Source organism: Chroicocephalus ridibundus, chromosome 12 (genome assembly GCF_963924245.1).
Source record: "Chroicocephalus ridibundus chromosome 12, bChrRid1.1, whole genome shotgun sequence".
Classification (NCBI taxonomy): domain Eukaryota; kingdom Metazoa; phylum Chordata; class Aves; order Charadriiformes; family Laridae; genus Chroicocephalus; species Chroicocephalus ridibundus.
In genome coordinates this window covers 4,265,040-4,391,495 of record NC_086295.1, presented here as the reverse complement: position 1 = coordinate 4,391,495, position 126,456 = coordinate 4,265,040, and the positions used below count along the sequence as shown (strand labels likewise).

General features: G+C 54.4%; 3 protein-coding genes and 1 long non-coding RNA gene across 10 annotated transcripts; 1 reads left to right on the top strand and 3 right to left on the bottom strand.

Annotated features, from left to right (window-relative positions):
• Positions 1-8,768: 8,768 nt before the first annotated feature.
• On the bottom strand, positions 8,769-13,403 carry SOX18 (SRY-box transcription factor 18). The gene is made up of 2 exons (XM_063350425.1): positions 12,772-13,403; positions 8,769-10,878 (listed from the first exon to the last, which is right to left on the bottom strand). The coding sequence occupies exons 1-2, from the start codon at positions 13,184-13,186 to the stop codon at positions 10,028-10,030; spliced, it is 1,266 nt and encodes a 421-aa protein (XP_063206495.1). The 5' UTR covers positions 13,187-13,403; the 3' UTR covers positions 8,769-10,027.
• Positions 13,404-30,566: 17,163 nt separating this feature from the next.
• Positions 30,567-51,589, top strand: TCEA2 (transcription elongation factor A2). 6 transcript variants are annotated; one of them, XR_010073026.1, is made up of 12 exons: positions 30,570-30,772; positions 33,937-33,999; positions 34,680-34,785; positions 36,234-36,324; positions 42,306-42,439; positions 43,878-43,934; positions 44,722-44,876; positions 45,216-45,362; positions 47,328-47,399; positions 48,013-48,113; positions 48,348-48,445; positions 48,633-51,589. XR_010073026.1 is itself a non-coding variant. In XM_063349793.1 (12 exons), the coding sequence occupies exons 4-12, from the start codon at positions 33,946-33,948 to the stop codon at positions 48,019-48,021; spliced, it is 825 nt and encodes a 274-aa protein (XP_063205863.1). In that variant the 5' UTR covers positions 30,644-30,772; positions 31,866-31,961; positions 32,052-32,260; positions 33,937-33,945; the 3' UTR covers positions 48,022-48,306. The 6 variants fall into 6 exon arrangements, 3 of the variants coding, with proteins under 3 accessions (XP_063205861.1, XP_063205862.1, XP_063205863.1); XM_063349793.1 differs by lacking the exons at positions 48,348-48,445; positions 48,633-51,589 and adding exons at positions 31,866-31,961; positions 32,052-32,260 and having other exon boundaries at positions 30,644-30,772; positions 48,013-48,306; XR_010073024.1 differs by having other exon boundaries at positions 48,348-51,589.
• Positions 51,590-51,667: 78 nt separating this feature from the next.
• On the bottom strand, positions 51,668-59,932 carry RGS19 (regulator of G protein signaling 19). 2 transcript variants are annotated; one of them, XM_063349795.1, is made up of 6 exons: positions 59,563-59,932; positions 56,428-56,570; positions 56,127-56,263; positions 54,148-54,222; positions 52,910-53,144; positions 51,672-52,299 (listed from the first exon to the last, which is right to left on the bottom strand). In XM_063349795.1, exons 3-6 carry the CDS (start codon positions 56,225-56,227, stop codon positions 52,111-52,113), a joined length of 600 nt encoding a protein of 199 aa, XP_063205865.1. In that variant the 5' UTR covers positions 56,228-56,263; positions 56,428-56,570; positions 59,563-59,932; the 3' UTR covers positions 51,672-52,110. The 2 variants fall into 2 exon arrangements, with proteins under 2 accessions (XP_063205866.1, XP_063205865.1); XM_063349796.1 differs by lacking the exons at positions 56,428-56,570; positions 59,563-59,932 and having other exon boundaries at positions 51,668-52,299; positions 56,128-56,265.
• Positions 59,933-74,223: 14,291 nt separating this feature from the next.
• LOC134522394 (uncharacterized) lies at positions 74,224-87,759 on the bottom strand. The gene is made up of 4 exons (XR_010073047.1): positions 87,624-87,759; positions 80,115-80,444; positions 76,960-77,091; positions 74,224-75,101 (listed from the first exon to the last, which is right to left on the bottom strand). It is a non-coding gene; the product is annotated as an uncharacterized LOC134522394 (long non-coding RNA).
• Between the last annotated feature and the right edge of the window lie 38,697 nt (positions 87,760-126,456).

Genomic DNA, 126,456 nt, shown 5'->3' with positions numbered 1-126,456 from the left:
CCGGTGGGCAGCCCCCCGGCCCCCTGGTTTCGGGGAGGGGAGAAGGCTCTTGCCCCCCGGCTCCCGGGCCGAGTGTGAGTGTTTACTCGCTGCCTTTCTCACCGCTCGCAGCGTGGCAGGAGTTATTCAAAGGCGGGCGGAAGCGAGCGCAGCAACTGAAACAACAATGAAAAGGAAACGGAGCTTGAAAAATTCTCCGTTCATAAATCAACTGAACTGCAGGTGATCCCTGGGCAGGAGCGAGCCGAGGAAAAGACACAGCTCGGCATGGACGGCAGCCGGGTGGCCCCCGGACCCCCCCCAGGCAGGGATGGGGGGATGGATGGGGTGCCCTGGGGTGTTTCTGGGTGATGCTGGGGTTGGTGTCCGTGTCCGCAGGGTTGCACATTGGCGGGGGTTGGGGGTGGGGGGGCTTTGGGACAGGTGAGGTGGAGGTATGGCTGGGTTATTTTTTAGTATATATAAGCAAATCTGGGTGAGAGGGGTGAAGATGTGCTGGGTGGAGCTGCTTTCTGTAGTGGGGCTGGTGTTCCACACACACACACAGACACACACACACACACACACTCCTGCATCCCAAACCAGGGACACGCACAGGGATGCAGCCAGCCCGGGGATGGCGTAGGGCACTGAGTCCGTCCCGCAGCCGTGCTGTGGCTCCTCGGTGCCGGCAGAGTGGGGAGACGGGGTTATTGGGGAGCTCGAGGGGGTGCAGAGCAGCCCCCCAGCTCTCCCATCACCTCCTCTGCAGCTTCCCGCCTGCCTTTTGGGGTGAAACACGTCGCTTTTGAAGCAGTCAGACCGACAGGGTGTGGGTGCTCGTGGCTCCAAGCCGTGGCTTTGCCGGGGGAGATGCTGGGGTTAATGGGAGATGATCCAGGGCTCTCGGCGGCATCGGGCCACGGCTCCTCGCTGGGATCTCGTAAAGGCTTTTTCCTCCTTAGGAAAAGGAGCTGCCGTCTTGGGACGGGCTCCTCGGTGCTGGCAGCATCCCTGCACGGACAGGGGCTGGGCACAGACAGAAAATATCTCTCCCCCGCAACGCCAGGTCCTTCAGCATCTTGCTGCAGGCGAGATGGGGACCAGTTTGGACAAACCCAGGCGTCCCCTCCTCACTGTCCCTTCTCTGCCAGCCCCTGTGAGCTGAGACCCGACCTTGGGGACACTGAAAAGGAGCTCGTGCCTTTGGGACCAGTGACGGGCCCCAAGGACCAGGCTGGTGGCAACAGGCTGAGCCTTAAGCAGAGGAAAGGATCTGATTGTGATCCCTGTGCTGGGAAAGCCAGGCAGGATTGTGTGTCCCCCTCTGCCGCTACCCGTCCCCCCATCCGCAATTTCCCTGTCATCTTGTCTTTCGGCAGAGCTGGAAAACCGGGAGACCACCATAAATAAATCCTGTGTCTTTAAGCCGTTTTGTACAGTACAAGAAAACGCACTCGTTGAATTACAGCTTTTTAATCAAATACATGTAACCATGTCACTTAAAGTGCTCGCGAAAAGCAGGGGGAAAAAAAAAAGCCAACACAATTGGAAGAGCACGATATTAAAACCAGCTGCCTGCTTACCCCCACCACAGTTAATAGTTTTTGAATGTTCTGAATGAGAGAGAAACCAGAGCCAAGCTCCACTTTCATGTCCATCTTTCTGATCAAGCCCTGTCAGACGGGGGGAGCCGGGCAGCCTGGCACAGCGGCGGGGGACGCGGGGGACGCGGGAGGGCTGCGCTCGCCTCTCCTGCCGCTTCTCCCGTCCTCTCGGGCTGTCTCCCCGCCGTGACGGGGGATGCGGGAGCCCGTGGTCTTCCTGCAGGCAAAGCAGCGCAGCCCGGCTGGGAGCCAGCCCGGAGATGCGAGCACAGGTTGCCCAAGCCCTGCGGTGGCAAAGGATGCTGCCCTGGGACATCACCGTTGCGTGGTGTCCCCCACCACTGGCTACAACCCAACTCCACCTCCTGGTGCTTCTTCCTGCAAGTTGGCATCACCGCTGACGCAGCTCGTCCCCTGCGGGTGCCGAGGCGCCACGGTGCCCGTAGCATCCCTTCCTCCCAGCGTGCCGGCGTGGTCCCCTGTGCCACGTCCCCGTGCCCCGTCCCCTCGGGGCACACATGCCTGGACCACCTCGATGTCTACCTCCGGCCTCGCTGGCCCCAGCACAGCCTGCCAACCACCCCGAGCTGTGCGGTTCCCCCGTAACATGGACCAACGCTCATTAAGCGTGAGGCAGAGACCACCAAATATGTCAAAACACACTTAAAATTTATTGTTTCATACCATACGTTTGAGTCTCTTGAACGCAGGCCAGTGTTTCTCCCTCTCCGCGATGGGGCCTATCTGCTGTCACCGATGCTTCGCGTATATGTATAGCCCGCTTGCTTTCTGTCTTCCACCCCCCCACCCCCTTCTTTCTTTAAATGAAAAATACAAACAATTGATGGAAAATGTACATTTGTTCCATATGGGACGGTCGGAGTGTGGAGAGGAGCCAGGAGAGTCATTTTTAGGCAGACTCCTCTCTCCAGCGGATGGCTGGACGGCTTCCCAGAACGGCCCCGCGCGGCCTGGCCTGACTCTCCTGACGAACCTCAGACAGTCTGTGACGCTCCCGCGTCAGTGGGGGGGGGACATGATTCAGCTCCCTGCCGGGCTCACCCCCCCTGGGGCTGCTGAGCTGGGGAGGAGGGAGAGGTTTCCAACCCCTGCAACATCCCAGAAGGGTTGAGCTCGGCTGCATGGGAGGCAATGGGGAGGCTTGCTTTGCATGGGAGGTTGAGTTACTTGGGTTGGGTTGGGTAGACAATGTTGAGTTGGTTGGGTTAGTTTGGGACAGGTTGGTTGGGTTGTGTTGGGTGAGGTTAGGTAGGCTAGGTTGAGTTGGTTGGGTGAGGTTGGTTGGGTTGGGTTGATTAGGCTAGGTTGGGTTGTCTTCAGTTGGGTTGTCTTCAGTTGGGTTGGGTAGCCTTCGGTCGGGTTGGCTTATTTTGGGTTATATTGGATTGTCTGGCTTGTGTTGGGTTAGGTTGTATTGAGTTGTGGTATTGAGTTGTGTTGCGTGGAGTTGGGTTGTATTGGGTTGAGTTAGGTGACCTCTGGAGAGCACTATCAAACCTTCCCATGATCCTTTGGCCTCTGAGTGCCTCTCAGCGTTGCTGGCTCAGCTCAGAAGAGGAGCACAAAGTGGGTCTGATGGATGGCTGTGGGGATCAGCTCAGCTGGGAGCCTCTAGAGAGAGCAAGCCCCCAGACTCCCCCATGACTCATGCAAAGGGGACAAAACCTGCCTCCCTTATGGTCCCGAGGAGACTCCAGCATGTTGTGGGGCGAGCGGATGGGTGGCATGGGGCTGGGGGGCTGCAGGGCCAGGGGTTGGTGGTGGCCCTAAAGCTGGGAGAGGGACGTGAGGCTGGCAGGGGCAATGTTGGGAGACCACAGCCTGAACTCCACCAGTGATGGAGAGGCTGAACCTCGCAGCAAGGGAAATGGTTTAAAAAATGAGTTTCGGGCTGTGCAGAATTGCCAGGGCACATTAAGGACTCCTTGCTGGCTTATTTCCTTTTTCTTTCACAAAACCTGTAATATTTACAATACTGTGGCCCCAAGTTCCTGCAGGCGGCTGCCCTCCTCTGCCTGCAGCAGCCGGCGGAGCGGTGCTCGGCGCGCCTGCCAGCACCCAGGGCCCGCTGCTGGGAAACTGCTGGGAAAGTGCTGGGGAGCAGAGCTGGGAAGAGCATCCATCATCACCCCGTGCTCCTCTGCTGCCCGGCTGGCCGCTCCGGGCATGGCCGCGGAGGAAATGGTGCCTTTCCTGTCCTGCAAGGAGCGTTGAGATTTTCCAACATTTCCTTTCCCAAACCAGGCTGCAAAACAGAAAGTTTGGGGAAGGTTTGGGAACTTTTCTTCAGCTCAGTCAGGAAAGGTTGCGCTGGGAACATTTGAAACCTTTCTTCGCATTTCAACCTTTTCCCTTTGGTTAACCTCTGCAACACAGAATGCTGTTACATCTCGAAATGCTTTGACTCCCATCTAAAAAAACCTGGAAACTTTTTTTTTTTTTTTCCAATGCTCTTTTTCTCGAGTCAGGAAATGTTTTGGAGCTGTTTCCCACAAACCGGTTTGGTTTTGATAAATCTTTTTTTTTTTTTTAAATTTTTTTTCAGTGGAAGAGGGGAAAAAATAGTAAAAAATCCTATCGCTAGCTGTAGAGCAGCTGCCTGGTGCCGCGGGTCGGGGACCAGCACCGGCAGCATCTTCCCGTTCCCACCGATGTCCCCACCACAGGGACGCGTGGCAGGGAGCACCCAAAATACACGGACCGGGAAGCTCGAATTCCCCCTTAACGTCCCAGCTGAGATGACTTCATCCAGGCTGCGCGTCCACGGGCGCGTGTCGGCGTTCCCTCCCCTCCGGCGTGCTCCAGGATGGGACGGTTCTGGCTGCCCCGGATCTGTCACTGGCCGCCCCAGTGGGTCCCGCTCGCCCCCGGCTCTGCCGTGGCTTCGGCCTCAGGAGCGGTGAGCCCGGAGCTCGGAGCGCATCGCCGGGCCCGGCCGGCTGGCACATGCTGTTTTAATATTTGGGTGATGTCATCGAGCACTCTGTAACGCCGTAAAAAAACCAGAACGTCTATAAACCTGACCAGCGATCCTCCAGCAGAACACACACGCGCACGGGCGTGCACACGGACACACACAGGGGGATACACACACACAGATACACACACACGGATACACACACACGAGTGCAGGCATGCACACACACGTGCACGCACATGGCTGCACACATGCATGGCGACTCATGGATGCACAGAGACACACACACGCGGATGCACACACACAGACATGGATGCACACGTGCATGTGTACACACACGCGTGTGCTTGTACAGGCAGATGCACGCACGCACACACACAGATGCACACGTGGACGCACACGCAGAATCACGCACATGCAGACACACAAAAAGGGGCATGCCCACGGCCACGCACAAGCAGAGATGCGCACACATGGCTACACACACGCGCGCACACACGCACTCAGATGCACGCACACGGACACCCAGGGATGCACGCACATGCACACGCGGATGCACGCAGTGATGCATATACACGCGGATGCACACACCCTGATGCACACAAATGCGCGCGCACACACACACGCGTTTGCACACAGATGCGTTGTGATGCGCACACAGATGCATGCACACACGGATGCACGCACACATGGATGCGCGCGCACACGGATGCGCACACACACACACACACCCCTTTCATGCCACCCCGTCCCTCTCCCCGGTGTGCAGCGCAGTGACAGCCGTGGCAGGCGGCACGGGAAGGACAAGGAGGGGTATCCACGGTGCACACGCTGCCTCGGGGCCGGTGGCACTCACATGTGTCACGACATGCGGGGGCCTCTGCAGAAGCAGCCCCGGCGCGTGGGGCAGCGAGCCTGGGGGGATCCACTGCCCCACATCCCCAGGGGACGTGGAGGAGGTGTCGCCTGCCCATAAAGCCCAGGCAGGACCTGGCGGTGCCTCCCTCTCTCCCTGCCCCTGCAGCCATCCTGGGAAAGCCGGCAGGACGGGCCTGTCAGGATTTACATATACCTGTCAAATACCTTCTCCATATTTCTGCTGTAACGACCTGCTAAGAGCCCCTCGCTCCTCCTCCCCAGTCCAAAACCATCAGGCCTGGAGCTTTGGAGAGATTAAGTCATAAAAATCGGAAGGGGCTGCACGGTAACAGCCCCGGCCTGAGCCATAACGGCAGTGAAATCATCCCCAAACTATTTCAGCCCCATCCATTTCCAGTCCCACGTCACACCTGAGCCACCGGCACGCAGCGAAATAAAACACTGGTGGACGGTTTCCTGGCCCCAGGGCGGCCGTACAGGGATGGGGGCAGGGAAAGGAGGTGATGTTAAAAATAAAAAGGCTCTCCCGGTGCTCAGGGCTGGACCTCCCTGCCTGGCCCCAGTGCCCCAGCGGCGCAGGATGTATCCTGGAGGTGGGGAGGGAGCACTGAGCTCCCACAGGTACGGCTGGAGCATCCCATCCCATCCCATCCCTTCCCATCCCATCCCATCCCATCCCATCCCATCCCATCCCATCTTGTGCCAACCCATCCCATCTCGTCCCATCCCATCCCATCCCATCCCATCCCATCCCATCCCATCCCATCCCATCCTATCCCATCCCATCCCATCTTGTGCCAACCCATCCCATCTCGTCCCATCCCATCCTGTCCCGTCCCATCCCATCCCATCCCATCCCATCCCATCCCATCCCATCCCATCCCATCTCGTCCTGTCCCATCCCATCCCATCCCGTCCCATCCCATCCCCAGCTGGGTTTTCTGACTCGCGGTTTGCATCGACTCACCAAGCTGAGCAAACCCCCGCGGTCAAACAGCCAGAGCCCAGCGAAACTGGGAGACGGCGGATTTAGCATCAAATTGAACACAGCTAATTAGCGGGGTGGTTAAAGCTCATCAAGGAGCCGGCATCCCTAGGGTCTGCCTAGCTCTCTGCCCTCCTGACGGGGACGGGCTGGACCAGTCCCGGTGCCGACCGGTCCAGCCAAACCCTGGGTCTGGGGAGGGTCAAATCCTGCCCTGGCCATGGCTGAAACGTGATGCTGCAGCTCCGGGACTGCGGGAAGGTTCCTGCCAGCTCGGTACCAGCCACACGCTGCCCGCTCGGAGGCCAGGCTGGAGGAACGGCCCTGCTTTGGGACACTTCTTCATTAATTTAACATTAAAACGGGGAGTTTAGGTGAAAAAGGCTGTGCAAAACACTGAGCGATGGGAGGAGGCGGCACCCCCTGGGGTCTGGCAGGGCTCCTTCTGCCTGCCGTTATCTGACCCAAACCCGCGCTCCTGTTTTCTTCCTTTCTCCTTTTCCTTCTCTCTCGTTTCCCCGTGACCCGGGGTAGGGCTGGCCAGCGGGACGGGGCAGCCGCGTATTGTTCACGGCCTCGATCGCAATTAGGCTTTATTATTAATAAAAACACCCAGGGCTGAGTTAGGCGGGAGGGTTGGCAGGGCCCTGCCTGCTTTTGTGTAGAAGCGAGCCAGGGCTTTGCCGGCAAACGCCGGGCGCTGTTAACCGGGGGAGCCGAAATCTGGTGCTGGGTCTTGGTGACCTGGGGACGGGTGGGGACGGCAGGTCCCTGCACGTCCCCGCAAATCGTCCCTGCGAATCGCAAACCACCCAGGGTTTCAAGAAGCTCCATCCCCGGTGCATTTATGGGTGGGAGGGACCATCCATCACCCTGCGGTTTTCAGTCTGGTACCCACCCCGGCCCTGCGGCAGCATCCTTGTGTGCAAAGCGAGGAGACACCCCCCCCCCACCACTCCCCCTCCCCAGCCCCACGGCAAAGTTACATTTTCAACAGTTTTGCAGCGCAGGTGCTTTGGGAAAGCTCCTGTCCGTGCCCAGACACGCTGCTGGCGCCGGCGAGCACACGATCCCGGGGCACGCTGGACCCGAATTGCTCCGGAGTGAGGAACCGCAGCAGGAAAAGCACCCCGAGGATTTCTAGCCATCCTCGGAGAGGAGAGGCGAGCTGGCACGGCCTGAGCTGTGGGGGAAAGAAGGGAATTTCTGCCGCAGCAAAAAAAAAAAAAATGACTTAACGTTTTCCTCCGTGATGTGATCCGCTGCCGGCTTCCCCCGGCACCGCGGGGCAGCTGGGCAAGGGCCGGCCTGAGCATCGCTCCTTCCACCGGCGGGAAGTGAGCGCATCCTCGCCCTGGAAGGTACCTGGAAGCTGGGGGCTGGAAAATAAGTCAGGGCTTTCTTTTACACACACACCCCCCCTCCCCATCTCCTTCCTCCCGGGCCGCTGCGGGGAGCGGAGCGGGACGGAGCCTATAGACGGCTGCTTCCTTTCATAGTCATCGGCGGCGGCACAGGATGCTTCTCATTTGGTGTTGTGTTTGTTTGCTGCGGCGCGGGATCTGGCACCCGCCGGGCGCCCGCCGGCCCTCCCGTGTAGGTAGTGAGGTCATTTTTCCATGTATTCCCCCCTTTTTGCATACTGTATATGGAAAGACAATGAAGAGCCGTTCTGGCGTGTAGCGGGAACACGTCGCCAGCCCCCGAAGTGGTCCCGTTTATTAGCGCTTCACATTAAACAACACCAAAAAAAAGTGAGTCAGGATTTAGTCCTGTTAACACTAATGTGAATTTAATTTAGGAGAAGCCTGAAAATTAATGTCATTTGTTAAATATCCATTTCCCCTAAAAGGCAATTCTTTGCCAACAAAAGCAACAAAAAAACTCTTCTTCTATTCATTTTTTTTTTTTTTTTTAAATAGCCTTTTTTGGCGATATCAGCCTGGTTTAAATCACTCGGCGTTCAAGGAACGGATGCCACCAGGGTTTTATGCAACAGATTGTCATTTCTCCTTTTCAAATTGAACAAAAAAAAATAATAAAAAAAATACTGTAAGTCATAAAGTGATTCACAGGAGGGGGGTGAAGCTCCGGCAAAGCACCAGCGGCTCCGAGCGGGCTCCGGATGGCCACAGCGATGGCTCGGCAAGACCTGCTGGCTGCCGGAGCCGGGAATCGGCCAGTGGGGACCAAAAGGTGGAAGGGCTCTGGCACACGGGGTTTTCTTCCAGCTCCGAGGACAAGAGCGAAGGCGTCGCATCAGCCGGGCTCTATTTTTGGGGAGGTTTCATGGGAAAACGGGGTGAGGCGTGGGGGCCACGCACCGGCAGAACAATAATAACCACACCAAGGCTGGTTTCGGAGGAGGATATCGCATGTTTTTATTATATTTGAATCTGAGAACAGCTGCTTTTCCTGCAGGGAGCATCTCCGGGCGGCACGGCGCGGTGCCGTGGGGTGGCCGCCAGCATCCCATCCCGCTGCCGGCGCTGCCGGAGCCGCCGTCCTGTCCCGTCCCATCCCGTCTCGTCCCGTCCCGCGCCGAGCCCAGCCGCGCTGGCGGAGCCCAAGGCGGCTGCCGGGGCGGGCGGGCGGCAGCCTGGAAATTAATACATTTGCCAGGTTGTCAAAGCATTAATCAACGGATACAAAAATCTGGAAATGGTTGGGACAACATGTATTTGCGGAAAATATGTGTTCACACAACAAGCACACAAGATGGGAACAATTATATGAAGATGTTTTAATAATTAACCGGTATAAAACAGTTTGCTCTCCATACAGTTCTAGACCATAAAAGTGTTTGCAGTCATATTTTTCTTTTGTACAAAATTCCAGTCAATTGTTCCACAATATTTACATTGTCATTCCCTTTTCACAAAATATCTCCTTTTACCCTTTTACCCCCCCCCCCTTTTTTTTTTTTTAAATCCAGCTTTGCTACATAAATGCTTTAGATCTCATGGATATCCCTTGATTTATTTTTAAAAAGTCTAATAAAAAAAAACCCAGAAGACATTAAATACCATTTTATATATAAAAATGCTTAGTAAAAATATAGTTTTGTTGCCCAATTAAAATATATTGCTGAGAATACAGTAAAAACTGTCCTAAAGCCCACCCCTAACAGGCGCCGACTCTTTAACGGCCCCGGCAAACTCTTCCTAAAAGTTTCTCCCCCCTCCGTAAGTTCGCCTGCCCTTGGGTTAAATACTGGGGGCAGGTCGCTTTGCCTGGTCCTGGCGGTGGTTGTTTCGGGCAGGATTTACTGGAATTGGCTTAAAAATGCCCCCTTGGAGCCGGTGGGAGCTACAGCTACGCCCTGCCGAGGGCTGGAGCGGGGAGAGAGGCAGGCAGGCTAGTGCTTGGGAAAGGCGTCTATCTGTGTTATATAGTTATACGGTATATCAGTGAGTTCAGCATGGTTCTTTCTCTAAAAAAAAAAAAAAAAACCAAAAAAAAAACCAAAAAAAAATTAAAAAAAAAAATTAAAAAAAACCCAAACCAAACAAAAGAAAGCGATGCATTTAATGAGATACTCTAAATATTATGGAGCTCGTGGTTAAAGGAGGATGGCTTTTTTGTTTTTAGGGGAGAGTCGGGGCTCTCCCAGTGAGAGCATCGGACGGTGGGGCCAACCTAACCGGTGATGCAGGGGCTATAGTAAACAGCGCTGCTGGCATCGGACAAGGCGGATATCAAGCTGCTCTCCTCGCAGGAGATGCTTCTAGGAGTCACTTTGGACAGGGAGACATGGTAAGGGAGTCCCGAGGCTTCGGGACGAGTCCTGCTCATGTTCAAATACTGGTCAAACTCGTTGCGGTCAACGTCTGTCCACAGCTCGGTTTGGTTCAAGTGATCCACGCTCTCCATGTGGTGGGCTTCGGGTGGGGGCGAGAGCTGGCCCAGGTGGGCGGAAAGCCCGTTCTGAGTTCCCGAGCACATCTGGTTGTAGTATATGCTGGAGGGATGGGGAGTCCTCATGGCGTCGGCCAAGTGCGAGGGGGTCTGCGCGTAGGGCACCGCCACGTCCCGCCCCATGCACTTCTCCTGGGGAAACTCCATCTGGTGATGGTGGTGGTAGCCGCGAAAGGGCATCATGTTGCAGTCATCCTGCATGTGCGGAGGGAAAAACGCCGGCTCGGTCTGTTCCAAGACATCCAAGGGAGACATCTCAGGAGTTGGCAAGCCATAGTTTTCAATATCCGACCCCATGGAGTGGAGTTCTCTGAAGTGGTTAAGTGGGGGAGGCTGGGGGTGGCCCGGCTGGCTGCCGCCATGGTGACTCATGCTGAAGTTGTCACTGCAAGGCTGGGAAAGGTTATGCAGGAGGATATTGGGTTCCATCCTCTTGATTTTCTTGGCTTGCTTCTTTCTCCTTGGGCGGTACTTGTAGTTGGGGTGATCCTGGAGATGCTGGATTCGCAGCCGCTCTGCCTCTTCCACGAAGGGACGCTTGTCACTGGCGCTCAGCGCCTTCCATGACTGGCCTGGAAGAGGAAAGCAAAGCTCTGTGACACCGGCTCGGCCACCCGGCACTGGCCGGGATCTGGGGGCACCTGGGGAGAAGCCACCCTTGCGGTGGGAAGGGCTCCTTTGGCCGGTTCTGCACTTGAGCTGGCACAAGGGGAATAGGAGCCCAAGCAGGGCTGTCCCAGCAGCAGGCTCAGGCTGTGCCCAGCGCTTCGGCGCAGTGGGAGAATGGGGGTGCAAAGCCCCGGGGGGGAAGACACTGCAGGAACCCCTCTGCCAGAGCAGAGGATTCTGCCTTCCTCAGGACCGCCTGCTCCCCGGGGTGCCTGCTTCCCCGCATCCCGCATCCACAGTCCTGCTCCCCTGCAGCCATGACCGCCCATCCCCAAACCCCGCACCCCGCAGCCCCGTATCCTGAATCCCACGTCCCCGCACCCCGCAGCCCCGTGTCTCCGCATCCTGCTGCCCCGTCTGGCCATATCCTGCTTCCCGTAGTCCCGCATCCTGCAACTCCGTCTATCCATATCCTGCTTCCCGTGTTCCCACATCCCGCATCCTACAGTTGTGTATCCCGCATCCTGCAGCCCTGTATTCCCATATCCTGCATCCCCGCAGCTGTGTGCCCCACAGCCCCGTATCTCTGCGTCCCGCAGACCCATTTCCCTGCATCTTGCGTGCATGCAGCTCTGCGTCCTCACATCCCACAACCCACAGCCCCATATTCCCACATCCTCTAACACCACATCCCACAGCCCTTGATCCCACAGCCCTGCATCCTTGCAGCCGGCATCCTTGGTCCCATATCCTTGCATCTTACATCCCACAACTCTCTAGCCTTGCAGCCTTACAGCCCTGCATGCCCCAGCCCCGAATCCCGCGGCACACTATCCCTGCATCCCGCAGCACCCTATCCTTGTAACCCAGCTCCTGCACTCCCATAACCTCACAGCCTGCATCCTGCAGTCCTGTGTCTTTGCAGCCTGGATACACAGTCCCGTATCCTTGCATCCCATGTCTCACCGCCTCATAGCCTTGCAGCCTCCTCCCACAGCCCTGTACCCTTGCAGCGCACATCCCAATACCCTGTACCCCTTCATCCCACACTCACATCCCTGTATCCCTGCATCCCACACTCACATCCTTGTATCCCTGCATCCCAATACCTCCTACCCCTACAAACCACATCCCCAGCCCTGTATCCCTGCATCCCAACACCCCGTATCCCCGCAGCACATATCCACAGCCTTGTAACTGCATCCCGCTGTCCTATACCCCTGCAGCCCAAGCCTCCAGCCCTGTGTTCCTGCATCCTGCTGCTCTGGACTCCCGCAGTCTACACCCCTGGCTCCATATCCCTGTATCCCTCTGCCCTGGGCCCCTGCAGCCTGCATCCCCAGCCCCATAACTGCCTATCCCTACATCCCCAGCCCTGTACCCTCATATCCCTGCATCCCCATCCCCGTATCTCCGCATCCCTTCATCCCTAACTCTGTACCCCTGCATCCCACAGTCCTGCACTATTTCAGGCTGTGTCCCCAGCCCCATACCCCCGCATCCCCACATCCCTAGCTCTGTACCCCCCATCCCTGCATCCCCAGCCCCATACCCCCGCATCCCCACATCCCTAGCTCTGTACCCCCCATCCCTGCATCCCCAGCCCCATATCCCTGCATCCCCGCATCCCTACCTCTGTAGCCCCGCATCCCACAGTCCTGCACTCTTGTAGCCCATGTCCCTAGCCCCGTACTCCCTCATCCCCACATCCCCAGCCCCGTACCCTCGCATCCCCGCGTCCCTAGCTCCTCAGCCCTGCATCCCCAGCCCCGTAACCCGGCATCCCCAGCCCCCCACCGCCAAAATCCCCGCACCCCCGTCCCCGCACCCCTCCTCCCGCAGCCCATCCCGCTCACCCAGCATCTTGCTGAGCACGGCGTTGTGCAGGTCGGGGTTCTGCTGCGCCAGCCGCTTGCGCTCATCCTTCGCCCAGACCATGAAGGCGTTCATGGGCCGGCGGATGCGGGAGTCCTCGCCAGCCTTGCCCTCGGCGCGGCCGGCCGGGGGGCTGTATCCATAGCCCGGCTCGGGGCTGGGCGAGCGGCTGGGGGCCGCGCCGGGGGCCGCGCCGGGGGCCGCGCCGCCGGGGCCGGGGCCGAAGGCGAAGCCGGGCTCGGGGCTGGGCGTGCGGCTGGCGGGGGAGGCGGCTCCCGGGGGGCGCGGGAAGGCGAGCCCGGGCTCAGCGGCCGGCACGGCGGCGGTGACCCATGAACAGTCGCCCCGGGGTTGCGATATCTCCTCTCGGCAGTAGTTAGACTCAGATATATTCATTCCAGCTGGACAGCACTTTGTGTCCGACCCGACCGGGTGCCGGAGAAAGAACCGGGTCCCGCCGCGTCCCACCGGGTCCAGCAGCCGCCGAGCAGCAGCCCCGCCGCTCGCCTCCCTCGCCTGCGCTTCGGGGGGATTTGGGGTCGGCTTGTTTTGTTTTGGTTTCTTTTCTTTTCTTTTTTTTTTTTCCTCTTTTATTTTTTTTTTCCCCCCTTTCCCCCCAAAAAAAACTTTTGGGATGATGCTGGGCTGGAAGGGGCAAAATATAGCCGGGCTGGACCAATCAGCGGGGCGGAGGGGAGGAGGAGGAGGAGGAGGACGACGACGACGACGACGACGAGAGGGAGAGGAGGAGGAGGTGGAGGAGGAGGAGATGAGGGGGAGGAGGAGGAGAAGGAGGAGATGAGGGGGAGGAGGAGGAGGAAGGGGGACGTCCCCAGGCACCAGCAGGAAGAGCCACCCGGGGAGGGCCGGTCTGGGACCGGTGTGGACGCTGCTGCCCAGTTCCCTTCCTTGCAAGGAGGAGGGTTATTATTTTTTTCTCTGCCTTCTTTTCCTTTCTTTCTTTCTTTTTTTTTTTTTTTTTTTTTTTTTTTTCATTGCAAGCCCCTTTTCTGGCTCCTTGCAGCCCCGCCGAGCCGAGGCAGGGAAGTGTTTAGCTTTGCCTGCCAGGCTGCCTGTTTGCAGGCGGGCAGGGATGCTTGGGGCTTCGCGTTTATTTTTCTTATGACTTTTTTCATGTGTGTGTTTTGGCCAGCATTCCCCGTCCGGGGTCGGGAGCAGCCCTGGGGTGAAGGCAAGGGCGAGCCCTCTTCCCCTGGCAATTTTCTGGTGGGAATTTCGATGCCGGGGGGGGGGGGGGGGTGGAGAAATTTCTCCTTGCTTTCATGTTTCCAGCCTGTCAGCCTAGGGACTGTTGAAGAATGGTGTGTTCAGTGGTGGCCGGGTGATTGTGGCTAAAAGCTGCCTCCCGAGCTGCGCTGCTGGGGTTGGCACGGCCGTGCCATTGCCACACGCGCCGTGGGCACGGCAGCATCCCCACGGCACCCTGCCATCGGCGGCTGCTGAGAAGGAGCGTGTCGCCCGCCTCCAGGTCACTGCTCGGCTCGCTCGGCTGCCGTCCAGCAGAGATTTGCAGTGCCAAGCGGCAGGCTAGGTGGTCTGAAGGTCCTTCCTGCCCTTGGCACGGAGGAGTTATGATCTGCAGGACCTGTTTGCAAGCAAGGAGATCTGCCTGAACACTGTCCCTGCTCCCTGACACCCCCCCAGGCAACCGGGTTGATGTGTGAAAGATGCCCCAGCTCTGGGTATCTGCCTCTGAGCCCCCTCCGGCTGCGGACATGCCCAGATCCCAGCCTGAAATGTGAACCTCGGCGTTAGGAAGACTTGGGGCACTGGGTTGCGCAAGATCCGAGCTCCCAGCCTCCTCGAAGCGGTGGGGTATTGCATGCCATGGTTTCTGTGTGTCTGGAAGTGATTTGAAAAAGCTGATCCGCTGTTAACCCTAAACAAAACAAAGGCCTTAAAAAAAAAAAAAAATCGTCTCACTTATTCTTCAGTCACTAGCCAGGAGTGACAGAGGTTTCGGGTGAAATTTCCTTCACGTTTCTGGAGCCTCTTATTAATATTTTGCAAGAGCACATCAGCACCAGCCTGCGGGAGAGCCCGTATGGCGGCAAGGAGCCTCCTCTCCACTCTCCCCCGTCCTGCCCCGGCTGTACAGCCGAGCAAGGTGCTGGAGCATCGCCATCCTGGAGGAGCAGCCGTGTGCCACCATCCGGAGCCGAGCCCCCGAGCCGCCGGAGGCTTTGGCTCTTTGCTCCTGCCCTGGGAAGCAGCAAGGTGGGTGCTGGGGGGAGCTGGGGGCCCCCAGCCCAGGACATGAGGCTGCTTGGGGGTGAAGTGAGCAGCCTTTGGGGCAGTTGGTCACCCCAAGCACATGTCTTGGCTGCCAATCCTGGCCCTTCTCCCTGGCTTCATCCAAGCATGCGGCCCCAGCAGCATCCTTGGCCTCCGGGTGGCCTCAGGGCTTCCCTGGAGCTGCTGTTGGACCTGGTTGGCAGGTTGGCATTTGGGACATGGTGGGGATGAGCTGCAGCGGGGTGAGAGAGGGGGAAGCTCGGATTTTCCCGGGCCTGAAAACGGTGCTAAGAGCTGGGGCAAACCCTTCTGCGGGGGGGGGAGGAAGGCAGATGAAGAGCCTCGTGCCCACCACCCTTGCTCTGTGCAACCGCTCCAAGCCTGGGCCTCCTCCACACGGGATGGCAGTGGGCTCGCGATGCTTCCTTCTGCAGGGGAACGAACACCCCCTCATCCCACTGCCTCGGGCTCCTGCTGCCACCCAACCTCCTGCCCATGTCTGGCAGCTGCCGCCCACCCTGAAAAGCAGCTGGACCAAAGGTGGTCCCCAGCGCCCTTGGGGACATGGCTGCGTGGGGCTGCCCTGATGGGGACCCAGCGGCTCCGGCGTAAAAGCCGATCCTGCAGGCAGGGCTGGGAGCGGGACAGTGCGGGGCGAGGGGCTGGAGCGGTGCCGCTGTCCCTGTTGCAGGGGGGTGGTTTGGGATCTCCTCCCCTAAACCACCCTCCACCCATGGAGCAAAGCCGAGCGCTTCAACCCCAGTGCACGAGCGCGGTGCAAACCCTGCCTTGCAGTGCGTTTGCTGTCGGTGCTGCATCCCGGAGCAGGGATGGGGACGAAGAGCCAAGGGAGGGTGGCACAGGGGGAAAAGACATGGCTGCTGGAAGGGGAAGGGTGAGAGCTGCAAAGCAGGGAAAGAGGGGAAGGAGAGCTGCGAGGGGGGATGGAGCAGCATGCAAAGCACCCAAAAATGCCCGGGTGCAAAAATGCCTGGGTGCAAAGCACTCAAAAATGCCTAGAGCAGGGGATGGAGGGGCTGCGCTGCCTGCACGGGCGATGCCGTACCACTTTGCTCCCCCCTCCCCACAGCCGGCACCCGTCCCGCAGAACAAAAGCACCTTCACCCAGCCGGGGAGCGGGGTGAAGCACACGGGGTCAGTGCCCGGCTCCGCTTTCCCATGGGACACACACACACATAAAACCCCCACAGCACAACCCCTCCTTTCACCCTGCTGCCCCGGGGACATCACGGGGAGCTGGTGACCCCCTGGCCCTGGGTCGTCACCAGTTGCATCTGTGGCGGCGCGCGGGGAGGAAGCGCTGGACATCCCTGGGCAGAGATAAGATCGGCGAGCGCGCCAGCTGGGTGACCTCTCCCCGCGCCCTCCTCGCCGGGGCTGGCGTCGGGCGAGCTGGACCCTGGCCCAGCACACAACCTCAGGAGTTGTATAGTATTTTTTTTTTCTTTTTTTTTTTCTCTCTCCTCCCCCCCACCCCCCCTTCCCCAGTTTTATTAGGCTGGCGGCTCGCCGCCCCCACCCCGGCCCCCGGTTTCCCTTCCTAGCATCCCGCGCAGCCCAGCACCACACCTAGCAGAGGAAGCGTGGCGGGGACGGCAGCCTCCGCTCCCCAGCACAAAGGCGTTTTCCCTCCCTGCCCCCAGCCCGCACCCCTGGCTGCCCATTATTCCTCCCAGCCGGGTCCGACGCCGAGCTCCCACCCGCCTAAAAATAGACTCAGCACCACCTGGACCATCCCAAGGGGTCTCGGGGATTTGGGGGCTCAAAGCGGGGGGGAGGGGATGGCAAGAAGGTAAGAGCGAGCGTTTCTGGCTGAGCCTGATGGTTATTTTTGGTGCTGATGGCTGCGGGTGGGTGCAGGAGCCCCAGGCTGGGTTAGGGGCTGTATAACCAAATCCAAGGGATTTACCCCCAAAATTTGCATCCAGGTTACAGAGGTGGATGCCGGCAGGGCCCCCGCGGCACAGCAGCAGCAAAGCCCCAAACCGTGTTGGGAAAATTGCTTTTAATTCTCATTTTGCAGAGGGTGCAAGGCACAAGGGGAGCAGCCAACGGGGCAGGGGCAGGACCTGTCCCCGTCCCTGTCCCCGGGCCCGGCTGCGGGCTCTCCACCCTCCTGCGGTGCCCAGCGCCTTCTCCACTCACTCACACGGACCAGCCTCCCTCCTAGATGTGTCCACGCCGCTAATGAACCAGTCACCACGCAATTACTGTAGGGCTGGTGCGCACAATTGGATGAATGAGACATTTCACAGGTAGAGTTTTGCTGTTAATTACAGGTAATAATTATCTCGAGGGCACACCACACAGGGACCCGGAGCGGTGCGGCCGGGAGGGATGGATGTGACCTCCACCAACTCCTCATCCCTAAGGAGATGCCTGTTACCAGGGGTGGCAGAGGGGAGGGGGATATTCCTGATGCAATGGGGGGGACCTGTGGGGGGCTTCCCAGGCCAGCGGTTCCCCCGGCACCCCAAGAGGTGCCCCCGCGCCGGCGGGTCCCGCAGGCTCCCTGGGGACCGGGGCTGCTGCAGCCTTGCTGGAACAAAGGCTTCCCAAAGAAAGGCGCTTCCTGGAGAGCAAAGGACTCAGGGCCGGGGCTGTGTGTGAGCCCTGCCGGGAGGCTGAAGTCATCTGCTGGGAAACGCTCCGCGTTTCGCTGGAGCCTCCCTTTTTCCAGGGCCCAGCTCAGCGCCCGGTTTCCTTGTGCACAAATAGTTCAGTGGGTCAGGCAGAGCTGGCAAGCACCGAGTGAGCCGGCCGGGGGCCGCCGGGCGCCGGCAGACGTGGTATGGCACCCGTGTTAGGAGCATCCCGGCAGCAGCCACATGCCTGTGCAAGGGTGACATGTCCCCTGTGCCCCCAGACAGGGACTGGACTCTTTCCCACCTGAATCGGGGTTCTAGGTGGAGAACAGGTGGTGATGGTCAGCCCCAGCCCTGGGAAGGAGGGGAGATTTAAATTGGATATTAGGAAGAAATTCCTTCTGCCAGGGTGGTGAGCCCCTGGCCCAGGTTGCCCAGAGAAGCTGTGGCTGCCCCATCCCTGGAGGGGTTCAAGGCCAGGTTGGACGGGGCTTGGAGCAACCTGGTCTGGTGGGAGGTGTCCCTGCCCAGGGCAGGGGGTGGAACGAGATGATCTTTAAGGTCCCTTCCAACCCAAACCATTCCACGATTCTATGATTCTATGAATGGCTGTCTCGGCTGTTTGCTGCTCATTTTCTCTTTTTTTTCACTTCTAGCTCCATCCGACAAGTGAAGGGCACTGGGGATATAGTGGAAGGGTGCCCTGGGCCACGGTGGCTCTCTGCCGCAAGAGTGTGCCAGCCCAGGGGCTCGCTGCCACCCACCCCAGCAGGTCCCCGAGGGCTGCGGGGTGGAGTTGGGAGCGCGGTGCCGACCGCGCTGGCCAAGCCCGGCAATCAGGCACCTCATCTGAGGAAGCGGTGAAAGTTGTCTTTCTTTTTCAGCTCTTTTCAATAACCAGAGGTCAACCTTGTTTATACAGGATTATAACTGGAACGACAACAGCCATACCCATTGTGCGAGCAGCGAAACCCACAGTTAACCCGAAAAAGCTGTTCGCTCCATACAAGCGCAGCCGCCGCAGTGTCCCGGGCGGTGGCCCGAGCCCTTGGTCCTCACCAGGGCCATCCTGCCTCCCCTTCTTCTGCCTTTTCCCTGTTACAGCCCCTTATTGCACAGCCCTGGCTGTCCTCCGATGGTCCCACCAACCCGGGGTGCCGCGTTTCCAGCCACATCACTCCGTGTTTGCTCCCCCTGAAACCCAGGGGGGCAAGCTCCCACAGCCCCAGTGTGAGCAAAACTGCTGCAAATCCCACCCAGGGGGCTTACGGCTGGGATAACGCCGGGAAAAGGCTTCGGCACGACGCACAAGGAGGGCTGAGCGCGGCGGGGCGTGCGTGCTCGGGGCGCGCGTGTGCGCGCTGGCTGGAGTCGCTTCCCCGGCAGCTGATTGCGGCAGCCGTGGTTGCTTTAATACTTCGGTTCCCATCACGGAGAGAGCCCAGGCTTTGAGGAAGGAAAGTCTTACACTTCTACCAACTATTTCAAGACTCCCATAAACACATTTTTGGTTCAGCATTAATGAATTACCTCAATGCAGAGCTGCTCATGCCAAATACATGAATACAGAGTGTAGAAAAGCCGCTGAGAAGCAGATTTGGCTGCCGTTCAGCTGCTCCGATCGGCACAATTTCTTTTCTCGATTATAGCAAGAAAAATGCGCTCTGCCTGTGGCACCGCGTCCTCCCAGGAACAGGCAGCTGGCCGACAGTTGGGCTGTGCCGAGCCTGGGCACGCCGGGGTTAGTCGCTGCTTCCATCACTCGAATTGGCAGAAAAAGCTGCTCGCTGGTGTCTGCGCAGGAGACGCAGCCAAGAACCGGGATCCTGCTCTTTCCGCATGCCCAGGCTGGCTGCTCCGGACCGCCCGACCTCCTCTTGGGTGCCGGGGAAAGGAAAACTGCAATTAAGAGGATTTCTGAGCCTGTTTTTTTGGGGGGGACATGGGTCGGGGCTGCCTGTCTGTGGCCTCGCACCTACCTGTGCCCACAATCACCACGTCTGGATGCACCTCCACCATGGCCCCTCTCCATGGAGCAGTGAACCCTCACGCATGGCCTCGGCGAGCACGTCCCCTGCTTTCCTCCAACAGCAACGGCCCCGCCACACTGGGGACTGCCAGGAGATAACGTGTCCCCCTCAGGAAAAGTGCATCCCCCCCTTTTGCAGAAACCTTTCTTACTGGGGCTCTCCCGGTTCCCGACCTCCGTGCCCCGCTGGGTGTTTGCTCATCCCTTGCTCTTCGAGCATCGTTCAACTGAGAGCACCAGGGAAAAATGGGCTCGTGCTACGTCACGGACGAGAATGCCGCTTTCAGACAGGGGAGAGGAGGGGAATTAAGGAAGGCAACACAGCGATCACACCTTCACCGCTTCGCATGTCAGTCCTCAGGGGCGAATCAGCAAGGGCTGAGCCGCTTATTGCGTCTCTGCTCCCAAAAATTAAACTCCAGTGGGAAGTGAACAGGGAAGATGGGGTGGCCAGTTGCACCCCTGCACCCACCGAGCCCCGTGACCGGCTGCAGGAGGGTCACCCGTCATCTTCCTCGCCAGGAGAGCTGCTGTAGCAGCGCAGGACGTCTCCATCTGGGAAAGGTTTGCTGTTCTCAAGAGCTGCTGTGGCTCCCGACATGTTTTAACTTAGTGCGAGGCATTACCTCACCGGGCCGCCGCAGATGGCAGATGGCAGATGGCTGCTGGCTGCGCTGCGCTCCCCTCTCCCCTCACCCTGCTTCTCCTCTGCAGCCCCTGAACCCAGCGCTTTCCGCTCAGGTTTTCCACGAATTGGCCAGTTTGCTCACAGGATCCTGGGGAGATGTTTGCCTGGTTTCTGAGCATCACCCCAGACAGGGTGGAGGAAGGGGAGCCCTTTGCAGCGTCCCTGGGGGAAGGGGAGCCCTGCAGCACCCTTGGAGGAAGAAGAGCCCTTTGCAACATCCCTGGAGGAAGAGAAGCCCTTTGCAGCATCCCTGGGATGGAGGATCCCTGGGAGCCCTTTCCAGCATCCCTGGTACCAACAACCTTTGCCGAAGCTTGCAGCCCAGTTCCATGCACACGGGATCTCATGGCCACCTCTCTTCTTCGCCAAGGCTTTCACTGCCCAGCAGAAAGGACGAGGATGTTGCTGAGAGCAACCTCACCTTCACACAGACAGGGAAACCCCCAAGTGCCAAACCCGAGTGGAAGGGAGGAATTTTGGTTCAGAAAGGGTTGGACGCTGCTGTGGCTCTGTGCCTCAGTTTCCCCATATGCAGGGCATGGGGCAACCCAGCCTCTCCTCAGGCCCTTTAGAGACAACAGTCTCCCCCCGGCAAAGGGCAGGATATATCAGGGTAATTTTGACAGAGTGCTTCTTTCCTGAGAGAGAACAATAATAATAATTAAAACAATAATACTAAGAATAAAGAAAAGGGCCTGAGTGCTTTCCTTCCCTGCAAGCAGAGGAACAACTTTTGCTTTTTGGTGCTGTACTGGGGACATTAAGGGAAGGAAAATGAGCATGAATGTGCTGCAATTGCAGCTCAAACCCCCAAGAACTGCGACACACCCCCCCATAAATTGGCCTAAAAATGAAGTTTAAAAGCTTGCCATAGGCAGCATCTTTTTCCGCACTTTCTGATTTCAGAGCATCCTTTGTGCTGCAGCCCGGGGAAAATGGCAGCGAGATCCCCCGGCAAAGGAGCTGGGGCTGGGGTATGCCACGAGCGGCTGCGGGGACGCAGGGTGGGAGGAGGAGGATGGCGTGAACACCCAGGGATGAAGGCTGCACTGATGCTGGGGATCCCTGCGGCTGGCGGGGCGCGGGGGGCTGGGGGCAGGAGGGAAGCGGTGGGGAAGGGCTCCAAGGGAAAGGCTTTGTTCGCCGGCCAGCCGGGAGCGTGCGAGGGCCTCCGGGTTCCAGTGTTTCTCCTCCACTTCGCTCCCGCTGTGCGCGGGAGCTGGGCCAAGGTGGAGCACGGCGGGGTGGAGCGGGTCCCCGAGGAAGGCAGGGGACAGGACAGCCGCGCATTTAGCCCTTAAATTGCCTGGGAAAGCGGCTCCATCTTTCCGTCTCCCTCCAGTGCTCTTCTCTCACCCAAACCAAGGACGTTTCCCAGGCTTTTTGCCCCAAACACCTCTGCCCTCCCCCTAACGACCCCTCTTGCACGGCCCGTTCAACCTTGCTCGGATCTGTAAGTGCTTGGGAAGAATAATCTCCCAACGGAACAGCCCTCCGTGGTGTGCTCGAGCTGGAGAAATAAGGTTAAAGGCTCTTATCTGATGGAGCCGCAGCCTTGCCAAAGCCTGTTGCTATCAGCTTGGGACACATGTGTTATTGGCAAAGCTTCGGGGACACAATAATACAAACAGTTTTCATTGTCGAGTCAACAATGATGGGAGAAGGAGCCTGGTGCTATTACCGGTATAAAAGGCGCGCTGTAGGAAAGCTCAGGACAGGAGGATGCAGTCGGGATCAACAGCGGGCTTTAGCAGATTACAGTTATATTTGTACTCGGGAAGGAGAAACCTTCCATCCCCAGTGGGCTGGAGCCAGAAGGATGGAGCCGGGAAGCGGGGCGGGGGGGGGGGATTTGGCTGCAAGGAAAAACTCTTTGAGCAGCACTGCAAGAAGTTGCAGCAAAGTGCTGATGGCAGCGGGTTTGGGCAAGGGCAGGAGGCAGGTTTGCAGCGTGGCAGCCCAAGGTCGTGCTCTGCCGGCTCGTGAGAAGGGAAAAAAGTGGTGTCTGCCCGTGACTGAGCAGGGGTTGCAGGGCGAGGGAGGCTGTGGCAACCCCAGGCTTTCGGGATCCCTCTACACCCTCTCACGGCAAAGTCCGTATATTTGAAGAAGCCTTCGCCGGCATGTGTGGGGTGGATAGGTGATTCGGCACACGCTGCACCCAGTCCCTGCTGTCATTTGGGCAGATACGAGGACAGTGGGGAGAAGGCTGGTGACTCTACAGGGGCTAGTCCACGGGGGCCATGCAGTACCTGTGCATTTTGGAGGGGGAAGCATCCTTCCAACACCCATGTCACATCCCCGACACTCCTCCTCAGTCTTTCTGGGCCCCTGTAAACCCAAACGGGGGATTTCTGGAGCACACACGCTCCCGGGCTGGGTTGGATGTGCGGGTGGATGTGTGGGATGGGAGGGTGAGTGGGATGGGGACACCATCCTGCCCTGCAAAGCAGCGCCCGCGGGGCTGCCACATGTCCCTGGCTCTGCCTGCCCCGGCCCCAGTGCTGTGCCGTGCCCCTGGGACCAGGCAAGGTCCTGATCCGCGATGCCACACACCAGTGAGGGCACAGGCTTAAGGGATGTAGGACCCAAAGTGCAAGACGGAGGGTCTCCAGCCACCCGGCTTGCAGAGGGCAGGGAAGAGGTGGTTCAGCAGATGGGACACCGGGACTGAGGCACGGTGCCATCCTGCACCCTCGGAGCTGGATGGTGAGGTGACGGGGAGCATCGCCTCGGCCGTGCCCGTGGCAGTGAGGAAGAGGAGGCAGGTTTGCCAGCTGTCGTGCCACGATGGCAGGGAGACAGTGGGCACAAAAACCCCCACACCACGGCAGGGCTGGACCAAGCTGGAAAGCCTGGCAGAAGGTCAGGAACTTATCGGCTGCTGTCAGGGACCGAGTGGGGCTGGGGCGGCCATTCCCACCGGGAGCAATGATGTCAGGCGGTGGCCGCGGCCAGGAGGCAGGAAGCCCAACGTAGCCAGCGAGTCTGTCCTTCCCGGCATTCCCCTTGTGTTCTCGTGAACAATGCACCCCCGTGGCAGGGACGCCGCGAGGCTGGCCCTCCCGCACCCGCCAGCAGCCCAGCGTGGCCACCTTGCACCCGTGCTGAACCCTGGCTGCTGCTCCGCGCTGGGTGCTGCCCCTCATCCATGTGGGATGTGGGATGGTGCTGGTATGGCACCTTTTGCAGGGGGACTTACCCAGCTGGGGCAGGGTAAATACCTGCCTCGAGCATCCAGCTGTGCCTGCCTGGTGTCCAGATATTCCATCTGGAAGCAGCAACAGCGATTACTCAAATGTGCCGAGGGAAAGCTCCAGCAGTCTGAGGCGCCCAGTGATGCCGTGAGGGGCACCCTGGGCTGCATCCCCAGCAGCGTGGGCAGCAGGGTGAGGGGGGGATTCTGCCCCTCTGCTCTGCTCTGGGGAGACCCCCCCTGCAGTGCTGCCTCCAGCTCTGGGGCACCAACAGCAGAAGGACACGGAGCTGTTGGAGCGGGTCCAGAGGAGGCCACGGAGATGCTGGGAGGGCTGGAGCCCCTCTGCTGTGGGGACAGGCTGAGAGAGCTGGGGGGGTTCAGCCTGGAGAAGAGAAGGCTCCAGGGAGACCTTAGAGCCCCTTCCAGTCCCTAAAGGGGCTCCAGGAAAGCTGGGGAGGGACTCTGGATCAGGGAGGGGAGCTGTAGGATGACAGCTAATGGTTTTGAACTGAAAGAGGGGAGATTTAGACTAGACATTAGCAAGAAACTCTTTAGTGTGAGGGGGGTGAGCCCCTGGCCCAGGTTGCCCAGAGAAGCTGTGGCTGCCCCATCCCTGGAGGGGTTCAAGGCCAGGTTGGACGGGACTTGGAGCAACCTGGGCTGGTGGGAGGTGTCCCTGCCCAGGGCAGGGGGTGGCACTGGGTGATCTTTAAGGTCCCTTCCAACCCAAACCATTCTGTGATTCTATGCAGAAGAGCATCCCTGGGCTGGGGGTCCACTGGGGTGAGTGGAGGCACGAGTCCCATCTCCACCCTTCCAGCCCAGGCAGCCGGGGCTTGGTTTTGCCTCCTGGCCCCATGAGCAGCCCCCTGCACCCAGCAGGCACTGGGAGCAGGCAGAGTGACGGCGGCCAAGCAGGGGGCTGCGAATGGGGTGGCTGGGACAGGGCAAGGCGCCTGGTCGCGAACACCCGGAGGGAGAGGAACTTCCTGAGCACAGCCAAGTGAAGGATGGCCCCAAGGACTCCCGCTCGGCCTCTCCCTCCACCCCACCCAGCACGCCCTTGTTTTCGCAGAGGTGCCTCCGCGCCGGGGACGCAGCGAGCTGCGTTTGCCAGCGGCTGGCAGCAATGTCCGTGCTGGTGCCGACAGGCCGGCTGGCATGTTTTCCCCCAGGGAGGCTTTAGCAGGAGGCTGTGCATTTCTGGGAATTGTGTCAGGCAGGGAAGGAGGTTATTGTTCGAGCTGCAAGTGTGCGGCGCGCTGATGAGATCAGGGCTCGGTGCTCAGCGGTGGGGCAGCTGAGCCGTCTGCAGCGCCGCTGATGGGGCGATAAACGGGAGAAGGCTCTGATCTGCGGTCCCATCACCGCAGGGAGAGCCGGAGAGGAGAGGGCATGGCAAAACCCTGGGGACCTGGCTCCGTTTGGCCTCGCCGTGCAGTTAGGGGGGGTTCAAATGGAGGGATGGAGACAGCAAGGCAGGGAGTGGGCTCCCTTCACCCTCCGGCACGCCGCGGTGCAGCCACTCACCCTGCTGACTTCAACCATGCAGACTCTTCCTCCCAGTTCTCCCAGCTCACCCAGCTGCCCCCTCAAGTACATGAATCCTGGCCCTAGGAGCCCTGATAGCTTTTAGGTCATGGGCGTCCTCACCATGGGGGGAACCTGCCCCGCAGGGCTCCCTGCAGCCATGACGAAGCAGCTTTTGCTCCAGCCATGGACGGAGGAGGCCGAACAACGCCTGTTCCCTGCCTGCATTTCACACTCTGCCTCGCTGGTAGGGAAGCAGGAGGTGTGTGTCCGTGCAGCCACTGCGTGGGCACCGTCCTTGTGTCCCCATGGTGTTGGTGATGGAGGGACCACCACGGCCACCAGCCCATGGCTGAAATGCCAAGAGCCTTGTGCTTTGGCAGGGCAGCTCAGGGGAGGGTATTTCTGAGAAAAGGCCCCTCTGTGCCTCAGCCTCCTCAACGAGCCTCTTCTTCCTCCCTCTCTGCCAGTTGATCCCTGTGTTCAGCCCCCCTGAGGGCTCTGTCCCAGCCTTGGCTGCCCTGCCATCTGCTTGCTCCTTTGCAGACAGGATACGGGTCCTGTCGATCCCAAACTCTGTGGGAGACAATATCAGAGCCCTGTTTGCAAAACCACTGAGAGGAAGGGGCTGGGGGGTCAAACCCCTTTGCAGTCCTCTGCTATGGGTAAGAGAGAGGTACCACATTAGCCCATGAGAAGCTAACCATCCTCCTCCTCCTCCTCCTCGGGAGGATGCCTCCCTCCACGCGCCACTGCTTTTGACACAGAGCAAGTCACGAGAGCTCGAAGAGGACAAAGCTGCTGCCACCGAGGGGCACCGCCATCCGGAGAGCTTCCCCACCGCCCTGGTCTGGAGATCGCGCTGGTGAGCAGGGACAACATAGGAAATGCTACATGGGAAAGCCCTGTGTGAGAGCCCAGGAGCCCCTGCCTTCCCACAGCAGACTTATCAAGGCACCAGTTCAGAGTGGCGCTTTCCATGGGCCAAAAGGGAAGTGCATACACACCAGACTTCTCGGGGTCAAGGATGCTGGGCAAGCAGCGAGCCGAGAGGCTGCAGGGGGCAAGGGAGGGAACCGGGGCGTGGGGAGGGAGACACAAATAGCAAAATGAATGGCTTGAACTTCCTATGTTTTATGGAGGCGAATAAAAAGAGACGGCGAGGGGGAGAGAAAGGAGACCTGAGCACTTGCACACGCTCTCACGCACACACGGACCAGCCCAGACCCCAGAGCCCGTTGGTGGCTGGTGTGGCACGTCAGCCTGCACCCACTTGGCTGGCATGGCTCTGGGCCAGCTGCTTGTCTGGCCCCGCGTCCCCTGAGAACACCTCGCGAAGCGTGACAGGCTGCTGCTTAGCACTCATCCCTCCCCCTGTCATTATTATTTTGAATGGCAGCCAGTATAATTAAAATCGTTAGAAGGAGGAGATTTAGGGAACATCCAAAGTGCCTCGGAAGAGCATCTGCAAAGCTGGAGGTCCAAACTCCACCCTGGTGCTTGCAATGAGCAGGGCCCAGGGGAACCATCATCTCCTCCATGTCCTCCCTTCCATGCTCCCTGTTTTGCAGGGTGGCAGAGGCTGGGCTACCACACGGGGTGGTCCTGGCCACATTCCCCTCCATGGCTGCTGCCTGCTGCAGCCAAATCCTGCAGCCCTTCCTGGTGCAGGACTTGTCCCAGGAGGTCCAGATGGTAGTGTCCCCAGGCATGGGCTGCTCACCAGCAGCACTGGGACAGATGCGGTGGGAGGCTGTGGGGAGTGGAAGACACGGAGCCTCTGTGGGCTGCTCTGCTGAAGCGGCACGGATGGAGCCTGTGTTATCTCCTGGGAGCCATGGAGGTTTCTGTTGTGTTAGGAGGGCCTGCGCCACGAGACAAGGAGTGGAGAGGTCCTTTGACTCCTTAGAGGAGAAAACGGGATGGTCTGCAAGACAGAAATGCAAGTCACCATTCAGGCCAAATTCTCCAGGTTTCTTAAGTGTTTGGATGGAGCATTTTGGCTTCCAAGGTCAAATGTCCCTGATGCTAGGGCTAGGAGATGAAGAACTGACAATTGCAGCAAGGTGGGGGCCAAAAGGCAGGATCCCTGCCTCTATTCTAGGGCTGGCACAAGCTCGTGTCTAGGGGCTTGGTTCCCCTGTCTCTCTCCTCCTTCTCTCCCACGTTTGACCTGCCCTGGGGTCAGGGAGGAACAGCAGAATAACCATCCCCAGGGAGGTCAGTGCTGGGAAAGGCTTGACCATCAGTGCAGGAGGGTGGCTGGCTGTGGGCATCCTTGCCAGCAATGCTTGCAGGCAGCAGGAACCGCGCTGCAGTGGTTGCTGGGCTAGGTGGGGACAGCCAAGAGCCAAAAACAAACCACCCAGCAGTACCAGGAGCACTTGGCTGCAGCCAAGGCAGGCTCACGAGGGTGAAAAGGAGGGGACATGCGTCAAAACCCGCTCCCCAAACTCAGCGTTGCTCTGGCAAAGCCTATGACAGCTGCTCCCATCTCCTGACTGGCATTCACGGTGCTGCATGAGGGCTCAGGGTCTACCAGCTACTTGCTGCATGGGGTCTCTCGCTACCAGCTCAGAGACCTGGTATGTTGCCCAGGGACAGCCAATCTTCCTGTCCCTACCGTGACCCCAAGGCTGAGATCCTGGAGACCTGGGCACACCTGAAGTTAGGGGGTGTCTCAGGACAGCGCTTCCCTGGGGGTCTCATGGTGGGTAGGTGGGCAAGGCTGGGCCCAGAAGGGCCTCTGGTCTCTGCTTTCTCCAAAAGTGGACAAGATTGACCCTCCGGTGGTTGGGAGCAACAGAAAGGGGGGGGGTTTGGTGGCCAATCTCCAAACAAATGATGGTGACTTGAATCTGCTGGGGATACTGGAAGCAAAAAAAGCTCATCTGACTTGATCAAGCCCATCCGCCGGGTCGCTGTAGCCCATGGGAAAACCAGGTGAGATTTTGTGGGTTTTTATTTCGCAGCAAACTCTTGGCTCCACCAGCTCTGCCTGCCAAGGGGAGCTGCCAGCAAGGCACCACGGACGGAGACTTTCACGGTGCCTCTCAATGTGCAGGGGTCAGATAAAGTCCCCTCCCGACCTCTCCCCCAAGCACAGCTCCAGTGACAGACTCGCCCCGCTCTGTTTTTAGCACATTCAAGTAGTTGCTTTCACAAGAGGTAAAACAAAGTTCATGGATCCGTTGACAGATCAGCCCAAGCGGGAATTTCTCTGGGAATTCCTGCAATAGCAGGTTGGCTCCCGCGGAGGTGGAGTTTCCTCTGGATCTACCTCCACCCAGGCTTGGGGAGCGCTCCGGCCACCGGCTCCACGCTCGGGGGGCTGGGCTGAGCGACGCCACCGCTGCTTCTCAGCCAAGGCCAGCCAGAAACCCTCCCCGCTCTGCAAACGCCTGTCCTGTTAACCCTTGGGAAGAGCAGAGCCGCAGGCTGGCAGGGTTAGGCTGCAGAGCCGGCCCGTGCCCGTGGGTGTGCAGGGGCAGGGGGCATTTTCCACTCCCACCCTGCAGGCAGCGTCCAGGGCTGCTGGCGTGAGGATTTCATGCCTTTGTGTTCCTTGGGGACCTGCTGCCAACTAGGCAGTCGTGGGGCCTGGGCGAGGACGGTCCGCCGCGGCAGGAGGCTGGCGTTGGCGGGGTGACGGGTTTCTCGCTCAGAGGCAGGGAGCGACGGGGTGACAGCGCTCGGCATCGGTGACTGTGCTCTCTGGAATCTGAGACACGTCCCCGGCCATACTTGTGGTCAGGAACCATCTTCGCGTTGCAGCGATACAAACCACATTCACAGTGGCAGCAGTGTCGCTCGAGCGCGCCTCTGACGCCAAGGACCGGCGTGACCCGACCCCACACACGGGACAGGCAGCTGCCCGTTTCCAAGGACCTCCAGAAGGTCCCCTTGTTGGGACTTGTTTCCTCCTCCCTCGCAGAGGTGGGCCTCTTCAAAATGGCACCCCCTGACTTCACGGCCAGACCCTGCCAAGGGATGGAAGCTTTCCAGATGCTGCAGAGGCTCCAGACGGCGGGTTGGAGGGAACTCGCGTTTGCAAACATGGGGCCAAGCCAAGAAGTTTCAAGGTAGCTCCAAGCGTCATGCCAGGGAGTGGGTCTGGAGCTCAGGTTTGGTCTGGGGCCACCTCTGCTGGTTTGGGAGTGAATCAAAACGTGTCTCACACATCTGGGGAGCAGCTCTTGCCTGAGGGGATCCCACAGTTCTGTCCAACTCCATGCGAGCTGCCATAAAGAACAGCAAACCGGCAGCTTTAGGTACCTAACAGGCGGTTTCGGGGGACAGCCACCCAGCAGAGTTTTAGCACTGATCTGTTCAATACCCGCTACTTTTGTGTCCTGGTAAAGCTAAACTCTGGCCTCAGTGACTCAGTTGCCACAGGACAGCGCGAGGTTGGAGCCCTGGTTCCCAACACCTAATCCTGCAGCTCGAGGCTGCACGTAGCACATCTCTATGCTTTTGCTAGATCTCCAGCCCCGCCGGGGCAGGACACGGCCGCTCTTTACCAGCACAGTCAGGGCCTTCTCCAAAACATCCGCGCTTGGCGAGGGCTGCAAAGCCGGCTGTGCAGGAGGAGGCATTGCAGTTCTCCCTCTGCCAGGAACCAGCTGGAGAGAGCAACAATATTCAGCAGCGAGTCCCAACGCGCAGCTCCCGGGGGACGTGCCGCCCTCGCACAGAGTACGAGTGCCACCTACAGGGGGGCTCCGTGCCCTGGCCTGGGCACCCCCAAACCATCCGTCCGCTCTCTGCCCTTCTGTTAATTAGTCTCAAGTCCCTAAGGCCATGCTGGCCTCACGTCTCGGTTTAGCCAGGCCAGTGGGGCTAACCGTGGCGCCGAGGGCAACCCGCTGGGGGATTGCAGCCAGGGGTGATACTGCTGCCGTGCTCGATCGCTGCTGGAGCCGCTTCCCCGGTTGCTGACTTGTGTCCCCTTTCAGGCAGTGCTGCTGCCTGGGCCGCAGCGGCTCCATGGGCATCAGCCCACCTGCAGCTGGAACAGGGGGTGAAGCGAGGCCCACCTGTGACAGGGGACGGGCAGGTTATAAAGGTCAGGGCTCCCCCTTCCCTGCTCCCAGCCAGGTTGGGCTGTGTGTGGGTGACCACCCAGGGCCCAGCTCAGTGAGCCCTTGGGGAGGGGGGAGTCCATGAGGGATGGGATGGCCTCCACCTTGGGGACACTGTGGGGGAGCCGGCCTGGCTCAGCCGCCACGACGACAGATGGGGACAGGCGTGTGGTCTCCGCTGGCTCGGGGAGACCCTCAAACGGCACCGCGGGAGGGAGAGACCCCCGAGCCCCGGCGGCGGGCCGGCGGGGCGGCGGCCTGCGAGTCCCGAGGGGACGGACTACAGCCCCCAGCGTGCCCCGCGGCGGCGCAGGGCGGGCGGGGAGCACGCCGGGAGTTGTAGTCCGGCCGCTCGGCGGCGCGCAGGGGAGAGGCGGGCGGGCGCCTGGACGACTACAACTCCCGTCGTGCCCCGCGCGCCGCCCGCCCGGACTGCGGTACCGGGGGCTGTGGTGGGCACCGGGCAGCCGCCGCCAGCTCCCCCCCGGCCCTCCCCGGCACCGGCCGCCGCGGGGAGCGGCGCCATGGGCGGGGAGGAGGAGATCGTGCGCATCGCCAGGCGGCTGGACAAAATGGTGGCCAAGAAGAGCGCGGTGAGTGGCGGCGGTCTGGCCCCCGCTGCCCGGTTGGGCTGAGGCTGGGGGGGCTCCCCCTTCCTCGGTTTCTGGTCTGGGCACCCGGGGCCTCCCTCTCCGCGGGGTCCCCCTCGGGTAGGACCTTCCTGCCCCTCTGTTGTGAGGGGGCCTCCCCCTTCCCCGGGGAGGGGGGGCCTCCCGCTCCCCCATTTTGGGTCCCTCCCACTCTATGCAGCCGTTATGGTGGTGGAGCAGAAGCTTGCCCCCCCACCCCCATCAAGGTGGGCTTCCCTCCCCAGACCTGGCTCGCAGGTCCCTCTCCCTTCCCCATCCGTTGCGGTGGTGTGGGATCCACCCCCTTCCATCCCACTGGCCGTTACTGGGGGGAGGGTTGGGGCTCCATGTTCCCCCCCTCCTCCCCACCTGCGCCCTCCGCCCCACGCCTCACCCACCCCCTGCCCCACAGCCCTGGGGCTCACCCTGTGCGGCCTGCGGGGTTGTTCCCATCCTGGGGAGCATCCTCAGCCCCCCTCCCCTGCCCCCCTTGGGAGCCCTTTAGGGAGGGGGATCCTCACGCATCCCCCCGCCGCTGGCCTGGGGCTCTGTTTTGCCCCTAGAGCAAACCCAAACGCTTCTGTATTTACCTCCTGCATCCCCATCCCGTGAAAGCACCACTTCTGCTCGCTCCTCCCGGTGTGGAGGGCTGGCCTTGCTGCTGTCTGCACCCTGGGGGTCTCGCAGGGTGGGTTGTAACCCGTGTGACTGTCATGGGGGGGGCAGTAGCAAGTATTTGCCTGCCTCGTGGGGTATGTCAGTTGGTGCGCGTATGAGTACACGCACCGTCACGCGATGGAGGTAGGCTGTGTTTTTTGGGGTGGGGGAGAGGGCTTTTGGGGCCGTGGAGGATGCAGGGAGCGGGAGGTGATGGGCGAGGAGGAGAAGGGGTTCGGGAGTGTGGTGTTTGGGTGGTGGGATGCTGGGTGCAGTTGTCATGTGAACTTTTGGATGCTGTGGATAGGGGTGAGCACTGGCACTCTTGTAGCTGTTGTAACAACCCAGGAAAGCGTCTTTGGGCTAAACCGCAGCCTGTGATGTCTGTTCCCACTGACAGCAGGTTTTCAACGCCATTGTTGAAATAGGAAAGGAGCAACTTTGCAGAATTTGCTTCCAAGCTTCACTGAGAAAGAGGCAGCTTCTTAAATGAGCGGTATGCAATGTTTCCTCTTGGTTGGCATTTTGTGTGGTACTGAGCCATCCTGTGATTGTGTATTGGCTAATTTGTGAACTCTTCCTGCAGGATGGTTGCCTGGAGTACCTGTTTGTTGCTCTAGCTTTTTCGTGGATCCCCATTTACTGCCATTGTGCCAAGTGGCTCCGTTTCTGATAATGGAGACAGGAATCACACGGTCTTTTACTATGTTAAGGGCTGGATTTAATGGAGTCCGTTTTGCTGTTGGAGAAGCGGAAAGGTGTGAAACTGCCTGAGTGGGAAATCGCTCATTCTGGGTATGGTAATGCGTGGTTTATGCTGTTGTGAGTTGCTTGTGTGCACACTGAAAGCTTTGACTCTGCTTTGATTTGGCTTTCTCAGCATCTGTTCTGTAGGGTGGCACTGGCAGCTGGATTGCTGGATTGCATCCCGCGATGAATCGGAAACGGTCCTTCTGCGTAGGGAGGACGGGATGCGAGGACAGGGTCTGTCAGTGCAGGCTGCTTCGCTTCTCTACAATCGTAGGCTCTATAGGTCTTGTGCTGCAAATGGGCTTGGAGTGGTTGGTGTTTTAAATGAGCTGTTAAACGTGAACACTAGAAGGCCTTGTTTGATAGAAGGGGGATGGGAGGAAAGGGCCAGCTGAATGGAGAGGGATGTGCTCCAGGCTGTGTGCTGCTGGAGGGAGACTAGTGCTTCTCAATACGGGCACCTCAATACGAGAGAGAGATCAAGGTGCTGGAGCGAGTGCAGAGGAGGGCAACGAAGCTGGTGCAGGGCCTGGAGAATAAATCTTAGGAGGAGCAATTGAAGGAGCTGGGACTGTTTAGTTTGAGGAAGAGGAGGCTGAGGGGAGACCTCATCGCTCTCTACAACTACTCGAAAGGACATTGTAGAGAGGTTGGCGCTGGTCTCTTCTCACAGGTCATTAACGATAGAACAAGAGGGAATGGCTTCAAGCTGCAACAGGGTAGGTTTAGGCTGGACATTAGGAAAAAATTCTTCACAGAGAGAATGGTCAGACACTGGAATAGGCTGCCCAGGGAGGTGGTGGAGTCACCATCCCTGGATGTGTTTCAGAGTCGTTTAGATGTGGTGTTGGGGGATATGGTGTAGGGGAGAACTTTGTAGAGTGGGGTTGATGGTTGGACTCGATAATCTCAAGGGTCTTTTCCAACCTAAATGTTTCTATGGTTCTATGATTCCGTCCATGCCATTTCTCTGAGTGACCACCAATTTTAGGTATTTACAGACTGCCTAGTTGTTTGGTTTTTTTATGGATCTGGGTTCTGGGATGCAGAGCTGATGCAAGGAAGCTTCATATAGTGAGTTTCCAGTGAACCGCTCTTCAGCTTCACTGCGTGATGGCGTTGCTCCTGGTATCAGCTCTTGTCCTGAGCACAGTGGGGTATTAATACGAAAACTAGGAAACAGCTACGTGAAGTTTCATGCTGTAGAAAGAGGATACTTTTGGCTTTTGCTCTGGACAATTATTTTGAACTTTAGGTGTGTGACTGAAGTTCTTACAGCTAAGCTAAATTGTTCTTGTGAACTAATATCAATAATCAGGGTCCCCAAAATTGTGAGTTCGATAGTAGGATTAGTCCTGCAAGCCCAGTGGTGTGCCGAGGGGACAGTTGTGGTTCAGAGTGTATTTTTCAGGTGTTAAAAAATGTTAAGCTTGCCAGGTAAGGATAATGAGCTAATGCTGCAGTTATACCATACACCAGCAAAGATCTGTGGCACTCCAGTGCTCTTCTGTTTTGCCCGTTCCAATATCTCAGGTGCCTCCACGTCATAGGATCTACCGACTGTCCAGAACAGCAATCCCAGCAGTAATCTTACTGACGTTCTAGGGAAGGCTCGTTGGTGGTTTTTGCCTTTAAATTCAACTTTATGAATTTATTCCCAAGCTGTTGCATTTCTTTGCTAAAAGCTGAGGCACTCATTCTGTTTCACTTCTCTTCTCCAGGATGGTGCAATGGATTTACTGAAAGAACTGAAAAGTATGCCTATGACTTTGGACTTATTGCAGGTGAGTTGCACAGTTAGGGTGAAAAGCTGAAGTCTGCATCTGGATGGGTTCAAAATGTCTGAATAAACTTAATATATTGATTTCCTCTCACTTCTTGCCTCACTCAAAGCATCAAAATAAACTTGAAATCCAGAAAATGGTACTCAACCAGGGTTTTTGGACTGGCAATTAAATAGCTCTGGGCCACCATGTGCTGCCTGAAATTTGTGCGCAGCTGATGAGGCAAATGTGAGTAACTGCTCAAATCCTTTCTTAGGCTTCAAAAAGAGGAAAGACCAGATTAATGTAGCAAACACAAAGGGCAGTCATGGGAGAAGTTCTGTAAGTCTTTGTCATGGTGGTATTCAGGACACAGGGGAGGTGTGAATGGAATTACAATTTAGAGATTAAGATATGCATCTTGGATTTTTTTTTCACTCTGAGCTTGAGTGTCAGTTGTAAGTGTGTGGAGAAGGTATTTGTGGGTGACTGCATGTCTGGATTCTGATTGGTTTGAGTAAACTGGAGAAGAGAATGGCATTTTGCTCTTCCAAAGTTGTAAGGAGATAATAATTCTGCAAGTCCTTGAATACTTCATATCTTGCTCATTACTTTGACTTTGTTGTGCTTATTTCTGATTTCCAGTTAGTAACAAATAACGAATCTGTTCCTGAATGATTCATTTGAATGTTCACTTGCAGTCCACCCGCATCGGGATGTCAGTAAATGCACTGAGAAAGCAGAGCACAGACGAAGAAGTGATAGCGCTTGCCAAATCCCTCATCAAATCTTGGAAAAAACTTCTAGGTAAGAAAATCAGCATGTTCCTGTCAGATTCAACCTGTGAAGGAGCTGGCTTCAGCGAGAGGCTGGGTTTCTCAGGAGAGCTTATCTATTGATCTGAATAGAACATTCTAGCAAATCAGCTTTTACAATTGCACCCTCTGTCTTTCAAGTTTTGTCTCCTACCATGCATTCCCCTAGATTTAGCTCCTGTTTTTCAAGCTCATCCTTGAAAGAGCATTGTAAGCTTCAGGACTATTCTTAACGTGTACCTGTCCATATAATAATTAGCGGTGTGATTTGCAGAAATAATATCTACACTCTGAACCCTCCGCCCCCACTTGTGTTATGTGACATTAGTACCGCATGTGCTGTCAACCTTGTGCAACGGCTCGGAAAGAGAAATGCTGGAATGCATTTTGGGTGATGAGTCGGAGAAGGACCTCAGTTTAACACCTTGTAGACAAATTTACACGGGCTGTTTCCTGCTGGGAAGACTTTCATGGTGATGAACACTGAGAAGCAGAAGCTTCTAATTCTGTCTGAGGAATTTTAATGCTGATATAGCACAAACTGATGTCAAATTAGGGATGACAAATATGGTCTTAGAGGTTACCTTTGTGATAAAAGAATGAGGCATCTGCAGCCCTGAGGTTGGAAGGGCAGCTCTGCCTGTGTCCTCCTGCGAGGAAGACTGCGTGTCTCCCACTCTGCTAGTGCAAAGTGCCCCAATGCAAAATTCAAACACTCCTTATTCTTTAAACAGATTTTTTTTTTTTGGGCAGCTGTGTGTAAAAAGAACAAGAGCCAGGTGGTGTTCGAGGCAAAGTGAACTGTGCGGCTGGCTCTAGTCTGCACCCCAGGGCTAAATGAGTGTTAGAAGCACTGTTTTCCTGCCCTGGCCGGCCCGTCACTTCCAAGTTAGGGTGGATGTGTATTGCCTAGGCTGAGACAGTTTACCTCTGTGTCAAACTTGTTCTACAGTGTGATGAAAGTCCTCTCCAGGGTTGTGCTATTGGCTTCCAACAGCACTTGGGAAACACTAGAAGTTGTATTCCCAGAAGGACTAGCCCGTACTGGCCCTTCGGGTGTTGTTGGCTGGAAATGCTGCTTTTAGTGGTGCTTTAGAGAACTTGATCTAACCTGTACCCGGCAGCCAGGGTGTCTCTGAAAGAAACTTTTGTGATGGGGCATGTCTTGTGAGGAAGTTTATCTCCTAGGCAGGGAAGGTGATTGCTCTTTAATGAGGAAAGCTTTGGTTTGAATTAGTTTCTACTTAGAGGTAAGGAAAAGGCCTGTTGGAAAGCATGGGAGGCCATAAAGGCGTTCTTTCTCCTGATTCCTTTTGGGCAATAATAACTTGCCTTAGGCCAATGCTGTGTAGCTTAAGACATTGATTATTGCGTGCAGGGTTGTAGCATAAAGACCAGTTCTGAACCCTTTAGCATCCATTTCTCTTCTTTTGAATATAGATGCTTCTGAGGAAAAAAGTGAAGAGAAAAAGAAAAGCCTGTCCTTGCCAACATCTTCCTCGAAGGAGACTGGTAACTCAAGAGACCAAAGGTAACTTCCCTTTGAGTAAAGATGATACTCTTACAGAATTTGAATTTTCTTAAGGCATCTGATATACATCTTCATTTTTAAGTGTCCGAGTTGGAAATTTTGCGTAGTCATATTCCTGGTCAGAAACACCAGAAGTGTAGGCTTCTTCAGAGGTGATCTGTGTGGGTTTTTTAATAAACTCTAATGCAGAAATATACATCTACAAAATACGATGGCTTTAGTGAGTTTTTTGATTTTATTCACATCTTACTTCGTGCTTTTCTACTCTTGGTTATGTGTTGATTTTTCTATTAGTAAAACATTTGTCTCTTTTTTGTGTGTGTTGCATTTTTATATGATTTTTTGCTTATTTCTAACTTTGAACTCCTTAGAATGAAGATTATTTTTGGCCTTTGCAATCTCAGGTGATGGATGGGATTGATTCATACATCACTACAGTAAAACTTCCATTTCTTTGTCCTTGACAAGTCCTGGCAGAAGTCCTCTTTTTCCCTCTGGACTGATGTCCACCCATCTGGCAGGTCTGCTGCACGCTTGCTTCTTGCCAGGCCTTGAACGGTCCTCTTTCCACCGTCTGCGGCTGCGCTTGCCAAGCCGTGGAGTGGAGGCGGTGATCAAAGGGGAGGGGGCAAACGCGATTTAAAGCTTTGTTCCAGAGGCGAGAGACTTCTCTCAGCCTCACATCCCAGGAGGGTTTGTGCTTCATAGGTTTGACCCTCAAGTGATTTAGCCAATTTCCCAAGTTTGCCAGAAGATTTAGAGTATTAAGGCTACAGTCCTGCTGGCTTGCAGGCTCTTCCATGATTGCAGTGTGTCTCTGGTCACTTTTTTGTCACACTACACTTTGCTTTTCCTTTTTTGCTCAGATCTCTCACGCTTTGGTGTGAGCCTTTGCAGTTCTACACAAAGCTGCTGCTGATGCTGAGCTACATAACTTTGACAGGCATCTTTGATTGTATGTTACTTCCATAAAATATGAAAAAGAACTGGAAGTAGTATTGGGGAGACTTCACAGCCAGAATTGAATTTTGTTGTGCAACATGGGAGCTTGGGCTGTCTAGATTTGTGTGTATGACGCATCCAGTGGCGGTCTGGTGTGTGACAGTGGTACAGGATAAAAGCAGTAGGATGGAGTCTCCCCTGTGCTGTTTCCTTTTGCCCTACTGAGGAGAGCTGAGGGTTGGAAGCCAAAGAGCAGTCAGTGATAGGAGAAGGGATTGCTTTGTAAGCTGAGAGTTGATCTGAGCAGTATCACCATCCTTGTGATGCAAATACCTTCTCTTCATGGTCCTTACACTCTCAAGTGCAGACTGGCGCTGCCTTCCCCAGGGTGTGGACACGGGGAGGATCAGTTGTAGGGCTGATGAGGGTAGGAACTGAGTCAATCATGTTAAAGATGTCCCTGCTTACTGCAGGAAGGTTGGACTAGATGACCTTTAGAGGTCCCTTCCAACCCAACACATTCTGTGATTCTATGGACAAGAGCCTTTGCGTGTGCCCTTACTGGTAAGGGGAGGCAGACTTCCCTCCAGGGTCAGGGCAGAAGCCTGTGTGGAGGTACTTGTTGGCTGTTCCTGGTGGGGAAAGAAGACATGTGTTCCTCACTCTAGGAAGTAGTATTGCGGTTCAAAGAAAAAGGGAAGCTTCTGTTTTAACCTTTGGAAAATTGACCTTGGGGAATGTGGAGCCTGGAGGGAAGGAAGTGTGGGGTATTCCCTGGGCACAGTGGCAGTAGATACTTCAAGAACAAAACTAGCAGGTCCTGCTACGACATCTTGTTTGAAGGCTGAGGCTTGTAGTGGTTTCACTTGGAATAGGATCCTGGCTGTAGGTAGACAGGCAACACCTCATTGTCTCCTTGCTTTTGGACAGTTATCAGGGGGTATGTAGAGTGGAGCTTTCTGGCTTGGGCTGCTAACCCTCCCCTGTGCTTTGAGGATGTGCTGCAGCTACTGCAGGTTTGGTTTTTTCCCTTGTTGCTCTCGCTGTGTATTCAGCCTCCATCTTCTGAATGGCAAAGCATCCCCTTGGTTGTGCAGGATAAACAGAAGCAAATGGATTAAATCGCCTAGCATAGACAGGCAGAGGTGGTTAGCTGCTGGTGTCAGTCTGTTGAGCCAGGCTCTCTACAGAGACAAGAATGCTTATTCTCCAGTGCTGCAAAATAAACTACTAATCTTGCCTTGACAAAAAAAAAATATAATTTATTAGCAGCAAAGAGTCTTTGTTCTTCGACGCACGGGCTGTGATGAAGGGAGTCTGACTAGCTGCTCAGTGTGCGATAGCTGGTTCAGATGAGGCTGCTCTCAAGACACCAAAGAGATCAGCTTGTATTCAGATATTTCAGCCACTTAGTCTGATAGGTTTTGGCTAGGCCTTCCTCTTCTGTCAGGGAGAAATACTTGAATAGCTCTTGGCCTGAAACGTCTTGCTTTCTGGAACACAGATGTAGAAATCCCTCTGTAGTGACTAGAGAGCGAGCACTGCGAGACCTGAAGGCTCCGAGCCAGCCAGCGTGGAGCTGGCACCTGTGTAGTTACACACTGCATTACTGTAATCCAAAGCATATTCTGTTGTGCTGTAGTATTTTAGACCATTAGTGTAGTACATTTTAATGGGCTATGTCTAATGTTTCTCTGTCTCTGGCAGCATGAGCTTTTTCTTTTCCAGGATACTCTAAACTGCCTTTATTAGGAGGTTTTGGATCTGTGGCCTGAATTCAGCTCTTCCGTGGGATTTTCTTCCAGTGCTACCCTGAGTTCTGCTTGCAGTCCCTGGCTGTTGCTTTGCCACCATTTTGTTCCAGTGTAGCCTTTTTCACGTATAAACTTTTGCTGCCCGGATAGATTTACAAGCTCTTTCTCCTGTTGAACAGGAACAGTGTGAACCACAAGGATTTCCTGAAGTAAGCCTTCTAGGTGTGTTTGAGGTCTATTTCCCAGCTGTTCTAATTAGAAACTCACTTCTAAAGCTTAATAAATAACTTTCTGTACAGGTTTTGGAATGGCTGAGAAGTCTGTTTCATCTAATTTGTGAGCGATCAGTTGTCATCTCAGGGCATGTATGACATGTATGTGTATGTGGGCGAATATGTCTTTACTCATCAGCTAACAGAAGTGGGATAACCATGCATCTTGTCTAACTTTTCTTCCACCTCTGGCAAATAAACATACAAATATTTAAGTCAATGGCATTTGTAGATAGAACCTTCCAGAAAATGAAGCGTTACCTGTGCAAATATTAGTTTAAAGAGCTGATGTTAAGCATTGAATGTGACGGTCAGTGTTGAGGGTTCACACGCAGTGCTTTGCTCTGGGAGACCTTAGTGTCACTGTTGCTTGCAAAATGAGATAAAAGTTAAAGCGGGAAGAGCTCTCAGGGAAGCTTCTCCTGCCACCCCTTCCCAGGACAGCACAACCTCTGCCCAAGCTCTCCCTGACAGGCCTTTCTCTAAGCTCTTTTCTGACAACACCAAAAAACCGCAGGGTAAGACATTTCCACAGCTGCCCTTGGCAGCATCTTCTAATTCATAACTCACCTTTACAGTTTGAAACTTGCTCTCAGTCAAAACCTGTCTTGCTAAGACCATTTCTTCATGCTTTTGTCCTTTAGGAAGTATGGAGGATGTTTCCCACTGTCCTCCTTTGTAACAAGTTTTCCAGTATTTCAGGACTCGTCTCCTCTAAGTCTTCCCTGCTGCAAACCGCTCCCAATTCCTTCAGTCTTTCCTTTTGTTGTAGGTACGTTTTCTAGGCTTTTTGCCTTTGTCCTTTGGGAAGTCTCATTTTTCCAAAAGGTTTTATGCAACATGATCAGCTGTGATTTTTTTTTTTTTTAAATGAGTTATTCCTGTGTTGTGTATGCTTTGCTACGTACACCCCCGTGTGCGCTGCCTGGAATCTGTGCATAGCTGCTTAAGCACAAAAGTACCTGATGGTGATTTGTACATCCCAGATGGGAGAAGGTCATCTCGTTGTTTATTTGCAAGCTAAATTCTTTCTTTTTGTAATATGTGCAATGTAAATCCTATTGAATGTTTTGAGCTGTTTGGACACAAATCTATTCCTTAATAGCCTCCTGTAGCACTGACCAGTAAAACTAGCTGCTAAAGAGTGTTTTTATTCAGCTACTGGTCAAAGAGAAACACCGTAAGCTCACAATATAATCTCTCTCGTAGAGTGCATGTATTTTATCTGAGCAAGAAATTAATCGGCTGCTGCAGTTTGAGCCGAACAATTTTGAAGGTGCATTGGTGGGTGCTTCTTAAAAGGGCTGGGGGAGATTTTGAACTGTGGAAATCCGGTAGCCCTAATGACGATCTACAGGCTTTGAGGCACAGAAGAGCCAGACTGGATTTGAACTTAGCAGCAGCAGGGTCTCCCAGGATAAGTCCCCGAAGTTGTCTGGCTCAGTTTGTACAGCAGCAGATTCGGAAGGTTTTCAGCTTAGCGCTGTTTTTCTGTGGGCTGACTAATCCCTTCCAGGACAGTGTAGTGGAAGTGCCTGTTCATAACAGATTTATTTTTGATGGCAAAGAACTGGCAGTAGTGACCCAGCTTAAAAGCAATTGTCAAGCCACTTGGATCTTAAAGGAGATGTAGCCAGTGTAGCATGGGTGAAATATCAGGGTTTCTTCATTTTTTTTTTTTTTCCTTTGTCTCTTACTGCATTCATTTTACCAGGCATTGGCCATAAATACAGTGCATTTTATGGCCCAAACACCAAAGTCAGAGCAATCTCTGCTGAAAAATTTGCTGTTCTGCTGCCTAGATTTAAGGAAAGGGGTGAAAAAAAAAAGCTCTATAAAATCATCTGGGAATCATAATAGCCCAAATCTTTTACCGGCAGTTTTTGCAGGGCTAGCTCTATGCGCAGATGTTAGGCTTTGTGGGCAAGATGTCTTCAATGCCGTGGGTGTACACCCAGCTGAGCTGCTCAGTGAGGTTCCCCCCGTGGCACGCAGACCCCGCAGCGGTGTGTGATTCTTCACCTTGGGTCTCTGCAGCCAGCTCCCCTCGCAGGTGACCCGACTGAGGCAGCCACAGCAGGCAGGTGTTTGCATTCCCTTGCCTGTGCCCGTGATTGATTGCAGGTGGAAATGAAGTTATTTTTGTGAGTGAAGCAGTATTTATTAGTCCTCTGGCAGCCTGGCACCTGTGTGAGCCATGTGTGGCTGCGTAGGGGTGATCTGTGAGATGAATAATCAGAGAGTCTTGTCCAGATTACAGGAAAAAGGAAGATCCTCTCAGGTGTTATGCTTTGTTGTTGGGGTTTTTGTAATATCAGAGCTGAAAGAGCCATTTTCTTTCTTTTTCGTAGCACGGCAGTGCCTTCTTCTGAAGGGGCTAGTGTAGGCTCCTCTGATTTCTGCCCCAGAAGGCAGCGTGCTGCACTCCTTGTTGGCTACAGAGAGCTAGAGTGCTTTTTTGTTCTTTCCTGATGATGACATCTTGGACGAGAGATGAAGAACCAGCTCCAGCACCTGCTGAGATTGACCTTAGCGGTGGCTTCTGCTCCCTTTCTGCTGAGAGCGGTTATGGACTTTGCATCTGTAAAAGTACCAAGCATCTGTGTGCTGCGCTACGCTACCGGGCTGAGAGAGTGCTGATGGTCTTGGGAAGTCCTGACTATATTTGAGTTACTGATGGTGTCCAACAGCTTCATAATATTTTCACTTAATGCCCAGTGGTGCAGCAGCTGTGATACGTGTTCGATAACAGAAGTTGCTTGGCAGGCCCGCTTCGTGGATTAACCCTCTGATTGCAGCCAGCAGAGTCTGCAGGAGAGCTCGTGTCTGGGTTGATGGTGTTGGTTGCTGTATTGCACTATATGCTGATTCGGGGCATGTGTCTGTGCACTGTTTTCCTCTGACTGGTTTTGTATTATGATTAACAGGATGCTTGGCCACATACCTGCTGATCCCTTCTCTGCTCTCAGTGACCCGAACTGAGACATTCTGACAGGTGAAGTTTCTCTTTTAGCTCCAACAAAAGGCAGGAGCCTCCGAAGACTCCGACCACTCCCAAAATCACCACCTTCCCTCCGGCGCCCGTCACCTGCGATGCAGTCCGCAACAAATGCAGAGAAATGCTGACAACAGCTCTACAGGCTGATGGTGAGCGCTGGGGGAAACACTCCATTGCCTGAAGGGCTGCACAGCTCCTGGTGTGTTCTGACAGAGACCTCTGCATGTAGGTCAGCGCCAGTTCCTCTTGGACATGCTCTTCTGTAGGAGCCTTGTCAAGGGATTATTGCCATCGGCGCGGTCTTGCCAGTGGTCACCCCTTTATCAGACCAGGCGGTGTTGCAGTGTTTGTAGGCGCTTGCTATAAAGTGGCAATGTGTCAGGCAGTGGCTGTTAAGGACGTGGGGTCTTCTGCTCTGCAGCCTGTGGTGGTCTGGCCAGAAGTTTCATCTTCAGGTGTGCAGGTATTTGCTTCCCTTTCTAGGCCTCAGTCTTGTCTGATTGCTGGAAAACAAAGCTGTAATCTCTGCTTACCCTTAGGGCACAAAATGAAGCTGTAACTCAATACTTGGAATTTGTCGGTAGTGGGGCTTATGCCAGTTACCATCTGCTCCTACGCTCCCCTGCCTTTGCAGGCTGGAGCCCCTTAAATACCGTGGTCCTCTGGATCTGGGGTGGAATAGGTCTCTTGCACTCAGACTGTGCCATCTCAAATGAGAGGCAACTGCAGGTGCTCAGCATCTCTGAAAGTCAGATTTTAAACACCTCAGGCTGAGCACATGCTTGTGTCCAAGTTGCAGATCCCTTTGGAAAATTAGGGCCGAAGCACTGCAGAGTTTTTTATTAATTTGGAGCCAAGGAATGTAGACAGCAGATGGAGAAGTTCACAAAGTCTTTATTTCTAGCCTTTCTGTGTGCGCGCATGTGTTCATATATGCTGCATTAAATACTTTGTATAACTCTTAGAAAAAGCCTTTCCATATGAAGTCTGGGAAATAGTCCCCGTGAGTCTTTCGCAAAGCTTATCCCTGTTCCCTGCTCTATGGTGTTACCATACCCGGTGTCCAAACTCATGGCAGTTATTGCATTCTATATGATGCTGTTTAATTGGCAAAAAGAAGCATGTGAAATGAGAGGGGAGGGGAAGAGTCCTGAGCTGAGAAGAGAAATGAAGGCTTGACTGATGCCGTTGGGCCCTGCCAGACTGTTGGTCTGAGTAGAGCTGCTCCTCATTGACGCGGATATCTGATGAGACTCAATTCCTGCCTATGTATGTTTGATTTCAACTATGCCAAGAATATACTGGAAAACCGTGTGTTCTGAGGGCTAGGTTCATGTTAGCTTTGTCTAGTGCAGTCCACCTCCTAGAGAGGCAGAGGGTATAGACTGGTTGGATGGGTCTATTTTCATCACTGCCCTTTTCAAAAGGGTCCAAGGATAGCTAGAGCCAAGGCCAAGATGCCATTTGATGGAAAGAGCATGTAAATCAAAATAGCAAACTATCTAGATTTGTCTCTCAGAAATCCTGAGCCTGGGGACCCCTTGCCTGGTTAGAAGCTGTTGACCTCCTGTTTCTCCTGTCTTACAGACGACTATATTTCCATTGGCGCCGACTGTGAGCACATAGCAGCCCAGATTGAAGAATATATCCTTACTGTACGGGGCGTCCTCAAGGGCCTGCAGGCCATGAAATTAATGTGCTTGGAGGAAAAAAATGGGACAGTCTTTCTTTGTATGAATGTTCTGCTGCACCTCCTCTTGTCCGGGTTCTGGGTCTGGTTCCAGCTCTGCTCGGCTGAGTCCTGGGTCACTAAGGAACCACCGGTGTGGTGTTGGGAGCTCAGGGCACACCCCTTGCTGGTGTGATAGACACGGTTATTTCCTCCTTGTTCGCGCCGTAATGGAGTGTAATGCCCAGTTTGTCCTTCCCGTCCAAATGCTATTTCCTGCGCTCATCTCTGCTTCCAAATACATGCAAATTCCTTGTGCCTCCCTGTTGAGGAGAGTGTGCTGATAAAGCCAAAAGCAATGGGAAGGGTGGCGCAATGAGGATCAAGCTTTATGTCCATTTGAAATAAGGCAGGAGTTTGCTTGGTTTGGGGGCTGTGGGGTTGGAGGTGCAGCTGGCCTCTTAGTGGAGGGTTTTGTGGCTACCCGGCTGAGAGAAAGAGCGGGTTGAAGAACCTGAACATAACAAAGTAAAGATTATTTCCAGCAGAGTGAAAAAGCCAGAAGTGAAAGCCCCTGGGCTCTGGGATTGTATGCGCCTGCTCTCAAATCCAGTGTTGACCTCCCAGAGCAGACACTGCCGTTGGGTCCCGGCACCCTCACCTGTGTCCTGGCAGCGGGTAACGCTCCCCGCCACTCACAAGCAGCGTAGAAAGTGGTTGGAGGGCTCTGGGTTGATTGTAAACTCCTTGACTGCCGTGTACGCATATACCAAGATGTCAAGAACACCGACATGAAATACAAAAACCGAGTGAGGAGCCGCATCTCGAATCTGAAGGACTCCAAAAATCCTGAGCTGAAAAAGAATGTGCTGTGTGGGGTGATTACCCCCGAGCAGATCGCAGTGATGACCTCGGAGGTGAGGAAACCTGAGGAACCGGGTTTGCTTCTTACAGGGGATGTGTCCTGTGGTTCAGCTTGAAGCAAGGGGCTGGTCTGCTGCCACGGTCACAGGTTTCTCAGCAGCCGCTGCCACAGTGCACGGGGAGCGAGCTAGCAATGGGGTTTGCGATGTGGAGAGTAGTCTGTTGGGCCTTCAGGTCATCACGGGGGCCTAGTTATGAACCAGAAACCAGGAATGAACTGCTTTCTGTAGTAATACCTGTCTCTTAGGCCACCCTGTTCTGTTAACTCTTTCCACTGTAGTGGGTGTGGTGGTAAAACTGGACAGATGTGACTTTATTGCTTTTTTTGGAAGGAAATGGCCAGTAACGAGCTGAAGGAGATCAGAAAAGCCATGACGAAAGAAGCAATCCGGGAGCATCAGATGGCCAAGACAGGAGGGACGCAGACCGACCTCTTCACCTGTGGGAAGTGCAAGAAGAAGAACTGTACCTACACCCAGGTTAGTCTTCCTGCTCCTACAGCCTCCGCGCCATTGACCTCTGCAGAGGACACGATCTGCCATGGTCACGCGCTCGTACTGCTCTGCGACAGGCCCAAATTTTGCCACTGGTGGAGAGAACCTTTTTGTACACTCGAGGCTCTCTAAAATGTGGTGATTTTGCACACGTCTTTCCTTGGAGCTTGTGTAACTTTTTTGTGGCCCGTTTGTACAAGAGCAGGGGTTGTGCGGCACCGAGGAAGCTTTCGAGCAGCACATTGAAAGCAGGTGCTGGGAATGTGGGGATTCAGACAAGAAAGGAGTGGGTGGTGTAGAGAAGAGAGACTGCAGAAACCGAGGCAGGCACGTTGATGGTATTAAAAGTGCAAATTCAGAGTAGGTAAGCTGTGGCTGGACAAATCCCAACTTACTTAAAATCAATCAGCATGAAACAGGTGAAACATGAGGAATAAACGAAGCAGTGATGTGAGCAGGCAGAGGGGATTTTTCTTCTCAATGGACAGCTGCTGGAAGCCTTGCACATTACCAGTGCTTTTTAGTTCCCATGTTTGCACCAGGCATCTGGAGATAAATGTGCCTTTGCTGTGAGTCAGTGTTTTAGAATGTGCAGATACCCAAAAATGCAGCAGCAGCCACGCAATTGCTACTGAGTGGGTGTGCACAAACTGCGTGTGCAAGTGCCGAGCGAAACTCCTGCGTATGCCTGGATGGGACATGCAAATGCAGATGAGAGCCAGGCAGCTGACCAGGGATTTTCCTTTGGCTTAGCCGCAGTCTTGCATCCCGCAGGCTGGCTCGGGCGAGAGGCCTCGCTCCGCCAGTGCCTCCCAGTAAGTCAGCTGGAAGCACTGCCTGGGCTGTCTCACTGGCCTCGGTGGCACGTGGGTCCCTGTCTCCACCTGCAGTGGGCTGGACTCCGACTGTCTGGAATTGGGGCAGGTGACGGCAGCGTCTTCGAAACAGAAATATCAGAGGGTTTTCTCCGGTTTTATTAGTTTTCCAGTGAAATCACTGTTTGGTGACTGAGATGTTGTGCCAAGTGGATGAACTGGCATTTATGAAAGCGCTCGAAGCCAGGCAGTAATGTCGTGTGAGAGTTACAGAATTTAGCTATCCAGCATGCTTGCAAAACATGCTTAATTTGCATCATGCAAATACTGTGACCTTGCACATTGGGTAATTACACATGTAGATCACCGTAATTACCCCTTGACATAGTTCTGCTGCCTGACTTGCACAGGGAGTGCCAGTATTTTCAGCACAGATCTGCCTTGTGGTATTCAAATGCCATGAAAATCTGATTATTTTTTTTTTTTTAGCAAAGTATGTGTTTCTGGCAAGAGCTGGTCAGAGGCAGCAGCCACATCTGGGTTAAATATCAGAGTTTCTTAATGGCTCAAATACAAAACAGACTGGAAATGTGCAGAACCTGGTAACCCAGAGCATGTTCCTGTGAGGCCGGGACATAGGACTGGACTGTAAAAGAGAATGGCTTGAGTGCTTTTTTATATGTCGCTGTGGAACACGTGCTTGATGGGCTGAGGGGTTTGTTTTCCTCACCGCCAGCTCTATCCCTTCCTGGGGGACAGCACGGGGAGGGACCGGCTGTGGGTATGTCCACCTCCAGAGCCACCCATAAGGTTTGGGCAGCAAAGGGGGTGAGGGGGGGAATCTGCTGCCCCAAAACATGTCATTCCAGGTAGTGTCAGGCTAGAAGAGGGGTTTTATATATATACATATATATATACACACACACACACAGAGAGAGAGGTGTATATCTGCGTGTAAAGCAACCAGACTCATTTTACAGGGAAGCTCCTTTTGCTCGGTGTCTCATTGATTTCTGACAATGTGACCCCCAGCATGTGACTCCCTGGTGGCCAGAGGGACAAGGAGCTCCCCGTGAACCCCCACGGGGCTATGCGCGATGTGCTCGGCTCTCATTTCTCTCGTGTCCTCCCCCAGGTGCAGACGCGCAGCTCCGATGAGCCCATGACCACCTTCGTCGTGTGCAACGAGTGTGGGAATCGCTGGAAGGTAGCGCACCAAGGATATTACTGGCACTGAGGGGTGTTAGGGTGCTGCACCCACGATGCTGCAGATGCTTAGCTGCTGCCCTCAGAGGGGCTTGCCAAACGCCGACTGGCTCTAGCAAGTGATCTTTCCTCCCAGCGCAGAGGGAAGAGCTCCTGGGTTCATCCCATCTCTGCAGACAAGCTGGGGTCGAGTCTCACTTTTGCATTCCCTGCCTCCCTCCTCACGTCCCCTCTTCTGCCATGACCAGCTTCACAGTGCTTTCCCTGCTCCCTCTGTCCCCCGGGAGATAGTGGTGATGACATTCAGGATTTTAAAACTGCTCTTTTATGCTGCGCACAGAGCTCGGGGGTGAGCAGAAATCTCCCGGTCAATGGCGAGCAGAAATGGCTACCAAGTGCCAAAGAGTCACAGCTGAGAGATTCCGACGGGAGCTCTGTTTGCCCCCTGCTCCAGGGGCTGAGCCCTGCCTCTGCAGAATCCCCAAGCCCTTGCCAGCTTCAGAAACAAGACCATCACCCGGATAACAGTCTTCTAGGCAGCACACGCATGACCCACAACTCCCCTTGGCAGTTCTAAACCTTCTAATTGGGGTTTAAACTCCCTTCTCTTGCAGTTCTGCTGATATGTGCCGTGTCCCGAGAGCGGCAGCCAAACGCAGATCAGACCGCAACCTCCATACGCCAGCACCCGCGGCCATTGTGTATTGTGTCCCAAGTGAGTTTGCATTGTCACGCGCTGAGCGAGCAGCGGCGGGGAGGCCTCTCCCTCTCCGCCTGGGCCTCGGTGGAGAGCCACAGCGGTGGGCTGACAGGTTGGCAGGAGAGCTCACTTAAACACACTTAGTCGTTATTTTCTCATCTAAGCAAGTATGGTCACTTTTTTCTTTCAAAACTAATATTAAACATTTTTGTCAGTTTTCTGACTTTTATTTGAACTGTGTGCGTGCAGCGCTTTGCTTTTGCGGCATGGGAGCTTGACGGACGGAGAGTGTCCAGATGGAAGAGGACTGAACAGTGCCTGGACCACCAGAAAGCGAGAAGCCGCTTGTAGGTACCCCCTCGGTGCATGATGGCTTGTTCTTAGTCAACTCATGAAATCTAAAACACTGGGCTGGCTGGGTGGGCAGTACTGGTCTTCCTCACCTGCCTGAGGAGACCTGTTGATGGAACATGGCTTTTGGGGCCCAGATCAGATGCTGCTTTCCATCTTGACGGCACTGATTTGTTTTCGCAGGGGCGTGCGCCTTGTTGTCTCAGGCCTTTAAATGCCAACAGCACCGGCTGCTGCGAGATGAGAATGTGCCACCCAGGTTGTAACAGGCTGAACGCAGGGTGACACCAGCCACAAAAACCCGACCCAAATGGTTGGTTTGGGGGAGCAGGGCAGGGAGGAAGGTGTCCTCGGCCCAGGCAAGGCTGATCTTGATACAGGGAGAAGCCATCAATAAAAGAGGTGGAGGGAATCCAGTGGGAGCGTTAAAAGGGGGTCCCAGGTGCTTTCCTGCTTGTGTGTGCTCTGCTCTTAGCTTGGTGGCTGAAGGGCAGCTGGAATTTTCAGAGGGACATGCCAGAGAGGCTCAGGAGGAGGGGAAATGCTGCAAATACAGGAAACTTTCCAGAAGCTTGGACCTGGAAGAGGTAGGGATTACAGATATCAGTGGCAGCTGTTAGCGTGTAGCTCCAGAAACGGATGAGGTTTGAAGTGAGCTCAGAGCTAGTGCTTGGAAGGGGTGAGATAAAGGAGCTAGTAGCAAAGAAAGCCTCAGTCGCCACCTCTGCAAACGTGACCCTGTGAGGGGGACCTGCAGGATCAGGCTCTTTCTGGGAGGCAGCTAGAACCTGGTGGAGAAATTCTGCCTGTCCTCGCAACAGCTTTCAGCCTGAGACTTAAAATCCCTCTTCTTTTCTTTTCCTAGCCTTTAACTGGGGTGGTGCGGCATTCGGGGGACCCCAGTAAGCCTCTGAGTTTGAGGCCGCTCGAGAGAAGTCCTCTGCACTGCAGCTCTTGCGCTGACAAGCAGCGCAGGAGCATTTGCAGTCACATCTATGGCATCGCTCCCCTGTTCCAGAGTGAAAAACAAGTATTTCCACTGGCTTTTCAGCATGCCAGACAGCAGACATTCAGCAGAGACCTTGGAGATGTTTAGAGAGGAGTAAGCAGCCACATGAAAGCAGCAGGGAACGTGCTCGCAGCCCCTCTGAGGGCTGTGCTCCTCCGGAGGCAGGGATCCCAACAGCATCCTTCGCTCAGGGCTTTCACTTTACGCGGTGCAGCCAAGTCTCCCAAGAAGGAAAAGATTCAAAGATGCTGACAACTCGTTTAAGCCTCACGAGTTTTGCGGCGAAGGGGATTATTCAAGCCAGGCTTGGGAGGGAAGAGTGAGTGTCCTCGCAGTCATGCTTAAAAGAAAAAAAAAAAAAAAACAAAACCCTTCAGGATCTGGACCCTGAGCTGGCCGAGGCCCACCGCCTCGTGCGCTGTGAACAGGAGCCAGCTCAGTGCCAGCTGCTGTTGCCTTTCTCCTTCTGTAAGGAGGGTAACTGGGCTTGGGTACCGTTTGCTGACAATCCTGAATTTAGGAGAGTCCCGAGCAGGAGCAGCCCCTCAAACCATTGTCTGTGCCACTTCCCGGGGTAACGGCAAGGAAGAGCGAGTGAGGGGAAAGCTGCTGGATAAAGAGGTGTCTTGGAGGCGCAGATTCACTTACAAGTGTGTAAAAAAATGCTAGGATTAGGACTAAGAGTGCATTATTAGATGGCAGCGGGCTTCCCTGGGCTGAGGTGATGTGCAGAGAGGCTCTGACCCGCCTGTCTCGCTCCTCAACGGCTCCAGGGATGCTCAGCCCCAGCCCTTGGGACATTTCCTTTCCTCCCAGAGCAAAGCGAGCACCCACACCCAAACCCTCCCCGGTGCAGGGGGGGGATGCTGCGGTGGTGCAGGCTCCGCACTCGCGCAGGGGTTGGCAGGGGGGGAAACCTGCCAACAACCACCAAATAATAACAATACCAGCATTCCTCAACAAATGACTATCTCTGGTCTCTCTCAAAACTACATTTTCTTGAACTGTTATTTCCAGCGTGGCAAACAAAACTAAATTTACTGACATGGATTTCCACACAGTCATGCCACGAGGAAGGAAACAAACAAAAAAAAGAAGCTGAGAGAAATTTTTGGGTTTTTTTTTTTTCTTTTTGTTTAAAAAATATCTTCAATAAAAAGAACTAGTGCTCGCTCTTTTTCCTTTGAAAGGGAGGAAGAGAAGGGGAAGGGGGAGATAAATAGGAAACCAGGGGCTGCTCTGGGTGAGGAAAAGCAAAGATGAGCGTTGGTTTTCTGCAGCAGGACCCCGGTGATGGCTTTGTTTGACTGTGGAGGACAGGAGCTGCTGGCGGAGATCACAGAATCGTGGAATTGTCTAGGTTGGAAGGGACCTTTGAGATCATCGAGTCCAACCGTCCACCTAACACTGACAAAAGCCATCACTAAACCATGTCGCTAAGCACTTAAATCTGGGTGCTGGGGCTCCAGTAAACCATTCCTTGTGCCATACAAAACCACACCGATGTTATAGATCTTCCCTGCGATGTTTCCCAGCCCGCGTGGAGCCCTGCCTGCTCGGTGCCAAGCTGCTCCGGAGGGACCAGGGCAGACCCCTGGGTTTGTCCCCACTGGTGGGACTGGCATGGGCCAGCTGGGAGACTTTGCTTTTGGGGTCCTGGTGCCTGTGGGGTCTCTGCAGGAGGACAAATAATACCTGCACGGCTCAGACGTGTGTTTTCCCCTTCCTTCAGGTCCGTGAAGTGAGGATACAGGATGCTCTGGGTTTGAGGTGACAACCCCATGGTGTCCCAGGGCTGGAGCGGTGCGATGGGGACTGGTGGAAGAGGCAGCAGTCGGGTACCCCCTGCCCACCCTCCGAGCACATCCTCGTGGCCCCACCGTCCCTTCTGGCCCCCCCACAGCCCCTCAGGCAGCTTTGGAGATGGGGGGGGGCTGAGTCTCTGCTGGGGGCGGGGGGGTTGCCAGCCTTCTGCTCCATCCAGCCCCAGCACTGTCCCCCTGATCCGCTGGGAATACAAAGGGGGCTGCACCACTGCCCCCCCCATGGGCCACTTCAAACAGACGGAGTGATGTAAACCTGACGAGTTTTTATATGTACAGAGACACTTGTCAAACCCCCCCTCCCGCCCCTCGAGTCCCCCAGTAAAAGCCAACCAAAAAAAGCATTTAAAATAAAACGTTAGAAAAAAAAAAAAAAAAAGGAAAACAACAACAATCGACCTCCCCCCCACCCCAAAAAAAAACCCCAACCCAGTCCCCAACTGGGTCTCATGTGGGAAACGGGGACGTGCCGTGTCCCCAGGTGTGTTGGAGAGGGGATAAAGTGACCTCTTCAAAATGGGGTGCGGGTGGAGCCGGGGAGGGGGAGCCGGGCCCTGGGCGCTCTCCCGCGGCTCGCTCCGGCCAGCGGCGGGGACGGGGCAGGGGTTCAGTAGTACGAGCCAGCCCGGGCTGCGCTGCCGCAGTGGCATCAGCCCCGGGGACAGTCCTGGAGGGTGGCCCAGAAACCGGGGTGACGGTTCACAGGTAAAAAGCTAAAAACTTGGGAGGGGGCTGGCAGGGAGGGCGGCGGAGGGGAGGAGGCACCGAGCCCACCACCCCCGCCAGGCCACCGTGTCCCCACCGGCGTCCCCACGGCCGGCGGGTGCCCTTAGGACTCCGAGGAGGAGCGGGAGACGCTCTGGAGCAGCGATTTGTATATGGCAGAGTTCAGGAAGCGAGGGTAGGAGTCTCTGTGCATGAGCGTGTAGATCTGGAGCTGCGCGTCGTCGAAGGTGTGCGAGGACGGCTCCTGCATCTTCCGGTTGATGACCTCCCGCACCCGCGAGTCCAGGCTCACCTGGGCGGCAGGGAGAGAAACGGGGGGTGGGGGGGGTGGGTGAAGGACTCCCAGCCACAAGCCCCAAACCCCGACACCCACCCCTGTGTGCGCTCTCCCGGGAAATTGGGTACCAACGCGACACCGTGGGAAGCCCTCGGTGTGTCCATCCCGGAATATCGTTGCACCGGAGCCAGGGTGTTTTGGAGAGAGTCGCAGGGAGGAGCGGGGGGTGTCTCTCCGGATCCTCCCTGCGTCCCCTTGCTGGGCAGAGGGATGCGGGTCGGGGGATCCCACCCTGGGGATGCTGTGAGCCGGGATGCGGCACCTCCTCGGCCCGATGGTGCCCTCCTGAGGTTCCGGCCCCGCAGCACAACCCGGGCCCCGGTCCCGCTGCATCCCCGGGGTGCTGGGAAGGGGTGGGGGGGCATCCACAAGCACGAATTGAACCCATTACCCTCCCCCCAAACCCATCCCCAACCACTCACCCCATCCCCAAATTGCCGCAGGGCTGCAGGAGCAGCCGGGAGAGAGCCCTTTTCCTAAGAAACATCCCACCCACCCCAACCCCCCAGCCCCATTTTAGCCTGAGCCGCCCCCTGAGAGCCGCGGGAGGGGCTCTGCCCCGTACCTCCTTGGGCGAGAGGATGGAGATGTAGTCCTCGTAGATCATCCTGGCCTTCTCGTCGATGGTGTGCTTGTTGCACTCGTTTTTGAGCTCCTCGCACGCCAGCCAGAAGAGCATGTTCTCCTCGCTGTACTCAGTCCGCAAGAACTCCCGGAAGACGTTGCGACCCGCCGGGCTCTTCATCAGCTTGTCGAAGGACTGTGCCCAGCCCCGCACCTCCTCCGGGCTGGGTTTGGCGCTGCCGGGTCCCCGCGGGTGAGGCAAGGGGACAGCGTTACCGTGGGGTCCCCGCCGCGTCCCTCCCCGCGCGGCTCGGCCATGCTCATCCCTGGTCCCAGAGCGACCGTGCCCCAGTGCATCCCCCCTGCTCACGCCGAGGCCGTTCCTCCTCGGGCTCCGGTTATCACGGAGGCTTTCGGAGGTCGCTCGCAGGGTCTGTCCTGGCTCCGCATGGCCGGGCTGGAGCCTGGGCTTGGTTTCAGCTTGAATTTCCCCAGATGAGATGTATTTTGGTGCTGGCTTTGCACAGACCCAAAAGCGAGCACAAGCCCTTCCCTGGCGGAGTGGCAGCTCTGAGCCGCCCCGGGAGAGACCGGCATCAGCCCGTCATCCCTCACAGCTGGGGGTGATAGCCTGCTCCCTAGCAAACACTCATCACCTGCTAAAGCAAGGCAGGAGCAATCATTGTCCGTGGCTAATTAGCACGTCTGACCCCTAACCCTGCCGTGCCAGGTGCTGCAGGGCTGGGCTGTCTGCGGGGGTCGTGCTCGGCCCCCATGGAGTGGGTGCTGGGTGCGGAGCGTTCCTGGAGCCGGGTGCCTGCCCGTTCCCCTCCTCCCCGAGTGTAAATGCGCTGTGTCCCGCTGTACATTTACACTGCTGCTGCCTCCGCTTCTTTTGCAGAGCTGAACCGCCCCCGGACCAGCCTGTCCCCTCCTCTCCCTGTGGCTATAAGGTGCCCTCGGCAGCGGGTCTAACGGGCAGGATGAGGTTCTTGTGTGCCTCAGTTTCCCTTTGCAAGGGGCTGCAGCCCGTGGCTCCGGGTTCCTTGTTCCTTGGTGGGAACCAGGGACACACCGCTGGAAGCGGCACCAGGAACCCCCGAGTCCTGGCGCCCCGATCCTGTTCCCTGTGTGTGTTCCGGCGGGCAGGATGCGGGGCTGGGTGCCATGGAGGGTGGCAGTGGGGACCGTGCCGTGCCATGCTGTGCCAGCCCCACCGCCTCCTGCCCCTGCACTCACCATGCTTCACAGTTTGGGATGGTCTCCAGTTTGGTCTCCCGGGACGCCCTCCACGCTCGCTCCCGGTCCTCGTTCCTAACGGGGAGATGGAAAGGTAGTCAGGGGCGTTGGGGACGCACCCAGACCCCACCGTAGGGCCCAGGGATGTGGCCATCGGGGCTCAGCACCGCGCTGCGCTTGGCCCCTGCGCCCGGTTATCACCATCTCCAGCCAGTGACACCCTGCCGGTGGCCAGGGTAGATGGAGAAAGGCGAAGGGCCGGACCCTGCACCCCCGGGACACCCCAGCACTGGTCCAGCCTGGAGGCTGAGTGCAGGATGGTGGCACCAGGGCTCAGGGGTGCCGGTGTCCCCTGTCCCCCCATCCCTTGCCCCCGGGGGTGCCGGCGGCGCAAAGGGCGAGCCGCCTCCAGCCAACTTCCCTCGGGCCCTTGAATTTCGGCGCCCGGCGCCAACCGCAGCGTTTCCTGCTTGCGACACCGTCCCTCGCCGCCCGCGCAAGATTAAATGCGCAAACTTCTCCCCCGGCGGCGCGGGCGAATGGGGTGGGTGAAGCCGCGGGCATGTCCCTGCCTGCGCCTGCTCCAGCAGCGGGGCACAGGGGGCATCTCTGCCCTGTCTCGGCTCCCGGGCTCTTGCAGAGACGAAGGAGGGACCCAGCGAAGGGTCACCCTGCCCACAGCTGAATGTCACCAAACCCATCTGGGAGGGTCCTCCCACCATCTAGGTCCTCCCATTGAACCCGTCCGGGAGGAAGACGTTCCGGGCAGGCTGTGAGGGGTGCTGATCGCTGCCCTCGCTGCCTTGCAAATGCGAGGAAACGAGAGGGGATCAGGCAAGATGGGGCGCCGAGGACCCAGTGGAGGGTTGCACGGGGCTGACATCGGTGCTGGGGATGCACCGTGGGTTTGCGCGGGGCTGACATCGGTGCTGGGGACGCAGCAGGGCTCAGCTCCAGGGTTTGCTGCTCCTCCAAAGCTCGGCATCGTCGGTGGCTGTGAAGCCCAAAGCTGCTGCAAAGCCTGAAGCCATCAGCAATCTCAGAGCGGGCTGATGCTGGGGATGGAGAACAACAGGCAGGCTCTCCAAAATCCGGGCTATCCAGAGAATAAGGAGCTGGGGATCCTCGGAGAGGATGGGAGATGCAGCCACAGGCAAGGGGCTGGTTATGTCCTTGGTTTGGGCAGCGCTGGGAGCCCAGGGCCGGACTCTGCACCCGCTGCTCCAGGGCAGAGCTGCTGGGAAGGCTGCCACGGATGAGGACCATCCACCACCGCAACCATGGGAAGGCAGCCGCGAGGCTGGGCAGGGAATCCCAGCTTTCCTCCTGCCTGAAACAGGCAGCAAAATCCTCCTGCCTGTTGCCGGGGAGGGTGGGCTGGGGAGTCAGAGGTCGGGCAGCTTGGCCCAGCGCTGCGCTGTGCCGCCGGCGCTGTCAGTGGCTTCCCTGCGCGGCCCACCTGGGGACGTCCAGCCCCAGGAGAGCCAGAGGGCGGTTCCTGGTGCCACTTTCTGCTCTACCTATTTTAAAAGATTTGGCCGACAGGACGGAGTCATGGCGCACTGAGGCTCGGCGAGGCTCGGGCTCACCAGGCTCCGCACGGAGGAGAGCAACACACCGTGGCACCGCTGATGTCCATCTGCTCCAACCCAACGTTTATACCCTTTTCTAACTGCGGCGCCGGTTTTCCCCTCATCTCCCAACGCAACCCAAGCAGCCCAGCAGCCCGGAGGCTCGGCTTGGTGAGCGGGGCCGGCTCCATCCCAGGTGCCCTCCCGCCCCCACTGCCCGCAGGCACCGTCAGCTGCACCGCGGGCTGCGGAGCACCCAGGGATGAGTCTCCCTTGAACCCGGGATCCTGCCTGGGCAGCAGCCCAAGCGCTTGGTGCCGCACCAAGCACGGGAGATGAGCAGCACGTGTGTGACCCTGCCATCTCCCATCCGAAGGGGTCCCTTGACTATCGGACGACGGGACGTACCATGAGCAACTGCAGCAGCAGCACCAGCAGAAGCAGCAGGCGTTGGGGCGGTGGTTGCTGGCGGGTTGCACCGTTGTCGGAGAAGTCTCATGCCGGGACATCGGAAGGGGTGTCTCTGCGGACGCGGGTCCTGCGTACTGAAAGGCAGGAGGGCAGGGCGCAGGTCAGCGAGCTGCCCATGATTATCCCCTCCACGTGCAAGAACTCCGAGGTAAAGGAGGGACACCCTCCCCTCCCGCCTTGCCCCGTCCAGTGACTTGCTGTGATTTCTTCTTGGCTCCCCAGATGGTCACCATCTCACCTGCGTCCCAGCCTCATACACGGTGGACGGGGTTGGGTCGTGCTTCGGGGGCTCTTCTGCTGCTCTCTGCTCCTCCCAGCCCCCGGCTGAGCCGTGCCGCCGAGAACCCCCGGCTAACGTCCCTGCCGCCTCCTGGATGGAGCCTGTGGGGAGGGAGACAAGCGGTGCTACGTTACCTTTGCAGTGGGACCCCCTGGCTTTGAGTGGCTTTGGGGGGCGGGGGGGGGCTGCTCCATGGCAGGGAAAACCCTTTGCAGGCAGCAAGCTGGGGCATGGCGGGCGGACAGAAAGTGGGCAAGAAAAGGAAGTGCGAAGGAAAGGAGGAGGGGAGACGCGGCGGCAGATGCTCTGCCAGCCCCACATGTCGCCCGGGACCCCCTCCCACGCTCCCATCCCATGCTGCAGGGTGGGTACAAGGCTCAGGGCCGGCCTCATGCACCCCTGGCTGTGCCCCGTGCCGTGGGGAAGCGCAGCCGGACCCCCCCCGTGGCATGTTCGGGCCTGGGATGGGGAAGTCGGAGCCACTCCATGGCATCATGTGAGTGGAAGGAAACGGGGAGGGGGCAGTTTTCACAGCTCCCAGCATTAAACCAAAACTTGCCCCGTGCCAAGTGTTTGGCTGAGTCCAGCGCTCTGCACCGCTGCTGCAGAACGGTCCCCGTGTGCCCGCAGCCCTGCCTGTCCCTGCCTGTCCCTGCCTGCCCCTGCCTGCACCGCTGGCCCAGCACGGAGCAGGGATGCTCCTGTGCAGGAGCGGTGCCAGGGCTCAGCACCCACCTCGGTGCGGGGTGCTGGTAAGGGTATGCTCACGGCCGGCTCTGCCCCGCCAAGGGCAGGAATGGAGGGGGGGGACAGCGGGCAGGGAGAGCCCCCGGCCGCCTCAGCCCCACCACCCCTGTCTCGAGCTGCTGCAGGTCTCATCACTTTGGGTTTGAGTCCTGTGTGGACTCAGCGAAGGGGATGGAGCCAGGGTGTAGGTCCCAGCTGGGGACAGGGCTGTCCCCAGAGCCCGCCCTGAGCCCACAGCTGCCCCAGTGGGTGCAAACCCCCCATCCCCGGCACAGCCATGGCCCGGCAGTGCTCCCCATGAGCAACTCTCCTGGGCCCTCGCAAACCCTCCCGCTGGCTCCCATCGCTCCCGCAGGAACGAAAAAGGAGAGAGTCTGCGTTTCGCTCCCAATTGTCCCTATTTATAGCCCCGAGTGCTGGCAGGACGGCTGTGACCTTGTCACCCGCCTCAGCAGCAGGCTCCGCTCCCTCTCGCTACCCTCAGGTCCGTTTAACCCCCGGCTTTTTTCCCTTTCCTTCCCCAGCACCAACCGTCTTCCACTCCCGCTGGCCGCTCTTCCCCCTCCGCACCCCCGGTGCCATCCCGTTGCCAACCCCACCTGCCCCACGGTGCCACGGCCGTGCTGCCGTGCCTGGGGGGCTGCAGCCCCACACTGCTTGCCGGGGGGAGCCAGGCTCCGGGCACGGCTCCCAGCGGGGCTGCGGCACTGACTGCAGCGAGCGGTGACGAAGCTGTGGGAACGGGGGGAGCAGAAGGAAAACCTGAAGGCTGGGAAAACCCTGCTTCCAGCCAGCCCGCCCCGGCTCTGCTGCAGTCCTGGGGTGCAGACCAGGCGGACGAGGGGTGGCCAAGGGACAGGGACGTGGGGACAGCGTGTGGCATTGCCCCAGGAGGATTCCCAGGCACTTTGCTTCTGCAGCGGGTACTCAACCTTGGTCGGAGCAGACCCTCAAGCAGCTGAGCCAAAACACCCGGGAGAGGGAACGGCGTGGAGCAGCATCCCCCGGCGAGGAGCATCCCGTCCCCACGCCCGCGGGGTGCACTCAGCATCCCCCAAGGAGGCAGGATCAGCTCTGCCCATCCTGGGTGCTGTGGCACCCGCCCGGGGACACCTCAGCTGCCTGGACCGTGCCGGCAGGGACACGGAGGAGAAGGGGAGGTGTGGGGCTGCAAAGGACCCCCTGGCCCACGGTGCTCTGGATTCGCACGGCCGGTTTCCCCGCCCCGTGCACCCCTTAATGCCCCCACAACAGCCCACCCCACTGTGCCGGCGGGGGCCATGTGCCACGGGGCTGTGGGTGCCGGCGGATAAGGAAGCCCCGGCGGCGGCGGAGCCTCCGAGCGCCGGAGGGAAGGCGAGGGTGTGTGCGCGAGGCTGCGAAAAGAGGAAGGATGACAAAAAAGGGACATTTCCCCAGCAGAGAGAAGAGACGCCCCAAAAGCCGCCCTCGCCCCAACCCCGTGAGGTCCCCAAGCCCCCCCCGGGAGTCTTTGCCATCACTGCCTGGTGGCCGCAGCACCCAGCCTGGGAGTCCCCGTATGCTGGGTGTCCCCGGGCCATGCCAGCTCACGCGCCCATGACGTCCCCACCGAGCCTGGCACCGCCCCATCCTCTCCCTGAACAGAGAGGGGACCCCCCCACGCAGCTGGATACGACAAGCGCTCCCCAAAATGGTTTTGGAAGGGAAACCTCCCCTTGCACCGGGCTGCTCCTTGCCGGGGCGCTGGGTCAGCCCCAGCCCATGCAGCCGCACACGAAGCACCCTGTGCCCCGCTCACCCCGGGCAACGCAGTCGCCAAAATCGCCCTGTGCCAGCTGCCACGGGAGATGTGGCATCGGGGTGCCCGGGTGGGTAAAGCCAAGGCGATGGCAAATACTGGCTACAGGGGTGACCCGCCTCCATGCACCCCACCTTCCCCAAGCGCCCTGGCCATGGACAATGCCCCAGGCAGCGTGCCATCCCCCTCCGGCCACCCCCGCCTTTGCAGAGTGGGGCACAAACCGGTGCCCACCCCGATGCGGGGTCACAGGCTGCGCCGATCCCCCGCCGTGCCCATCCGACCCCGTGCCACGGCTGGTGGGAGGACCTGGGGGGGCACGGGGGGAGCTGCCGGTGTTGTGTCCCTACCTGCAGCCTGGCCATCGCGGTGGCGGCGCCGGGTGCCGGCCAGGGTGACCCCGGCCGGCTCAGGGGGCGTGCGGCATCGCCAGGATCGCCGGGTGCGAGGGCAGGGAGGTGGGAGAGAAAAGAAGAGAGAAAGAGAAAAGAAAAGCGGCCGAACACATCCTCTCACAGGAAAGGGAGTGGTAAGGGAAGTGGCAAACTCAACCGAAGAGTTCAGACCTTTTTTGGGAAAGCCCCGGCAGGGCCCGGCTCCTCTCCTTGCCGCTCGCCGCGGGGCCGGCTGCCCCGACGGGGCAGGAGCAGGGCACAGCGATCCCCGCCGGCAACCGAGCTGGGCCGTGCTCCTGCTTCCCACCCCTTGGATGGATCCGGCGGCCGCCGCAGGCACCAGAGCAGCCGCACCAGGGCTCCGTGGCCGGGATGGGCACCTGCTGCCGTGCCAGCTACGGCCGGGTGTCTCGGAGACAGCCTGGGCACAACGGCACTGGAACAGCCCCGTGGCCAAGGAATCAACCAGCGTGGCTTCCCCCAGGTGGAGCGCTGGGCAGGATATGTCCCCAGAGTGGTCCCTGGCACCCAGAGAAAGCCACTTCAAAGGGACGGTGCTTTCTGCCACAGGAGGTGGCCCCGGGGCTCCGATGCTGCCCGCTGGGGGAGGACGTCGGCAGCAAGGGAAGGGGGCCAGTGCCCGAGGGTGGGCTGAGCCACAGCCTCCCCCCACGCAGCATCGTCCCCAAAACGCGGGGCTGCGCCAGCCCCTGCCACGCACGGCGAAGCCCGGCTCCCTCGGCCAAGAGTGACTCACAAACAAAGTTGGTTGGGTTTTTTTCTCCCTCTTCAGAAAAAAGAAAAAAAAAACAACAACAAAAAACCCCAACAAAAACAAAAAAAAAGAAGAGAGAGAAAGAAATCAGATGCCCAACCTCGTTTCGTTGATTAAATTTGCCCTCGGCACCGCTGCGGGTGGAGAGGGCTCCAGCCCCGGCACCACACCAGTGACCGAAACCAGTTTGTGGTCTCCGCCGGTGGCTGCCCCATCGCTCGTGCGGGCTCGCCGCAGGTGGAAAAGGGGAGAAAAGGGGAGAAAGAGGGCGGGGCGGGGGGGTGCCGGCACCCCCTGCATGGTCCCCCAGGGCCGTGGGACTGGGCCAGGCGCCCGGCCATGGCATGTGCCCGTTATCAGCCCGGCCCAGTGCCCGGCCCGGCTGCTTCCCTCGCCTTCCCCGGGGACGCCGAGCTGTTATCTCCTCTCTTCCCAACGCCGCACACCCCGGCACCCAGAAACCAACGCGGTCACACTGCCGCCGTCCCCAGCCCCCCCCGCCCCCATCCGCATGGAAACCCTCCGTCGCCCAAAAGTCACCCTCTGCTTCGGCAGCCCCTTCTCCTGCTGGCGCCCACCCCACCATCGCTGCGGTGCTCAGGGGCACCCACTGGGGCTCAGCGGGGCTCTGTTCCTCTCATCACCTGAACCTACTTTGTTTTCCAGATGGTTTTCCAAAATTCCCTTTGCCGCTACCGGGCAGGGCCAGCTCCGAGAGCCGGGGGCTGCCAGGATGTGGCCACGTTCCCACCGGCGAGCCCCCAGCGCCCCCAGCTCGCCGGCCTTGGGGCACCCACCAGCAGCGAGGATATTTTTATCCTCTGGCTGCCTCCAGCCATGGTATGAGTTCTCCACCCCAGGACGGACCTTCCCTTCATATTTTATGGGCCAAAGCCAGGAGAGCAGCTTTGCAGAGATCACTCGGCCGGGGGCGATGCACAACTCCCCCCCCCCGGTGCCGAGGGAAAGACCGTTCCCAGCCTGGCTGAGCCCCCGCCGCACGCCAGCAATGCCTCCGGAGCAGCGCCGGATCCGGCCCCTTCCCGAGCCTTGGAGGAACTGCAAAACACCCGTCACCTGTGGGACGGGCCGTGCTGGCTCAGTGCGAGCAGAGCTGGGCAGCCCCAGCCGCCCGCATGCCGCTGCGGGATTCTCCAGTGTCTAATAAGGGCTGAGTCCAGCCTGCAGCTTCCCTGCCTTCTCCTGGGAGGGACCCAGCACCTCCGACCTCTGCCAAATTTGGCTGAAACCAGCCACTGAGTGCAACCAGACTTGGGCCAGCCCCACAGGCAACCCGGGCTGGCGATGGGGGGCCAGCACCCCCCCGGGCCCCCCTCTGACGGGGTTACCCCGTGGGCAGGCACCGCCGCTGAGCCCCACAGCTGCCGCCCGCCCCCGCAGCCTGCCCCAGCCACCTGCCAGCGGCACAGGAAGTTTTAGGAGCTATTTTTAGACCCAGCTTTTCCCCCCCCTTCTTTAGCAATCTATTCAAAAAAGACTAAAGAGGTGAGGCTCACGTCCCCCCAGCTCTGTGGGGACGGGGCTGGGCTGACCCCCATGCTGCCAGCACGGAGGTCCCATCAGGACGAGGGGACGGCGATGCTCACGTGGCTGCGCCCCGGCTGCCTCCCCGCCGAGCGCGTGTCGCTGATAACGCCAGCAGATGTGCCCGCGCACGTGGTGGCGGAGGTGGCAGCGAGCGGATGCCTTTTGGGGAGCTCCTCTGCCCGGCAGTGATTTTTCTGCCGTTCCCTGAGACTGGAAAGGCAGGTCCTGCTGATGGGAACCGGGAGACGCTGCAGCATGTCCCAACACTTCCCTGGTCCATTCGCACCGCGAGGGCCGACAGCCCCGTGGGTGATGCTGGGGTCCTTCTCCGCACCGGCCATCTCTGCTCCCTGCCCCTCTCCTCGCCTGTAGCTGGGGTGTATTTCTGCACCGAGCACCCTCCGAGCCAAATCCCACCGCGAACCCTCCTGAAAGGACCACATGAACCTCTCCAGCACCTGCTGGGAAGAGGTGAGCGGACCTGCAGCTCTGCCCCGGCACGGCCACCACGGCCGAGACGGCCACCACAGGCTGCCGGGTGGCACGATGGGCACAGCACTGCCGGCACCCGCCCCTCCGGCCCCAGCTCTTGCACTGAAACGGAGTTAATTATTTCATAGCGTAAAAATAGCACCCGCCACAATCAGCTGGGGGATTTAATAAGGCAAGCCCTGACAATTATGTTTCTATTAGTAGAGGTATCGCGGCGTTGTTAAGGCAGACTCCTATTAAGCATTTGGTAATGATCCATGCGAGAGGAGACGAAAGATCACGGTAATCAATACTCAGCGGGGGCTAAACCATGCGGACGGAGCCCGGCAGCTGACAGGAGGGAAGGGAAGAGGAACGGGAGGGATACGGATTCGGCGTGGCTGGGGGGAGAGCTGAGTCGGAAGGATGGTGGGGTGCTCCTCGTCCACGGGGTGCTGCCAGCCCAGAACCTCCTCATCCCCATCCCAGCACATGCCAGCGCGGGCAGCACAGTGTCCCTCTGGGGACATTAGTGGTAATTTGGGGGACAGGGATGCTAGGAGGACCAAGGATAAGAAGACAAGAAATTGCCCTTTCCGAGGAAACGAGGAACCAGGCAGAGAATCAACCCTGGATCGGGATGAAAAGGAGGGACCGTGCATCACAGGGAAACGTGGGATCAAAGGGGTCTCTTACCACGGCTCCGAGCGCTCCCCAACGCAGCCGAGGGGCGATTTTCTCCCCAGCCCCAGCACGAGACCAAACCTCGTCGGCTGCATCCAGAGACCTGCACCAGCACGGGAGCCACCGGTCGGGCACAGGGAGGAGGTTTGGGCAGGAGGTGGGTCTGTCCGGCTGTGCCGAGGACAGGTCTGGCCCTGCTTCCAGCCACGCTCCCTGCCCAAAGCGCGGCATTGATGTGGGCAGGGCAGGGCTGAGCCCGGCAGCCGGCTCAGCCAGCGGCAGGACCGGCCGGGCCGGGGCCATGCCAGCACGACGGCTGGGGACAAGGCAGACCATCCCCCAAATGCCGCACCCTGGGCACGTTTGCCCACCGCGGTTTATTCACCCGGGCGGGAGTGGGCCCCGCTGCCTGCACGCTGCCAGCCCTGACGGATGGCTTTTGGGGTCTGGCTTCAGGCAGATGTCACACCTCGCTGCTGAGCACCCAGGGATTGGACGTCCCCCCGGCCCCAGACCCAGTGCCACCACGGGTCCGGGGACCAGAGCTTGCAGAGCCGAGCTTTCGCTTGCACCAGTAAGAAAACTTCGTCCCATTTTAGACTTTGGTCCAATATTAAAACAGTGAGGGACTGCAGGATCTCCCAGGAGTCTGTCCTGTGGGCAAATACACAGGACAAGGGGGATGTGGTGACCCTGTCCCAACTCTGGAGCATCCCAAGGGACATCCATGACCCCTGTGCTGCGGTCACCACAGCCTCGCCGGTGCTGGGGCAGCAGCGATGCTCTGCCCTGCCCCCGTCGTGACAAGCAACGGGGAGCTCTGCGAGCAACTCGCGTCCTCCGAGACCAGCCGCGCCGGTTATTTAAAACCTGACCAAAGGGGAAGAAAGACGGCGGGGTTCGGCTCGGCCATCCCCGGGGAGGAGCTGGCAGTGCAGGGAGGAAGGAAGCGCTGTCACCCTGTGTGGCCCCTGTGCCACAGAGGCGGACCCCAGCCCTGGGGCCGTGCCAGGCAGCCGCAGCCGCTGCATCCCGCTCCGGCCAGGCACGCTGCTGCCGGACAGGGCTGCGGGAGCCCGGCCACAGGTGGATGCCCATTGCAGGCATTCGGGGCTCAGGCCACGGAAGGGTCAGACTGGGGATCTCAATGAGATCCCCGATGTGACAGGCCACGGTGATGCCCTTCGCCGAGCCCCCGGGATGCTGCAGGGCTCGGCTGTACCATTGGGGGACACAGCAGCTCGCCTGCCACTGCTGTCATGGCAATACATTTCCCCAGCCCCAAATCCGCTTCGCGAGCTCTCTCCTCACGGTGAAACCCACACCGGACTCCCAGGCAGCATCTTTCCTTGTTTTTTCTTGCTTTCCAAGGCTAGCCTGAAGCTTTCCCTTCCTTTTCCGGGGTTCCTGCCCGCTAATGCCAACATGTACCTATTTGCTCTTCTCCTGCCCTTTGCACTGAAACGCTGCTTGGGCATTTGCCTTCTGTTGGAGGAAACTACTTTAGCCCCAGTTGGGTTCATGCCTGCAGGAGGGGGAGCAATGGGAAAACCCAAACCCTTAACCCCAAACCCCTTTGCTGGCTCCCTGACCCCCTCTATACCGAACCAGCAGTAAATCCGTCCCCGGGAGCGGGCTGCCAGCGCACCCTCAGCACGCCAGTGCGCCCGGAGCCACGGCCACATGCGGGGACACCACAGGCTCCGCTCACCCTCTGCCCGTCCTGTTGCTGCCCCGGAGCCTCCGGGATATTTCTGCCTCCGGAGCAGGCAAGTGCCGACAAGCAAGTCTGGAGCGTGGCAAAGCTGGGCCCCCAAACCCAGCGTATCCTCAGAGTCTGAGCAAAGAGCCCTCAAAAGCTCAACTGAGGCTGTTTCCAAGCGGTTAGAGAACTGGAAGGGTGGCTTGTTATAAAACTCTACCATACATTTTCCTAATGTCAGGAAACCCCCTTTTTTCCATGTCTAAGGTGAATGTTAAACCTGAGCCCCAAAGGACTTTGTTGTTGTTTTCGTTGCTGTTGCTGCTCCACCCTCCCTCCGGTTAAATCTCTGCTTCCACGAAATGGCCAAAGGCAGGACGGGCGAGAGGCAGAGCGCTCCCCGCCACTCCCGGTAAACTCATCTGGGACGGCTGGACCCGGAGGAGCCGATGGAGTGGCCTGGCACATCACCCTCTGTGGCCACCCCAGTGGCCGGGGAGTGGGGGAGTCACAGGCAGGAGGTCCCTGTCACTCGTCTCCCCGGAAGAAGGAACCCAGTGGATTTCAAGCCAAAAATAACAGAAATCAAAAAGTACTCCGTGCTCCCAGAGAGTGCTTCCGCAGAAAGGCGAGGGTCGATCAAAGCTCAGGGGCTGCTGCCTTGTTTTACACGACGCTCTGGATACAGCAAGAGCCAGGATTTTGCCTTCACTATAGTTTTAGCCCAAAGCCACCGGTTCCCGTGTCCCCAGGTCCCACGCAGCGCCCAGACGGGCCGGGGGGCTGCGCAGGGGACTCACCCCGCGGCTCACCAATTGGCACAGCCACAAAGCAGGACAGCGGGGCCGGTGGCTCCTGCAGCACATGCCCAGCAGCATTGAAGGCATCCGATCCCTGCGAAAAGTTACGGGTGTCCCGAAACCCCTGGGCACGGCCGGGAGAGCTCGACGGTGGAGTTATTTGCCGCAAACAACGCTGTGGCTCAATGCTACAGTCGCGGGAATAAGGATTTGGGACTTTCTGCAGGTCACCCTCCCTGTGTTGCACGGGGCAACCCATGACGAAGCAGCTGGGGAAAGAAAGGGGCTGGCCGAGCCCAGTGCTGATGGAAACGAGCTGGAGGAGGCTCGTGCGGCGCTGGGTGCAGGATGGTATGAAAAGGGAGATGCTTGTGGGGCTGGATGCCCATTCCCTGAGCTGGCTGGAGCAGGGGCCGTGACGGCCACCACAGAGCAGCTTCCCGGTCTGCGATGGGGTTACCGAAGTCCCCACGAGCTGGTGAGTTCATCTTCTTCCCCTCTTACACCACAGAAGATGTCGGACACTCTTCCCCCATCCCGTCCTCCCCACGGGCAAAACCCACGCTGTAACACATGGGGGGATGAAAATAACAGGTGATAACGTCCAGTATCTTTCTTTCCCCCCAGATTAAGAGGCAGCTGTAAAATAATGCATACAAACAACTGCTTTCAGATCTACCCCTCTCTGAAGAGCTTTTGTAATGGAAATGCATAGAGAGATGTGCAGAGACGAATAAGGAACTGAGTAATAGGAAGTCTCGGCGAAGGCCGCGGGCACCGGCTCACCCGGAAGCCGCTGTTATTCCAGGCAAGAGCCCGAAGCGCTGAACCCCGCGAGTGCGTGGCACAGCAGCACGAAGGCGGCGATGTCTGCCGGCCTCAACCTGCCGCGGCCGCTCTGCTTTTGGGGTGCTCAGGCACCCCAAGAAACCGGCCCAAGGGGCAGGAGGAGCAGGAAGGTAAAGGCAGGGCACCCCATGGGATGGGCTTAGGAGAGGCACCGGCACCGAGCACAGCTCTTACCTCCCCTTGAGCTGACTTTCCAAAATAGTTTTATCCAGAGGATAAAAATTTGGGAAAAAAAGAGGAAAAGCCACAGCAGCTGAAGCCCATGCTCTGCGGAGGTCAGGCAGCGACACGGCGGCCGCTTTGCCACTCCGGACCTGTTGCTCACAGGGAAGAGCCCTGAGCCCTGGGCTCAACCGTCCCCTTTGCACAAGCCCGGTGGAAACTCAAGATTCTGTCGCCCAAGTCCAGCCTAAAAGTGAGATTACAACCAAAGATAAGCAAAGACAGGAGGGGATGCACCTCGGGAGGTGGCAGAGATGTGCTGCTCCTGCACCGCAGGCAGACTCAGCATTAATTATTCTGCCAAGATATTTTTCTCCCTTACCCTCTCTGGATTTGAGTTGCATTATCTGATTATCTGCCTTCGGTTCCTTCTTTTTTTTTTTTTAATAACAATATCAAGATGGGCACCCACACCCTGATTGAGATATATTCATGTCACTAAATTCCTGCTTCTCCACTATAATCTTATGAGGTAGAGTTTGTTTAATTGCTCAAGAACACGACTGTATTTTGATTAGCGGCTTGAGTCATTTGTGGGGAAGGGCTGACGCGGAGGAGCTAAAATCCTTGTAGGGAAATCTGATGTGGCGCTCTCCCTTGGGAGATATTCTGAAATATGTGCCCACTGGGGCGACCCATTTTCCCAAAGAAAAACGATACCCATCAGGCCAGCAAACGCCACGGGCTCCGCTCATCCAGCGTGACACGGGATGAGCGTCTCTTATCGACGGGGATGGCGGAGACGCATCTAGAGGGGAATGAACTCCCCTCGCAGCAGGGAAATCCCTCCCACTCACTTAACACTTTTTGTTTAGATTCTTAAATAAGGCCATGGATCCGTGCCAGAGCAGCCTCATGGAAGCGGTGGGGAGAGGGAGCTTCCCGGGGGAACCTCTCCGTGCCCAGAGACGCACCGCGATCCACAGGCGGAGCAGCTGCGGCGGCCGCGCCTGGCCCTCTCCATCCCTTGGCCGTGGGGACACGATGACGAGCCGTGGCATCCCACGACGCTGCCCACGTGAGGGGCTCGTGTTGGGCGACAGTCGGATGTCACATCCCTACGAGGGAGAGCCGTGTTCCCAGCCACCACCGAGCCAGGTCCCTCTGACCAACCCTTTGGCCGTGCCGCTGCTGGAGGAGCTGGCAGGGATCGGAGCCCGCCATCACCCTGACCTCAGCCAACCTCCCCGAGCCCCGGCGTTCCCTGCCGCCTCGGCTGGCCAGGTCGGGGCTCCCCATCGCTGCTGCTCTCTATGATGAGGCATGGCACCCCTCTGCATCGGGGGCACGGGGAGCGCATGGGGAGGAAGCCGGCCTGGCCGAGCCGGTGCATGGATGCTCCAACACCGCCCTGGCACCCACCTGTGGGTGCAGGGAGGGCCGGGGCAGCCCCTGGCCGGGGAGGCCTCTTGGGGGGCGAGGGGGGGAAGAACCTCTCTGCGAGTTCCCCCGCCTTGGGCTGGGCAAGCCCTGCTGCAGCCGGCCCTGCGGCTGGAGGGTGCCCCCCTCCTTCCCCCTCCATCCTCCTCCTCCTCCTCGCAGGAGCCCTGCCCTCCCCCGGGGTGATGCGGCGGGGAGGGCCCCCTCCCTCCTCGGTGCTCGGGGTCCCCCCGCCCCGCCAGCCGGTCCCCACGGAGCATCCCGCTGTTCCCCCCCCCCTTATCTTCTCCCCCCCCAGCCCTCGCACATGGGGCTGGTGACAGGCGGCAGCCGGACACACGGACGCACAGCCAGACACACACACACACAGCCCGACCTCTCCATCAACCGCGCCGCTCCGCGCTGCTCGGTGCGTGTCCGGGACCGGGGTGGGGGGGTGCGAAACGTGAAAAAGGGAGGATGCCCGGGGCGGGGGGCGCATGCAGAGGGGAGCCTGCAAAGGGCGTGGGGGGGGTGGGGGGGTGTGCAAAGCGGGGTCCGCCCGGGGGAGCGGGGTCCGCCCGCAGCCCGCCGAGAGGGAGGTTCGGCACCGGGCGAGGGAAGGGGGGGGCGACGGGCCCGTGTCCGTGTGTCCCCCCCACCACCACCCCCCGCCCCTTCCTCGCCCCGCGGCATCCCGCGGGCGGCGGCGGCCCCGGGGCCGGGGCGCGGGGTACTCACGGGCCGGGCATCCGCGCCGCCGCCGCGCAGCGCCGTCCGCGGCCGCCGCTGCCCCGCCGCCCCCCGGCCGCCGCCTCTGCGCTGCCTCCGGGCTCGGCACCGGAGGGAGAGGGAGAGGCAGCGGGAGCGGAGCGGAGCGGCGCGGCTGCACTGCGCAGGCGTCCCCCGGCCCCTGCGATTGACTTCCTAAAGCAATTGCAGCTTTGGCACTTCCTCACGTCAAAACACACACACACGCACACACACAGCGCCCAGCACCGGCACCCAGTATGGACACCCAGAACCAGCACCCAGGATGGGCTCCCAGCACCCTGCACCAGCACCCAGTATGGGGTCCCAGCACCAGCACCCTGCACTGGCACCCAGTATGGGCATCTGAGACTGGCATCCTGCAGCAGCACCTACTACATGCACCCAGCACCAGTACCATGCACCCAATAGTGGCACCCTGCACCAGCAACATGCACCCAGTACTGGCACCCTGCACCAGTACCCAGTATGGGCACCCAACACCAGTACCACGCACCCAGTACTGGAACCCTGCACCAGCAACAGGCACCCAGTACTGGCACCCAGTACCAGCACTGTGCACCCAATACTGGCACCCTGCACCAGTCCCCAGTATGGGCACCCAGCGCCGGCACCCTGCACCAGCACCTATGACATGCACCCAGTACTGGCACCCAGCTCCATGCACCTAATACTGGTACCCAGTACCAGCTCTATGCACCCAGTACTGGCACCCTGCACCAGCACCAGGCACCAGTACCATGCCCCAAATACTGGTACCCAGTACTGGCACCCTCCATCAGCACCCAGTACCCAAGACTGGCACCTTGCACCAGCACTGGGGGTCCCCTCTGCCCCCACGGGCTCCTGGCCCATCCCCACAGCATGGGTCAGGGCCGCCTGTGGACCTGCTCCCGGGAATGCTTCCCTGCCAAGAGTCCCTGCCAAGGAGCGGCTTTCCCTAAATCAGTGGTTTCTCCATTTGTTTTTTTTTTGTTCGTTTTTTTTTTTTTTTCTCAAAACGGGGATTATGCATCGCTAAAAATAAAGGGTGATAAAACTTTGGGAGAGAAAGGAGGCATAAAAATTTCATGATCTTGCCAGCCAGGGAAATTATCCCACTTTATTATTTAAAACCTCATTAAAAACCATTTCCCTGGGAGAGACAATGATCAAACCACCGTCTATTTCAATCCTCGAGACGTGCACTCTGCTACGTGGGGAACGCGTTTAAAATAGTCCCCTACATGCGACTTCTCAGCTGAAAACACCAACCCCGACCCCCGACCATGCGGGAGGATCGCACGGCACCCACTGCACCTCCCACCGTTTCAACCTGCTCTGTCCAATACTCCGGATTTTCCTCTTTTTACCCATCCAGCTCACTCCAGTGGGAGCCACACAGCGCCTGCCCGGGGAGGATCTGCCCAAGGACCTCAGTGGACGAAGCAGGGGCCTTCCTCCGATTGCAACTTTTCCAAATCTTCGGAGCAGCTCCAGTGCGGAGCTGTAGCTGCCAGGCTGCTCCCTCCCACCGTGCGACCGGGCTGCCGGCCCCTCTGATTTGCTTCAGCGGTTCATTTAGCTGGAAGCTCACAAATTCCCGGAAAGTCTCCAACATCTTCAGGAACTGCTTTGTAATGTGTGTTTGAGATTTGTAAGAAATCCCCATGAACATTTGAGCTTGGGATTCCTTGTGGTTCTAGAGCGAGTCTGTCCCTTCGGATGGTGAAAAGACCGTTGAGTGTTTTGTTTAAAAGAAGTCACCTTTTTAAAAAGAAAGTGTGGATTGCGAGAAAGAAATTGGAGCTCCTAAATCACCTGCAAAGTAGTGGTGTCAATGAATAGCCAAACTCACAGCAGTTTGTGCTCACAGTGCCACAGCTCAGCCTAGACACCTCCTCTTTAAATACACACACTGGGGAGGGAAACCCATCTTTTCTAGCTATTGCAAATGCGCCGATAAATAGCCAGGAACACCGCTCCGGTTCGGCTTTGAGGTTGGAAGCTGCTTTCCCCCAGTGCCAGCCTGGGCTGGGAAGCAGGGATGGGAGCAGGAGCTCCTGGGAAGGACAGGCAGCGTCCTGCCCGCACTCGGAGGCACCAAGGAAGGGACCGACAACCTGGCTTGAGCTGTTTCTGTGCTAAATGGTGACAGTCGGTGGCAGAGGCGCTGCCTGGAGCCCCCCTCCACCCCGTGCCGGTCCCGCAGCATCCTCTCCGGCTGCGCCCCAAGCTGTTAACACATCCTTGGGCTCTCCCACCCGAATCCTGTCCAGCCTTTGCCGTCTCCAGCCGGTTTCCAGCCCTCCCGCCCGGCTGCAGTAGCGGGGACCGCCCGCAGGTGCCGCCCGACTCCGCCGGGAGAGCGGCGGGTGCCCCGGCCCCGGGCCCCGGCTCCCGGCGCGGGGGAGCCGGGCGGTCTGCAGCCAGCGGAGCCTCCGCTGCCTGTCGCAGAGCAGCTCCAGCACAGGGGCACTGGGGCAGCCGGGGCACCATCCTGTGAGGTGCTGGTGCCGCCTCCGTTTGGTACCCGACAGGCGTTTCCGAAGGGAGGGCGTGTGCCCTGAAAGCACAGAGCAGGGCCTTCCATGGGCTTTGGCTCTAATTTTCTGGAGGTGTTGCCGTAAGGCAGAGCTGGGTGAGCAGGAGTGACCTCTGCCTGGAGACCACAGGCAGCAGGGAACCGAGAATAACACAAAGCAAGCACCTGAAAAGCATGTTTTCCTCCTTATGGAGAAGAACTCCAGTAACAACTACCTGAAAGGAGGCTGTAGCGAGGTGGGGGTCAGCCTCTTCTCCCAAGTAACAAGCAGTAGAACAAGAGGAAACAGCCTCAAGTTGCGCCAGGGGAGGTTTAGATTGGATATTTCTTCACCAAAAAGGTTGTCAAGCATTGGAACAGGCTGCCCAGGGAAGCGTCTGAGTCACCATCCCTGGAGGTATTTAAAAGATGGGTAGATGTGGCGCTGAGGGACATGGGTTAGTGGCGGACTTGGCAGTGTTGCGTTAACGGTTGGGCTCGATGATCTTAAAGGCTTTTTCCAACTTAAACGACTCTGTGATTCTATGATAACTCCAGGCAGGGTGCTAGGGAGAAGGAAGCCTCTTTTGATGAATATCTGAGAGGAGTCAGCCTGTGTCAGGACTGAGATACAGCAAGGCTCCCCCGTGGGTCTGCAAAGCACCATTTGGTGGAGAAATCCTGTCAACGGTTGCTCAATATCCATCTCCAAAGCACTCCGCAGTATCAGCCTCGCTGGTGCGACAGAGTGGGCTGATCCCTCCCAGGGTGTTCCCAGTTAGTGTGCTCCTCAGGAGGCTGTCGGGTAACGAAACGGGATGCGTGGAGGCTGGCGAGGTGTTTTACTTTGAAAAACCCTCTTTCTCCCACCAGCTACCTGGGCCTTATAAAGCTTTCTAAGCGGCAGAGGGTAGTTTGACTGGAATGGCAAAAAAAGACGCACCTGGGACTGGAGCCCTGAGGAAGCGCCAGTACTTGAGCTGCTACAGCCCAAGTGGGGGTTACAGGAGAAGCAACTCTCCTCTGTCACCCCACAGGAAACGCTTGTCAGAGCTGAGATTGTAAAGGTTGTGTTCGTCCTGTCCCTGAATATGCACCTCCTGTCTGCCGAGGGCAGCCCGAGGACACGGCGAGGTGAGGCTCACCAGCCAGGCCGTGTCTGCAAAGTGCTGGCACGTGTTGGGGCAGGAGGCAGAGCTGCCCTGGAGACCAGCCCTGCTCCGGGGCAAAAAATCCACCCCCTGTGTCTCAGTGCGGAGCTGTCTTTGTAGAATACCTGGTTTGGGCCGTGCAGTCCCACCACAGCTAATTTATTCCCTTTTGGGAAAGACATGGGCACCCTTTATAGCCTCTTTACTCTCTTAAGGCCCAGGGAACGTCAGAGCCGCATTTCCCATACTGATCTCTGCCTCAGGTGTGCCGCAAACCTGCGTATCTCCATGGCTCCCCATGACTGCTTGCTCACGTGCTGACTTAAGAGTCATTCTGGATGGGGTCACGTTTTTCCCACAGGGGCCTGAAGTGTAAAAATTGTCTCTCCTGTACTCAAGCTTGAAGATAAAGCAAGAATTTGAAGTTCTGGAGTGTGGCTCTCTGCAAGTTGTAGAGCAAAGTTTAAAAGGGGCTTTTGCACTACCAAGAGGAACACAAGTACAAATTCTATCACATTTAGGGGGAAAAGGGTCGATTATTTTGATTTCCTAATGTAACAGAGCTTGTGCAATCACATTGTATATCAGCACACTCGTATTCTTCCAAATTCTTCTCTTGAAAATCTTTTTAACCCTTTGGCCAGTTTTATCCAAAACTGACAGAGGTATAAATCTCAGTTCCTGCGTTTACAAGCAACTGGGTAAAGAATGACCCTGCCAGGGCTGCAACTGTGAGAAAGACCAACACATGTTGTCAGACCTTATTAGACACTAGAGAATCTGCACGGAGCTGACATTTGACTGACGCCCAAACCGTGGGAAAAGCTTCAGTCAGAATTTGTGCCCTCTCAGGCACCCAGGTCAGTCCCCCGAGAGACGGCAGCCTGTTGAAAGCCAGACTCCGCCAATTCTGCAGCGCACAGAGCTGTTTGTTTGTTTGTTTTTTTAATGCCAAGTTGGGAGGGGGCGGGCAGGGAGAAGGAGCTTAGCAGAAGTCTTAGCCAAAAGGGCTAGTGCTGGTGTTCCAGGATGGGACAAAGAGCAGCACGGCCACCACAGCCCCAAACCCTACCTTTGGTATTGTAGCGATGTCCTCCTTGAAGGAATCACTGCGTATTATCAGCTCCGATAATTCGGGTGCCGGGTGGTAGAAGCTGACAGGGCCCTGGGGGCACTAATTCATGTTACCACTATGGTTTTCGTCAATGATCTACAGACTTTCCCTCAAACTCTGAGCACTGTTTGAGAGATGGCTGAACAGTTGTTATGAAGCACATCAGAAAAAAGTCAGGAAGCGGTGACAATAAGGACAAAACTGAGGTGGCTGGACTCTTCTGGTTACTTTCGGCTGAAACCAAAGCAGGCAGAGGAGATCTGGACAGCTGTGCCCTTTCCTCGATCACAAGATGGACAGTGGGAAAAACTGGACCAAATCCAGTCTGTTCCAACCTCTATCTGCTGTGATAGTTCAAAAGCATCTCTGACTTTTTAAAATGTAGGAGGAGTTGAAAGACACTTTGCAGACCCTCCACCTGTGAAAACAAGCACGGTTTGGTCTGGGCTCTGCACAAAGTCCGCAGACAGGTGGAAGAGCTCCTGCTGGTATTATGGAGAACTAGTGGAAATTCGCCGCTCTTTGGCTGCAGGGGAAAGGTGATGTAGATGATTAGAGATGGGAAGAGTGAATTTGAGGGGAAGGTTTGAGAAGTCAAGGTCAAGTGTCTATAATGAGAAGAACATACTTTGCACAAGAGGGGAAGGTAACGATATTCTTGGTTGCGTAATCTAGCCTGAGAACTATATTCTCTGATTTTTATTCTACTTGCATGAAAAGCATCTCTCCATCACTTCCTCATCTCTAAATTGTTTGGTAGACATGATTCATTAGAAATTCTGCTCTGTTGAATAGCAAAGTAATGAATCTTTGTGCTTTCCATTTCCTCCATCTGAACTGGAAAGTGTTTTTCTCACACAATCTCAGTCTTGAGCAGTAATAACAAAACCACAACTTCTGTTGCAGTTCTTTATTTGCAGGTTAGATTCCTCTGTGGACACATCTAAACACAAGCGTACACGACCTGCTGGCTACAAGACAGCAGACAAAGAAAATGATGGTTATGACTGTGTGAAGAAATATCATTCTGGTATTTCTGTTTTAACATAGCAAGGTCCAGGACTCACTGTCAGGAAAAACTGCTCATGGTTTTGAGGTTTCTCACTTAGATGCTAAGCTGAGAACAACTTCTATATGCAGAACAACGATTTTTGTATGCGATTTTTGGTTTAACGCCATATAATCCCTATTTCTGATTGATCAGGTGGTACCGAAATGGGTAAAGCTTTGATTATGGCTTGATTTATGTGCATGCAATTCCAGAGCAAACACAATCAAGTCGCAGAATTTATATTAGTAAGAGATCCTGGGCTAGCTCGTGTGGCCAACGTGCCCGTTCCTTTGGCTCTTCCACACTGCAAGCACTGAAGGCCCATCTACTGCAGCTGAAGCTGTTGCACAGGTTTGGAAACATTTTTTTTAACTCAGTAGCTGAAAAATCTGGCTATTCCTGGTCCCTCGTCCCAATCCATCAGCTGTCTTCAATTATTCTAGAGAGTTCCTCAAAGTTTCAGCGTCTTCTAATTAATTTTCCACCTCTCTCATCTTCTAGTATTGCCTTTACGTGACTCCTCTGTAACACCAAAGCGATGTGAGATGATGAAGTAAAGGAGAGCAGGGTGCTGTGCACTGAGGAAATGTTGGCTTAGATGCTAGTTCCCAAGTTACAGCTGTCAGCGGTGGATTCACCGCAGTCCAGGGGAATAAAGACAAAAAGGAATATAGATGTTTTCTCACTTTCCTCTCTTCTTTCTGTAATGGCTGTGGGACAGAGGAAAGATATTATTTGACATCGCTGAACTCTTAAGATGTTTTTCATTACAGAAGTGTCACAAATAAGAAACTCACCCCTGCCTTAAAATGCTCGGTCCAGTGCGGGAGGCACTGTTTCTGAAGGGAAAAGGTTTATTTTTTCTCAGTCTTGAATCAATCTTGGCTTTCCCTGCTGTGACTGGTGGAGGAGGAGGGGAGGGCTGGCAGGCTCGTGTGTGAGGATTCATTTCCTCCAGGTCACTGAACGACCATCAGCTAGCGCTAGGGTTCGGCTGCCATGGGCCCACGCCGAATTTCAAACGGAGGCCCCATATGAAATCCCTGCAGCCCGGGGTGTCGGGGGGAGGCACCCCTGCCCCGCTGCTTGTAGCAAAACCCCCACCTGCTTCTCCTGCTGATGTTAGGAGAGGTCTGAGCCCTGTTGGAGCACAGATCTTCGCACTTTCTGTTTTCCAAGACCTGTGCTGGGCACAGACTTAAAAGTATCCCTAGAACAAATTGACTGAGGCATCCTCTTTCTGACACGCTCCCGGATGAGATGAAGGGAGCCCTTTGCTCCCTCCCCTGCCCCTTTTCTCGGTGACACAGATATAGGCCATGCAGCTCTTCCTCTGTTTTGGCGAAGGGAGGGGCAGTTTCCTGTTTTTCTACAGAAATTAGATTGATCCAGGATGCCTTTGTGCCGCTGCTGGCCTTGATGCGTGCAGACGGGCTAACAGTGTACGTGGGCTCTGTGGCTTTTACTGCAGTTTTCCTGTTCGCTGCTAGTACCAAGCCTTCGCCCCTCCCTGCGCTGCACCGTGGCTAGATCCTCGGGGTTGGGATGTGTGGAGGGACACCCCTCTGACCCGTGCAGGAGGCTCCCAAGCACCAGTAACAAGCTTTTCCTGCAAAAACGGGGTTTGCTTTTCCAGTGGCCCATTCCAGGGTGTTTGCATGTTCCCAGCACAGTAGTGCAGCTCCATCCTGCTCCAGCCGGGGGACTGCTCGGCCAAGGCCAGGGCTGTATCTGGCATTAACATCCCAGGAATCTGCTCCAGGCTGGCAGGATAAAGTGGAGAGACATGTTTACAGCTGCTGGGGGAGGGCAGGTGGGGAGCACAGGCAGGGGGCAAACCCAGCCCAGCCTAACAGTCTCACGGTCTAGCTGTCGCTGTCAAGGATTTGGTCTTGAATAAGGAGAAATGGAAAGCAAGCAGCAAATTGGCTTTGCTCAGTGCTTTGGCCACAATTAATAGGGAGGGAACTGGGCAAAGGTAGGGTATAATTAAGTTGGCTGATAGCAGAGTTCTGTCCAGAGCAGGAATGCGTTGCATGCTGTCACGCTATAATTAGCAACATTTTGTTATAGTGCTTTTCCTTTCCTTGAAGGATCTCAAAAAGCTTCACAAAATGCACTCGGTTAAAGTTGCCAGCTCCTCTCAAGGAGAGAGGCGCCACGTCTGCAATGCCCTGATCCTGCGCGGTGGGACGGCGGGAGGCAGGCAGAGGGAGCAGGATGAGGCTTTTCCTCCGAGCTGGGGGACACAGGGTCTCTCTGCCTGGGGTGACCAGTGAAATGGGTGATTTTGCCTGTGAGAAAGCTGGAGCAGGGAGAGGTGAAGTGGCTTTCTAAGGTCAGCAAGTGAGTCATGGGTAAAGCTAGGAATAGAAGCCAGCAGTCAGGCTCCCAGCTGCTGTACCTATGGTTATTTCTATTTATGCTCTTCACTTCTCTTGCCCATGGTTTACTGAGTGCATTCCAAGAGTAACTTGCCTGCCAAACTTCCTCCCCTTTAAAACCAGAAATGGACAGATAAGATAGTAGAAGAAATCAGTTTAACTGCTGGTATGTGCACAAACATACCTGAACCCTGTCCAAGTCATCAGCCTCTTTTTTTTTTTTTTTAATACTCTTTTGGGGCAGGAGAAACCCCTCCAGTCTCAAAGTGCCTATAGCAGTTTGCTGGCAGGATATCAGATGATTTATTTCCTTCGCCTGTGGTCAAAAGAAGAAAAAATTAGAAAAGCAAAAAAAATAAAGAAGGCAATCATGTTAGACATAGCAAAACCCGGTCAAGTGACTCCAATATAAATCCCACGAAGGCAATGGGAGAATTGTGGCTCTGGGAATTAGAAGTTTAGACTGTAAACCAAAATAAAACTGAAACCCCAAATAAATGCTGCATTCTCCCCCAGTAAATGCCTTATCTCCCGCTGAATGCCTTATCTACCTCTCAGTGAAGGCATTGAGAGTTTCTTCCATCAACTTTAGCTGTAAATCAGATTGGGCCTAAGGCCAGAGTACCTGAAAAGCCCTAAAGCCAGGAGTAGGGATTTGGCTCCTCATTATTCTTGGGGTGAGCACAATTCGACTGCTGTGTCGACTGGTGTTCAGAGGCGGGCATTAAAAGGTTAATGCAGGTAGCAGGACTGACTTGAAGTCAGAGTGTTATATCAAATGGAAGCATGGTAGCGGCATAAGCAACCAAAAATGCTATGCTCTATCTGCTATCAGTGTGCTACCTGAGAGCAGGCACTGAGGATGGAGCCAGGCTTGCCTCCTTTGCGACATGAGCTACCCAAATTCACTCAAACTGCCCTTAGTCGTGGATCAGCGGATGGGCTGCCCATGTACTTTTGCATCCCAGCACAGTATCCCATCACTTCTTCACACTACTTGGCGCTCTCTGCCTGGCTCTCCTTTCTCCTCTGTTTTCTTCTTTTTGTGTTTCACCCTTTATTTTTCTATTATTTGCAATGTTTTAATTGCAGTCTTCTTTTCATTTCCTAACTCGAGAGGTGATCTGCCACGTAAGGCATGCAGAAGCTACTGCTGCTGGCGCGAGTCCCCTGGAAGGGCAGAGATGTGCCTCAGGCCACCGTCTGAGCCTCAGGATGCAGCCGTGAGCTTTTCCCCCAGTGATCTGCAGTGTGGAAGCAGGGAGCCACCTGATCTTTGACCAGGAGGGATTCAGCACTGTGTGTTTTTTGTGTTTCTTCTGTTCTCTACTTTTCTGGATTCTTCCCAGCCTTCTCTGGGATCGTTGCAGAGGGATGAGACTGCAATAATGTTGGTCTGGTTCCCAGATACCTTTTATGCACAGGCTATCCACTTCTATGAGCTGACTTTTGCAGAGTGTCCCAGGTGTAAAAGCTGACCTCTCCCCTCTGCCCTCGCGGTGATTCCCTAATGCTGGAGCTGATGAGCGGTGTACAACCGAGCTCTCCCTCCTCCTGCCCGTCCTGGCTCTGCACACTGCAGTTCCAGGTCCTTTCACGGAAATTAACATTTACTTTAAGAATTAAAATAAACAAAAACAAATAAATCTCCTAACAAAATAAGATCAATAAAAACACAGCCAAGTGCTTTGTTTTGCTTAGAAGATGCATCTTTGTGCATATCCACTTGCGTGTTGCCAAGTTTTGGAAATCAGCAAAGGCTGACATTGTTTACTGCAAATTAAAGACCCTCTGGAGACACTCTGTCTTGCTTTCCAGTATAGCCTCGGGCGGGGGGAGGGAGGCAGTTGGACAGTAGCATAGAAGAAACCCTGTTCCAGTGTTGCTAACTATAGCATTAATTTCAGAGTCATAAATAACTTCAGTACCATGGTTACAGCACTAGCCAAGTATGATATCATTTAGTTTGGGATTAGGGAAAAATATCTTTCTTGAGGCTGCGGCTTCTAAAATAAGCAACTTTTCCAGAATGGGTTTTCTTCCAAAGACTACACAGAGAAACTCCAGCCTGTAGCTGTAAATTAGAAGGATTACTTTGCTAAAACTGGCTGGATGAGAAGTGTCAGCAGGTAAAACAGCTCAGAGGGTAGATTCTTCTAAGTTCCTCAGTGAATGACAGCCTGGCACTCTGTCGGTTTTCTTAGAAAACAGCACCTTCTGTGAATGAGAACAAGCATAGTCTTTTCCAGCCCGACTTCTGTACTATGGAGAAATGCAGAAGATAGGTCCCTTCAGAAATCAGACGCCACTAATGACCGTTAGAAAGATGGATTGAGAGATTGGCGCTGACAGTTCCCATGGCTGCGTGGGCAACAGTATAGTAACTGCGCAAGCAAATGACAGCTAGCGTGCATCCATTGGTCCAGTCGAACAAACAACTGTGATATTTGTATTACAAAATTTACACACAATTACATGCACATACAATTCTGCAGGACCATGCGAGCAACAGCGAAAAGCTGATCCTGAATATGTTACATATAGTACAACAAGTAACTCAAATGGGTCAAGGGGCTTACGTTTGGAGGCATAACAAGAAAAATTTTATGGGAAACAAACCCTTTAAACATTGCAAAAATGGTCATAGGTTGGTGATACAGGAAATCGGGCTCTAGGGCTCCTAGATACAAAATGCTAGACCACACAACCCAAAGCACTGATCCCATTCAAAATTGTTCAAAAAGTTATGACATTAAGTCTGTATTGGTAGGCTTTATGCCAGATTAGATATTGTCTTTCTTCCTGCTCCCGGCATAAAGCCAGCATAAACGCCATATTATGTACTCTGGCTAATTCAACAGAAACATAATTGTGTGCCCAGGCATGATCTGGATTGAATTTGTCCTGCTAAATGATCCAGTAGTGCTCAAACCTGGTATAAAGGACCATAGAATTGTGGTACAAACGTCCATTTCAAATTTCATGACTTCTCTAATGTAAGGCAAGAGAACTTTGCCACATGCAAACATCCATAATAATTGTTGAAATGCTTTCCCTTAGTTTAATGCCAATTCACAGCACAGATTAGAGGGTTCCCCCGATGAAAAGCATTGGAGAAACTTGAACACATGGAGGAAAAAAAATTTACTTTTTATTTCTGCATTTCCTTTATGATTCTTCCATATGCTCATCTCCATTATGGTTCTAATCAGAGAGAGAATATCTGAAAAGTGACATTTGAGGATAGGCTGAACAAGTCTGATACACAGCGTTCATTAGCCCTGTCCCTCACTGCTACGGCCTGATCCCCGCTGAGATCCCCTCTGGTGGCTAACTTACCCCCAGCTCCTGACAGCGGAGTCTCAGCTTTCAAGGCGATTGCAGGCTTCTGCAGCTCTGAGCAGGCTGAAGACCCTGGCCTCTTTCTTTTGCTCGTTGTCTATGCTAGGCTTGGCTTCTTTGAAAGTAAACTGTTATCCATCATGAAGATGTGGGAGGCCAGCATGGTTTTCATTTTCTCAGCAGCGGGCTCAGCAAATACCACATACCTTGCCCTCTCTCAGGCTGTGTTAGATGGAGGGATGCTTTTGGTTTGGGAATAGTCCTCTGTGTGTGTGAATCTCTCTGTCTTGAATTCATTTTTATTTCAGCTGAGAATTGGAAAGCAACCTAAAGGGGGGAAAAAAAGAAGACGACAGGAGAATTATATTCGTGTATGAAGACAGAGGTTTCTTGAGTTATCTGGTATACTTTACAGGAAAAAATATAAAGGCCATCTGGCCAAGTGAGTGGCTAGAAGAGATTTCACTGACATTAGTACTAAATTACAGTACCAATAGTTTCTTTGTTATGGACAGTGAAAAGAAGTATTGCTTTTAGGCTCAGAAGATGTGCAGCTTGCTGACCCATCCTGTAACTCTAGCAAGATCAAATCTTTGTCATTTCTCATACTATGCCTGTTTTCTCCACACTGATTGCAGGACATCTGTTCCCTGCCTAATAATACAGGACCCTGACCTAACACTGGGATTTCTACCACTGCATAGGGCATCATGACCCAGTCTTATTTTATCAAGGTTATTTAGAGGTTCACTGTTTTGTTCAGATCCTCTGCCGTCAGGGAAAAGATTCAGGTCTGGGCCACTTGAGAACTTTTGCAGGTAGTTGAGCTGCAATATGCCAAACAGCCTGGTCTGTATTTGGGATGGGGCCTGGATAGTCCAAGGAGCCCTCTCTTCTGTAAGGAGAAACCATCTGCCAGACCTGTGTGTGCATCTCTACTTGGAAGCTACTGGAAGCTGTTCTCAAGCGTAGTTTGGAAATATGCAGGCAATTACATATCACTGCTGTTGTACTAATACTGCCAACCGTGGGGTCAGGTTGTCCCCTTCGTTTTCCAGTAATTACTATTTTTAGTTCAGGTTTCATTCGAGTGTAATGTTTTTAGATGAGCCCAAAGATCCTCTGGCTGTGCTCTGTACAGCTTCATAGAAGACAGATGGGGCATTACAAACACAGTGTACTTAGTCCCCGCCACTTCATGAGATTCAAAGTCCAATTCAGTTCACTAAAGAATGATGTTTTCAAGTTCTGAGAAAAGCCGACTCTGGATGGAAGCAGAATATCCGCAGCAGAAACACAATTTAACAGGGAATAATTTCACCGATAATTTCACCTGCACAATAAAACAGGAAGATTGCAAATGTTCAAGGATCACAGGGAAAGTCTGCCATGGCTTGTGTTTTGTTTTAGTAGCTTGGGCCATGTCAGCTTGTCAAGTGCATCTTGAGAGATTCATGGCCCTCCTCAATCCCAAGGCAGTCTGTGACCTAAAAGAAACTGAAATCCAAGGAAGGAACCAAGCGGCCAGGCACTGGCCAGAGTAAGTCAGCGCAGCTCCACTGCGGAGCTGGAGCAACCCCAGTTCACATCAGCAGGGAAGCCGGGCTAGGCAGCGTTCCTGGAACTGCGGTTCAATCTCAGTCCAAACGCCGAGGTCACCAGTGGCCGTCCCAGCTGCAGCGTGAGCTGAGGGCATGAGTCAAAGCCACAAAAGGCTGACACGACCTTGCCAAGTATTAAAAGCGCAAAGATGCTAGATACTGCCTTGCGTGTGCTGATTACTTCCGGTTGAAGGTGATGGAGAACATACAAGCCACAAGCCACTAAATACTTGGGCAATCAAGAAATCCGAATACATCTGTTGTTCAAAAAGCATCATATATATTCTAACCTTCCACGTACACTGACCAACTGATCCTTAAAAGAGGCCTGGTAAGATCCCAAGTAGCACAATCCTAATTTTACTGAGGCCACAAAGAGTAATTAGCTGACTAAAGACTGCAAACATTGGCATCCATATTAAAATTGTGACTCAGAGAATTCTTACGCTCCTCGCCTGCTGCTGCTGACGTGTACCTGTAGCATGGCAGCTGGGGAGCACGGGCCAGAATCCCGATGTTGAGAAACCACAGCTCTCGAATAAAGGATGGCCACACAAGCACAGGGGTCTCACATTTAGGATGTCGTCATGACAGAGAAGCCCAGACAGACGGGGTTAGGTCAACAACTTCTGAAAACAGTCTGTGTAAAACAGAAACTACTGTTGAATTTAGCTTGTTGCTACCGAAACGGGTTTCTTGGAGTCATACCGGTATTCTAGAATAAAACCTGAAGTCTAGCTGCTGGTTTCAGCTCTCAGTGTAAAACATAGCTGACTGCAGATTAACACAAGGCAGCTAATGGCTGCAGGTCAAAATTATACTAATGGTGGATTAAATACAGATATTATGGCTGAAATGTGGCAAGGTGCCTTCCGGAGCCGAAAGATCTGTGGAGAAGGAGTCCAAACCCATGGACGAGCAACGGAAGCTGAGATTGTTTTTCACCAAGCCGTGTGAACCAAACCTGTCAAGTTTCACACGAAGGGCAGCCCAAGGCATACTCGTTTAGTTCTCAGAAACTGGAATTTGTGCATAAATATGTGACAGCCTGTGGTAACCAGAAACTATTCTTATCACAGGAAATGCTGTTGGTCAGGAGCAACAAATGCGCTTGGTCCCCACAGTGCTAACAAGCCTTCGACTTTGCCTCTGCTAGACAGATCCTCGGGTTTATTTCATTGGCAGTGTGCTTAATAACAAGAGATCGAGTAAATTGGTTTGACTCTAAGCAGACAAGCCAACAAGACACAGAGAATAACGTGTTCGGAGCAGAGGGATATGGTGGAGTCTCAGCAGTCTGCCTTTGCCTCAGCTGACTTCTCCTTAGATTGATCTGTACTCAGGTGAACATGACTAGCAGGAAGGTAAATTGATTTAATTTGCATATTAATACAAAGTTTAGGGTGTTTGGAGGGTTTATAACACACAATAGAAGGTGGGTGTCAGTTTTAGTGAGACTAAAAGAATCTAATTGAGTGTAAAGGAGGTTAAATTTCTGGCAAAGCTCAGTTTCAGGAGCTGCCAGAAGATGCCAACTTACCTCAATTTAGGACCCATCAAAGTAGTATTAAAGTTCGGATTTAAGCATTGAGTAAGCAGCTTTACGTGCCTGTGGGAGGGTGTGATATCCTAACAATAGTAGGAATGGTGCATGGTGCATGCAAATTACTCTGCTCTTCACAGTGGATTTTGGATGAGGATGGAAAGGAAATTAATTTCTTTTTGAAATAAAGCCCAAGATGTTTGTAGTTATTAAGATCAGTAAGTGATTTCAGTGAAAAATTGGCTCTTGTGCATGCAATAAAAAATTTGCTGTGCTGTACCTCAGAAAACATATTTTGTAACAGAAATAGTAAATTTTGGGGTTTCTATGTTAACAATAACTGTATTTTAAAAAAAGGCAAACACAAAACAACAAAACAAAGCAACAAAAATCCAGGAAAAGGATTTTGACTGTAGGGAGAAATACTCTGAATTCCAGGGAAAAAAAAAAGAAGGAAAAAAAAAAGGAAAAAAAAAACAAAGAAAAAAGAAAACCTGTCAGAAAAATTATTTTAAAGAGGGGGTTTGTAAGTAGTTTTAAAAGAAAAGCTGCTAAAGACAGAAAATGGCTTTCTATAAATGAGGAATCCTTTCATTTGTACTGCTCTTACAAAACAATGCAGGAAATCACACAGGATGCTGCTGATGAGAAGGAGGAAGTGGTTTTAAGGATGACATTGGACTCTGCAAGTGGGATGCCAGACATATCGAAGCGTACGTCTTTCTACCGGTTTAATATACCATGAACTGCTTCTGCTTTCTCTGCCTCTGCTGCCAGAGGAGCAGCGCACGCTACAATGAGCAACTCAGGGAGCTCTATTTGAAGCCTCGGTGGCTCATGACTAAACACGGCCAAACTGTCTCCTAAGCTCTTGCTTCAGGGTGGTGGTGTTACAAAACCTGTTCAGGAACCGAAACTTCTGAAGCCTTACCGAGCTGCCTGGTGAAGGCCCCACCTACTCTGAGTCCTGTTTGACCCACGACACATCATGTGGGGAGCGGGCAAGGCACGAGGCGGCCTTATTATAGAAACAGGGCAAAGTACTTGACTTCTGCAGAATTCAAGGCTGCCTTTGCCATTTTTAAGCAGTTACGGTAAACAAGATAATCCATGTTTATTGAGGTCCTTGGTGTGTTATTTTTCTTCTCACTCTTGATGTGGTGTACAGGTTCAAAGGCACCAGCACAATACCTCTTTGCCTCAACAGAAGCTGCATGAGGCGGTTTCTAAGAAGGCTGCATGTGCAGAGCCTTGCGTGATCGCTGTGATAGCGGGTGCACCTACTGTAACTGCAAATGAAAACAGTTTCAGTTCTAGCTAGTCATTTGCTACAGTTTTGAATACACTTAAAAATAACTATGCACACAAATAATTCATACGGATGCACCTACAGAATTTGTGTACACATTTGTGTGTGTATTTATACATATATATTTGGCAAACTTTCAGTGAAGGTGCCTGTGTATTTCTGTATGCAGTCTATGATCATGCCTCTTTTACTGTATACGAAATGTAGCTCAGTTTATTTTCAGCTAATCTATAGCTTTTGAGCAGTTAAATTCAGGTCAGTAGCCACACGAAGCCAAAAAATCTTCAAATTCTATCAATCATCAGAGCCGTTAAATAAATCCAAACTCAGAGTAAAACAGTTATTCACAAGGCTTGCTCCTAAATGCTTCATTAAAATGTTGTATTGGCGAGCCTGTAACAAAATGCAGGCTTTCACCTCTGTGCTATTTGTTCCTCACAAACCGAAATTCAGGAGACTGACTCCACAGTACTTAATTTAATCAGAGCCAGTGCAGATCTAGCTGCCTGTTCATGTGTCCTGAGTCCCAAACACAGCAATGCATCAATGCCGTCAACTCCTGCTACAAAACCGAAATACATTTTCCTGCTAAGCATCCCACCTAAGCATCAGAGGGATGAGTCTTAGAAGGGACACCCCCCCTCAGCTATGTGGCTCAAGAGATCCCTCGTTCAATGATCAAAAGATCAGTGGCATCTGCCCCACCTGTCCCCATGCACGTGAAATGTGCTGTGAGCCTTTGTCTTCCGTGCAAAACGTGGCTTTATTTCCTGACTTCTGTAGTGAAGCAAGAAACAGCTTTTTCATCACTAAGAAAATATTATGGACAAGACAAATAGGAATAAATATAGTCACAATTTAAAATGGCAATTTATAAAATACAACTCAATTTCAAATCTGCTGAAAAAAATGTATCTTTGCCTAATAAACAAGGCCCACCTGCAGTTTGGCTTTTTAGTTTCAAGGTTTCTCTTTGCTGATGGAAGTGGCCTTCATGTGGGTTAAAGCTCTATAAATGGTTGCACACTGAGGTTTAGCGCTTATCCAGTTTATCAAGAGGTCAGCCCCCGCTATTCATGTGGTCCAAGGTAAAACAACATTGGTTTTCATGATGGTAGAAATGAGACAAGCGAGGTCCTTGTTCTACAGCACTCTAAAAGTTATCGAAGAGCCCTAGAACAGGAAGACCTGAGGCTGTGGTTATCCCCACAGCCTTTCCTGAGCTAGTTCCATTCCCTGGGCAGAAGAGTGGAGAGCCCGGATTGCTTCAGTGCGCTGCCTTCCCAGATGGAAAACACTTTTGGAAATGAAGGAAAGGTGGATTTCCCCCAAAACACTGTATCGCATTTCCTAGGGCAGTGCAAAATACGTCCCAAGACAGTCTGGATCGCTGCTGCTTCAGTGTGGTTGCAGTCACACAAGCTCGATCTGAACACGTAAGCTCCCAACGTAAGTATCGTGGCTGCCTTGGCTCCCACAGCTGGCTTTCCAACCCGGGAAAGTCTCAGGGTGAAAATGTCTTGGACCCTGTGAGGCCCTGGGCATTGCCTGAGTGGGTGGAGGCCCTGTGGCCTCACAATCTGGCCCCACACAAGGCTTGATTTTCAGAAGAGCTCAATTGCTATCTGCATGCTTGCTTTAGCAGCCACACTTTGGAAACAGCACAGCTCCTCAGAGATTGAACTGTCAAAAATCTGGTCAGTTGTGTAACAAAAGGAGCTGCCACACACTAATTCATAGTCATTTGATCTCCAAGAGAAGCCACTTAGCAGATCTGGACAAGAGCTGACGCTGATAAGGAAAGAACTCATTAAACTGATAGAATTAAAGATTCTCCCCGGCCTGTGATTTGCCACCTGTCACTCACTCTGTTGTTTCTGTAACTCAGAACAGTAGGTTTTAGGAGCAGAGATTGTGTGTTCCTACATCTTCTTCTTAAGGTTCTTTTAACATTACATAATTACCAATAATACAAAGGGAATAGGGTATGAGAAGAGAGCTGTAGATATCCAGTTTTTGTGATGTTGCTCTTGACAGCAAAAAGCCCCTTCTATTTCAAGAATCCTTTATAGGAAGTATGTCTCCTAAATAAAACATAAGACTCAAAAAAACCCAAAACAAACCGAGCAAAGCTCTCTAGAAAACCTTTGTAACTAACACATTGCTAGAGCCAACCACAGGCAACATCACGGGCCCTTCTGTTGACTCAGACGATGCTAAGTCTCCTTGAGAACAACATCAAGAGCAGGCATTTGGGTTCAAAAACCATGAGTGCAATTTCCCATGAACACTGAAGAAATAGGCCTGAAATACATATATATTTTTAAAATGATCTTTTTCCCCAGCAAGGCTCGGGAGAAATCACAGATTGAGGAACACAGCCTGGTTTAAAAGCGTTGGGGAATTACCTTTTGAATCCTGACATCGCAAAGTCCAGTGTCCTGGGAAAAGGCATCCCAGGGACATCTTTCTGCTGCCAGCATTGGGCTGAAACACTGCGTAACTACAGAAGCTGTTGCCCACCATCATATAGATGATACATTTATGTAAAAAGAGACAAAAAGGAAGCTCCTTTTCGGGGATGGAACCTGTCGCCTCTTTAGCAGCATACCTGGACACCCCTCCTCACCACACCTGCCCACCCCAGGGTGGCAGCTCTGTCTGAGACCTGTGTCAGCTGGCACGGTGCGGCCCGGGCCGCCGTGGCTCCCCACGCCCTGCCTTCCCCACACACAGATTTGGGGTTTCCTTTGAGGTCTAGACACTGCAACAGCACTAGCGCCTTCCTGGCTGCTGCACCGCGGCTCTCGGCAGCCCAGGGCCCGGCAGCCCCTGGCCCCAAAATGATTATTTTCTGTCAGGGTTTTCTCTCAACCCTCCCCACTCTCCCATGCTATTGCTTCAGGGCAGTGCAAGGAGGCCTCAAGGCCTCGGGGGCGGCAGAGGGCCGGCTCTACGCCCCTCACGGTGACCTCTTGTCCCGCCGGCCGGTCCTCCAAGGCCGGGTAGGGGTGTCGGTGTCCCCCTCCCTGTCCCCGACGGACGGCTCTTACCCGTCGCCCTTCCCGCCGGCGCGACGGGCCGCGGCCTGTGTACGGCCGTTGCCATGGCGACGGCGCTGCCAGGCGACGCGGTCACGTGACACCGGCCGGGCCCCCCCCACCCGGGAGGTGGGAGAGCGGCGCCGCCAGGCGGAGGGGCGTGTCCGAAGGGCGTGGTTATACGGAAGGGGCGTGGCCTGGGCGGGAGGGGGCGTGGCTCGGCGTTGCTAAGGGGGCGGTTGCTAGGGGCCCGGGGGAAATGGCGGCCGGGGGGGGGGGGGGGGGGGAAATGGCGGCGGGGCGAGGCCTGGGTCGTCCGTTTGTGGCGCCTGCTCTGCCAGCATCCCGCACAGCCCCCAAGGCTGGTCCCTCGAGCTCCCCTGGAGCCTTTGTCATCATCCTCATAATAATATTAATGAACATTTTGGGCTTGAGCATGGCAGGCTGCCCCTCTGCGCTGTGCAGGCCTCAGCATGGAGGCCCTGCTCTTGTCGGGCCTCCCTTGGCACTTTGCAGCAATAATATTTCATAATTATCGTTATTTTCAGGGGCAAACTCATTTGAATTTTTCTCGTCTATCACTCTCTCCGCTGCCCTCTCATCGCCAGCAGAGATATGAGCTGCTTTGCGTGATTTAATTTACTGTGTACTGGGGTTTTTTAGAGAGGTTTCCACTAGTGGCTCCTGCTCGCAGGCCTGGGCTGTATTTAGTGTTCTTTACTCCCTGCTCCATGTCCCAGCCGTGGGCTACCTTTGTTACGAGGCTCTGGAGTCTGTGTCTGTGTCAGGCAGCCTTTGTGCCCCTGTGGGCAGTTCACAGCCATCTTGTTTTTCCTTTGTATATTAAGAGTTGGAAGCAAATGGCTTGTCTAGCAGAAGAATTAAGTTTTTTTTTTTTATGTTAGTTAAGTGCTTTTTTATATTGGGAAAAGGCATACAGTGAAATCTCAGTAAACGCGTACTGAAGCACACTGCTTCATGTGCCTGGGTTTTTTTTATTTTATTATGAAGACAAGCACTTTCGGGAACTCCATTTTTGTTTCCCAGCTCCTTTCATTTCTTTTGGCTGGGCATCATCAGCCAAATAGGTATAATAAAACCATTGAAGAAAGCGAATGTACAACAACCCGTTTTACCTGAGCAGATGTAAAATTGCACTCATTAAAGAAACACATTTAGGAATAAAATGCAGTTCAAAAAAACTCTTTTAAGAGCTTCCACTAGGGAAAAAGATTGCTTTGACCTTCAAAGATTGACGCAATGTGCAATGTTTATTAATCGTTTTAGCAAGAAAGTATCTATATGGGGGGGATGTCTTGCCTTTTATTTGTCTGATTTTAAGAGTGCCCTTACCATTTCCTAACTTTCCTACTGAATAGGGTTGATGAAAAGCTCCCCTACTCTGAGGTTAATGACTTGGCCACTAACTTCTGCTAATGTCCACCAGAAGATTTCTCTGTGCCTCCGATGATGAGAGGAGCACCGTAAATGCTGCAAAACCCTGGGCTTAATCCCATTCACTGCCTTTCCAGAACAGGGAGGCGGCTGTGGGGCTCTCGGTAGCGCTTCTGTGTATGAGAAACGCTCTCTGAAGCTTAAGGGATTTTCTTGCACTGGGATTCGCTCAAGAATCAAAGAAAATCAGGACCCCACCGGAAAACGGGGTGCTGTGGGGCCATTTTTAGGATAGCAAAATGATGGGAGCCTATGGCTGATTGAATCCCGGGGAAGAATTTTGCCCTCAGGTCCTGCTCCCACCCCCAAATATCCATCAATCCGCTGTCAGGGTTTTTAACACTTTCCATGCTTCAAGCTGCTGCCGAGACGGACGTGAGTCGTGGTGCTGGATTAAGAATTCGCAGCACTTGTGCCGTGTGTGATGGGGCAGAGAAGTGCGAGGCGTGTCACAGCCGCTGCTTATAGCGGCGATGAGCCGTCTGTGCTGCGTCGTGGCGTGTTTAATGGCTGTCTGTCACATGCAGGAAACAAAAATGCAACCTGAAGTCGGAGAACTCGCCATTGAAATTCTGCTGTGAAACGTGTTCCAGGGCACAGGGCTTTTGAAGCATCCCCGTCCTTCTCCTTGGGAGATGCTTCCTGCCCTTATGGAGGTTTTCTACAATCAAGATTTTCAAGATCTGCTTTCATGTTTTTGCTCACCATTTCTCATGGGTGTAGTTACTCATGCTGAGGGTCTTCCTTTGAACACCACAGCTCAAAACCGTCATCAGCAACACAAACCGGTCTCTTTGCTGTGGACATGACTTTCAAGGGTCAGAGTTGCTCCATCTAAAGCAAAGATTACTTGGATTTTACCACACCATCCATTTCTTTTTGTTGACAAGACTCAGCATAGCCAGGCCGTAAGGAATAAAGCTGTCGGAATACTGTGACTCTCAGGTCTTAACACTCAGATTCAGCAAAGCCAGGGCCTGGGAAGGGTTTATGGTGTGAGTTTTTGCTGGCAGTCAGAGCAGCGGTTTGGTTTTCCCCTTGCCCAGCAGCCTCTCCTCCAGCCCAAGTGAGCCTGCCAGCAGAGGGAGCGCAGCACATGGGCTCACAAAAATAAGAGCGTGCTTAAAAAAAACCCCAAACAAACCCAAACAATTAGCAGAATGATTATGGTCTTTAGCAGAATAAACAAAATAGTCAGAAGTCAGAAGCCTTTCCCCGGCAATGAGATCCAGCTGCAGGCTGGATGGGGAACAGGCACTGCATCTGACAGCGATCGTGTTCCTCCAGAGGGGAAGTCCCCGTGGCGAGGGTGTCCCCCTGTATCGCACAGGGCACTGCCGCTGGCAGGGGTGGACCCCGGTCCCTTTTTCCACCCTCCTAGGTAGATCCACCTCTGTAATTCTCCATCAGAGCGCAACAGTTTTAGATAAACCAGAATGGAGCTTCCTCTCCCATGGTGCAAGTGGGGACGATGGGCAGGGTGATGCTCTCAGACCTGCTGTGGTATCGTGTGTGCTCGTGCTCTGGCCGTGCTTCAGTTTTTGTCCAGAAGCTGGGAAATTTGGGGCTTGCCTGTGAGCAGGGTAGTTCCTGCAGACAGTGGGCTGTGCTCAGCATGGGAAGGTGGAAGTTAAACCGACTGTCTTGTTTGGGTTTCTCCCCTGGGACTTTATCATCTGTGGTTGATGCTACAAATGGGCTTTTCCAAAGGGCTGGGCTGGTGATACCCTGGGGAACCTGGCTCGCCCGCGGTGTCCCCTGGTGTGTGGGCATGGAGGGACTGGCAGGGCTACTCCAGCTCTGGGAGCTGAGGACCCTCTCCAGACCATCCTGCTTCCTGCGCAGATGGAGACCACCTGGACCCAGCTGCATCTGGAGAGCATCCCAACAGTGCTTGGCCATGTTAGTAGGCTGCCAGGTGCTGCGGGAGCCCCATGCTGCCCCTGTTAAGTGTAGGGGAAACAGAACACGTAGGATGTATGGCTGTTCTGGTTGCGGGGCGGCAGCAGCAGTGTGTCCTGCTGAGAGCATTTAGCTCTGGGACATGCTTCTCTCTGCCTGCACTCACTGGGGTGAGAGGCAGCTCAATGATTTCTGCCAGCATCTGGGCCCTCTCCATCAGAGTTAATGCTTGTGCAGTGTCTGGAAACAGGAGAAACTGCACGTCCAGACTCTGATCCCTCACCCAGAAGGAGGGGGAGTTTCGGTGGACTCACTTCAGCACAGCTGTGATGCAGCCAGGATCCGAATCTGGCACCAAGCCGCTTTTATAGCAGGTTGATCGTTAGGAGGAGCTCAGTGTTTGCAGGGTATTTCCATGAGAGCTCTGCAGCCCTTAAAATGCAGCACATTGCTTTCATTGTGGATTAAAAAATGTAGTATCCAGCCAAGCTTTGGTAGTTTAGTTTTTAACAGGGATTTAAGCATTTTAAATCCTTTCAAAGCTGTAAGTAAGAATCATAATTTAAACTCTTGCAGACAGATGTCATGGGAAAAATATGAAGACTATTTAAAAGGCAGCCTGCCTGCCTGTCCATCTGTCTATCACCTTCTAATCTGCCTGACATGTGCAATCACCTTTCTCTTTCAAAACACTCCAAGGCCAGGTCTGCACAGGGACTTGCAGAGTGACCTGAGGTTCCCTTCCCCGGGGTCCTGCTCGCTGCCGGCCAGCTGATGCTCGGTCTTGCTGCCGAGGAGCCACAGAATCATAGAATTGTCTAGTTGGAAGGGACCTTTCACATCATCGTGTCCAACCATCAACACGGACAAAACCCACCACTAACCCATGTCCCTCAGCACCATGTCTACCCGGCTTTTAAATACCTCCAGGGATGGTGATTCCACCACTTCCCTGGGCAGCCTGTTTCAATGCTTGATAACCCTTTCAGTGTGAAAATTTTTCCTAATATCTAATCTCAACCGTGCAGGCTGGCCATAAGGGTAGGGTACCACCCATGAAGCAAACACCTGCAGATTTGGTGGAGGAACTTAGCCATCCAAGGCACTCTTCCCTCTGAAGTGAGTGGGAGAAGGGAGGATATTTAACTTAACCACCGGATAGAGTTTCTTCCCTACTTGTCTGGGGGTGAGCCTGACATTTGCAGAAACTCTAGCGCCCTTTGGAAACAAGCAACACACCATGATATTTCACTTTTTTAGGTGACCAGATTGTATTTTGCCTTCCCCCCGCACCCCCCTCCCCCGCCTCGTTGTAGAGAATTAAATGATGCGCAGCCAAGTAAATCTCTTACTTGGTCAAGCCTTTCCAGCTGTCCTTCTCTGGCCGGGGAACGGTTGCCTTGTATGGGAGCCACGGCTTCCATAGAAACCCGCTCACTCCGTTGCAGATGTTTTTGAGGGAGGCAGGAGGAATCAGCAGCTCGGGCTGACACACACACATCTAATTCTGGCATTACAGAGGAGGTCAAAGGGGATGAACAGCACGGGAATGGCACATCTGACTTCTGAGGCTGGATTTAAATGGGTGAAAAAAATGCAGTCCGCTTGCTTGCCTGAAAAAGTTTGGGAAAAGGGTTTTTAAGGGGTTTTTTTTGTAGATAAATGAACTGAGCCTAATTCTGTCTGGAGAAAACCATCTTGGGGCTGACTGCTGAAATGCCCATTGTGTCAATGGTGGTTTGAAAGAGAACCTGAGTTTATTTGGTGAATTTCATGAAGGGCTGAGGGATCTGAGCAAGAAAGTTCATTGCAGAAATTCCCAAGGCTCCGTCATCGTGAGCTGCCGTGGCCGGAGGAGCATTTCCAGTAACTGGTCTGGTGTCTTTGTGCAATGAGAGATGAAAGTGCCCTTTGCCTTTAGCTTATGAAAAGGATTTGATTGTGGTGCCTGAATAACGTTTCACAGGAGTAGGTAGCTGTATAACATGGCAGAGTGGGGCTTAGGACCAACTTCTGGATGCAAAATGCGGATGAGTTCAAATTAGAAATAAGGCAAACATTTTGAATAGCAAGAGGTTTAACCACTGGAGCACTCTGCCAAGGGGAGCGGCGAGTTTCTTTACCTCTTGATAATTCTGAGTTAAGGCTGACTGCCTTTCTGGAGGTGCTTTTATCCATCGCAAGTTCTTGGGCTCAGCACAAAAATAACTCTGAAGGGGGAACTCGCTGAGAAAATGTAGCGGTTTCTTTTGGCCTTAAGGACTTGAAAGGTTGGAAAAGGCAAGATATGCTGTAAACTTGCCATGCGTTACTGAGATTATCGAGAAAATGGTCATTACTGTCCAGGCATTGCTACTGACTCCCTGCCGTGCTTTTTTGCTGACTGCGGTCCGTGCCGTAGTCGCTGCAGCCCATCCTCGGGGCGTCGGGAGGGTTAATCGGCATTTGCAGAGCGCTCCGGGTGAATGCTGTGGTGAGGAGGGAGGGCATCATTTATTACTGCAGAGATTGGAAACTCCCTGATGTGATTATAACGTGTAGTGATGGAGGCTATTTTTATTGTATGTTGTGAATATTTCCTTGTATGGAATCACAAGGAGCTTGCTTGTGACTTGTAGCTCTGTTGAAAGCTCTAGCGACGACGTTCCCGAAGTCTTTGGTGCGTTCCCAAGCCAGTGCTGTATGCAGCAGTGTTAATTAGCCTTGGGGGGGCAATGCGTAATAACAATGAGATAACAAGTAACTGAAAATGCAGGAATTCCTGCAAGGCCTCTGGCCTCCACTCTTTGCAAGGGGAGAGGACAGAGTATCACAACCTCCTCTGTGTCTCAGTACCTGGCATCTTGCACCTGGAGCGAGTAATCCCCATCCAAGTGGGAGGAAACTCTTATTTCTTGTTAGCGATCCAGACTGCTGCTCGGCAAATCCCTTCACCATTGGAGCTGCAGATATGTAGCTGTTAACGAGTTGAAATGGCATTAAAGAGGAAGTCAACCTTTTGCACAGTTTCCTCTTGGAAAGTGAGTGTTACTTCTAATTATAGCGATTGCAGTTTTTCAAATGCTCTCCCAGGGACCAGAATGGCGGGGGTGGGGAGGGACGGCTGGAAATGCAGACGTATTCCTCCTCTCCATTGATTCATGTTATTTATCTGAAATGGGAGCAGAGAGAAGCAGTCTCCTACGATACCAGCTTGGCCATTCTCCCCACGCTAGCCCCGGCGTTGAGCACAACTGTGTCCCTGGTACGTATCGGCCTTGATTGCAGAAACATCTCCCCGAAGTTGTGGTTGCTTTTCAGAGAAGCTCAAACGGTCTCTTTTTCTCCTCTTCCTCCAGCACTTCGATGCTCTGGCTTCCTTTTGAGGTGATGGGTTAGAACTGCCTTACCAGCGATTTTGTCCCAAGGCCAGACCCTCCTGCCGAAGAGCCATCATCCATGGACGAGTTGAGCCTGCCACCTTCTGGCCAGACTCTCTAAGACTAACCACACCTTGGGGCACAAAGCATGGGGGCAGAATGCTTGGGTACAATACAGAGGGCACCATGTGCTCCTTTCTTCCAACCCCTGCTTGGAGGGGAGGAAGAGATGGCTCTTCCAGGTCCTGAAGATCATGGAGGACATGCTGGAGGAGGAGGCCAAAAGGTCTTGGTCCCTCCATCAGCTCTGTTCCATATGAGGTTTCTGTTCCCAGCCAAGTGGCGATGGAGCTGCTGTGTCTCTTCACAGTTGCCTGTTTCAGCATTGCTCTGAGGTCCCTCTTGCCCCCTTACCCTGACCCCATGGCTGGAGCCACTGGTCACATCACTCTCCTGGGATTTGTCCTTGTGGCTCCCCTGCAGGGTGTGAGCATGGGGTTCCTCCTGTTTTGCAGAGGGAGGACTGAAGCTCAGCTCTGTCTGCTTTGAAGTGCTTGAATTTGGTGTCTACTTGTTTGGGGACCAGATTTCCCATGTGGCCAATGCAGAGGAGATGGACATCTTCTGAAGAGGGCACAAATCATGCTTGAGAGGTGAGGCAGGACCACGGCTGTGGTCTGGCTCTGAGCCTTGCCTGCAATATGCCCTGGGTTTAGCCACATGTTGTCCCCCTTGGTGGCTAATGGCTGGGCTGGTTTTGGAAGCTCTTTTGCCATAGGATTTCACGGAGCTGTGTCCCTCCTTCTGCGCTGTATCTCTGGCTAATCTCATTGCAGCTACAATCAAATACCATCTCTATGGTGATGGCTCAGAGGCAAGCATCCCTACTCCAGGCTGTCCTCTCCCTGTCCAAATTCGTATCTCAGAGGAGCTCTCTGACATCTCGTGAATGTCTCACCACCCGCTCAAGCACAACATGGCAAAATCAGAGCTTTTAACCTCTCCTTCTCAGCTCAGTGTTTCCCTGTGCTCAGCAGTGCGAGGATGCTGCTTCTCTGCCAGAATCTGAGCGCTGTCTTCATCTTTGGCCTCCTCCTGTGGCTTCATATCCTGGACACCTCAAGGGCTTGCGTAACCTTGCTAAGCCTTTCCTAAAGCTAAACCTCCTACATATTCTTTCATCACATCCCCCTCCACTTGCTACAATATCCCTTTTTTGGCCTCAACGAACTCGCTGTGGGCCAGCTTGCATCTGCTTGGATGCTGCTTCAGGCATTGCTTTCCCACCTCTTCTGGTCACCCCTCCGGGCTGCCCTCATGTCCACAACCACCTGCTGCCTCCCCTTGCTTCGTAGGATCATAGAACCATGGAATGGTTTGGGTTGGAAGGGACCTTAAGGATCATCTAGTTCCAGCCCCCCTGCCCTGGGCAGGGACACCTCCCACTAGACCAGGTTTCTCAAAGGCCTTGAACACCTCCAGGGATGGGGCAGCCACAGCTGCTCTGGGCAACCCGGGCCAGGGGCTCACCACCCTCAGGGTGGAGAATTTCTCCCTAATATCTCATCTAAATCTCCCCTCTTTCAGTTCAAAACCATTACCCCTCATCCTACAGCTCCCCTCCCTGATCCAGGGTCCCTCCCCAGCTTTCCTGGAGCCCCTTTAGGGACTGGAAGGGGCTCTAAGGTCTCCCCGGAGCCTTCTCTTCTCCAGGCTGAACCCCCCCAGCTCTCTCAGCCTGTCCTCACAGCAGAGGGGCTCCAGCCCTCCCAGCATCTCCTGGCCTGCTCTGGACCCACTCCAACAGCTCCATGTCCTTCTGCTGTTGGTGGCCCCGGAGCTGGAGGCAGCACTGCAGGGAGGTCTCCCCAGAGTGAGGCAGAGGGGCAGAATCCCCCCCTCTTGCCCTGCTGCTTGGGATGCAGCCCAGGGTCTGGTTGGCTTTCTGGGCTGCCAGTGCACGTTGCTGGCTCATGTTGAGCTCCTCATCAACCAACACCCCCAAGTCCTTCTCCTCAGGGCTGCTCTCCATCCATTCTCTGCCCAGCCTGGATTTGTGTTGGGATTGCCCTGACCCATGCGCAGGACCTTGCACTTGGCCTTGTAGAACTTCATGAATTCAACATGAACTTCCCACCAGGGCCCATTGCCAGTGCTGGCTGTGGTGCTGCAGCCCTGCTCAGCCCTCATGTCTTGGTACCACTCAGGTGTACCCTGATAGTTGGTCATTTTATTTCTTAATTGTAAGCTGTTGGGGCCAGAGGCAGCAGCTTTCTTTGTTCCTCTTCTCACCATCTGTAGACAAAAAGGCCGCTGGTATTTGGGCCTAGGTCCTATTAAATAGCAAAAATGGGAAAACATCTCGCTTGCGAGCAGGGAGGAGGATGGTGGCTGGACAGGACAAAGTATTTCCCCAGAGTCTTGTCTGGGATTTGGCTCAAAGGCTGCCCGGCTGTGCCCGGTGGTACCTGCTCGGCAGACTGGGAGACACGGGGCTGTTGTGGGCTGCTGGCAGCAGTGTGCTGTATCCCGGCCAGCCCGCCGCGCCGCCCCGGCCTGGGGGATACCAGCAAATGGATGGGATTCAGCAAATGGATGGGATTTCAAGTGCGAATAAACAGCCCTGGCTCTAAGCACAGAGAATGCGGCTTTTTCTTACAGCAGCAGGAGTGCAGATACCCCGGAGGCTAAACAAGGCACTAAATGGGGGCTGGTACGGGAGACTGCTTCAGGGGAGCGAGCCGGGGCTAGACCCTTCGCCTGTTAACTGAGCAAGGCTGGGATGACAGCTTCTGCCCCAGGGTCTGTGCTGTCACCAGGGGCTTGCTGTACTGATGGGGGTTAATGAAGTGATGGAGGGGCCCGGAGCTGGCTGGGCTCCCGTGTCTGCTCCCCAGGGTGGGGGGTGAGGAGGTTGTTTCTACCAATGTGACACGTGCTGCAGAACGGTTCTGGACCAGCCTCAAGGCAGCGTGTTGCAAAGGGGGCACTGCAGAATCAGGGCAGAGCTGCTGTGGTGTCCCAGAAAGGTGTCGGCAGAGCCCGTCTTTGCAATTTCCCTGCCAGCTGAATATTCATTTAAGCAATAGCAGAAAGCCCTGATGGGCCTGCTGAGATCTGCAGTGCCTCTGTTCGAAAGCAAAGGCTGTTCTCTTTCCATTAATTTATTGATGCTGGGCTCCAGCCTCCTCTCTGCTCACACAGAAGGATGAAAGCGGCTCCGTGTTCTCTTCTGGCAGGAGCGAGGCAGGTGTGTGTCAACGGGAGTTTTATGTTGAGATGTGAAGAGCTTATTTCTAAAGCAGCTCATCCCCGGCTCTGCCGTGCCGGTGCTGATGTGCATCCCTGTGAGCGCCGTTCACGGCAGCTCTCCGAGCCCCGGGGCCGTGCCGAGCTCATTGCAGCTCTCGCAAGAGCTTCCCAGATGAGTAATCCAGACAAAGGATGGTTTTAATGTGGCTGCAGAAGAGGCACGTCTACACCTCTTGCTGTGATCCTGTTTTCTCCTGGGGAAAGGTTCAGTTCAGGAAGGTCTTATTGATTTCTCTGAGATTTAAGGGTGGAAACAGTAACACAACCTTACTGCTGCCTTGCTGCACTCTTTCTCCATTCCTCCCATGCTCCCAGCTGGGATTTCTCCACTTTTGCTCTGTCTTCAGTGGGTTTTAGCTATGGCACTGTGAAAGCAGCATCAGGTGTTTGTTTTTCCTGGGAATTTGTCCTATGGCCATGGCCTCCCTGGGGTTAAAAATAGCTGCTGGGCCCCGGGCAGTTTGCTTTGCAGCACATAACACAGCACAGCTGCTGGGGGACACGAATTGGTGACACAATCCCGATTTCAGAGAACTTGACTTTGGACCACGTGATGCTACCCCAGAAGTTAATAAAAACGCTGGATGGGAAATCCTCATATGTTCCCAAATCCCCATTGACATTCCTGCAGCACCATCCTGGAGGGATGCTGCAGATCTGCGCGTCTTTGGCCAGGGAAGGGTAGGTACCATGGCGTGGCCAGGTGCCGGCGTGCTCTTCAGGTCAGCTCTGCCTGCCCAGAGCCGCCCACACCTGAGGTGACCTGGCTGATCAGTGCCAGGCCAACTCAAAGAATCATAGAATCATAGAATGTGTTGGGTTGGAAGGGACCTCTAAAGGCCATCTAGTCCACCCCCCCTGCAGTGAGCGGGGACATCTTTCACTAGATCAGGTTGCTCAGAGCCTCATCAAGCCTGGCCTTGAGTGTCTCCAGGGATGGGGCCTCCCCCACCTCTCTGGGCAACCTGTTCCAGTGTTTCGCCACACTCGTTGTAAAGAACTTCTTCCTAATGTCTAACCTAAACCTGCCCTGCTCTAGTTTAGAACCATTGCCCCTCGTCCTATCGGTACATGCCCTTGCAAACAGCCCCTCCCAAAGAAGCCCAAGACAGTTTGGATGGGGCTTTCTTGGCTATCTGATGGTCTGCGCTTGAAGCATCTTTAGTGATTACCTGAATCAATAAAGTCTTCTCATTTTCTCTTGGCACATTTACCTCTTCTTTACTAAAGAGGCCTCGAAACACCCCTTTACTTTCTTAGGTAAAGGAGAAATAGGCTCATGGGCTCTCATTTCTGTCCCCACCTGTCAAAGCTCTTCTCTTTCCTGAGAAAACAGTAGGGAAGTTTCTGCTAATGTTCTCCAACTTCCTAATGCAAAAATTGCTGCAGGATATTACTTAGCATTAGCACCTCATTCACAGATGTGAGCACTCAGTAAGAAATATTCATCAGTCACAAGAGCCAGTTCTGCCGCTCAGGGTACTAGAGTGAGTCAAAGATGACCTGGCTCTTCTGACACATAGCACATATAGTAATGATAAAAGAAGCAAGGTTCCTTGTTAAGCATTACATTATCTTCCAGGAAAGTGCACTGCAGTCTGCAGGCAGTGGCTTTCTCCTGCTTTGTGCGAAGGCAAAGCAACGCGAGGGAAGAAACCAGTTTGCTCCAGAATGGCTCCCGCTGGTCCCTGTGCTCTGCCCATTGTAGGGCAATTTATGGTGGCCCAGAGCCTGTTCATACAAAAGGACAGGGCTGCATGTGGAGAGCTTCTCCTTGTCTTTGTGTTGTTGGGCTCTTGAGCAAACAAAGAAGATCTTTCAAAGCCAAGAGCCACATTGGGCATGAACGAGGGCTGGGATACAGCTTGGCCAGAGATGCTGTGTGCAGGAAGGATGGCAAATGCTGCCCGGCAATGGGGAAGCGAGCGGGGTCCATCCATCCCCACTCACCTTCCAGCCAACGCCATGGGCAGTGCGGGCTCACATGGCTTGCAGAAGAAACCAGACCTAGGAGGGGGTCAGAGCCATCAGGAAGGTGCTGGAAGGAGAGTCTGGAGGTGCTCAGCACGGGAAACCTGCTCTGCTGTGCTGGGGGACCCAGCGCTCAGCCCTTGCTGAGTTCGCCCTGCCAAAAAACGAAGGTCTTGCTGTTTCCACTGAAATGAATCCTTATGGGAATCTGCTCTCTGATGCAACGCTCTGCAGGAGATTTCTTTTTCCCATCACTCTGCTTATTTCAGCTCAAAAAATAAACAGCGGCGAAAAAGCAATAGGCGGTAAAAATATCTAGGAGCTGCTGGAAGAGTTAAGAGTTTGCCATCTGTCCATGGGGAATGCGCCACGCTGGGTAACGCAGAATGCTGACTCAGCTGCCATACTTCAGCGATGAGGGCGGAGGGAAAGACTAAACAGTGCTGCCTCGTATTTTGGCTTGGAATTACATTAGAAATAACAAACATCTGAGCTCTAATTCTCAACTGACAATATCTCTAAATGGAAGGGAATGTACGGGATGGGAACCAGCAGCGGATGGCCAAAAGGAGTAAGCAGCTACTGCTGCGAGCAGAGAGAGAGAGTGGAGGGGGGGCACGGCCGGAGAGGGCAGGGGAGGGGACTGCTGGGGGGCTGGGGGTGTCTCAGCTTATGGGGTGGGGACCAAAGGAGCCTGACGGAATGTGTGTCCCCCTAAGAATGATGGGGGTTGCTAGGTGGAGGAGGAAGAGGACTGTTGTGTTGCTTCACTGCTCCATATCTGGGGATTATCTGAATTCTGGGCTCAAGCTTGAATTAGGGTCCAAAAAGTGCTTCATGTCCAAAGTGCTTGGCCTGAGGTGCACAACCCAGCGAGCTCTGCTGGCATCAGTCCTCTGCCCACAGCAGGAGAGGGCTGGTGTCCTGGGGACTGCGGACAAGCCCTTGTGAAGCTGCGACAGTCTCCTGGGTTTGCACTGCAGCTCCAGGGCTGCTCTTGGGCTGCTTTGCTTTGGTGTCGCTTTGCTTGCCACCATACCATCTCTCCCCCACCTTTGCCAACCCAACACAGATCCCCTTCGTGATGAAGTCTGCATTTGAGAGATCTTTTTGAACTCCTCATCTTGGGAACAGCAGAGTAGAGAGGAGTGAAGAGCAGGTTTCCCTGTTCAGTGGCTGAACTAAAAATATTCAGGGGAAAAATGCATTTGGGGTTGAGCTGAGATCTAAAATATTTGCTGTGTTTTGGGCTTTTCAGAGAAAATGGATAACAACGTTTTGCTGTAATTCACAGCGGCTCCCAGCTTCCCAAAGGAAGTGTCTTGTTCCACTTGGAGGGTGATGTTGTCCTTTTTTCTCCCTCTTTCTGTTAAACCGACACATCTTTTTTAATTGGGAAAGATCATTTCAGTATAAACGGGTTTCAGTGCCATGTTTGACCATTTCCAAGTTAATTTTCGGGTTAATTTTAATACTACTGAGGATGAACCTTCCATCCCGGGTTAGGAGAGGGTGGTGCTGCCCATGTGGTCCTGCGAGACGCAGGGTCCCTCGCATCCCGAATGCCATGTGCAAGGGATGAAGTGCTAGAAATGTCACCTTTTTTGTCCCTGTTGCTTCAGCAACCTGTGTGTGCTGGTTGAGGCAGCTCCGTTTTGCCCTGGCAGCAAAATGCCTCGTGTCTCAGCTACGGCAAGCTGGAGGTGTGTGGTGAAGGGGCTGATGCTTGGGGACTAAACATAAAAGGGGCCACTTTCCCGGTTGCTTTCCCTGTGCTCTTTTCACCTTTCCAATTTGCTTTTTTTTCCCCATCTCGGTCATTATTTTGCCATTTCTATAGGGCTAGAGGCTTCAATATTTTGTTTTAAGGCTCTAGAAAAGAGACCTGTTTTGCTTGGAGGGCTGGATGGAGACGTGTGGCTCGGGTAGCATTCACGGGACAGTGTTGTTGCACGTTCTTAGTGCCTTCTGCTCCCAAGCTTCTGCATGCCATGCTGGGGCCACCCTTCGCAAAGCACATGGTGCTTGGGACAGTCCCAGCCTCTGGAGATTGGTGGCTTTGAGCTGGATGACGCCGAGGTGGCTGGTGCGGAGCCAGGTTTCCAGTGCCTCCTTGCGTGTTTCTGCCTAGTGTGTGGCCTCTTGGATGACGAGGATTTTGCCATTTTTGAAGGCAAGCTGGAGGCTCTGGGAGCATCTGTGCTGGCTGGGGATGTCAGCCCAGCCTCTCTGCAGTGCTTCTGGGAGTCTGCAGGAGGCAACGTGCTCCCCTTGCATAAGCCTGGAGCCAACTGCTATGGCTCAGCCTTGGCTCTTCTCTGGAAGGATGGAAGCGTGAGAAGCATGCAATGGGAAAGGGTCCCTTTGGGTGTGCTGAAGAAGCCACATGAGCCAGCTGAACACCTCCAGGAGCTGGTGGCTGCTGGCCTGCAAGGCTGGGCGACCTTGTGCCTGTCACCAGCCCCATGGCTGACTGGTGTGGGAGCGCTGCTCTGCCTCGCAGCCCAGGAGGAGCAGCTGCCCATGGCCACAGGAGCTGACTCAGCCTCTCTGTTGCTTTTTCTTCTAGGGGTTGTCCCTCTGAAAGCTAATTATTGCTCTTCTCCATCTCCCTCTTGTCTAGAGAGTTCATCCTTCATCCCTTGCAGACCATCCCTGGTCCTGCTTTGAACCAGATGTATCAGAGGGGCACCACGGGGAACCCCCAGCAGTTTGATGTGCGAGACCAGAGAAGGCAGCATCAAATTTCCACGTGAGATCTGATTTCCCAGGGAGGGAAGAAGAGAGAAGCTCTGCAGGTGTTTGTTGGCTTTAGGATGGGTAAAACCACAGATCCAGGCACTCGGTGTGCTCAGGATGGGCACACCTGGGCCCCAGCGGTGTGCTGGGCAGTGTGACCTGCAACTCCGACGGCAATAAATGCGAAGGCAGAGCAGGCTCACCTCCATCTCCTCCACCTTCCTGGCTGTAATTTCCTGCAGCGAAGCAAACCATCGCTTTGATGGAAATAAATGCATAGCAGGCACGTCTCTAATCTGAAACCTGATTTATCCTTGGAAACGCTGAGAATGGGTCCTTGGGCCATCTGTCTTGTCATGGGGATGCATGAATAGACCCATTCAGACACAAACACAGGGCAGGTATTGCTTCCTAAATATGGCTCCGATCACCAAGAGATGGATTCCTAATGAAATGAGCTCGATGAGGCAGGCAGTAGAGCACACGGGAGATAATAGCCTGAGTGAAAGAACTAGCCATGTATAGGAATTTTAATTAAACCTGACAAAGCCTGAGAGGAAAAGGGGAGAGATTGAGGCCAGCTGGCATAAAGATGCTGAACGAGCTGAGTTTGGTGAATACTGTTGACCTGATGCATTTTAGGAGGACTTGCACGTCTCTGGGTGCATGGGCCAGGGCCAGGGGGACGGATCCTTCCACTTTGCTGGGTCAAGAGAGATGCCAAAGTGAGCTGTAATCATCCTGTGCTTTGTACAAAGTCATTAGACCTTCCTTGGAAGTAAATTAGTACCAGGAAGCTCTGCCCTGTTTCTGGCAGCACCGGGAGGACAGGGTGTGAAGGGAAATGCTGGCGGGAGGATGGTTTGTGCTGCTGCAGAGTTTTCTGCCACCTCCTCGTGGTGCGGATGGGGTTGATCCACCCGCTGCAGCCTCCAATTGCTATGGTGCTGCCAGGCAGGTTTTGGGACCCTCTGCCCTTTGCTGTGTGCCCAGTTTATACTCCGGGGGGAATGAAGGGCCATGGAGCAGTCCTGGCACCCGGAGCCTTAACGCTGCACAGGGCTTTGATAAGATTGGCGTTAAAACAAGAAGAGCTGCTGTCTTTGCACCCAACCTCCCAGGGACGTGCAGACCTCTATGAGCCAGAGCTGAGAGACCAGTTCCACTGTCAGGGCGGGCAGCTAACCCGGGCCAGCAGCTGGCTGCAGCGTCAGCGAGCTGGGAATAACCCAAGGAAGGGCTGTGCGAGCTCCCGGCCCATGCACAGCGCCTTTGCTGGGCTCTCTGGGGCATTTGACACACGAGCCGAGCCAGCTTGAACTCCCCTTTGGGCTATTAATGCAAACCGACAAGGCATCGGTGATACGTTTTTCTTTAGCTAGAAAAGCCTTCAGACTGATGCTGAATAAGTATTAAAAGGCCATTTCGTTTTTATTTTTTTTCTTCTTTTGCAAACACAAGGCAAATTCAAACCAGCTGGCAGGGCTGGTGGTTTAGAGCCAATTGCAGCAGCCCCTGGGATTTCCGTCGCACGCTGGATCTGCCTGGGGCGGGAGACTGGGATGAGCCAGGTAATTTGGGCTGTGTCCTGGTGGTGTTGCCAGCGGGGGCGGCTGGTGGGAGGCTCTGCTTTCCCCTGCCCTGCACTGAAGCCCTCCACCAAGTGCAGCGAGCATCGTGCTAAGTGTTTTACCTGCCCGGGGTGAGGGTGGGTCCCTGCCCAAATAGGGGAGCTGAGGGAACAGAGCTGAAGAAGGCAGGAAAGATGCTGGAAAGATGCACAGATCCTGCCAGCAGCCAGATACATCCCCAGGCATCTCTTGCCTCGCCTGGATGCTCAGCATCTTTGTTTGGCTCTGCTGTTCCCCTGCCCGGCCAGACCCAAACCCTCCATCTCTCTCCCTTGCCCGAAGGAAACCCGCTTTGATATCCTGGCCCGGGGACCAGCTGGTTTTTGCCAGCCCCGTGTGTGTGGCTTTGTGGCTCCTTTCCTGGCTGTTGAAGCCAGCTGTGAGGATACTCTGGGCATCGCTCCCACATCCTGCGCTGGCCGACAGAGCCGGGAGCCCAGCCTGCCCCAGCCCTGCCGTGCCCTGGATCCGGCCGCCTGGTACTTAGCCTGGTTTCATTGCACCTCTCGATGCTCCCCGTCCAGCAACTCACAGTGAGATGTGTCTCACTGGTCCTGAAATACTTTTTTTCCCTAAGTGCAGAGTAATCGCTTCTTTATTGCGGCTATTGTACTACGCAAAATAATAAAACTCCATTAATTAGGCACAAAATGAGAGCTGGAAAGAGGTTGCGCGTTGAACAACGGCAATATCCCATGTAGGATGCCATGTTTTGCTGCCGCTAGCACTGCCCGCAGGAGGGGTCGAGGCTCAGCTTTTTCTGCAAACCCCCCGTGGGGGTCTCCTGGTGTCCCCCAGCCCTCCCCGTCCCTCTGCCTGGCACTGAGCTGTGTGCGCAGAGGAGGGCACGTCCCCGGCGCGTGTGCCAGAGTCCATCTTCACATGCCTGGAGCACTCTTGAAATAATCGTGCCCCAAACATTTCGACTATGAGCCTTTTGCTCTCCCCTCCCTGCTAGCATCCCAGCTCTGCGGCATCCCTGGAAAATGCTGGCTGTCGCTGTGGGACAGGCTCTCCTGCCTGCTCCGCCAGGCGCCGGTTGGTTCAAATTAACTTTGCAAGCAATGCTCCGTCTCATTTTCTTCTGAATCCAACAACCTCCAGGCTGCTCAGCGCCTGTGTGGCCTGTCCCCCTCTGCGCCTTTGGGACAGATATAATGAAAATCATTCTGGCTTGAAAATCACAGCCTGGGAGACCGGGTTTCTCCTCTTCTCACTGGGAACGCGGTTGGAAAGCCCAGGCGGCTGAGCGGAGGAAACTGGTTTTGGGGACCAGGCAGGGATGGGGAGTAGGGATGGGTACAGGGCTTCGGGAAGCGTGGCTGGGACAGGGAGATCCCCTGCAAAGCCGTGCAAGGCCTGAGCTTTTCTTTTCTGCAAACCGTGAGCGTGGGACAGATAAGCCAGCTGGAGAGGCCAGGGTGCGAGTAAAGGCTTGAAAGCCCCTTTGCACCAGAGCGGGCTGCAACCACCTGCAGAAATTACCTAGCAAACTTTCTGCCTAGGACAGACAGCGGCTGGAGGGTCCCAGTGCATCTCGAGTACCTGCAGGGATTTTAGGGAGAGCTGGGACATTCCTGGGAAGCGTTAATTATTGAGTGCCACACACGATGCCTGATGGTCTTGCAACGCACGGGTACCAGCCTGCTAATTACCTGTCCCTACATCCCCACACCCCAGCCCTCGCTTGCACCAGTGTGGCCGTGAGAGCAGGTTCACTAAGGAGAAGGATTTCTTGGCTGGAAAACCAGCAAAAATCCTCGGTCTGCAGGGACATGGTCGCCCCTCGGGAGGGCAGCGGAGGCTCCTGCGGTCCATTTGGGCAGCTCAGTCATGAGCATCCCTTCCTCTGCGGCGCTGCAGGCATGGGTGGACACAGGACTGTAATTCCATTTCCCATTGTTTTGCACACACTGTGAAATTAATGCTTCTGAAAATGAGGGCTAGTTTCGCTAGAGAAGAGCTGAATCTCAGCCTGGCAGAGCCTGGCCTGCTTTCCTTGGTTTGGCCGAGGCAGCAAGGTGGGGTTAGCAGAGCTGAAACGCTCCGTGCTCCGGTTTAGTGAGGACAAGCCAAACGGGCTGTGCCAGCTCCAAGCTACATGCCCGGCATCCAAGCAATCCCGTCGGTGCACAGGCTCACCGTGGGACATGTCCCACTGCCCCGCCGGGCTCTGCAGCCTCCTGAGGAGGAGGAGAGGATCGGTTGGGATCACAGCAGTTCTCCTGGCTAACGCAGAGAGCGGAGATACCCACAAGCTAGAGCTGATCTGCGAAGTGCTTTGGCAGCGCCCAGCGTATCCGATGAATTCAACCCCCTCCGGGCATCTGGCTGCCTTTCCCAGGGGAGAGGGTGCAACTGCGCTTCAAGCAGCGGGAGGAAGGAAGGCAGGAGGGTGGAAAGGATGCCGCTCTCTCCAAAGCTGGCTCCGGAGCTGGCTGGGAGGATTTCTTTCTGAAATGTTGGCACAAGTTGCAGGGGAAATCACTCAGAGAGGAGAGGCTGGCTTATTTCTAGATTTCTCCTGGGTTTAGGTAGCTCCCGTTTATTGGCAGCCACTCAGGAGAGCGTGTTCATAACAACTCCACTCTGCAAAGAGCGGAGCGTGGAGAATTAACCAGTGTGTGTCCTCCGCGATGGCTCTCAAGGGGGAGAAATCCACTGTCAAGCACAGCCCAAAGCCCGGAGGAGCAAAATGATTTCACTCCTGCATTTTCATCTCCTTTCTATCAGCGGAGGACTGGAAGCACCCACGATGAACTTGTCGGTGATGAGCTTCGGCAACAATTATTTCTGCATGCTTTTCTTTCCAAAAAAAAAAAAAAAGAAAAAAGTAAAAGCTTCTCTTTCAATTTGCTGGGTCAGCGCTTTGGCTGCTGTTGGTTATTTCAATTTATGCTTTTCTCCTCGTTAAACCCTGCCCTCTGCGGAAATGTGTGAGCTCAGGAACTTTGACACACTCGGTCCCTGCCAGGGCCCTGCCACCGAGTCTCCTTGTGATTGATTGCTGCGCAAAAGGGTCTGCAGATGCTGTGGTTACATGTAACGACAGGGAGCTGGTTTCCGCAGGCCGGGAAGATGCTATCTGCCTGGCATTTGCCTTGGATAAAGCCCCCCCCCGCCAAGGCCTCCCCTTCAAGTTGCACAACCAGCTGAGGCCACCCCAGATTTGGCTGTTCCTTTGCATAAGCGCTAAATGGAAGCAAACGTTTTAGCGAGCCCCTTTGGACGTGCCGCTCGGATTAAAACTGGGCAGGAAAGCCAAAATGCACGTTGGCCGCCCCCATGCAAGGAGAGGGGTTTGGTCAGACCTCCCTGGCTCTGCAACGCCTGAATTGATGGAGCCATTGAAAAAACTTGAGCCGCAGAAAAGGTGAGCACTGGCCCCTTGGCAAGGGGAGCTCTGGATGAATCAAGACGTGAAGTGGAGCAGTTAAAGCATTGGGATGTCCCCCACTGGACCCTGGTGGCTTGCTGGGCTGAACTGGGTGGACTTTGCCACTCCAGACATGACTTCTGCGGGGCTGTATGCATCAGCGTCTGCCTCCTCCATTTTTAGATCTTTTCTTCTTCGTGGGATGTGGTCGAGATACAGATTTCCAGTGTGGGGCCTCATATTTATGTGCAGATTGTCTGGGCAGGAGCTTCCCAGGAGGTTTTTCCCCAATATGCCCCCTCCTAAACACACAAATACGTGAAAAAAACTGTTGGTACTTCATAGTGTAAATCAACCCTGCTCAAACGTGCTGTGAAATCTGGTCAATCAAGTCTTCCCTGCTGTAAATGACCGGTGTCTGCCGCAAGATACTTTCTTTTTCAATTTGCAGTACCTGGACAAAACAGTCTTCCGGGATTTGGTGAGATACGCTGCCCATCCATCAGCTGCTGTCGCCCTACGCGGAGTCAAGCTTTATCCCAGGGAATCAATCCTACCTAATGTATAAATATTAGATCTGGAGTCTCAGCTGTAGAGGAGAAAGCGGAGCTGTCAGATAAGCTGCAATTAGTGCGTTTATCTACTTTATTTTCCTGTCGTTTCCCAAACTCCTTTTGCCTGCCTGCTCTTACTGCACGTTATTAAACCAGCACTAAATATTGATTAAAGAAGCAGAAATCCCAGGTGTTTGTTATCTAACGCTGCTGTGAGATGCGCGCTTCAACTGCCTTGAGGAAATCTGAGTTTTTTGGGGTTTCCCCCCACTTCTGAGTACATTAACGCCAGAGAAATGGCTTTTTAACACGGGATTAGTGGGTTGTCCTTCTATTTTGCCTTCTGATTTGCTTGGCTTCACCGGAGGGGCGATGGGTCGTGTCTTTGCAGTCAGCTCTGCTCTCTCGGAGAAACATTTACCCCCCTTCGCCAAGGGCTCCAGAACCTCTTTGAGCAAAACGCTGCAAAAGAGATAGATATATTCTTATTAGTCTTGCAAGAGAAACCACAGCAATCAATCTCAGCGCTAGACTAACTCCTTCCCTTTGTAGTTTGGATGTTTAGAAGTAATTTGGGGAGTAATCACTGCGAATGGCAGCGTGGAAGTAAATGCCTGCAATAAAACATTGCGGGGGTGACTGTTATCCTAATGGTGTTTCCAACAAACACTACTGAAATATGTTTTCTTCCCTAAAAATGGCAACAGAATTTTAATGCTCTTAGCGCTGACATGGAAATGGCGTGAAAATTAGCCCGCTTGCTTCTGAGATCATTATTCTTTATTATTGCAAGGGTGAGGTGGGTTCCCCCCTTCCTACTGCCCTGCTTACCCAGGAGTACGGCATTATTCTCTGCTTCATGATCTGCTCATGTTTTATTTCATGTTACGAAGCCCCTTTCCATTAAACCAATATAAATAATCGGTATATTCTTTCAGAGAGTAAACACGAACCTTGCAAGCTGGCAATAGCATTACAGGAAAAAGCTGCTGGCCTGCTCCCAATGGCCTTTCCTCCTTTTTTTCCAGATGGGTTCATCTCTTATTCTTTGTGAATAATTTATCCAGGCATGCCTGGAAATGTTCGTTAAAGAAATTACGACTGTCTTAAAACATCTATACCGGTGCTGCCTGTTGGTGCTGGGCGAGTAATTCTTTTCACCCTTCCAGCTAAGTGGTTTTCTCTCCATGTGTGAGCAAGCCTGTGGTGCTGGGATGCACTGGGATTTTGGGAGAGCAGCCGGGAAGGGTCGGGAGCTTGAGGTGGGTGGTGATGGCGTGGGCAAGGCGTGTTGTCCATCCAGCCCTCATCTAACTGCGACATGGGAGAGTGGCTGAGTCGTGCAGGATCCAGTTTGGCACTGGGCAAATCCTCCAGTGCCTGTGTGTCCGGGTTGATATAACTATCTAGGCCACTTTTCGGGGATCTCCAAGGAAAACCTTCCCTGTAGACAAACATTACCAGGGGAATTCAGTTGTATTTGTAAAATTTGCCCTGTGAAACCAGGGCAACTTCAGCCTCCGCATATTTGGACCAAAATAAATCATAGAATCATGGAATGGTTTGGGTTGGAAGGGACCTTAAAGATCATCCAGTGCCACCCCCTGCCCTGGGCAGGGACACCTCCCACCAGCCCAGGTTGCTCCAAGCCCCGTCCAACCTGGCCTTGAACCCCTCCAGGGATGGGGCAGCCACAGCTTCTCTGGGCAACCTGGGCCAGGGGCTCACCACCCTCACAGCAAACAATTTCTTCCTAATATCTCATCTAAATCTCCCCTCTCTCAAATTAAAACTGTCCCCCCTTGTCCTATGGCTCCCCTCCCTGATCCAGAGTCCCTCCCCAGCTTTCCTGGAGCCCCTTTAGGACTGGAAGGGGCTCTAAGGTCTCCCTGGAGTCTTCTCTTCTCCAGACTGAACCCCCCCAGGTCTCCCAGCCTGTCCTCACAGCAGAGGGGCTCCAGCCCTCCCAGCATCTCTGGGGCCTCCTCTGGACTTGCTCCTGCGATCCAGACAGCTCTGGATGCTTGCTGCAGTTCAGTTGAGTACACAGAACATCAGAGCCAAGAGCGCGGGGCTGCAGGTGGACCTGCCTCTGCCTTCTTTTGACGGATGGGTGCATTTTAGGTGCCGCTGTTTGCAGATGGAGCCCATGGTGGCCAAGTCTTGCCAGCCAATTGCTTCCTGTTATTCAGCGTTTGCAAAGCAAAGTGGAGTGGATGGAGGAGCGGTGCCAACCGATGCTCTTGTGATCGTGTGTCTCCATCTGGCCAAACGTACCAGGAGGGATTGGAGGCCAGAAGGGAAAAACTCACCATGCTCATAATCAAAGCATCCAAAATCCCAGGACATCGTGAGCTACGGAGAACACAAGGCGGGGGAAATTTGGGGGAGGCTTCAGACGTTTGCTGTGCCTGGTGCTCCTGCTGGGAACGCAGCCAAGCTGCATCCTCCATCAGAGGCACAGCAAAGCCCTACACAGCTACACGGTGAACACCTACCAATTAAATGCTGCGTAAAATGAAAGACGGTGTGTTGTTCAGCCCTCGTCAGCCCCTGCCGAAGGGTGGGCTGCTGTCATTAGCGTGTTAGCAGGACTCTGCTGCTCCCTAAGAGGGGACCTGGCTCTTTGCTTGGTGGCTCGTAGCAGCTACTGGTGTTCAGGGCTGCTTTTTCCATTGCATGCCGCTGTCAGATGCAAAGCTATTGAGGCAGGTGATGGTGATTGAACGCGATGCCTCTCTATTGATCCTCCGCTGCTTCCCAGAGCCAGGGCTGACGTTATCCTCTTTGGATATTCATAGTGCGGCTGCTGAGAGTCAGCTTGGAAATCCTTCCGGACAAAGGTGTTAGCAGCCGTCTGCTGCCTTCTGCAGCCCTTTCCGCTGCCAGGCTCCTGCGCTGAGCTCCTCGGCACAGGGAGGACGCGGGCTTTTGCTCGTCAGCCTGTGGACGATCACGGTTTGACCCCAGGACGGTGGTACATGGTGAGGAGGACGCATCCTGGTGTTTCAGCCTGCTCTGCATGCGGCTCAGGCTCCCTCCGGCTCCGCGCAGATGGGATGCTGACGTCTTCCTGGCGCTGGATGTCGGGCAGACCGGGCTCTCCAGGCTGTTCCTCTGGGGTTAATTTCTCACTTCCTGCTGGCTGTGAACGCCATCTCCCAACAGGTCATGTAATTTTGCCTTTTCTGTCCCATTTGCCTAATTTTCAATGGGAGCATCCCCCCATGAAGTGATGCCGAGGGAGCCCAAGTGACACCCTCCCTCTCCTATTTGTCACGGAGTACCCAAGGGCAGAAAGAGAGGCCTAAGAGCAGGCAGGTCATTCTCCAAATACACCAGGAAAACAACAAAAAAAAAAGGGTGTTTTTAAAGCATTTTTTACTAGGTGTTTGGTTTGCAGCCAACAGCCTCATGCATCACCGCGTTCAGCTCTGCCTGTTCTGCGGTGCAGTTGCCCAAGAAATCAATGGCCTGACATACTTTCCTTTGCTAGAAAATACACTTTGGCTTGAGTGGGTGTGAAAAGGGAGAGCGCGCCAGACCCCGCGCGGTGCCGAGGGCAGGCTCTCCTCCCGAGCCCGGCCTTCAAAGAAGTCACAGGACAAAGACTTTGCTCTCCTACTCCTGTTCCGCTTGTGGGGGCCACGGGGCTTTGAATACCGACCAGAGGGCAATTGAACAGAAGGAAATGTCTTCTATTCTCTGCCTAAAAATAACCTTTTTCTAGTGCACGGCCACCTGAATTTGCTCTCCAAGCTGATTTTCTGGCTTTCTCTGTTTCTCTGGTTTCTCTGCAATTGTTCACAACAGAAAAACCCTGCTGCAGCATCCGGGCATGCGTTAATTTCTGCGGGGATGACACGGCTTCGTTAGGGTGTATTTGTTCTGGCTGTGCAACGGGGAATATCTCTGCTCCGTTACGGACTCCTCCGGGAAAGTGGTGTCTGATGTCTGCCACTTCCTCGGTGAATCCCAGCCTTGCTGGGAAAGCCGAAACATCAATATAACTCCTGACCTCGCAGTGGTATCCCTCGGGTGGCCAATTGTTTAATACTTGGAGAATGGCCACCATAAAAAATAACAGAACAAAAGTCACAAAAACAACCTCCGAATTACCCTCTTCCCTGCCTGTGTTTTCACACGTGGGGACCGTTTCCAGCCGTGCCCAGTCAGACCCGCTGGAAGCAACAACCGCTGGCCCCCGGGGCTGTCTGTGGCCGTGAGGATGCGGTGATGGTCTCTCCTCAAAGGAGGGTAATTTTTTGAAGCTTTTTTCCTGTGGTCAAAAAGCCTCCACACGATCACCCATTTTCGGGAACTAGTGACTTTCATAGAATCACAGAATGGTTTAGACTGGAAGGGACCTTAAAGATCATCCAGTTCCAACCCCTCCATGGGGCAGGGAGACCTCCCACTAGACCAGGTTGCTCAAAGCCCCATCCAACCTGACTTTTCTGGAGGGAGAAACCCCCTGGGTTTGGGTCGGGGGGCTGCTTTGCTGCTGTCAGCCCTCTGCCGTGGTGGAGGAGCCGTAGCTTTGCCTTGTAGGATGGCTGCTGTTGGCGTCGCCCGTCCGCCCGGGCTCCCTCCTGCAAGATCTTCTGACTCACCGCCCGTCTCTTTCCATCAAGTTTATTGGTTTTTCCAGAGCCCTTCCAGCGCTACCGAGGCAATGGCTGTCATTTTGAGGGAGAAGCAAGGATTAGTTAATGCCCGGAGGAGTGAGCGAGCCCTGCGGCTGGGCTGGCTCCAGCGCGGGGCTTGTGTGGGACCGCCAGCCCCCTGCATCCCGCATCCCTGGTCCTGCCAGAGCCTGGAAAAGCCCGGGAATGCCCTGCTGCCCTTCCTGGAAGGGCTCACTTGTGTTCCCAGCTGTGCTGGGAAGAAGCTGGTTTTCTTGGGGATGGGGTGGATGCTTCAGTGGTGGCTTCATTCATGGCGGAGCCGATGAGAGCCCCTCACTGGGGTCTGCCCCGAGCAGGGGCATGGGGAGTGTGTGCAGCGCCGGGGACGAGGGGGATAGGAAAAGCCCAGGGGGTTTTGCCACTTCTATGGCATGTCATATCCATGTCCTGGGTACAGGGTGCTCTCAGCCCATCAGAGGGACATGCAGGCTCCCAGATGCTCGTTTTCTGGGTGGATTGATGGCTCCTGGCTCCAGACTGCCCAGGAGAAGGAGAAGTGAGAGCCTGGGTGCCCTGCAACCTCCTCTGGGCTTGATGGGATGGATGCCCCATCCCTGGAAGTGTTCAAGGCCAGGTTGGACGAGGCTTGGAGCAACCTGGTCTGGTGGGAGGTGTCCCTGCCCAGGGCAGGGGGTGGCACTGGGTGATCTTTAAGGTCCCTTCCAACCCGAACCATTCCATGGTTCTATGATTCTATGATGGCAGCTGCTTCTGACCTGGAAAAAACACACATTCCACCCTGAGAGTCACTCTGCCATGGCTAAGAGCTGCTCCATGTCCTATCTCCTGCCTGGTGTGAGCTTGTTTTCCTCCTGCACGTCCGTCCGGCTGCTGGGCAGAGCTGAGGCGGTCCCCGGCACCCCCACCCTCTCGTGGCAGCACACCTCGGGGACTCCCCTCTTGCCTTTCGGGAGGATGCTGAGGTTGTTAATCCGCTTTATAGATTAAAAGACTGAAATGGTTGGAGCTTGAGAAACCGGGGGCCCAAACCTCCGCTGCCCCAGCACTCAGCACCATGCCTCCAAAGTCACTGTCAATTTACAATATGAGGCCAAAAATGCATCATTCTTAGAGGAAAAAAAAAAGAAGTGCATCTGGGAAAAGCGAAAAAAAAGGTGTTTGCTTCTTTGCCACATTATAATTGGAGTGTGATGGGGAAGAGTGAAGTGGTGCAATAAGCAGAGCGCTCGTAAATGAGTGCAGCACCCGTGGAAGGGGAGGCTGATGACAGGAGTGCTGGCAGGACCGTCATCTTTGGGACCGGGGTAACAGATCATCTGCTTCAGCAGCAGGGCAGAGGGAGACAGCGGGGCTCTGGGAGGAGCAAAACCAAATAAAAACCCCAGAAGAAAGGAAAGGCAGTAGCCAAAGAACGGAGCCATCTCTTTCTTCCTTGCCCAGAGCCCCCAAAGCAAATCTTTAATCATAGAATCACAGAATTGTTAGGGTTGGAAGGGACCTTAAAGATCATCTAGTTCCAACCCCCCTGCCATGGGCAGGGACACCTCCCACTAGATCAGGTTGCTCAGAGCCCCGTCCAGCCTGGCCTTAAAAACTTCCAGGGATGGGGCTTCCACCACCCCTCTGGGTAACCTGTTCCAGTGTCTCCCCACCCTCATGGTGAAGAACTTCTTCCTAACATCCAGCCTGAATCGTCCCATCTCTAGTTTTAATCCATTCCCTCTAGTCCTACCATCACCCGACATCCTAAAAAGTCCCTCCGCAGCTTTCTTGAAGGCCCCCTTAAGATACTGGTAGGCCACTAGAAGGTCTCCTTGGAGCCTTCTTTTCTCCAGACTGAACAACCCCAGCTCTCTCAGTCTGTGCTCATGGGAGAGGTGCTCCAGCCCTCTGATCATCCTCGTGGCCCTTCTCTGGACACGTTCCAGCGCGTCCATATCTTTCTTGCAGTAGGGGTTCATCCTACTCTTCCTAGAAGGGACGCACTCGCATGGTGGCAGAGGGACAGGGGCTTCCCCGCTGGCGGCCAGGGTTTGCATAGTGATGGAGATCTCGGCTGGCGGAGAAATCTGCTCCGCAGACTTGGGGGAGGAAAGAGTGGGGAGAGACACCGAAGAGCTGTCGTATGAAACCAGTGAGCTCCGTGTCGCACTGGATGGCCGTGCGTGAGATACAGCAGCTCTCAATTTGAACTGAATATTTTCCAAGTATCCAAAGGTTTCGGGGAGCTGATTTTCATTACCAGGAAGGCTCCGGTTGCCCGGGGAGCCCTGTAGCCCCAGCCTGCTCGCTGCAGGTGCCTCCTCTCAGGGGCTGGGAAGATGCTCTCTGAAATTTAACTGCAGTGGAGGGGTTGCTCAGGCTGTGCTCCAAGTAATTTCCAATCCTGGAGCCCCACAGTGTTTTTGCAGGATGCTTAACGCTTTCAGGAGAAAAAAAAATTGCTCCCAGTGCTATAGAAATGGTGTGAGGTTTTGCTCAGCTACTCGCCTGGAGCAGTGAAATCCAAGGGAGCTGCTGTTTGAGCTGGCTCACTGTCCCTAAAGGATCCCGGCTCCCTTCTCCTCCGGGCTGGCAGGCTAGAGGCCGGGTGAGAGCTGACCCCAAACGTCTGTCCCAAACTCTACAACTGCTGAGCTAGAGCCTTGGCTGCACAGCCAGCCAGCACGGAATGCAAAACGTTGCTCAGCCCCAGCATCCCTTTGGTCTGTGCAGGTGACCGTGACCTAAAAAAGCTGAAGTCCTGCTCTTGTCCTCCCCTGAGAGATGCTCGATGTGCAGATGGGAGTTTTCTAAACGCTTTTGCAGTAGCTGAGGTAATGCAAAACGGTGTTTTTACTTTGCCCTTCACATGCCTCCCCTTGTCCTCGTCACTCCAGTTCCGTCCTGTCCCCTGCGTTGGTCGTGCTCCATCACTCACCTTCTCCTGCCCTCTAAGCAGGGGAGGCTGTGGACCTGGCCCTGCTTTGAAGAAGATAACGATGGAAGGAATGCCTGCTTTGAACAGCTCTGCCGGAGCGGTGAGTGGTTCCGCGAATTCAGCTCATTACAACGTGTTCTCACCAATTTCTGCTGCCCTCTTATCAGACCATCAGCCTAAACAGATCACCCTTCAGTGCCTGTCAGACACCGCCTCGTACCTCCGCCGCCGAAGGCTTGGGTAGCTGCAGCCTGACTCACACTGTGTGGGAGAAAGTAATTATTTCGGCCATGGCAAATTGGACTGGCAATAACCTTTCTCTCCGTTAACAGCAGTGATGCTCCTTTAAAAATATATTTTAATTGATTTTGGATAATGAGTTGGGCTTATCGGGGAGCGGGCGGTGGAGGGATGAGGGATGGGGAATAGCAGGGTGGAAAGGAGAGGTGGCCATTGTGTCTCGCTGAGAGGGGGCAGAAGGGCAGATCCTGCAGGCAGGGCATGGGCAGGGCACGGGCAACTGGTCTCTGGGACACGAGCAGAGGGACGGCAACACCACTACCAGTCTGGGCTCCTTTAGGTCCCACCAGGGGCAATTTCTCATTCCCAGAGCCTGAGCAAGGGCTGTATCTACCCAGGGCCTTGGTGAGCATCTCACGTGCATGTAAGGACTTTCCTTCCTCCTCCTCCCTCTGCCAGCCATTTCGGCAGCTTCTTCTCACTCCCTGCCTGTACCCGGCTGTGCTGCGGAGCCGCTTTGCCCTCTTCAAGAAGGAACAACGGCCCTTTCCCCACAGGTGTTTTGCTGTGCGCCAGCGAAGGGCGGTCGATGGAAGGCGAGCGGGATCCGAAAGTACAGTGACCTTCTCTACGAGGCTTTGTTGGTCCTCAGCGCTCGCCGAAGAGCTGTTCGGGGGTTTTCGTGTCAGATTGCTGTGCGCCACTGCAGCGCTTTGAGCACTTCTGCTCGCAGCGCGGGGAGATGCCTCTGTTCCTGTCTCTTGCTGGGAAGAAAATGCAACAATGCTCTCTAGAGGCAGAAGTCGTCAAGAAGAGGTTTGCTTTCCCCGGCTCTGCCTTTCGCCGTGGCCTCACTGCTCTTTGCAGCTGCTTATTTCCCACAGAAACAGCAATTTCTGGGCATTTTGGCCTCTTGACTTGTAGCTCGGGTGGTTTGCTTCCCCCTCCCTCCCCACGGGCCAACCTGATATAATTGTTGCGGATGTTTGGAGGAGGGCTGGGAGCAGTGGGGGTTATTTTGGGTGGGGATGGGGAGTATTTTGGGTCAGAATGGGGAGTATTTTGGGTCAGGATGGAGCTCTGGGATGAGATGGCTGAGTGGGGTGATGGAAGAAGGGCAAAGGACAGGTAGAGATGGGCTGCACTGCAGCATCGCTCCGGGGCAAGGAGAGTCTTTGGGGCTTGTGGTGGGATCTTGGAAGGAGGTGGTCTTCTGAGGACTAATTAAGCCCAGGCCTCAGGTGTGGGCAGATGCGGCTGTGGGGCTGCACTGGGAAGGTGGAGCCGCAGGAGCCCAATCAGGCACTAACTGCCCCTTAATAAAAGCCTGATGGGCCACAGAATGTGGTTTGGGAGGGTGGGTCAGGTCTCTTCTCCTGGGCAGAGCAGGCGGCAGCTCTGGCATGGGCTCGCCTAGGATGTACTTTGGGGTGTGAAGAAGGGACTGGAGTTCTGGTTACCCAGAGAGGTTTTCAGGGGCTTTCTTGGAGTGTGGGGCTGAGCCCAGCGAGATGCTGGAGAAGCTCCTGGCATGCTTTAGCCAAGGCTGAAGGAGGGGTTTGGGGGGCAGCTCAGGAGGAGTTGGTCCCAGTGTGGCTCCTGAGGTGGGAGCTGGTGGTGGGGATGTGCTGAAGCTGTGGAGATGTTCTACAGGGCTTGGAGCCTGAGGCTGCAAGAATTGGCAAGTGTGGGAGTGCCAGCACCTGGCTCAGGAGTTACAGACCCCATCCTCTGCTCTTCCAGAGACCACAGATGACATTTGTGTCCAGCTGCGTTGGCTGCCGTATGTACAAAGTGTTTGAATCCTCTGCCTGTGATCTTCCAAGGGGGAAAGGGGTTAAAAAGTGATGCCCTGCCCTGTGCGGGAGGGTGTCAGAGGTGATGTACAGGGCCAAGATAAGAATCCAGGTGAGATTTTTGGTCCTAATCCATGGACTTCTTCCTCTGGGAAGCTTCTTCATGTGGACAGTTGACCAAGGAGGGCTCAGACCATGGTGTCATGGTCAGTGGGGTCCCTTTGCTTATGCAAAAAGATGGGCTGATTCAGGTGGCCTTGCTGCCCTCCCACAGCAAGCAGGGCCAATCCCCCAGCTTGTACCTGGGGCTGGGCAGGAATGCAAAGCCCAGATAGTTTCTGGCCATCAAAAAAAAAAATCCAAATAATTCCTTTTATTATCCTGGCCAATTTCCAGTTCACTTAATTGCATTCTGCCAATCTACCCTCCAATCCCATATGTTGTTGTTTATTTTATTAGCTCATATTGCACGTCTTTCAGTAACAATGGCCCTATGAATAGCCGAGCCCGACGAATTAATTGTGCTGGTGAAAGGCTCAGGTTAATGTATAAAATGTACTTGTGTCCCCTGGATAAAAGGAAACAAAGCAAATTATATTACTGAGCGAACTGGGCAAATCTGGTGTCCCCAGGTGACTGGGAAGATATGTAAAGAATTGCCTGGACAAATTGTTAAAAAAGGCATGGGAGAATACCTAGGCTGAGCGCGGTGGGCACAAAAGTCTGATGTTTGCTGCCTGGAGAAGGGCAGGGGGCGGCTGGTCTGGCTGGTGTGGGTGTGCGGGGCTCTGGGGTGAGCATGGCCGCTGCTGGTGGCTCTTGGTGCTGGGCAGAGTCCTGGGTTACATCCCTGCATGGAATCGCAGCCTGTTTGCTCGTGAGAGCATTCCCACCGGCACAACGTGCCTCCGGGCAAGCTGGGTGCCAGAGCAGACCAGCCTGAGCCCCCCTGTTCAAAGTGGGGTTGAGTTCAGCCCCACGAAGGTTCCCATTAGACAGCCCTGTGCCTTCGTCAGGGAGAGCGGGAGCAAGGAAGCGGAGCCTGAAGTCACTGATTTGACATTTTGCCATCAAAGGGACTTTGGGACCTGGGTGGCCATCAGGTGTCTGAAGTACTCCTGGGTTTTCGACCCACATCATGTGCTGAAGGTCTAGGGGAGAAGTGGGGCACCTTATGGGTGAGCCTTGCAGTCCTTTTGTCAGGTGTGTGGGTGAGGATAGTCCCCAGGGACATCTCGGTGCGTGGCTGTACAGCACATGGGTCACCACAGCCCTGGTGCAGGTGGGTCTCATTAACGAGGTAACTTAATGCAGGTAATTGCAGTGAATAGCTCCTCCTGGCCGGCTGAGAGCTGGAAAAAGCAGGGCAGGTGAGAGTTTTGCAAAACTTGTATTTTCACGCTGTCTTTCCCAGCCCATGTAATGCCCATGGTTAAAGGTGATGAGCGGGGTTGTGAGGAACTGGTGGGTTAGGGGCTGGGTGTGCACAGCTGCATCTTTTCTCATTGCTTTGTGCTCGTGGGATTAATGATACCTAACGCCGTTAGACAGCAGATGATACATTGCTTTATTTTCCTGTTATTTCCATAAATCAAGAACTCTTGTGCGGCTACAGCCCTGTATTGCAGGAGTGATGCAAAGTCCGTGCCATCTCATGGAGGTTGTCCTGAGCCCGGGAAGCGCATTGGGAACGGGACGACGGGGTGATGCTGAGCCCGGAGAGCTGATGGGGCCTCACTGTGGGTCCCCCGCCGAGGGCAGGACTAAAGAGGCGGTGATTCAGTGGCATTTGGGATGTCAACATTTCTTTGCTCGAGGGACAAGGAGCCAAAGCCCAACTGGATTTCCCTACTGCAAGTTCAAATCTAGCTGGTGGCGGTTCTGAATAGCGCTGGGTTGGAGTTTCATCATCAAAACTACGTGTATGCTGTCCTCCCAGGCAGCTGGACTGCTGGTACTTTTATGCCTTTTTTTATTCCTGCTAGTTTTTCTTTTGGAAAGTAAGTCCCATATTTCACATCTCACATTATTCAGGAGACCTGATGCACCTGGCTGCATCTCCCAGCCTTTACTCCGTGCGGTCTGTGAGTCTGGATGCGGAATGTGGGCTTCATGCTTCCTCCGTCATGCTCCAGTCTTTCGAGACCGGTAAAACATCAGCACTGGGGGCGGGGGGGGTTACACGTGCAGACTGCAGATATGCACGGAAGGGCAGTTTGTGTTAAATTGCACCAGATTACGGCATTTCTGTTTGGAAACCCTTGGTCTGGTTTAATTTCGTGGGGTTCTGTGCTCTGTTGAACTCGGTTGCTATGGCACAGTCAGGGGAGCTCACTGCCTTCGAAACTCGAAGGGCTCACGGGTGGTGGATCTGACCTCCCTCGAGGTGGACAGATTTACCCCAGTGTTGCCCCAAGCCCGCATTTCTGTCTCAGCTCTTGCGTAGGTTGCATCTTAATTTCAAGGCTGAGTGATGCATGATAGCAAACCCCCTGAAAGTCCTTGTTAAGTTTGGAAATTACCCATTGCAATTAAAAACTGTGGCTTGTTTCTAGCTCCAATTTTACTTCGCTTCATTTTCCAGTGCCGGGAGTTCATTGTGGCTTTCTCTGCTGCATTAAATAGATATCTGTTATCAGGGCAGCACCAGACAGGGCTGTCCCAGAGAGGTTAGAGGGAGATGACTGGATCTTCTGGGCTAGTAAATGGGATTCACAGGCTGCTTTGGGAAGGGGACAGGTAGGGATGGATGCTAAGGGAGCATAGAAAATAACGGAGGCCTGATGCAGGAGCTTTTTCCTTATTTCATGGATCTCAGCTCATCAATTTGGTGGTGCTGGACACTGCGAACATCTTGGATTTGCACAAAGACCCAGCCAAATTTTGCTTGTTCAAGACCGCTTTGCTTCTCCATCTGCATTTTTCCCACCTTGTTAGTGTCGTTACGTGTCTGTGTAACTAATGTCTTGTTTTATCTTGTTACCTTGTTTTATCTTGTTGTTATTACAAGGTGCTGAGGTGTCAGCCTGACATGGGCCCTTTGCTACTGCCCCATTTGCTTTCCAGGGGTGGGTGAGGGCTGCTGGGATGCTGGGGAGCCTCGAGGAGGGAGATGCTGAGATTGGAGGTGATGCTCTGCTTTCCCACCTGCTAATTCCGAGGACAGCGGTAGACAACGAGGAGCAGAGACTTGTCCCCAGCAAGATGCCTGGAGTGTGGAATTGCACAGGGCTAAAATCCTGAGTACTGGAGCAGCTTCCCTTCCCCTGGGGAGCCCGGTTGTCACCTTCTCTGACCCTTGTTAAGTCTTTTCTCTCCCTCCTTTGCCATGCTGTGCTGTCAGGGCACAAGTGCTGGCCTCGGGGGCATCGTGCACGGCCGACCCCTCCTGGCGCTGGAGGCTGATGTGCGTGCGCTGCCTTCGATATGCGCCTTCTGCATCCAGACTCGTAATTTAGTGTTAAGTCTTGTTTAACCCAAACTCTCAGGGGTGTGCGCGGGAGTTTGTGGTGCTGTGGAGAGGACTTTGCATCTGGGTGGTGAGAAGATGGTGTATCCAAAGGGATGCTGGGCTTTTCCATCAGGTAGTGAGTGCCATCCGTTATCCGCTGCCTGTAACTCCGTTTGATGCACTGTGCTGTCAGCTGTTGAAATCTGATTAGCACAAGTGTTTCTTCCTCTCCTCAGTGATTTGCCATGTTCTTAATGGGATGCCCACTAATGACAGGGGAAGAGGCTAAACCAAGTTATTCTCCTGTCGACGGAGTGGCAGCTGGCATTGCTCTTAAACAGCGAGCAGAAGGGGGAACGTCCTTCGTGGAGCCTGCTGGATGGCGTCAACTAATTCTGGCTGCTCAGACCAGGATAAATGGGGAAAAGGGAGTCAGACATACACTTGCTCCATCCTAAGAGAGGTGATGATCTGCTCTCTGTCCTACTGCTGTTAGTCCTGGTGAGGGAAACTCAGCGTTCAAAGGTGGGTGAGGATGGGTGGTTTGGGACAAGCTGTTGTATGGGTAAGGAGAGTAGTAAGGACCCATTACTCTCCCAGATTTCTTCTTAGCAACCTCCACCTTCATAGCCCAGCTTGCAAGGGGCAGATGTATCCTCGGGGATGTGTTTTGCATGATTCCCAGCTGGTTCACTCTCCCTGTGTGTGACGGGGGAGCCAAGGATGTGGGATTGCCGGGCACAGGGCCTCTTACTCCCAAGCCACGCTTTGCCTGGTGACTCGTAAATGTTCTTATAACCGCTGGAGCGATTTCGGAGCGTGCCAATGCAGCAAAAAGCGAAGCAAGCCCCGAGTCTCCTCCCCGGCTCGCAGAGTGCGTCATCAGTTATGTCTCTGCAAACTGGGATGGGAAATGCAAGTCAGATCTCCCCTCTGCTGTGCGCAGCGCTCGCATTCTGCATGCAGAGTGCGGATGTCTAGACAAGGGGAAACACGGCAGAGGCTTTGAGCCGATGCAGGAAAAAAAAAAAAGGCTCCTTTAGCCAAGTGCAAGTGCCTGCCCTTGTGCTCCGTGGGGAGTGGGCTAAAGCAGGTTTTTTCTTTCTTAATCTTATTTTTTCATTCTTGGTGTATGCATTTTGCTCCAGGATGTACTACACAGAGCCCTTTAGACTGTTTCCACAGGGCTTATTTAGTATCTTGATCCTCTGACAGTTCTTCCTTGGCCGATATGTTTAGCCGGTTTTTTTTCCGCACTGCAGTTTGGTATTAAATTTCACTGCGAGCCCTTGAGTGCTTTTATGGAAGGATCCCACTGTATGATCTGTTCACTGTGATAATCATAACCCTGTGCTAATTACTTGCATCACAGAGAACGTGCTCGGCTCTAAGGCATTTCTCCTTCTCTTTATTCCTTTCTCTCTCCCCGAGTTCTTCCTCCCTTCTGTGCAGCATCCCTATTCTGCGTTCTCATCCTGAATGCCACTGAAGAGTTGCTCCTTGCTAGAATATCCTGAGGAAATTGTTCGGAAAGCAATCCTGCGTATTACACATCCCATAATGATCCCCGATTAAAACTTGTTATGGTCCCTCGTGCTGAGTGGTCTGCTGCAGATGCTGGGATGGCATTTCCCATGATTGATGTCCCGCAGAAGGAGGTGATTTAATTCTGCTGAAGTCATACTTGTTTTCCGCAAGTCTCCCAAAGTTAATGAGACCAATTATTCCGAAGAGCTGAGACTTTAATAGCGCCAATGTATCACCTTGTGTTGAGCTCATTCCCCAGTGTGAGGCAGGGTCACGTAGCGGGGGGTGGTGAGGGCTTGGAGCGTCCCCCCGGAGCCCCCTTCTCAGCTCCCATCTCAGCGCAAGGTGAGATGCCTTGGTCCGTATGGACACGGAGCAAGGCCAGGACAGTACCTGCTCGAGGGAATTAGTGATCCTAAAGCGTCCCTCTGACACAATCCAGGACAAATTTGCTGGACTCAAAAAATGTTGCGTTGTAAATAAATGCAGAAGACTTTTGAAGAGCAAAGCCCACAGAAGTGGAGTAGCGTCATGCTTGCATGTTCCTCTGCTTCCATCTGCTCAAGAGCATCTTTTCCTCTCTGTATTTCCCAGCTCTGAGGATGCAGCCCAGCTGGCTGGGGATCTGGGACTGATGTTGATGTATTTTCCGTCATGGAAGAGACTGAAGATTAAAGACTTGCAAACTTTACACCCAAGCTTTCCCTTGGGCTCCGTTCGTACTCAAATCCTTTCCTCCCAGTTTCTATGATGTGATTTCTGTGAGCTGTAACTTAATCGGGATGTTAATTTTAACCTTTTCTTGAAGGATTATCTTCCACCCCGCTTAACTCCCAGAAACGCTGACACCCCGTGGGCATTCCCTGTGACCTAACATTTTTCTCCCTTCAAACTTCCCCGTGTCTTCGGAGTTCCGCGGTGTTGCCACTTTCTCACGGTGCCAACTCAAATCCTGGTGCTCACTGAAATAACTTTTCTGTAGGCTGGAATAAATAATTAACAATAGGCATCTATGAGCTGGAAAGTTGGCGTTATCCAAAGGGGGATGATGCACATGGGCAGCTGCTGACTGGTGGTGGAGCGTCTCTCCTGTAGCATCGTGTCACCGCACTGGGGGAAAGATGGGGGATTTGGTGGCAATCAGTGGGAAGGATGCGGGTAGCCATTCAGCCTTGGGAAAGCATGCCTTGCTCGCTGCCAGCCCCCATTTCAGGGAAAGAGGGATGGGGTTGAGTCTCCCAGGGCTTTGCTGGGCTGTTGGGAAGTCAATGGGACAAGCGGTAGGAAGGAAGAACTGCCGAGGCAGAGCCCGCGCTGCTTTCCAGGCACTGCTGCCGTGACTCATGGGATTAGATCACAGGTTTGCCTAAGCGACAGCTTTTGTAGGTTTTGTTCTTTTTAATTTAGATGACTCGTTTGTTTCCCACAGGGTGTTTTTGGGAGTCTGCCTCTCTGCTGTTTCTCTGTGAGGTTTGGTTTTTTGTTTGTTTTTTTTTTTTTTTTTTTCCCAATGTTGTCTTTATGTCCTTCTCCTGAGATGCTGGAGCAGGCCGGTGCGACCCACGGGGAGGGCAGAGCTGTCCCGTCAGGGCAGCGTGGAGAGCACAAGGTTTTCCTGGTGTTCACAACGGTGAGGACAGGACTGCCCTAAAGAGAAGGTGCACGAATGCTTTGCTTGAAAAGAAGAAAAAAAAAAAAATAACTGGGCAAGAGCTGCTGAGGGCTTGTCGTCTTTCTGAATCACTCTTCCCCGTGTGGGCTTTTTATAACCACTAAGAGCAGAATAAGCATCAGCCTCCCAGCGCCATGGGTGGCTTCCCTTTAGCGAGGAGAACTGCTACGGCCACAGAGTAACGTTTCAGCATGGCAACAGTACGGTTCAGAATAGTAATAAGAATACAACTGTTGTTTGTCCAGATGAATGCAGACAATGACGTGAAATGGCAAGAAACCCATTAGTCTGGAAACACGCTTTGCTTTCTCAGCACCCACTTGAGTCCTCTGACACGTGGCAGTTCTTACTCGGAGCTTCAAAGGGAGCGAAGGCTGTGAAAAGCAGGTTATCCCCCATGGAAAGAAGAAACGGGTCTCTGGATGAGAAGTGTTAAGTCCACATTTGCTGTTTGCTGTGGGAAGGATGAGTTTGCCCACGGGGGTGTGGGAGCATCCCTTCGTGTCCTGGACCATCCCTGCTGGGCAGGCGGCCGGTGCCGCTGAGGATGGGTGTGGATGTACAGCCGAAACCTTGCCACCAAAAGCATCCTTGTCACCATTGCGGTGGCGCTCACTGATGAAATGAGTAAAACCCATCTGCCTGCCGGTTTTTCCTGGTGGAAACTGTTCAAGAACGATGCTCTTGGAAAAATGCAGTTACATAGAAGGGATGCTTTCAAATGGGTGCTTTCCATTTTTTCCATCAGCTATTGCAGTCTTGTTAAGTACCAGTTACTAATTAGCCTTCATATCTCATTAAAATCACAGTGTTGTTTGGTTTTTTTTTTACCTACTGAAATCTTGTAAATAGCCTTTATTCTCGTCTTTAATGCACGTTGATTGAAGTATTTATTGGATGCCACTTATGCAGCTCTGTGCCTGCGTTCATTTTCTTCTTAAGACATTTACTAAACCACCGCTTAGAATTACTCCGACCCATCTGGCATATTAAGTGTTTGTGCAGAGTGTACCCGACTTCCCCATCCATGTCCTCAATTAATATTAAATATTCAAGGGAATTGAATTTATATTTTTTTTTTTTCCCTCCTTGCCATCTGATCTTCCTACCATCTATAACGGCGTATTTGGGTAGAAATGCGGCTCCAGCAGCGGAGCATTGACTGGGAACTGGGACCTGGAGGTGAAACCAGGGTGCCCAGTTCTGCCCAGCGACAGATTTCGGCAGGCAGATGGCTCCCGTAATGGGTCTCTTCAAAGCCAAGGATATCAAAGTCAGAAGTTATTATTCCACCCTATTCTGGCATAGCAGGGAAGGGATTTAAATTCCCTCCTCTAGCTGTGTCGGCTCCCAAAGCTGCCCTGCATCCCCAGGGAGGAGCGAGGATGGAAAGGATTAGAACTGAGCTCCGCCGGCAGAGCTCGGTGGGGAAGCACTTGTACAAAACCTGTCTGCGTTAGGCATGACAGGGACATGATTTTACTTCTGTAGTCAACCTCACAAACAAAAATGAGAACAGAACGTGTCACTTGCCTGGTGATTATCCAAAGCAGGCTAAACCCTGTGCCAGCAGCAAAATCAGGGCTAAGAATGAATTTAGGTGGCAGTAAAATATTCACAGCGGGGTCGAGGGCGGAATGTAGTTATTAGCTTTAAAGAGGATCTCTTGCAGTAAAGAGGGGGTCTGGCTTTGTAGCTCTTCCTGGCAGGTAAGAAAAGGTCCTTCTTGGAGCATCCCAGCCATAAATCTGCCCACCTGGAGACAGAAATAAGAGATAGCGAAGAGGAGGATTTACAGCAATTCTTACTCCAGGATGTTGTACTGCGTGTTTCAAGAGTTCTTTATAGCAGCATCGTGGCGGGCTTGTAGTAATGTGGATAAGAAAACCTTGCTGTATCTATTACCCTTTCCATGAGAGAAGAAAAGAAGGAAGCGTTTATGGAAGGAGAAAGCACGGGGCTTTTTTTCACCTTGGAGGTGACTGCGATCCCACGCGCGTGCTGCTGTGCAAGCTCACACGGTGACATGTGGCCTGTGCCCACGGGGGACGGGCTGTCGCTTGTGCCAGGGAATGGGCACAGCCTCCTGCTGTCCCGCTGCTGCCACATCGGGGGACGCTGAAGGTGAAGGCTGTGCTGAAAGGGGGGTTCGCGCTGGAAGCACCCCTCTGGTAGCTGGTGGAGGTCAGCGGATGCGACTGGTCCGTGTGTGTGTGGTGATGCAGCTGGGATGCCCCGCATGCAGGTACTGGGGGCTCCTGCCCACGCTGGAAGTGTTCCGGTGGCCATCT

Excerpts from the sequence above, each read along its gene's own strand:
- SOX18 (XM_063350425.1), bottom strand. The coding sequence starts at position 13,186 with ATGAATATATCTGAGTCTAACTACTGCCGAGAGGAGATATCGCAACCC. Across the intron at positions 10,879-12,771 it reads CGTGCTCAGCAAGATGCTGG|GCCAGTCATGGAAGGCGCTG; the intron begins GTGAGCGGGATG and ends TTCCTCTTCCAG.
- RGS19 (XM_063349795.1), bottom strand. The coding sequence starts at position 56,227 with ATGTCCCGGCATGAGACTTCTCCGACAACGGTGCAACCCGCCAGCAAC. Across the intron at positions 54,223-56,126 it reads TGCTGCTGCAGTTGCTCATG|GAACGAGGACCGGGAGCGAG; the intron begins GTACGTCCCGTC and ends TCTCCCCGTTAG. Across the intron at positions 52,300-52,909 it reads CCATCCTCTCGCCCAAGGAG|GTGAGCCTGGACTCGCGGGT; the intron begins GTACGGGGCAGA and ends CCTGCCGCCCAG.
- TCEA2 (XM_063349791.1), top strand. The coding sequence starts at position 30,704 with ATGGGCGGGGAGGAGGAGATCGTGCGCATCGCCAGGCGGCTGGACAAA. Across the intron at positions 34,000-34,679 it reads TGACTTTGGACTTATTGCAG|TCCACCCGCATCGGGATGTC; the intron begins GTGAGTTGCACA and ends GTTCACTTGCAG. Across the intron at positions 34,786-36,233 it reads ATCTTGGAAAAAACTTCTAG|ATGCTTCTGAGGAAAAAAGT; the intron begins GTAAGAAAATCA and ends TTTTGAATATAG.